General features: G+C 34.4%; 1 protein-coding gene across 2 annotated transcripts in view; it reads left to right on the plus strand.

The window, feature by feature from the left end:
* The window catches only part of LOC149553078 (nuclear poly(A) polymerase 1-like), a 9,724-nt gene extending 1,968 nt beyond the window's left edge, over positions 1 to 7,756 (plus strand). The window contains exons 5-15 of one of the 2 annotated variants that reach the window (XM_089788585.1): positions 528 to 590; positions 685 to 846; positions 4,143 to 4,256; positions 4,377 to 4,439; positions 4,559 to 4,888; positions 5,152 to 5,316; positions 5,443 to 6,094; positions 6,230 to 6,408; positions 6,836 to 6,921; positions 7,021 to 7,091; positions 7,266 to 7,756. In XM_089788585.1, coding sequence (XP_089644711.1) covers positions 528 to 590; positions 685 to 846; positions 4,143 to 4,256; positions 4,377 to 4,439; positions 4,559 to 4,888; positions 5,152 to 5,316; positions 5,443 to 6,094; positions 6,230 to 6,408; positions 6,836 to 6,921; positions 7,021 to 7,063 — 1,857 coding nt within the window. In that variant the 3' untranslated portion in view covers positions 7,064 to 7,091; positions 7,266 to 7,756. Of the gene's footprint in view, positions 1 to 527; positions 591 to 684; positions 847 to 4,142; positions 4,257 to 4,376; positions 4,440 to 4,558; positions 4,889 to 5,151; positions 5,317 to 5,442; positions 6,409 to 6,835; positions 6,922 to 7,020; positions 7,092 to 7,265 lie in introns of both variants that reach the window. The other variant, XM_089788584.1, reaches the window with a different exon arrangement.
* The last annotated feature ends 136,423 nt before the right edge of the window (positions 7,757 to 144,179 follow it).

A 144,179-nucleotide genomic window follows, 5' to 3' on the forward strand; every position in this document is an offset into this window, starting at 1 on the left:
ACAGTTTAATCAATATGCTTAATGTTGATGCCCTTTAGTATTTTCTTAGTTTATGAGATTTATGCTTAGCCCTACAAATTCTGTTCTTAATCATAAATGATAATAAAATAGATTTGATAAATTCTGTCTGTAGTGTTTGAATATTAAAATTCTATCTATCATTCATTGCAATCAAGGTTCAGGATCACCATCAAACGAAAGATTTTTAAGTACCAGATTGCACAGTGAAATTTGTGTTCTGGAGTAGCATTCAGTCCAATGCCACAGATTTTTCTTTGCACTATTAATGTCATAGCATGCAACATTTTTACATACTATTTTTATTTTACATGCATTACAAATAATGTATAAATTGATTTGAAACTTGATCTTAAAAACTATTAAAAATCAAACTCTACTAAAGATGCTGCTTGATTTTTTAGCAAGAAATCTATTTTGTGCAACTTTGTCTTCTATTGCAGATATCATTCTCTCTTTTAAAAGCTCAAACAAGGTCTTTTACATTGATTTGACACTTCTTGTTACAGGTTCATGGACCTGGCGCCGACATTGATACACTTTGTGTGGGGCCTCGTCATGCAACCCGAGAGGTGAGCCACAAAGTTAATTGTTTAGAGTTAATCTGTTTGGCTATGCTCTGTCATTGACAAGTTAAAACCTTCCTGCCCTATAATGGGAATGCAGGAGGATTTCTTTATTGAGCTCCTTGCAATGTTAGCAGAGATGCCAGAAGTGACAGAGCTGCACCCTGTGCCAGATGCACATGTACCGGTCATGAAATTTAAGTTCAGTGGAATATCAGTTGATTTGCTTTATGCAAAACTCTCTCTTTGGGCAATTCCTGAAGTACGTACTAGCTTCCGCTCATAGATTTTATTGTGTCAATTATTCACATTCATTGGTTATTTCTTAATTAGTGGATGTCTATTTACTATCTATAGTTAAATTGGAGTAACATTTATATATAAAAAGCCATAAGAGGTTTTGCTACAAATAATTTTGGTTACAAATTTCAAAGATTTACTTGCTTCAATCCTTATGTTATCATGGACAGAAGAACATCAATATAGGAATAACAAAATGACCAACTCTTCAGCATGGAATCCTAAAAGTAAGCAGTTCACTGAGGCAGATGAAAACTATTTGCCAAAAATACATAAATTCTAGAAGTGGAGGAGGATATTAGACTTGAATTGTTTCAATGTAACACTAAAGGCATTAATTTCATTGCACACATGGAGATCTCTACTTCCACTCTGTCTTTGATACTCTGTTTGACATGCATTTTTACAACCATGATTTCAGTTCTCATTTGTCTCCCTCTTACAAATTGTGTTTTCTGAAGATTCAAGATGACTAGCCACTAACCTTGCCAAGTCTCGCCATTTTGTTTTACATGTCACTGATTGTAGCTTAGACTTTAGACTGTATGCAACTTGACAGACAAACTGTATTGAGGCTTCTAGTTCTATCTATTTAGGATCCAAAAAATTGTTAATTTTTAAATATTCCAAATTCACAGGGTGTAAGTTGTAAAATAACCTTTTCCCAAATAGTTTTGAACTGGTAAGATTTAGATTTCTTGGTATACCACATTTACAATTTTTTTTGCTTCATTAAGCTTGTAATCTTTCATGGGTATGTCAGTTGACATGAAAGTTGGCATACTTGCATTTGCTATTTCATTTATACGCTAAACAATTTACAGATGAATCTGACATCTCTATCACTGAGTTCATGCACAATTATCCACTTAATCATCTTAATCACCTTTGCCAAACTGTCTCATTTCTGTTTCCTATACTTGGCTGAGATATCCCGATTCTGTGCTAAATTTCACCCTCTGTAAGAAAAGATGCAGTTCAGCTCTCAAACATCAAACATTGTTCAAATCATAGCTCAAAAAGTTAAGAGCAGGCAAAAGCCTGGCAGGCCAATTTTTGGATAAAATAAAAATTTACAGAAATATACAAAAAAAAAAAAAAAAACTTGAACAATGCATTAGACATACAAAGAACAAATTATAAGAATACAAGTCTACATCTGATCATGATAGCATTACTCTAAATCAGAATGAACAATACAAACCCAAAGTATAAATGGAATTCAATTATTTTGGATGTATTTGGGAGATTATGTTCATAGAAAGAAGGGACAGATATTGTCAATTGAAAGGAAAAAATCTGTTTTTCCTTCCTGCTGTCCAAAACAATTTTAATATTTAAGAAATTTTAATTTAAAGTAAAACAATATTAATTTTTGCTTCTATAAAACCAGACCTAAATGAAGGCCTTCAAGGCCACATGGGTGGTGCATCCCATTGTTTATAATTTCATTGCTTTTAATTTAAATTACTGATTCTGGTTCTGATGCTGATGTGGGCGAGGGAATCTGATGTGCATTTGTGCAATTTTTTCTGATTTTGGATGTGTTTGGGTGCGTCTATAGATCGACTAGATTCTGTATTCAATTCATACAAATATTTTTTTCTCTGACCAATTAACTTTGCTTTCTTGATGGAGGGGTTCTTAGCCCATGTTAATAGTTTGCCATCCACGAATGCAACATTGTGCCCATCATCTTCAAGTGTAGTAATTGAGATTAGGTTTCTTTTAATTCCTGGTACATAGAGTACACCTTTAAGAAGAAGAGTATTTCTTGATTTTAGTTTCAAAGTACAATTTCCAATTCCTTCAACACAGTGTGCTGAATTATCACCAATGGTAACTTCACCGTTAACCTTCTCTGATAAAGAGTTTAGTGTTTCTTTGTATCCCGTTATATGTCTAGAAGATCCACTATCAATTACCCATGCTTTATTTGAAATTTCATTTAATAGTGAGGAATACAAAACAAATATCTCAGGATCATAAGTATCTTCTTCTCTAATAACATTTGTATAGTTTGCTTGTTGTTTGGAATTTTCAGGACAATTAGATCTATAGTGTCCAAATTTTTCACATTTGAAACACTTTATTTTAAATAGATCTTTCTTGGGTTTTCCATTATTTTGATATCTCTTTTTCTGATTTTGGATGTGTTTGGGTGCGTCTATTTATAGGCAAAGAAATGCAGGAAATATACAGCATTATACTTCACCAATGAGAACCTCTCTGTTGCTATTGCACAAAATCTGTATTGCACAGTAAATTATTGCATTCAAGGCTAATTTGACCTCTTTCTCTGTTTAAGCTTTCAATAATAATTTAAATAAAATGTATTAGTTGCCAGTTCTGGCTCTAGTTCAAATCAATGGTTCAGATTTGGAGGTTCAATTACTGCTGAGAAGAATCCTCTTCAAGGCAAATTTGATCTCTTTTCCTGTTTAAGCTTTCAATAATAGTTATACAAATTCTACAAACATACACACATTAACTGATAATTAGTTTGGGTTGTAACTGAATGTTCATACAGACGTTCCTTTTTATAAGTTGCAACCATGGTTTGAGTTGGACGTACTATCCATATTAATAGATAAAATCATCCAAATGAACCGGCTTGTTGGACACAAGCAAGTGATTGCCAGTATCTACACCTGGCAATCTCCCAGATGCCCCAGTATCTTAGCTTTTAATCAACAGTTGGTAATTACTAATTTTATTTTAATGCCTCATAACAATCAAGTCATGCCACTGATTGTATCTGAAGATGAAAATTGTGGAAAACTTGCAAGTTTCAGGTGAGTATTGGTGAGCAATTATGAGTCTACAGTAAGTTGCATGAAAAAAATTAATGTTTTTATGGTTAACGTTATAATTCAATCAAGTTACACCACTGGTTGAGGTGAGTTGTGTTAGAACACAGAGTATGCAAATTGTGACTTAAATTCAAGTATTTATGGTTAAAATTAATATTTTGTGGTTGTGAATGGTAGTGTAAACTATACATTTTTTGATAAATTGCAAGAGTATCTGAACTTTTAAAAAACTTATGACAGAACACATGGCCATTTTATAAATGCACTAAATGTTAATGTTAATGGCATAATATAAAATACACTTATGTTAATGCCTACTTGATGGCATATGACAGTTCTTGCTATTTGCCAAATATATTTTTATAGGCTCTGTGAGTATTACATTTGCTTATTTTATGTTGAATAAGGAAACTAAGGTTTGTCCATTATTGTTTGTCTGGTGCAGGATTTAGATATCTCTCAGGATTCCATTCTATGTAATTTGGATGAACAGAGTGTTAGAAGTTTAAATGGATGCAGAGTAACTGATCAGATTTTGCGTTTGGTGCCAAATATTCAGGTTTCTGTTTTTCACTGAGAAACAAGTGAATTGCTGAATAGTGATATATATCATCATTTTTCAGATTGCTAGAGGACGAAGTATTTATTATATAATTGTCTATTGTGAATTTGAATGTAGAATTTTCGAACAACACTTAGATGCATGAAGCTTTGGGCAAAACGACGTGGTGTTTATTCAAATGTAAGGTAGCTGAGTGGATATATATTAGTGTCAATTTTTTGGATATGGAAATATAAGGGTTGCTATCTTGAATATCGTTGTTTTCATTGGTGCTAATCATCTTTCATAGCTGAGCACAGGTAGCAGGATTTCTTGGAGGTGTCAACTGGGCAATTCTTGCTGCTAGAATTTGCCAGTTGTATCCCAATGCAGTGCCTAGCATGTTGGTGTCTCGTTTCTTTCGTGTATATAGTCAATGGCGTTGGCCAAACCCAGTAATGCTTTGCCCCATTGAAGATGGGACCCTAGGCCTTACAGTATGGGATCCACGCAAAAATATGCGAGACAGGCTACACCAAATGCCTATAATCACACCAGCATATCCTTGTATGAATTCAAGTTATAATGTGTCTTCAAGTACACTTCGGGTTATGATGGAAGAATTTCAGCGTGGAAGTGCAATTTGTGAGGTAGCCCAGTTCAATAGTTCTTAGTATTTTGTTTTGTGTATTCACTACATCGAGTTCATTCTTATAGGTGCTGAGTTGTGGCTTATGGTGTTTATTTTGTTTGACCATGCCGATTCTATTCTTTTTGGCATTCAATTTAGGTTTAATTAAATAAATGGATATACTAGAGATTGTTAGGTGTGCACTTGAGTGATATATAAAATTTGGGCACATCAAATTTGTGCTCTGTTACTAGCTTTAAATCATTTGGCAAATATTTCCAGGATCTGGAGAGGAGCAAGGTTGGTTGGCCAGCTCTTTTTGAGCCTTACCCGTTCTTTGACTCTTACAAAAATTATTTAGAAATTGATATATATGCGGAAGGTGAAGATGACCTAAGAAAATGGAAAGGCTGGGTAGAATCCAAGCTTCGTATGCTCACTTTAAAAGTATGGACTTACCTCAATAATTTATTCTATTGCTCCTATCATCTTGATGCTGGCATTTCTTGCTTTCCTTAATATTTTAGTCAAATGACAAAGACTGAATCAATTACCGTTTTGGTTTTTAACCAGATTGAGAAGTATACATATGGCATGCTTCAATGTCATCCGCACCCAGATGATTTCTTGGATCCCCAAAAGCCATATCACTGTTGTTATTTTATGGGTTTGCAACGCAAACAAGGTGTGCGGGTACAGGAGGGAGAACCATTTGACATAAGGGCATGCGTAGATGAATTTAAACAAACGGTTGGTACATATACACTCTGGAAACAGGGCATGGAGATTATGGTATCTCATATTAAACGGAGGAACATTCCTGCATTTGTTTTCCCAGGCGGGGTTCGGCCACAGCGGCCTAACAAAGTTTCATCTACTGCTGGGAGGCCAGTGTTTTTCTCTGATGCAAGTGCCTCAGTTTCAAATGGTGCAGCGAATCATGATGCATCTTTGGTGGATGATGAACTAGATGGAGTTTCTGGGGAAGTTGCTAGCATGGGAAAAAGAAAGAGAGAGAAAACACCTGAATATATGTCAACCAAAAAATCTAGGACATCTCCTCCATCTAATGGTAGGTCAGCTTCAAATCTGGAAACAGGGAGCTCTTGGGTTGAAGATGATCTAGATGGAATTTCAGGGGAAGGCACTAGCATGGGAAAAAGGAAAAGGGAGAAAACACCTGAATATTTGTCAACCAAAAGGTCCAGGGCATCTCCATCTAATGGTATGACATTTTCAAATCTTGAAACAGGTAGTCCACCTGCTGAATTGAACATGACACAAGCTTTTCAAATTAATACTGCCGAGGAAGTTGCTATGACAAAGATAACATGTGGTCAAGTCAATGGATTTGGATCAGTTGAGGAGCTGGAGGAACTGGACGAGTATCCAACATTAATTCAAGCAAATACAATTTTAGGGGATAAGAAGTCCGTAAATTCCATGTTGGCAAAGGATGAAATTGCACAGCCGAAAGTAGCTTTACCATCTAAGCCACATTTGAACAAATTCGAGTGTGAAAGTATGGAGGAACTTGAGGTATTGAATCGTCAGCCAAACTTGTTTCAGATATTTATGCTCAAATTGGCTGTCTGAATTTACTAGTTGTAATTTGCTTGTCAGTCCCCGAGATCCTATTCAAATATGTGCTTAACTTTCTGTGTAGAATAAGTCTGTGTTATGGTAGTAATGTAATTTGATTGGAAACCACTTTCTTTTGCTAGTTACATAGATAGGAATAATCTTCTGCTGGTTCTGCAATATGAAGGTTAAAATTATGTTACAGTAGTAATCTGTTAACAGGGCATGTAATTTTTTAGGCAGATCTATTTGATTGGTGTTTAGATTAGCATCCTTAATTTAGAGTCTAGACAATTAGTTTGCATACAGTTAGTCTTTGATTGCCATCTTTCCAACTGATGTATTTTTTGGTGGGTTCTGTTTTGGTATTTTTTTAAACAATCAGCCTATTGGGTTAATTGGTATGGGGTGCATTGTTTCTGGCGTCAAGTCTGAACCTAAATCTGAACCTCAGCGGAAGCCTTTAATCAGGTACAACCATAGAATTTTAGATTTGTTTGCACTATATTGTTTGGTTCAGCCACATTATTTGATTGGGCAACTGGCTTGTTTTTTGATGAATTTGAATAGGTTAAATTTGGCTGCCTCAAGGAGCAAAGCGACAAACACATAAACCTCGGCAGATAAAACATGATGTTGAGGTTTGGATATATTTGATTGATGTATTAAATCATTTATTTATATGACCTTATTGACTTTTTGCAGTTCTTGTTCCCTAACAGAAACTGCGTTAGTCCTCATTGATTTGAGACGTCTTTTAAGAGAATGGATGTGTTGTTCAAATCTTAATGTGATTATCCTTTTTTTGTGTTCAGTTGATTAAAGAGCAGCTACACCATTCTGCCTTTGGAAGCAGGGATGTTTGGAAATCTTAAATTCATACTTGTCAGATAATTACTCTTTAAAATAAGCTGATAAATTTATGAAAATGGTCCTACAATGCTACCAATGGCACGGTTTTATATGAAAATGATTACTGTTCATCTCTTCAATTAGATGTGGAGTTGCATAAAGGCTTTATGCCTCGGGATTTGTTGTACAGAGTCACCTACTGCCCTTCAAATTTCTTTCCTACAGACAGCATCTATTTGTAAATTTCTGTTGGTTCCATTATTCTGCACTGCTGCAAGCCCAAGAGAATCAAAGGTTACAGGTACAATTTTTCCATTTATTGCGAAGACATTTGTGAGGCCAATTTCTTGTATAATAAGCCACCTAAAAGTTGATCTTTTATAAGAGAATAATGTGCACAACCAACATTGCCTAGAAGTATTTATTGTTATATGCAGACATATTATTATTATCACTTAATGGTTCATTTCGTTTATCTTTCAGTAAACAAAGCTTTTGTTATTAACAGTTTAATTGTGTGCAAGAAATATATATTCATGAAATATTTCTGCCAGGTTTGGATGATAATAGGAAAAAGTAGTATGGCGAAGCTAAGAGGAGTTTTTTAATTTAAAAAAAAAAAAGTCTTTTCGAGTTAGAACCACTAATTACTAATTTGGCAGTACTTAAACCTCCCTCAAATTAAATAAATTGAAGATGATTCAGCCCAATGAACCCGTGTATTACAAGCACATTGTTGATCATCTTGTTCTCTTGTGGTTGGACCAAATATTTAAATTAATATTCAAATATTTTAATGTCTTGTAAACGCGAATATAAGCAATTAAGCAGTAACTATATGTACTAGGATTATGTTGCTAATGGTAGAATAGTACATATAGATATAGATATATATATATACACACATTTATATAGCTTTAGTATGGATTACATTACAATGGATTGGTCTTTAGTTTATAAAGATATTGCACACGTCAAATATATATATATATATATATATATATATATATTAAATATGGGAGCACGTTACAATGTGTTGGTGTTAGTTTACCAGGATACTTTTTAAAATTTTGCTAACTATTATTGTAAGATATGTATTGCAAGGTTTTGATGCCTATTTTGCTCAAATAATAAGTTAATCCTTAAGTCAATTGTTGACGTGAAAAGTGCATCCAACTTATCTTTTTTCTCGTCTGATATTTGAACTATTAAACATGGAACCGATTAGAATGGATTGGTGTTAGACTGTAAGGAGGGGTTTTTATTTTTTTCTTTATTATTTTATATATATTTTAATGTGAAATGTAAAAGATAATTCTGAAATTAATTATTTATGGAAAAGTTTAGTACTAGTAAGTTGAGTCTTTCATCTTCTTGAGCAGAAGATTAGACTTTAACAAATAATAATAATTAATTATAATAAATAGAATATTTAATGTGGGCTTTGGTTTATTATTTACTAATTTTTTAATTTTTAAAATTTTTTATTATTATTTTGATTTTTTAAATACTTCTTTAAGATACACGTTACAGAAATAAAATTAAAGAAAAAATAAAATATGGATTGAATATGGCAAGTCTCTTTGAAAATTTGTGGAAACATTTCTACTAGATGTTCAGTTCATCCAAATATGTTGATTTGATATTCTAGGAAACATTTTAGTTAATCACTGTTAAATACCCAAACATGTTGCAAATTTTGAGTTATGCAATACTTTAGATGTGAATTGAAACATGCTCTTCACAACTATACCCGTCCTTTCATGGACTAAACTCTAAACCATAGAACAAGTCCTTTTTTTTTTTTTTTTTGGTCTTGGAAGGACACGAATGATTCTGCCTCTCAAAATAAAAATTGATAATTAGTGTGAAATGTGAGTCATCTTGTCTATATCTTCTAGTCTTCTCTATTATGTTAAATTGAGATACAATAATAATAGTATTGTATATTTCCTAATTAGAGATCTTAACATCATAATAGACATGCATGGGAGTGGAAAATGTGAGGGGATAATCAAATCAACTAATACTATCAAATGAACAATCAAGCATAAATAGTAGATGCCTTTTCCATGAGTAACAAGGGCCAACATTTTAAAAGGAGGGTCAAATGTAAATATTGTATTTTTTTGAGAACCCAAATTTTTTGCTTGATAGTTTTTCAAATCCTTGCACATGGTAAAAGGTCCTCTCCATGGTAAAAGGTCATGGAGAGGACCTTGCCCCTTTGCATGAGGATCCTTACCCCAAGGATTCTATAATAGTTTAGAGGGCTCATTCCTTAGATTCCTTTTCTTTTGCTTCTTTGGGAGATTCAATGAAGTTGGGAACCATGTTGGGATTTTTGAGCTTCCTTTGAGCAATGGGGATAATTGATAAGTAGGAGATATTTTCCACAGCAAGTCAAATTGTGATATTGCTATCAGGATTTAATTGTGTAGTTTTGAGTCGAACTCATTGACTCATACATCTTTCATAATTTGACTTGTGGAAAATATCCTACTTATCAATTGATGAGCTTAAGGTGCTTTCTAATGAACAATTTATAAGGCACAACACTCGGTGAAAGTTTTCTAATGGGGTTACAAGCAGAGTTAGTTTAACCATAGAGAAAACTTCGTAGTTAAGTGTGCTCGAGCTAAAGTAGTATTGGGATGGGTGACCTTCGGGGAAGTCCTGATGCTTCACCTATGTGAGCATCAACTAGATTCAATGAGTGCTAAGTGTTACATTTATCCTCGTGAGAGATTGATTCAGGTATGAATCACTACTCATGATGTATGAGTCAATGAGTTTGACTCAAAAACTACAGTCAAATGTAAATATTGTATTTTTCTGAGAACCCAATTTTTTGATTCAATAACTACAAGTTAAAACTTGATAGCAATATCACAATTTGACTTGCTATGGAAAATACCTTCTACTTATCAATTGATGAGCTTAAGGGCTTTCTAATGAATGGTTCTTAAGGCACAACACTTGGTGAAAGTTTTGCAAATAGGGTTGCAAGTAGAGTGGGTTTAACTAGGGAGGAAACTTCGTAGTTGAGTGTGCTCAAGCTGGAGTAGTACTAGGATGAGTGACTTCCTAAGAAGTCCTGATGCTTCACCTCTATGAGCATCACCTAGATCCAATGAGTGGTAAGTGTTCATTTACTCTCACGAGAGATGGATTCAGGTGTGAATCACTACTCATACTGTATGAGTCAATGAGTTTGACTCAAAACTACACAATTAAATATTGATAGTAATATCACAATGAGGATAATATTAAGAAAATGACCCTTAGGGCCACTAAGTCTGCTCTAGGTTAGGATGGTATTACTAGGGGACCCTTGTGAGTAAAGAGATAGAAGCTCTTATTTTTGGGTTATTTGGACAAGAAGTTAACAACTCCATGTTGAAGTACTACAAGGACGAATGCAAGAAGTGAAATTAGACTCTGGATTTGGTGGTGAGCTATATTGTTTCCTTCATGAATCTTAATTGTGAGAAGGTTCTCTTTCACACCAACCATTGATATGGTTAAGATGCGTTGCTTCCTAATGGAACTTGAAGGCTAGTGTGGTGACTATTGAAATGTTGGCGGGCTTCTTGTTTAGTTTCACTTAGGAGGATATGGTCAAGATACTTGCAAGCTCTTGGGCTTATAGCAAACATAATTTGACTTTGCAAATGGAAGCAAAGTTTTAACCTTGTTAATAAGGCTATCCAAAGAATGACAAATTTTTGGATTAGGCACCTTGGATTTATGTAAAGTCCTCCCTATTAGGGTTAGTTTGGAACCATAATGACTACAAAGAAATTGGTAAGTCCATAACAAATCTAATATAATATTTCATGTCTAATTTAAAATGATTTAACATTCTTAATGAATGTTCACCAAGTTATTGGATCATATTATGATATTCACAATGAATGTCCTCCACCAAGTTATACTTGGATCATTCCATGACAGTCATAGTGAATGCCCTCCACCAAGTGCACTTGGATCGTACTATGACATTGACAATGAATATCCTCCACCAAGCTATGCTTGAATCATATCCTGGCATTCAAAATGAATGTCCTCCACCAAGTTCTACTTAGATCATTAGACTTTATTTCATTATACAATTTACAAGAGAAATAATTATTTTTTGAATTGATCATTGATCCTATTACACGCAAAGAAGATTAATTATATTAATGATAATACCTTAGTGGTTATTATGGGGATCAGCGACCTTCCAATTCTAGCCGTTCACACTCTATTACCTTTATGTGAGTCCAATGATCTTTATTAGTGTGGGCCACCCTTGCCATATCAATGGTCTAGTCGAAGGAGCCAACTTCTTATTTGTAATACATGACCTCTTACCTGTGCACTTCCTTGGAACCGATGTTGATTTTATATGGTACAGCCTGAGTTGGCCTAGTGGTGGAGAACTTGTACTCTTGAAAGAAAGGTCACAAGTTCAAATCCCACTGGGGGGTAGGGTATGTATGCCTCGTTTGTAGCGCCAAGCGCCTCTCGAAAAAGAGTACGAGGTAGTCCCATATCACTGTCACCATATGTAAATCCAAAAACTATGGCACAGTGTCGTGGACTATAAAACCACCTTTCCTTTCCTTTTCTTACGTGTCTCTTGGAAATCATACCCGCTCTTATGGACTTCTTGTAATGCCACGTCTATGTGCAAGGTATGTAATGATAGGTGGAGATATGTCATGCTCCGCCTTTCTTCGAAAGTCCGATGGGGTTGACCCTTACACCTTGTTCGTCTACTATCCACATGGATTTCTGTTGATGATGATCCTTTAATTCGATGCCCTTCCTCTTATTTGTAAACTTAACTCATGGTCAAGGGGTTGCGACTTTTGACTCATATTTATTATGAGTAAGTTATTTGGAAGTTAAATACGATTTCTATAATAATAATAATTATATTTAATATGATTACTATTTTCTTATTATATTAAATAAAATTATTATTATATGTATTTTTTATTATAAAATATTAATAATAAATCAATATGATATCATATTGTGTAAATGGTTGACATTATAATTATTAATAGGTCAATCATTTATTTACAATAAATTGAATATATTTGTATTTAAAATATCTGTATTTACATTAGTCGTATGTCATTATGGGTTCGTGATAGCCTGCCCTATTGAATTTCGGTTGTCCTCAAGCAATACAAATTCTTCTAATGTAGATCTAATAACCTTAGAATGAACTCTTGATTCAAAAGGGATTATCCCCATCCTCTTCATGATTCCTAGTGTCCCATGTTATTGTTTACCAAATATTCCCCTTTTATTGGGACTTTCCCCGTTATATATAATTTTATTCACTTGTCCTCTCTTACATTGATGATTATGCTCCTAAGGCTCTTTACATTTGAAACATAATCCTTTCTTTAATAGTTCATCTCTCTTTGGGTACTTATGACCAACATTCTATGGATAATGGCATGGGCGATGTTTCTTTTCTTGCTCTTTTGTCCTCATCTCTTTATGGTCGAAAGCTATTTTGGGATTCTTAGGTCTCTCATCTATCATATTAGTTTCAACCTTATTTTCTTTCTGAATGACTTCCTCTAAGTTTTGGGGTTCAAGAGGTTTAAATGGTTTTTGATGGCATCTTTAAATCCTATAAACAGATGAGCGAGTTGGTTTTGAGATAGATTTCACTAGTACATTTGGAGGTCATTTTCAACGGCAAGCCAATGTTGGAATAATAGATGGAGTAACTAAGACAGGGGGAGGGGGGAGGGGGTGTGAATCAGTTACCACAAAAACAAATCCACAGATCCCTTAGATGTCAACAAGTTGCTTACTGCTGTCACTTGGTAAACATTCACAAAAATGTTGTAACTTGGTAGATTAACTTGTTACTAATATTTAAGCATTCACAATTATTAACATGCATGCAAAATTAAATAACATGAACACAAGAGACACCAAATTTAACATGGAAATCCAATATGGGAAAAACCACCAAGTAACTAGCTACCAATTTTCACTCTTCCGAAGTGAGCCCTATTAGGAGCCAATCCTGTTAAAGGTTACAAAACACACTGTTAGGTGTAACCTTGTTAAAGGATTTAATCACCCCGTTAAGAGTGACCTTTCTAGAGGTCTTTAGAATAATTCAACTGAACTGTCACCTTGTTAGATGATTTACAAAATAGCTGTTAAACCAACTTTGTTAAGAGATTTTGGAATCACTGCTACAATGGTTAGAAAGTAACAATGAATTGACCTGAATAAGATGCAACTGAATTTGCTGAATACAAATCTCTATTCTGCACCATTAGATCCTCCTTGATCAAAATATAGCTTTGCTGCTCCTCAATGATCTCTGATCATTTTTCAAAATTTCCTTTCACAATAATCAATCCTCCATCACATTCATATCACATCTAATCCCACTTATATACCATTCAGATTATCAAGTCGGTACATTTACAAGTTACATTTACCAATAAACGATACATCACTTGGCTACAAGTATTACATTAAACAAATAAACTTTATTTTCCAAAACAATGAAATCCTTCATTGGTCGACCTTGCTTGGTAAACACTTCTCCAGAAACAATTTCTTGAGTTAACCAACTCAACTCGGTTAACACTACAAATTCTGTGAAATCCTTTGATTGCCGGGTTAATTCGGTAAGAATTGAATTTCCTTTGCTGACCATGAGAGCTCGGTAAGAATTTCTCTTTGCCATATTTTCCTTTGATGACCGAGTAAGCTCGGTAGACACTGAATTTTCTTTGCTAACCTTGAAAGCTCGGTAACAACTGTTTGCACAAGGTAAAGTTTGAGAACGCTCGGTAGACATTGTAAACCTTCTTGCAAACCTTCTGAGCTCGGTAGACTCTGTCTTTTGCCTTGTTGACCAACTGAGCTTGGTAGACTCTGACTGATAACTGATATGACATTTGTGTAAAATCAAAGACAACACACAATTGAACAATTGTATCCACCAATCTCCCTCTTTGGCATTGATGGCAACACAACATGTCATAGCAGAATGAAATTTGTAAACAAGTCTTTTGTAACATAATGCTTCTCCTTTTTACATTTCATTCCACAAAACTCCTCAAATACAGTAATCTCCCTCTTTCATAGTAATCTCTCCCTTTTGCATAAACTCTCTTTTTCTTGCAAATTTCAGAAAGATATGAGAGTAAATTCTCCCTCTTTGAAAACACATGCCAAGTACAACACAACTCAAAATGAATTTCATTGTACCTCAAGTACTGATTCATATGCAATGTCTTCATTAATTTGCTGCATCAATTGATAGATCTTCAATTTTGTTCCTGTTGATGCATCACTAAAATTGTATTTTAGTGAGCTTCAGATAGGGAAATGACCCCTAACTTACCTCTTAGATACAAGAATGCATCCTTAGGTAAAGGCTTTGTGAATATGTTAGCAATTTGTTCCTTTGTATAAACATATTCCAATCCGATTTTCTTATCCTGTACCAATTCTCTGACAAAGTGATACTTTATAGCAACATGCTTGGTTTTTGAATGCATCATTGGATTCTTGGATATGTTAATTGCACTTGTATTGTCACAAAACATAACAACAGGTGCTTTGATTTCTTTCTTCATACCTTCCAATAACTATTTCAACCAAACAATGTTTGAACAGTTTACTGCTGCTGCAACATATTCTACCTCTGCAGTGGACTGGGATGTACAATTTTGCTTTTTACTTGTCCAATAAACCAACCTCTTTCCAAGAAAGGAAGCTCCTCCACTTGTTCTCTTTATGTCATCAATGTTTCTTGCCCTATCTATATCAACAAACACTTTTAAATCCAAATTTCCTCGAAGTTTATACCATAATCCATAATCTTCAGTTCCTTTCAGATATCTCATGATCCGTTTGATTGCCATAATGTGATTTTCTTTTGGTTTTGCTGAAAATCTTGCTACAGTACCAACTACAAGGGCAATGTCTGGTCTTGTGTGCACTACATACTGCAACTTTCCAATCATAGATCTATACAATGTCTGATCCACTTCTTTTGATTCATCATCCTGGATAAGTTTCAATCCAGTACACATAGGAGTCCTAACTGGTTTGCAGTCTTCCATACCAAACTTTTTCAGTATCTCCTTGATGTATTTTGATTGAGTGATGTAGATGCCATTCTTATTCTGCTGAATTTGAAGACCAACAAAGAATTTGATCTCACCAAACATTGACATTTCAAATTCTTTGTTCATTTGTTCTGAAAATTCTTTGCAAAGATCATCATTTCCTGTGAACAAAGTATCATCTACAAATATTTCTGCGTCCTTCCTTGATGTACAAGCTACTGTTATCATTAATTCTTTGAAAACCAATTTGAATAAGATAGTTAAGCATTCTTTCATACCATGCTTTGGGGGCTTGCTTTAGACCATACAATGCTTTATGCAATTTGCAGACCATGTCCTTCTTGTCTAGATCAACAAAACCTTCAAGCTGTTCAATGTAAACCTCTTCATCTAGTATACCATTGAGAAATGCTAACTTGACATCCATTTGATAAACTTTGAATCCTTTGTATGCAACATATGCAAGTAAGGTTCTAACACCTTCCAATCTTACAATAGGAGCAAAAGTTTCTCCATAGTCTACACCTTCTTCTTGAGAGTATCCTTTACATACTAATCTAGCTTTGTTTCTTGACACCTTACCATCTTCATTTAGCTTATTTCTGAATACTCACTTAGTTTCAAACACATTTTTGTCTTTAGGCATGGGTACAAGAGTCTATGTTTTGTTTTTCTCTATTTTCTCTATCTCTTCATTCATAGCCTCAATCCAACTTTCATTTTCTAGTGCATCTTTGACACTTCTAGGTTCAAAATCAGCAAGTAAACAAGTACCTTTCAACTGTAGGACCAGAAAACAGGTTAAATGCATAACATACTATGAGCAAATCACAAAACTCAATCAACATACGTTAGCACCCACTAGTCTACCATGAAAGCCAAACTAATAAAGAAAGCAATAGAAACCCCCTTTTTCGTTTGTAGCTCCCATGTCCTTCTTTCTTCTCCAAATGATTGTAGCTCCAATTTGCCTATAGTACACACAAGATTGAAGCCAAAGTCTATGATATGGATAATGCCATGAGAATACTAGAAGTGTGATTTTAGTGTGAGAGCAAGAAGTGTAAATGCAAAGAAGTGGGGACTCAAAGACTCAAGAATTTGGATTTTCAAGACTTAAGCATTAAGATATTCAAGGACTCAAGGGTTCAAGGACTCAAGGATTCAAGGACCGAAAATGAGAGAAAGACTGTCCATTTTATAATCGACACTCAAGGTGAGAGCATTGGATTTGTCACCCATAGATATGCGATGTGGCAAGAGATTCCTTTGAGAATCCATGACGCATATGACAAAATATGCCAATTGTAAGATTCTATGACGCATGGAAGTCAAACTTGGTTAAATGTGGAAGAGAATCTATGACACGTCATAAGACACCTCAACCCACTTAAAGCCAAGAATCTATGACGAATAAGCCAAATAGGGACATGCGTAAGAGCTAAGAATATTTGGTTATGACATATCTTATCCAAGTGCAAAGGAGAATCCACAAGGTGTCATATCCAAGTGTCACTATGATGCAATATTTTATGGAATATTTGAATTAAAAATCCTTTTATTCCACAAAATAAGAATTAGTAGAAAATGTAATTAATGATGGAAAATGGGACTTAGGAAATTGTAAATTTCCATGGCTTGCAAATAATGAATCAATTAATTAATAAAATTAATTAATTGAGGATGATAATTAGGAAGAATAATTAGAAAGAATAATAAGATTAAATTATGGGTTATTTAATCCTATAGAGAAAATGAGTAAATGATTGGCCAAATTGATTAAATGAATGCGACCGTATCCTTTGATGAAACTGTGACGATGATATAGATATCGAATAAGATGATGATAGATAGACCAAAGCCATGGTCAAATTGATTGATAGATCGAAATTGATAACATGCCAAGGACACATGACATGAATTGGTTGATATGTAACATTTAATCGACATCGTAAATGCTACAGGATTGAAATTGATTGATAAGGTTTGATCATAATAACGTCGACGAACATTGTCAATGTTATTAAAATGGTTGATGATGCCATGATCTAACATTGAAAGCCTCAACAATGTCAAATATTGAATGACATGAATGATAGTTTGACCTAGCACTGAGAGCCACGATGTACTAAGGTCAGATTGATAAGATTGATAGGTTGATAGGTTTCCAAGGCATTGAAAGCCACAACAATACCTAGGAGTCGAATAAATAATGATTGATTTGAGATGTTTGATATGTTTTAGGTTGATTAGGACTAATTTCGAGTGACTCTGAGTTGATTTCGAGTTGATATGAAATGGTTTCGAGTTGATTTGATACGATTTCGAGTTGACATGAAATTGATGTGAAAGGGGATACAAATGACGAAATATGGTCAATCTGGCCAAAAGATCAGAGTTAGTAAAATGAGAAAATGGGACAAATTAGTATGAAGAAGTGATGAAACCGTAGATGTGAACCATTTTTGAGCATGTACATTTTGCCCCTCTTTGATACAATGTGATTTAGAGCGTTGTGTCAAAGAATGCTAAAGAAAAAGCCATAAAAGCATGCCCCAGCAATGTGGTATATATTTATGCCTCCTTGAGAAATTGACCAACATAGGCATATGATAGGTTGATTTCATCGACAACGAGAAAACAAAGCCATAGGAACTGACGGATTGAAAATCGAAGTTAAAATGCAAAAGTTATGGCCTCCGGAGTGCAAATAGGCATCGCGACCAACATAGAAAGGGTCTTTGGCACAACCATCTAGGTAGCAGCAAGTTATAAAAGGGCTTCAAGAGGAGTTTGAAGGTCATTTTCACTCTCTCATTTGGAATAAAAGAGCTCTAGAGGAAGGAGGATGGATCGACTACCTAGGGAGCAACATCGTGGTGAACGGGTGCAGAGCTTTTGACAACGAGCAGATGCTGGACCTCCGGTGAGTACATCGAGGCCATCTTTGTACTTTTTATGTTTTTTTGCTGCTTTTTGCTACATTTCCATTCTTTTTTACTGCTTTTTAGGCACCTAGGAGTGTGTGTGGGGAAACGGGGTCAAATAGGGTCAAACAGGGATCCTAGGGCCAGTTAGGGCTTCTAAATGCCCCAACTACGCCCAAAATGAAGCCAAGTGCATCAATGATGCAATTGTATGACCAACTGCATTAATGACGTAGTTGGGAACCCCAACTGCGCCCTAGGATGCTCTGGGCTCCGATCAGGGTCCGAATGGTCCCGGATCGAGCTGAAACATGGTATGGGTTAGCATAACCCTAGGGGGATGTTAGAAACATGAGAAAATGTAGTCAAGGTGGCCAACATGTTGAGAATTTGGTCAAACATAGGGCAGATGTGGGTCAAACTGAGGTAAATGCTGATAGGGAACTGTGCAAAGGGCCCAAAAGGGTGCAAACGGACTCGAAATGATGCAAAATTTGGAATACATGTTCAAAACCCTAGGAAGAGTTGAAAACATAGGTTAAATGAGGCTAGGATAGTCAAAAAAATTCAAACTTGATCAAACTTAGCTCTGATGAAGGAAAAAGGTTGATAGATGGATAGGGATAGGGTCAACACGATGCAAACAAGCTCGAAATGACCCGAAACTCGGGAAACATGTTCAAAACCCTAGGAAGAGTTCAAAACATAAGTCAAATTAGTCAGACATGCTCATAAAAAAGTCAAAATTAGTCAAACTAGAGTCAAACTAAGTTAAACTTGGGTCAAAAGTAGGGTAAACTAGATGCAAACCATAAAAGGTTGACATAGGCTATATGATTATGCAGGAGGAGCTGCCCCTATTGCGGGTACGAGGACATAAGCCACGAAGCCTTCGACTACATCATCAGATGACACCTGGTGAGTGAGGGATATTGGCTGGGTTAGGATTATATCATGTGACATTTATGCCAGAGGTGAGGGGGAACAGGGCTTTGCTGACAACTTTAACCGAGAGGTGGCACTCAGAGACGAGTTCATTCCACCTACCAACTGGGGAGGTGACTGTGACACTAGAGGATGTATGGCGCATCCTTAGTATCCTGATCAATGGAGAGCTAGCAGTGTATGACCCGACTATAGGGCGAGTAGCTCTACATCGACTATTTGGATGCGGAGATGCAGAGCTAGGGATCCGAGACTATGAGATTGGATGGGACTTATTGGTGGCACGCCATGAGCGGTTGACGGTTGTGATATGTTGGGTGATTGGTAGATTGCTGATACTTGATAGATAGGGACATGGATTCCCAGTTGGATGGGGTCGAGTACTTGAGCAGATGATTATGGAGGTACTTATGTTTTCTTGGGGCCCATGCATGTTGGGGATGTTGTATTATTATCTGCATCAGGTAGCGTACAGAGGGGGACTATCCTTTAGAACTGGTGGCACATTATTACAGATCTAGGCCTATGAGCATATTGCGATATTTAGGCCTCTAGTAGAGTGAGTGTTGGTGGATGATATGCCATATGCTTACAGCTATAATTGTGTCCTAGCCCGAGGACTATTGGGATATGCAAGGTATTTTTGTCATCAGATAGACACGATGACTTAGTTCATATGGAGACCATACAGAGATTGCCCTGGATGGGATGATGATGACATCCACTTACCATACTATAGGCAGGAGCGTTACCTCATAGGGCATACAGTGATTGGTCACCTGGTTATAGAGATGTATCTACTAGAGTAGGTGTAGAGACAGTTTGGGGAGACACAGGATGTACCTACAGGGTTAGCACTGTTTGCCTGATCTAGAGCAGAGGTGCGAGAGTGGGGACCACCCATGAAGACACAAGTAGCATATGCACAGTTAGCAGAGTTAAAGTCGAGGCTATGGGTGGCAACAGTAGATATAGTGGATGCAGGTACAACAACAACATATGATAGGTGGTTTGCATGACATCGACCGAGACCGTTGACAGATCCAGTAGTACTAGTACCCCGAGGGAGACCACAGGAGGAGGAGGATGATGAGGAGGAGGAGGATGGGGGAGAGGATGAGGAGGGATTTGGGGATGACTACTGGGAGGATAGGGATGCAGCTACGATGGATGTGGAGGGGGATCCTATGTATGACACTGAGAGAGCATTAGTACCAGTGCAAATAGGGCCTAGTCATTTAGATCTCTCGGAGGTGATCAGAGGGCTACAAATTTAGTTGGGTTAGGTTGCGACAGAGAGGGATGCTATGATAGGAGAGAGAGATGTGGTTACATTGGAGAGAGATCAGGCAATGGCTTAGAGAGACCAGGCTAGGGCTGAGAGAGATGTAGCTATGCATAGGGTAGAGATGGCAACATAGGAGTCTCAAGAGTTCATCAGTAGCATCAGAGATGCAAACTTTTGAGATCTGGCGACGATGATGAGTAGGGCTCACATGGAGGCACAGTATTGGCGAGATCAGTATGAGAGGGTGGTGCCACCGGGGTAGAGGGTAGAGAGTTTCTATGCATCGAGATCTCATTCCCACAGGACACAGAGGACACAGAGTAGTGCGAGGGTGATGGGGCTTATGAGGCCACCACAGAGAGTAGAGGGATCCTCCTTAAGGCCGGATAGAGGCCAAAAGGCTAGGGATAGCACGGGATGACACTGACAGACTCATACATAGAGGGGCCTCTCTATGTTACTTTTTGGTTTTTTATTATGCTCTTTCATGGTTCACACCTACAGGCAGTTAGTGTTGATGTAAACCATGGTCACATACTCTGACACCTTTGTGTGACATTTATGAGATGGAATTATGTTATGATGATTATATGTTATGGACTAGATGATGACTTATGTTATGATGCCTATAGGTTATGTTATGCATGTGCTTTATATGTTTTATATGGATGCATTTATGCTTTTTGTGTGGACTTATAAATGATGACATCATGTGTTGATTTATCGCATGTTAGGTGTAGGAAATGCCATCTTTTATTTTTGCCACATGTTTTTCTCATGAATGAATGCTTAATGTAATGTGAATGATATGGAATGGATGTAAATGAATGCAAGTGAAATGTAAAATGATAGGGAATGAATGTGAATGAAATGTAAAATGGATGCCAATGAAATGTGAATATAATATAAATGCCATGTTTATTGCTTTGGGTCATTTTGGACTTTGGACATATGCAGGAATGTAGGATGACAATTCTTTTGGTGTATCCGAGTACGAGACCAAGGTAGTGGATAAAAAAAGATGCAAAAGGTTGAGGAAATGAGATGAAGAATTGTTAGTATGATGGGAAGACTTTTACTTGTAGAAAGTGCACTATATGTCAAATGGAGCTTTATTTTGATATGGAAAACAGAATGCAATGCATCATGGCATAAAGGGTCAGAGCACAAATGTAAGCCTTTTGTGTAAACAAGCACGATGCAGACAGAAAATGACCTTGTCCTTCCTAAGGCATATGTACATGCCCCAGACTCTCAAAGGTGCATTGGAACATACAGAAATAGAAAAAGATGACCATGAACCATCCTGGCCACTCTAATAGATCAATTTATATCATCGAGTAGCATAGGGACATGATCAAAAAATAAAGCAAAAATAAATCACTCACTAAACAGCGTGAGCCAACAGCTATTCTTGTCCACTATTACGTTCTTGTTAATGTTTTAGGTGTGTAGATAGTGTTTGATATGTTGATAATGTGATAGTTCTAGTTGTGGATTTAGTTGATAAGTTCATAGTGACATGTTGGATTGATTGTTGGTTCATGTTGCTCAGATATTGTGATTGGCATTGAAGTGTAGTGCTTTGATTTTCAGTCTGCAAAGTGCAAGTGTTTACGCAAAAGGGGTGGTTATCCACAGTGAACATGTTCAAGGTTTATTCCATATTTTTGATGGGTTTTGTGATTTTTAGGGTTTTTGAGGATATTTGATGTTTTTGCATTTTTTCAGGATCGTATTTGAATGTTTAGGATTTTTTCAAGACATTATGTGATTTTTAGTGATTTTTTCAAGACATTTTATGATTTTTAAGGATTTTTTCGAGATCGTATAAGCATATACAAGTGTTAGCTCAAATCCATTATGCGATAGGTCCAATGGATAAAAAGTGCTTAGGGATATGCCCCCAGTTCAAGTTCAAACTCATGCACCATGTAGGTAATATGCCCCCAGACAAGATGCAAACTATGTACAAAGGCCAATGGTAGAGTGTGTGTGTAGACTGGTGATGCATAGGAAAGATAACAAAGAACATTAACCAGTTCGTGAGCCATGATAAGAGACCAAGGATGTCTTGCAATATGAAGGATATGCTCAAGGAATGATAGAGGGGGAAAAGTCCAGATGGAATCCTGATAGATGGAGGAGCAACACTGATTACACACGACACCTGTTTGCCAGGTTTTCACCATGGTACTTGCCCAAAGCGCCTGTTTGCTAGGTTTTCACTTTTGGACGAAATTTTTCTCTTGACTCAAATTTTCATGCCAAGATGCCTCTTTGCCAAGTTTTCATCAAGGCATCCATTTTTTCATGACTTTTTTCACTTTTTTCTTTGCTTTTTTTTTTGACTTTTTGCTTTTTTAAAAAAAAATTATTTTTTTCATGACTTTTTGCTATTTTTTTGGTATTTTTTCAGGACTTTTAGATAGAATCAAGTGTAGTACTTGCAAAGATGCATTCTGTTGATGGACATGGGAAATGGTTCACCCTCTAGTTGCAAGCTGATATACTCCAGACCCAAAAGATGCAGTAACTACATAAGGTCCTTCCCAATTTGGCTCAAATTTGCCTTGTTTTTCTCTGTGCTGTTGTGTCTTGTAGTTCATTTTTAGGACCAGATCATCGACCTCAAAATGATGGCCTCAGACTTTCTTGTTATAGCTTTGTTTGAATTAGTTTTGGTAAGCTTGCAAGTGTGTCAAGGCAGCTCATCTTCGTTCATCAAGCATTTCCAGCTCATGGAGTCTAGATATTCGGTAGTTTTCATCATCAACAACATCTTGTAGGGATACTCTTAATGATGGAATTTCAATTTCAATGGGAAGTATGGCCTCAGTGCCATAAAAAAGAGAGTATGGTGTTGTGCCAGTAGGAGAACAGACACTTGTTCGATATGCCCAAAGAGCTGGATTTAGCTGGAGATGCTAGTCTCAGCCCGAATCATTGACAGTCTTTTGGAGAATCTTGATGATGGTCTTGTTAGATGCTTCTGCTTGGCCATTGCCCTGTGGATGGTAGATACTAGAATATCCATGGTACATGTTGTACTTCTCGCAAAGCTTGTCTACATCTTTGTTTTGAAATGGAGTACCATGGTTAGTAATAATAGCCAAGGGGACTCCATACCGACATATGATGTAGTTTAGAATGAACCTTGAGATCTGCTTGCCAGTGGTGAAAGTCAAAGGGACAGCTTCAACCGACTTGGTAAAATATTTCGTTGCTGTGATAATGAACTTATGACCATCAAAGGACGAAGGAGAAATAGCTTCGATAAGATCAAATGCCCATTGTGAAAAGGGCCATGGTGATATGACTGGCTACAATTCTTGTGCTGGTGCATGGATTAGATTGCTATGTATCTGACACTTATGACATGTTTTGGCAAAGTCATGGGCATCCTATTCCATGGTGGGCCAATAATACCCAGCTCTGAAAAGTTTCTTGGCCAGACTTAGACCATTGAAATGGCCTCCACATATACCTTCATGAACCTCATGCAAGGCAGTTTTAGCTTCTTATGAGTCAAAGCATCTGAGAAGGGTTTGGTCAAAAGATCTCTTATAAAGGGTGTCACTGATGATGACATATCTAGCGGCTTGACGGATAAAGACTCGACGGTCATTTTTGGATAAGTTGGGTGGTAAGATTTGGGCATGTAGGTAATCATAAATGTCTTGATACCAAGGAGAGTTGGGACCAACAAGTTCACACACAAACTCAGATTGGGAGAGCTCGAATGCTGGAATCAAAAGTTGTTCAACAAGGAATTCACAGCATTCCACATTTTGAGGCATATCAATCATAGAAGCAATGGTAGCCATAGCATCAACTTGCTTGTTGTGTATTCATGGTAGCTAACAACAAGAGATAGTAACAAATTTAGACTTAAGGAAGTCTTCTGTCTGCTTGTAGGGCATTAGTTTATCATCTTTGGTTTCATAGTCATCATTGACTTGGTGGATGACCAACTGGGAATCCACAAAGACTTGTAAATGTTGAATGTTCCATTGGATGGCTATCTTGAGCCCTGTGATCAGTGCCTCATATTCTGCTATGTTGTTTGTACAGTGGAATGCAATTCGATAGTACTTGGGGATTATGTCTCCTTGAGGAGTGATAAACATAATGCTAGCTCCTGAACCATTTCGTGTATGTGATCCATCAAAATAAAGCTTCCATTCATTAGCTACATCCATGTGAAATATGGCTTCATCTGGAAAGTCTATCAACATGGGATGATCATCTAACATAGGGGCTTCTGCTAATTGATCTGCTATCACTTGCCCCTTGATTGCCTTTCTGTCTACATATTCTATGTCAAATTCACTAAGGACCATGACCCATTTGGCTAAGCATCTTGTGAGAGCAGCCCTACTGAGGAGGTATTTCAGTGGGTCAATCTTAGAGATGAGCATTGTTTTCTGATGGAGCATGTAATGTCTAAGCTTTTGGGCTGCAAAGACAATAGCAAGGCATGCTCATTCAATTAGTGAATAATTTAGCTCATAGCCCACAAGTGTTCTACTAATGTAATATATGGCTCTCTCTCTTCCTTGTTCATCATTTTGTGCTAATAGAGCCCCTAATGCTGTATCTGTAGCAGATATATATAAGATGAATGGTTTGCTTGGAATAGGAGCCATTAAAACTGGTGGATGTAGAAGATAATCCTTGAGTTGTTGGAAAGATTCTTGGCACTGCTTATTCCATTGAAAGGATACTCATTTATGTAAGAGGTGTTGAAAGGAGTGACACTTATCGACCAATTGTGCAATGAATCTGCGGATAGACTGCAGTCTTCCTTGTAGCCCTCTTAGGGTTTTTAGATTTGTTGGAGGAGGCATGTCAAGTATTGCTTTTACTTTCTCAGGATCCACTTCAATGCCTCATTGAGAAATAATGTAGCCTAGGAGCTTTCCAGAGACAACTCCAAATACACACTTTTTTGGATTTAGACGAAGTTTATAGCTTTCGATTCTGGTGAATATCTGATCTAGGATGCCCAAGTGCTCTTTCCTTTTATAGGATTTGCAAAGTAAGTCATCAACATAGTCTTCCATGAGGATGTGCATGAAATCATGGAAGATTGTAGTCATTGCTCTTTGATATGTTGCCCCAGCATTTTTAAGACCAAATGGCATGACATTCCAACAGTATGTTCTCCAAGGACATGTGAAAGCTATCTTGTGTTGATCTTCAGGGGCTATTCTTATTTGATTATAGCCAGAAAAGCCATCCATTAGTGATAACATCTCATACCCAGCTATCATGTCTACAATGATATCTATGTTTGGTAAAGGAAAATCATCCTTGGGACATGCCTTATTAAGATCACGAAAATCAGTGCATATCCGAATGCCCCCAGAGTGTTTGCTTACCGGTATTAGATTAGATATCCACTCTGCATAATCAATGGGTCTTATGAAGCTGGCATCCAATAGTTTCTTCAATTCAGCTTTGACAAGGAGAACAACTTGAGGATGCATTTTCCTCAACTTTTGCTTTACTGGTTTCATTCCTGGTTTTAGTGGTAAGTGATGAAGGACTAGTTCAGGATCTAATCTGGGCATATCTACGTAAGACCAGGTGAAGTTGATTTGCCTCTCTAGAAAGAATCTGATGAATTCATCCTTCTCTTCTGGTGATAATGAAGCTGTAAAGTGTATGACTTTGGGGTTGTTAGGAGTCCCCAAATTAATCTCTTCTGTCATCTCCACAAGTAATGTTGATTTTTCCTTTAATGGGGGTGTGTCCAATCTTCCATCATCGGGTGCCTCAGAGAGGTTTTCACCCTCAGATACATCCTTTATTTTTACTTTTTCATGGTGTAATGGTGCCTTTCGGTTTTCACCAAGAGACCCACTTGTGTCTTTTTTTGTTATTTTCTCAATTTTGCGACTGGAAGATGGAGTTGACTCCCCAAAATATGCCATGATGTTTAGATTAATGGAAAATCTAGACTTGTGATCACCTTGTGGTACATCTTCATAGATCTCAAAGAATTCTATGATGGCATCATCATTTTCAAACTTGTCAAACATTGGTGGTCCTTGTTGGTCCCAATCAATAAGTTTAGAGAAAACTAAGGAAATGCCATCATCGGTGTTGAATAAGCTTTGGTCCAAGGCATATATATGGATATCTGCTTCAGTGATGTCATCAGGATCATGTTCAGAAGCAGGAGGGCTTGGATCCCAGAATTTTTTGATCCAAGGCGAAGAATTGGTTTGAGTGATAGGTGGATTGACATATTTATCTTCCATGGGTAAGCTATCTGGGTCTGCAAACATATGATCAAGATTGAGAGAGGTATCAAGATCATTAATGTTAGATATAGATTGGGTGGGTTCGGTTTGGTTGTTCTTAGATGCCTTGTCATCATTTGAAGCATTCACCTCCTCAGATGAGGATGACTTAGTATTAGGAAGACCCAAAACAAATGGTTTGAATCCAAGTCCCAAGCTATGAGGTCATCTTGATGCAGTGATGGGTTGAACAATGCCTTTTTTTTGGAGTCCCAAGCCACTACATCCATCATATCCCTTTTTCTGCATGATGGTGAATCCAGGTCCATACCTATTGGGGGATATGGGAGTAATTTCTTGTTCTTCTTTAGCCTTTTCAATCCATGTAGAGGTATTTTCATAGACGTGTTCTTCATGTAGCCTGCCTCCACTGGTGAATGCCATAGAAGGTCTGTTTTGAAGTGCAAACTTAGGCTTGTTTTGTATAAGCTGAGGTTTACCATATGACTTGGGGGATAAAGGAAGTTTCCCAATGTGAAAGGAATGAGACATGGAGTACTCACCGCAACCTTGGTCTTGTATTTTAAGCTTTCCTTTGGATGTGAGTGTGAGTGTGGAAGGATCAACACACTTGGAGGACTCTAGGGGATTTGCTACATGGTTTGTTGGGACCTGGGATGTAGTGGTTCCTCTAAGATTGGCACAAAACTGGAAGGGATCTAGATCACCAGGGATGGTTACCTCTACATTATTATAGGAGAACTTTAGGGATTGGTGATATGTAGAAGGAATTGCTTTCATAGCATGGATCCATTGGTGGCCTAGTATCATATTGTAGTTCATTTCTATATCTAGGACCTGGAATAAAGTGTTCTCAGTAGCTGGACCAACTTTGATAGGTAAGATGATAACTCTTGTAGAGAAATGCTCACCATCATCATAGGCTTTGATTGTGATCCTTCGAGAGGGATCCAAATCATTTTCAAAATAACCCAAACCTTTGACTACTTTAAGTGTACAGATATTCAGCCCTGCTCCTCCATCTATCAAGACACGTCTAACTTTAACATTGTGGACAAAGACTTCAAGGTGGAGGGGATCATTGTGGTTGGGTTTGTCTTTAGGAATATCTCAGGGTGAAAAAGTAATATGTTGTGACACAGATAGGTTCCCAACCATGGCTTGGAACTGGGCAACATCAATGTTATCTGGGACAACTGACTCTTTAAGGGCTTGATCCAAGATCTTTTGATGTTGGGGAGATGCACACAATAGGTTCAAAATGGATATTTGTGCAGGGGTTTTGCCGAGTTGTTCAACAAGGCTATAATCAAATGAAGTAGGAGCAGTAGGTCTACTTGGGGGTGCAGGTCTAGTAGAAGTAGTAGGTCTAGATGGGGCTCCAGGTAGGGTGATCTTGCTACGGTGTGTAATGACAACACAACGAGGGTCTTCAACCTTCAATGTGACTGTGGATATGCAGAAATCAAACTCATTAAAGCAATTGATAGTGTAGTCATATCCGGTGCATGTGTAATTCACATTACCTTGTGAGTTTGAGTTTGAGCTTGAGGGTTTCTCTTTGTCATGATTACCCAAAGGATCTTTGAAAATAGTGTGATCAGAGTTGGATGCTAACAGTGAGTGATCAACTGTGATGACACCATCATCAATAAGCTCTTGTATTGCATGTTTCAATTGGAAGCACGATGAAGTCTTGTGTCCTTTGGTGTGATGGTAATCACAATATTTTTTATCATCCCACCAATCTGCTTTAGTCAATGGTTCATCTTTGATTGGGGGTAGCTGCAGGAAGTTATTACCCAGTAACTGTTGCAATGCAATCTCAAGAGGTATCCCCAATGGTGTTAATTTTCTATCCTTGGTTCTAGGATGTCTTTTGTCTTGCGTGGAAGTCTCAGTTTTTTGTTGTGGAGCTGATGTTTGATTGGAGGTTTGTGAATTTGTAGGGTTTACACCTTTCAAAGTTAGTTGAGGTTGTGCTGTGCTAATCGTGTGGGCATCCACAATGCCATCATTAGTCACATTCTTGTTTTTGGAGAAAATTTTTTCCTTGTCATTAGACAAGTTGGTGTTTGTGTTTTCTTTGTTTATCTTGAGGATTCCCTTACGGATAAGAGCATCTTCAATACTAGCCCCTTTTTTCATCAGTTTAGAAATGGTGCTTGGACTCTTGATTTTGAGTTCATACATTAAGTTCGGGACTAAGTTTTCAATGCACAGGCTTACTTGTTGTTCTTCGGGAATGTCTAGTGAGCATTGACTAACTAGGCTTCTCCAACATAGTAAGCATGTGATGAATGATTCTCCCGTCTTCTGTTTAGTTGAGCACAAATCAGAAAGTGTCACCTCATTTGTAATGTTAAAGGAAAAGTGGGAAATAAACTTGTCTGCTAGCTTTGACCAAGATTTAATATTACCAGGAAGTTTGGAGTACCATTCAAGTGCAGGCCCACCTAGAGAATGAGGGAACAATCTCATAAGGTAAGTGGGCTCGTCACTGAGTTCGGTACATGAAGCACACAAAATTCTCTGATGCGATCAATAGGGTTTCCTTTTCCTCGGTATTTTTCGAACCTTGGAGCTTTAAAGTGTTTTGGGAATGGAGGCATATACAGACTTTTATCGAATGGATTAGGACGTAGGTCCCCTTCTGTATATAGAGCTTGTTTCTTTTGGACTTCCAATGCCTCGACTTGTTTGGAAAGTTGTTTGAATTGTTGTAATAGTTCTTCATTGGGGTTTTGCATGATGGTCTTTCCCTCAAGTCTTTTGTGTCTGTGAGTAGACCGTTTGCTGTGGCGAGAACTATGTCTACTTGGTTCTGACATTTCTGTGTTTGATGAGTCTGATGAAGTGTCGCTAGGTGGTGGAAGTATGTTGGCACCTTGAAGACAGAAAGGTCCTTTTTGTTGGGGTACTTGTTGTGGGATTGACTGCGATTGTTGTACCATGTGTTGTTGTTGTGCCATGCGTTGTGGTTGTTGGTGGGATACCTCTGTTGGTTGTATGTGAGACCATGTACATGCTTGTTGTTGTAGAGGTATTTGTTGAGGTTGTTGTGGCACATGTTGTTGTTGTAACAAATGTTGTTGGTATGCAATTTGTTGCTGAAGGCATCTTTGGTATTCCAACTATTGCTTGAGTTGCTCTTTTTGTTTAGCAAACATTGCTTGTTGTTGTTGGAATTGCTGCTGAAATTGTTGTTGATAAATTGTGTGTAAGTCAAGTGGGTTCACATGGGACTGTGTATTAGGAATGTTGAATGTTTGCCCCACTTGATGTTGTTGTTGTTGCGGTTGATGTTTTTGTTGATATGTGGGATGTGTGTTAAGTGGATGTATACTTGGTTGCACCTTGGAAGTGTGGAGTCCTTGTACCACTGTAGGTTGTTGTTTTCGTGGGGGTTGACTAAGTCCTTGAGAATTGAATGTCATGTTTGGATTGTGGTTTTGGTACCTTTGTGTGTTAGATGTTCTTGTTTGTGACATTATATTGACTTGACTATGAGATGTGTCCCAGTTGGGAATGGGCGTAATGTCAATAAGATTTTTCCTTTGTGTTTCCATAGGGATGGTTGCACTTGATGTTTCACATGTTCTACTTATGAGAGGCTCTATAGTTTTTGATACCATAGCACTTGGTAAAGTTAGGAGCAAAGGTGTACTTTTTTGATTTGCCTCCAAAGAAGGTATTTTTGGCATCCCTAGAGCACAAGTCCCTTTAGGTGCATCTTGTTGTTGAATCAGGTGACTAAAATCAAGTCTCAATGTCCTTTTGGGGTGTTTAGGAATTGGTGGTATTTCATCGAACAAGGGATTAACATTGATGTGTTCAAATGTACTTTGGAGGATTTCAATTGTTGGTTCTTGATGGGACCTTATAGGTGCCATTATTGCATTTGAAAACTCCAAAGGTTGTTTTCCCTTGTCTAAGTCCAAATTTATCATGGGTTGGATGTTTTCAATTGTTGTGTTGGTTTGATTTTTGGACTTAGGACCTTCCAAGTTTGGGTTAAATTTGACAATTTCTTGGGCTACCAAACGTTGGAAGTTCTTGCGAATTTTTTTGTCTTGACATGCCCTAGCCATTTCTTCATTAGTGATGCCATAGTCAGTGTCAGATTCATCACTGAGGTGTATAGTACCTTGTTGTATGTTTGATGTGTTATAGTTGAAGATACTTGTGTTAGGTTGGCTAAATTCAAAGGAGTGTGATTGTTCATCCTTGGGTGTGGTTGGTACACTTCCTCCTCCTGGTGGTATTGGCACGAATATAGGTTCAAAGTTAGGACTCCATTGAGCCATCCCATGTGTGGGGGAAGTGTTCGGAGGAAATCTCATGGTAGGTGCATTTTTCAAGGTTTGTTGTGCCATAGCTTGATTATGAGGATCTTGCGGATACATGTTCAAGGGGTTTGCTAGTAATGGTTGTGATGCCTCGATTTGTTCTTCGTCAAAGGTTTGTTGGGTTTTCTTGCTCTTTCTCTGTCTTGGATGAGGTTTTGGCTGTGCTTGTGCCTCATAAAACAAAGGTTGATAAAGTTCCTTAGGTCTTTGAGCTGATTGTGTCCTAGTAAGTGCTGGCATGATACCTAAGAATATAGATGCAATGGAAATTTTGAGTGTTTTGAGTGATTTAGAGTGGTGGATATGCAAGATATGAGTGTTTTTTGGATTTTAAGTGTTTAGGAATGTTATGCAATGTGAGGAAATACTAAATGAATTATGGTTTTGATGTGCAAAGTGAAAATGTCCTAGGGATGTTATGCAAACACAAAATGCAAGGTGATGTTTTGAAGTTTGACTAGAGGGGGTGAAAATGACTCTAAGGTATGCAAAATGACAATTAGGGTTATGTTTTGGACTTCCTAAAGGTTGGTGTGTGCAAGGTAGAATATGCAATGGGTGGTTTCCAAGGGTTGATAATGATGTTTAGGATATGCAAAATGAGGGTAAATGATCAAGAAGACAATTTGGTTGATTGATAATTTGATAGGGTTTGGTAGTGAGAATGATGCTAAGGTTTGGGCCGTGCAAGATGAAGGGGATATACCACTAGGGTAAGTTAAAATGACATTTAGGGATGCTAGGGATATGATTATCCTATGCCAAGGGTATAGGGAAAGTTTTGAATTTAGGTAAAACCTTTAGAAAGTATTTTGCCTAGGAGTTTAACCTTGTGATAAAGGACTTTGGATCTTGACCAAAAACTGATAAAAGATGAAAAGATCAAATTGATAAAAGATGACAAGGTCAAATCTATCAAGACATAGATATATTTTAACCAAAGAAAGTGATAAGAAAAGATAAAAAGACTAGTCAAGATCCATTATCCGTCAACACTAGGAGATACTCGAAGATTCATACTTTGTTCTAGATTTTTGGCTAAATTCAAAGGTTTTGGGGGTTCAAAATGATGTTTCGAGGACTCAAAATGGTGGTAATGCTGAGTATATATGTAATATGGACAAAGCCTATGATGCAAAATGGGATTTTGGGTGCAAGATGCAGTTTTGGGTCAAGTGCAGAACGAGGAGGTGTAGAGGCTCCTAGATGCAATTTTGGGGTCCTAAAGTGCAGTTCGGAGGCCCAAAATGGTCATGAAGGTACCCAAGTGTGCCCTAATAGTACCAAGTGCACACTAACAGTACCAAATACATCATTGATGCACTTGGAACTAGTTTGGGCGTAGTTGGTAGTTTCTGGGCACAGTTGGTAAGTCAAAATGAAGGTTTGCTGATTCTGAGAGGTATGGTTGCCAAACTAATATGCCAAGAAGCTAAGATACTGGGGATGATGTTAGGATGGGTTGGGAGATGAAAAATAGAAGTTATGAACTATAGAATGATGTCTTCAGTGAAGGTGATGAAGACTAGGTGATGTAGAATGCAGATCTGGGCAAGCTAGTGCAAGGGGAGCTAACCAGGTAACTAAGGACACTGTTGAAGCCCCAAAATGTTATCTAGAACCCAAAACTGGATCTTAGGACCACCAAGTGTGCCCAGATAGTGTAGACTATGTCAATGATGTAGTTGGTAGTTTTATGACGCAATTGGCAGTTTTGGGGCACAGTTGGTAAACTAGGTTGAAACTAAACCAATTCTGGGAGCTATGGTTTCCAGATTGATATCATAGAGAGGTAAACAATAGGGGATAGTATTAAGACTAGTATGAATTCTCAAAATGATGGTTAGGACACCTAGAATGATGGTTAAATTAGTCAAGATGATGAATAGGTATGTAAAGATGCAAGGTGGTGAATGCAAAGTGCTGATTGTGAGATGGGAATGCAAAAACTAAGGGAGGTAAATTGAAACTAAAAGGATGCAATATGAAAGGTAATAGATACTAAATTAGGACTAAAAGGTGCAATATGAAGTCTATATGATGTATGAATGAGGCTTATACTAGGGTGCATACAAGTGAAGTCTATGCAAGTGTGAGATCTACGTTTTGCCAAGCACGTTTAAGAGTACAAGTCGCCATGTTTTTCAAGGCTTGAGTGTGTTGAAACAAAGTTTGCAAAGTTTGATAAAGGTTGAAATGTTTTGGCAATGTGTGATGTTTTGAAAAGTTCAAATGATATCCAAGGTGTAAATTTAAAAGTTTGGCTTTTATCTTGATTATGTTTTACACACACGCAAGACACATTAAGACAAGAATAGCTGTTGTTAAAAGTTAACAAACACACCACAAGCTAGGCTTTTAGGACTGTATCCACTAAATTCCTATTTGAACCGAAGTTTAGCTGCACTTATCTAGAGTAGACAACCTAGGATCTTAGCACCACAAGCTCCCCCTTACAGCGTACTCACTTCTCAGGGCTACCAAGATCCGCTTCCCAAGGGGCATGACTTCCCAAGGGATTGTTTCCTCTACTAAGGACTGCGAGAATGTAGGATGTCATCACGGGCATGGGTGAACCCTTGAGCCAGTGGATAGAAAGGATTTTGGCCACTAAAATATGGTTTTTAGTAAGGGCATTCCGTTTGGCAAGTGATTGATAAACTTTCGCAGAAGGTCTCCCAGCCCTAAGAACTAGGGTTTGACGCACCACAAGGGTACTGGAGGAGAGCTATCACGCAGCAATACCGTCGACATGGCTTTCACCGTAATCAAATTTTATATAGCGGCTGGAACATTGACCTGGCTTTTGGCTCGTTACTGCTCTGAGGTCATCCCCTAGCATACCCAATATCAAGTATCTTGGTTCAAGGCAGGCCTCCTATAGAAGTTACATGGATTTCTCTTACACGCAAGATCCACGAATGGCAAGGGGAGAGGATACGTCCAATGCAACTCCTAGGGATTTAACATTGTAGACACGCCAGGCAGAAAAGAAAAAGGTTCATTTTAAGCACCAAATGAAATGTTATCTAATCTAGGAAATCCACACACATAGTTTTGAAAGACACAAAAAGTCTTCGACAACGTCCTGCAAACAAAGCATTAGTAGTTTATGATCATTTATTCATCCGATGATCACCACACACTGCAAACAGACCATTAGTAACACAAAATCATCTAATCTAAGTCCTAGAGAGTGATAGGAACCTTAGATGCAGATTCTGATTGATGCATATGCTTACTGTGAACCCGGGTGTGCTCTGATAGAGCAGATTGGTCCCCAGGAGGCCAAAATGGCTCTGAACACTCCCAAGTGTGCCCAGATAGTGTAGACTATGTCAATGATGCAGTTGGGGCCCATTTGCATAGTTGGTATTTTTTGGGCACAGTTGGGAGGTCAGGTGCAAACTGTGGGGAAATAGTGCCTAGATAAAACCCATAAACTAAAATTTTCAAAGCTACACTCCCAAGTGTGCCCAAACTATGTAGACTATGTCAATGATGTAGTTGGGGCCCAGTTGAGAACAGTTGGTAAGTTAGAAATAACAGAAGGAGGTTTTGGTGGCTTTTGGACTCCTAAAGATACTCTTAGGGGTCCCAAGTGTGCCCTGACAGAGTAGAGTGCACCCTAGGATAGCAAGGTAATAGAATGCATGAAACAAGAGCATACAAGCATTTTACTGGACCTACTAATTAATCTAGGTGTGAAAAGGAAGAGCAGATAGTCATTATACCCTTCCAAGCGAGCTCCTTCCTTGCACCTACAAGCACAAAACAAGAAAACCCAAGTTAGATATGCATGTTGACATCGGGTTCACCAAATGTAGGACCAAAAAATGGGTTAAATGCATAACATACTATGAGAAAATCACAAAACTCAATCAACATATGTTAGTACCCACTAGTCTACCATGAAAGCCAAACTAATAACAAAAGCAATAGAAACCCCTTTTTTCATTTGTAGCTCCCATGTCTTTTTTTGTTCTCCAAATGATTGTAGCTCCAATTTTCCTATAGTACACACAAGATTGAAGCCAAAGCCTATGATATGGATAATGCCATGAGAATACTAGAAGTGTGATTTTAGTGTGAGAGCAAGAAGTGTAAATGCAAAGAAGTGGGGACTCAAAGACTCAAGAATTTGGATTTTCAAGACTTAAGCATTAAGATATTCAAGGACTCAAGGGTTCAAGGACTCAAGGATTCAAGGACCGAAAATGAGAGAAAGAGTTTCCATTTTATAGTCAACACTCAAGGTGAGAGCATTGGATTTGTCACCCATAGATATGCGATGTGGCAAGAGATTCCTTTGAGAATCCATGACGCATATGACAAAATATGCCAATTGTAAGATTCTATGATGCATGGAAGTCAAACTTGGTTAAATGTGGAAGAGAATCTATGACACGTCATAAGACACCTCAACCCACTTGAAGCCAAGAATCTATGATGAATAAGCCAAATAGGGACATGCATAAGAGCTTAGAATATTTGGTTATGACATATCTTATCCAAGTGTCAAAGGAGAATCCACAAGGTGTCATATCCAAGTGTCACTATGATGCAATATTTTATAGAATATTTGAATTAAAAATCCTTTTATTCCACAAAATAAGAATTAGTAGAAAATGTAATTAATGATGGAAAATGGGACTTAGGAAATTGTAAATTTCCATGGTTTGCAGATAATGAATCAATTAATTAATAAAATTAATTAATTGAGGATGATAATTAGGAAGAATAATAGGATTAAATTATGTGTTATTCAATCCTATAGAGAAAATTAGTAAATGATTGGCCAAATTGATTAAATGAATGCGACTGTATCCTTTGATGAAAATGTGACAATGATATAGATGTCGAATAAGATGATGATAGATAGACCAAATCCATGGTCAAATTGATTGATAGATCAAAATTGATAACATGCCAAGGACACATGACATGAATTGGTTGATATGTAACATTTAACCGACATCGTAAATGCTACAGGATTGAAATTGATTGATAAGGTTTGATCATAATAACGTCGACGAACATTGTCAATGTTATTAAAATGGTTGATGATGCCATGATCTAACATTGAAAGCCTCAACAATGTCAAATATTGAATGACATGAATGATAGTTTGACCTAGCATTGAGAGCCACGATAGTACTAAGGTTAGATTGATAAGATTGATAGGTTGATAGGTTTCCAAGGCACTAAAAGCCACAACAATACCTAGGAGTTGGATAAATGATGATTTATTTGAGATGTTTGATATGTTTCAGGTTGATTAGGACTGATTTCGAGTGATTTTGAGTTGATTTGGGGTGATTTCGAGTTGATATGAAATGGTTTCGAGTTGATTTGTTACAATTTCGAGTTGACATGAAATTGATGTGAAAGGGGATACAAATGATGAAATATGGTCAATCTAGCCAAAAGATCAAAGTTAGTAAAATGAGAAAATGGGACAAATTAGTATGAAGAAGTGATGAAACCATAGATGCGAACCATTTTTGAGCATCTACATCAACTTACTTCTTGTCATAGTTCCTTCAGATTTATCTCCAATGATTTGATCTGGTGTATGATGCCTCCTGGCATACTTGGCTAGCACAGGCTCCTTACCTTTTAAATGACTTGCATTATTATCCTTTTGTGTTTCAACTTCTAGTTCTGGTTGCTCAAGCTCAGTAGCTGTTGATTTAGTAGGTTCCGTTTGCAACTCGGGTCCTTACAACTCGGTAGGCATTAGCTCAGTTTGAACTTCTTGCAACTTGGTTATAGAAGACTCTGGAGTAGAAGATTTCTAATATACAGGTGTATCTGGCACTGTATCAGGTTCAATGAAAACAAATCTCCTGTAGTCTTTTGGTTCCCTTTTGCTTTCTTCTTCAGTTCTTTCTGCAAACTCATCAACTTTCACATGTGCACTTTCTATGACTTTTTGAGTAGACAAATTCAAACATCTATATGCTTTACTCTTGCAAAAATATCCCAAAAATATTCCTTCATCACCCTTCACATCAAATTTATCTTTTGTAGATTCTTTCAAAATGTAACATTTGCTTCCAAATATTTTTAGGTAACTTACATTGGGTTTGTAGCCATACCATAATATTTAGGGGGTTTTGAATGAGTCCTTCTTCAACTGTACTCCATTCAAAGTATGAACTGGACTGCTGATAGCTTCTTTCCAGTATTTGATAGCAATGCTCTTTTCAATCATTAAGGTTCTTACATAGTCCATGATAGATATGTTCCTTCTTTTAGCTATTCCATTTTGTTCAGGAGTTCCAGGCGCTGAAACCTACCTTTTGATTCCCCTTTCAATGCAAAAGTTATTGAACTAATGTGAAATGAATTCACCACCTCTATCTGACCGTAAGAATTTCTATCTTTTGCATGTTTCCTTCTCTACTCTGGCCAAATACCATTTGAACTTCTCAAATGCTTCTGATTTCTCTTTTAGGTACATGACAATCATCATTCTTGAGTAATCATCAACAAAAAGAATGAAGAAATTTTCACTAGTATAACTTTCAATTCCAATAGGTCCACACAAATCAATATGCACAATTTTTAAAACTTCTTCAAACTAATAGTTCTTACTTTTAAAGCTAATCTTTCCCATCTTGCCAATTTGACAATTCTTGCATAGACCAACCTTAGGTTTCTTTATGTTAAGAATGCCTCTTACTTTCTTGAATTTACTTATTTTCACCAAGTTATCAAAGTTCACATGACACAACCTCCTATGCCATAACAAACTTTCTTCAACTTGAGCAATAAAACATGAACATTCACCAAGTTCAAGATAAAACAAGTTAGCTTTTGTTTGAGTGCCTGATCCAATTAGCTTTCCTTTGCCATCTAGCAGTCTTGCTTTTCCATGCATGAATTCCACTTTGAATCCATTATTGAGTAGCTGTGCCACACTCAACCGATTGTGTTTTAGTCCTTCTACCCAATATGCATTATCACATACAAGTTCTTTGGTTAGTGAGATTCTTCCTTTTCCTTTTATGCAACAAGGCTCATTATTACCAAACCTCACACTGCCACCATCATAGTCTTCAAAATGTTCAAACTTAGTTTTATCACCAGTCATGTGATGAGAACAACCACTATCTATAATCCATGTATCGTTTTCGCTCACATGAGAAATAAGTTCCATTTCCTCATCATTATCAAATTCATCCTTTACAACAATGTAAACAATTTCATCTTATTCTTCATCATCAGAATCATTAAAATCCTTAGCCATGAAACATGTTTTCTTACCTTTGTCCTTGAATGATTTGAAGTATTTCTTTCCATTGCACTTGTGACCTTTCTTCTCATCCTTGTTCTGCTTATTTGGGAACCTAGCAGTAATATGTCCAATTTTTTCACAAGAAAAACATATTAGATGAACGTTACCTTTATATTTCCCTTTGCCTCTTGAATATTTCCTTGCTAGCAGAGCTTCAACCACCTTAAGATCATTGTTTGAACTTTTTTTTGATTCTTCATCACTGTCTAACTGAGAATCCTTTATCTTCTTGTCTTTCTCCTTGAGTGAAAGCTTGGATTCAAATGCTGATTCAATGTTCTTGGTAGCTGGAACATAATTATCATAGTTATCTAGCTCGAATGCAGTCAATCTTCCAACTACAGCCTCTAAATTTATCTTATGATTTGCTTCACATCTTCTTTCTTGAATTGCAGAAACTCTGATTGCATAAATGGGAAGTAGTGTTCTAAGAGCTTTACTTGTAACTATTTCCTCCTTGATATCTCCTCCAGATGCTTTAATTGCACTAACACTTTCTCTAACTCTTTCAACATATTTTGCTATGTTTTCATCCTCTCTCATCCTCATTTGATCAAATTGACCTCTTAAACTTTCTTCTTTGGCTCTTCTCACATTATCATCACCTCCATAGATCTCTTTAAGCTTGTTCCACATTTCAAAAGTAGTTTTGTAATCCTTGATATCATCAAATTCTTCATAACTTAGAGCAGATGCAATATCTATCATCATGTTTTTGTGAGTGTTCTTTTTAGTAATATCATTGACAAATAATGTGCCAGTAGGTTTTGCATATTTTTCATCAAGGTACTTTAGCCCTGTATCACTAATAGAAGCTAGATAAAGTCTCATCAATCCCTGCCATGCTGAGAAGTTGTCCCTGTTAAGTCTTGGAATTTTCCTCTTGTAAGACACTCTGATCTTTAGCTTAGATCCTTAAAATATTTTCTTGCAAGCACCAAAAGCTTTGATACCAATTGTTGGAATAATAGATGGAGTAACTAAGGGGGGGGGAGTGAATTAGTTACCACAAAAAAAAATCTACAGATCTCTTAGATATGAACATGTTGCTTATTACTGTCACTCAGTAAACATTCACAAAAATGCTGTAACTTGGTAGATTAACTTGTTACTGATCTTTAAGCATTCACAAATATTAACATGCATGCAAAAGTAAATAACATGAACACAAGAGACACCAGATTTAACATGAAAACCCAATATGGAAAAAACCACTAAGTAACTAGCTACCAATTTTTACTCTTCTGAAGTGAGCCCTGTTAGGAGCCAACCCTGTTAAAGGTTACAAAACACACTATTAGGTGTGACCCTGTTAGAGGATTTAATCACCTTGTTAAGAGTGGCCTTGCTAGAGGTCTTTAGAACAATTCAACTAAATTGTCAGCTTGTTAGATGATTTACAAAATGGCTATTAAATCAACTCTGTTAAGAGATTTTGAAATTATTGCTACAATGGTAAGAAAGTAACAATGAATTGACCTGAATAAGATGCACTTGAATTTGTTGAATATAGATCTCTATTTTGCACCATTAGATCCTCCTTGATCAAAATATAGCTTTGCTACTCCTCAATGATCTCTGATCATTCTTCAAAATTCACTTTCACAATAATCAGTCCTCCTTTGCATTCATATCATATCTAATCCATCACTTAGAATTCACCTCTTATATATACCATTTAGATTATCAAGTTAGCATATTTACAAGTTACATTTACCAATAAACCATACATCAGTTGGCTACAAGTATTACATTAAACAAATAAACTTTATTTCCCAAAACAATGAAATCCTTCATTGGGTGACCCTGGTCGATAAACACTTCTCTAAAAATAATTTCCTGAGTTAACCAACTCAACTCATTTAACACTGCAAATTTTGCGAAATCCTTTGACTACCGAGTTAACTCAGTAAGAATTGAATTTCCTTCGCTGACCATGAGAGCTTGGTAAGAACTGTTCTCTGCCATATTTTCCTTTGATGATCGAGTAAGCTTGATAGACACTGAATTTCTTTTGCTAACCTTGAAAGCTCGGTAACAACTATTTGCACAAGGTAAAGTTTGAGAACGCTCGATAGAAACTGTAAACCTTCTTGCAAACCTTTTGAGCTCGATAGACTCTATCTTTTTCCTTGCTGACCAACTAAGCTTGGTAGACTCTGATTGATAATTGATATGAAATTTGTGTAACATAAAAGACAATACACAATTGAACAATTTAGAGCTTATCTGATATAAGACCTGTTAGAGATTATGGACTCTCCCAAGAAAGATACCATGCTTAAGAAAACTTCAAACTAGGGGATTAGGATTGAATTCAATAGGATTTTCATAAAACTTTCTAGGGGCTAATTTCTAAAGGATGTTCTAATAGTTCATTGTCTTTCAAGATTTTCTCTAAATTTATGTTAGGACTTACATTTGGATTGACAATGGACTAATTAAAGAGAGGTTAGTTATAACACTTTAGGAGTAAATGGAGGGTCTTAGTTTAAGTCTTTGTTACTTAAAATAAGTTGTAGTTAAACATATTGAAAGACATAAAATTATTGTGATATTGCTATGATGATTCAATTGTGTAGTTTTTTTATTCAAATTTATTGGTATTTGGAAATTTCAAATATTTTTTTCCCATGTTGCTATACAAGCAATCGTAAAATTATATTATTAACTAAAAATAATAATTTAAATCACATAAAAAATAAAATAAAATTTAAGTGTCAAAAAACTTATTGATATGAGTTTCATCATGACACCAAGTTTTTAGAAAATACTCAGTGAATTCTTTCTCTTCTTTGAACTCCTCTACAAATTGTTTGATTAAGTGAATTGTAGTATTTTCAACATCACATATTGCATGCATTATACCACCTAATCTATCAAATAGGTTTGTTCCAACATCCCTATTGCTTGCAAACCTACATCATAAGTTTAGTGCCTATCCCATTTGATTTCTGTAAGTCATCCTGATGGATGCAACTTTGTTGATTTTTCTATGTGAAATGATCAAGTTTGGGAACATGAGCGGTCTACATGTAATGCCCCGCCAAGGGATCCAAAGATTTAACCTAGAATTTTCACTAAGTTTAGAAACAATTTTTTTTTTTCATGATAGTAAACATCACATATAACTTATGCACAATAACATAAGCAATAGCATTATCCATCTAAAATTAATCATAACATAAATAATAGATTACATTCTTTAAGATCCCTTAACGTTGAATTACATAAATGAATCCATCTAGTACAACATCCATATGAAATAATAAGTCCAATGATTACACATTACATTTCAAATTCTCAATCATCCACTATACATGTCACAGTGTATGACAAGCTCAAAAATATACATACATAGAATAAGGTACATCATCTATTCTAATCCATGGTACATCAAAGTAGAGATAATCATATGATACACATGATACATCATCATAGAAGACATATACATCCATCATAAAGATCAAACATAATAAACTAAGTGCACGGTTCCTCCCAACCATCAATAGCATCATTAGACCATCGTGGATCCTAGCCATCCCTCTGTGCGTAACATTCCAAATCATCGAAGAGATCATCGGTACTAACATAGTAGGAATGTCACTCCTAATAAATACAACATCATATGTAGAAAGTAATCTAACATGCAAATAAAAGCATAAGATAATATCATCTAACATATGCTAATCATCATGAAAAAGGATACATATCCACCATCATGAAGGACACATCGGCCACGATGTCTCAATGAATCTCAAAATGATAAGAGTGGAAAATACACTACCACCCGACCGCATGGTCCACTCCCACCGTGCTAAGGAGATAATCTCAAGTCCCAAACAGGCTATCAAAATCACATAGCACATATCTCTATAAGTCCAGGAATCCTAAAAGTATACTAACTCAAAGGTTCCAAACACAAAATCTGACATCTAATCCCAGAGGCACACAATGACATGTAGGAACCTACTATGCAAGCGGAAAAGTGTCATCACAATTATCACGTACAAGTTACCCTGGAAGTTAGCTAAACTCCACGGGTCCATACTGATTTCATGCAGCCACTAGTATCCTCTCATACTGACGAGGCATACTACAGAATGCAAGGTCACAACCATGCGTCTCACTACTCCCATCCTAGCCTGTACAAGCGCTCAAGGCATGGGCAAGAACAAAAAACTTATCTTTTTAGGTTCATTCAGTTAGTATTAGGTGTGAATGTTATCACTTATTAATCCAACTTACAATGAGTTACCCTGGCAACCTCTTAGGGCCCCGACCCCCATTGCAAGCCACTTCCCGTCACTACATGCAGATATCCTACCCTAATGCTCATGGATTCATAAATCTCAAAATCAAAAAAGATAATCCATAATAAAATCATCAAATATGCATAAAAGCATCAAATCTCCATGAGCAAACATCCATAGAAAATCATGAACACAACATCTCTCTATTGGCAACTGAAGTATCACTGATAATCAAATATCCAATGGTTCTCAATAACCAAAATATATCTCAATCAAACTGATCGAAGACTTCAAAAATGGTTGAGTCAAACATGTCACAACATGACATCATCAAGAATAAATCCACATCTCAGTCCCATCATGGCGACTAGAAAATAACCAAGGATAACTGATCGATGACCAAAAATAATGGTTAGGTCAAGAGTCTCATACACAAGAATCTCAACTATAACAATCAGTAATCACATCCAATACATAGAGCATTCCATCACAAACCATGGTTGGGTTTATAAAGATCGAGATTAAAACATCATCATGACATCACAATCACATAACCCCCAAGCCTCTAGTAGACGTCCTTTATTGGTCAACACTAGTCAACCCAAAACTCAAAACAATAGCATAAAGAATACACAATATAAACACATGTTTTGGTTTTGCTAAGTTTTCAAATTTGAATTTAAAAGTCTCAGTTTACGTTTTTCCAAATTATATCAAGTGGAGAAATTTCACGTTTTTCCTAACCCATGTATTTGTTTGATAGATAAAAGTTTCTCCCCAAAACTATTAGACTCAATTTTCTAATTGATCTAATAATATTTTGTTTATATAACATTGTTTGAAAATTGACACTCTCAATGAATCAAAACTTCGATTATATATTCTAATAACTAATCTTAATTAAACTGAGTTTAATTAAATTAATTATTAATATCTCTTCATAATTGACAAGCTCAATATCAATATTTTAAATCATTAAAAGAGTGATCCATTAATTTAGAACTTTATAATATTCATTTATAATTAATTATATATACATATATACTTATATACATGTATATATATATATACATACGTAAATAAATAAATATATATATATATACATACATATATATATATATACATACATATATATATATATATACATACATAAATATATATATATATATATATACATACATATATATATATATATATATATATATATATATATATATATATATATATATATATATATATATATATATATATATATATAATAACATTTAATAATTAATGATATTGCAACAAAATTGAGATTCATATCCAAATCTCATATGAAATAACGTTGCAAATAAAACTTTATATAATTTAAAACCAAACTCAAATCGCAATGCGATTTTAAAATCGCACGGCCCAATACATCCGCACCGCAGGTACACTGCGGTCTCGCAAGCCTGTAGTGGGTGGGGTATATAATACCCGCCCAACATCATATATATATATATATATATATATATATATGTATATATATATATATATATATATATATATATATATATATATATATATATATATATATATATATATATATATATATATATATATATATATATATATATATATATATATATATTTTAAATGCAATTTTTAATAACCTTTTTTATAAAAACGTTCCCATGCGGTATGAAATACTATTAACATGAAACTCTATCGCGATTTGACATTCGATTATTATATAAATAAATATATATATGTATATATATACATATGTATGTATGTATATATATGGGTATATATATGTATATATATATACACGCAGAGTTTATCACCATCACAACACATACATATATATATGTATATAATTATATATACGTATATGTGTATGCAGATTCAAGAATATACACAGTTTACTTAGAAATTTTAATTTTCAGAATTTTCCTTTAAATCTTTGATCTTCAAATTTATCCAATAAATAATCTAATGGGTTTGGCTATGAATTTAAACCCTAGCCCCGTTTTCTTTCAGATCTATGCATATAAAGATTTCCACATAAATTCAATTGCCCATATTGAGAATGCATACAATAAAAATATGAAATTCCTCAGAAGACATATGGAAGACACAAAGAAGACAGGGAATGCAAGATGCGGAAATAACATAAGTAAAATCACAAGAATCTACCCAGATTCTGATGCTAATTTGCTCTTCCTCAGAAAACCCACAGAGCAAGCTCCCTTCTTCAAAATTCTCGAATCCTCCAATGCTCGAATTGCACTCCAAACGCTATGTCTAAGCTTCTAGGGATGCCTGAATATAAAGAGCTCTCAGGAAACCTCTAGAATGCTTCTAGAAATAGCTGAAAGGTGTCACCAACTAAGCATGGGTCTTTTCCAACCTTCAAGATGAGCCTTAGGGTTGTAGACACCATGTGCTTAATTAATGCACAAACCCCCGTGTTGTTGACACATGAGAAATAGAGAAGTGCGTTAACTCCCATGCAAGCTTATAACTCCAATCCACTTTTTATATAATTTCTATTTAAATATTTATAACTTTCATTTTAACTTTTATAACTTTTATTATTATTATTTATTTATTACTTTATTATTATTTTATAATTATTATTAATTTTTAATTTTCTAATTTTCTTTTATTTAATTCATTTTCCTCAATAATTCACATTTAATTAATTACAATCAAAATATCAAATAACATGATATTTTATATTAATTTTCTCAAATAATTAATTTATTAATTAAATCCATTTATTAAGACTTAATTAATAAACAATTCACCATAGACCTCCAAGATAAAATATGAAAACCCATCATAGAACAAATCATACAAAATCAGTCTAAAGGGTTAAAAATCATGAAATATGTCATTTGACACATTCGGTGGGTACTTAACTCTGATACTTGTCCTAACTCACTAGGACAAATGGTTTAAGGGTTTGTAATTTGGACTTGAGAATTTATCTCCCTTCTCTTATCATTGAGATAGTATAATAGGGTACGCTCATCCTGGCAATTCAGGGAAGTCGATACCCGGTACCTGCAACCTGCAGAAAAACCATGCATGTACATACAATATATATATAATGCTAAGCTAAACAAAAAATGGCAGGAAGTGGTGCATCGTGTAGATCCCGACTAAGTAGGTGACTACGACTCCCTTCCTTAACCACATCAAAAATGCCATACAATATGAAAACACGCACACCATACACATGCAAGTATGGGGTAAGTATCCATAATAAAACACATAAGATAATAAACCATCCATCCAATCATCAATAATAACTGAAAATAGTATAATGATCATCATACATACATGAAATGTAAAGTCTAAATGATCTCATCATATATCAACTAAATCCATATCATAATATCTGATAGTGTCAAAACAATACCACTAAACCATCAACATAAAACTAGTCCATCAAAGTCTGATGATAATAATAGCATCAATGTCCAGAAAATATGTGAATGAGGGTAGGCACTACACTACACCCTTGAGATGATTTGATTTAAGTTACTGTATTAGTTGCTTTGTTTATGCTTATGATCAATTTATAAGATACTGATGTGTTAGATGGTTCACCGAGGTTGTGCCAGTGGTTACCGGGATTGATGTGGTATCATGATGCTATTCTGTGATTACCCTGAGATGTGTGTAGAGATTGCACTATATACTATAGCCATGCTACACTGGACTAGGTTCCTGTAGTAGTGGTTAGTCATGTTTATGAGTGTTTTAGCTTATGTCTTTTAAGTGCCTTTTCATGTTATTTTTAGAACCATTATTAAATGCTTAAATAATTAGAGATGGATTGTCCATGTTGTATTCATTGGTTATGTGTTGTGGATATTTACCTTGTTATATTTTGATCTGAGAGATAATTGTTACTCATGTTATGTTTTACATTTGAGATGACCCAAGGGTCAGGTATTATACTTTGATTTCAGTATCATAGATGTTAGACTACTATGTTACTCAATTGATCATATTGCATGATGATGCCATTTTGAGAGGACAATGTGTTTTATGATGATATCTGGTTATCCAATATTTGGACATATCTTTGATTATGTTATGTGATGGATTCAATGCTATGGCTATTTACTTCATTCTTGCTTCATTATGCTATATGCGAACATGAGTGATGTAAATAGATTATTTTGGTATAATTGAATAAATGGTTAAATTGGATTATTTAATGCATTGATTGCTTCAGTTATGTTGTTATATGCAATTGCACTTGATGGTGTTGTTTAGTGTGTAGGATTTATATCCTTGATAATGACACATGGAGTTAGTGATTCAACCATTCATATTTTACCAATATTGTCCTTGTAGGGTCGCGGTATCTTATTTAAATGATTAAATTAAACCTTCCAACGATTTGATTAAATATGGACATTTGCATTATGTGATTAGACCCGTGAGCGTGTCTGTGCATTTAGAGGTTCACATTATCACAAGAGTTGTTAAGGAAATTTATGTGATTTTGGGCATTTCGAGCTTTATTTTATTTAATTTTAATTTCTGGCAACTTTGTCATAGATGAATTCCTATTACTAGGAATAACATATTTTCATTTAGGTTGATCCAAAGTTTAACTAGGATGGCTAGTTATTCTCCCTAATCGATTATTCACTCGAAAACTGAATAAGTATTGAAAAAGGAATTTAATTCCTCACTTCTCACTTTTGAATTAGAAAGTTTGATAGTAAAATCCAAAATTCTCTTCATGAGGATTTACTATTTCATTCGTTGTGGGAGCTACGGGTGTGGGATCATTGTGAGGTTGGTCTTGTTGGATCTAGCTTGGGGAGATATTGGATTGCCACAATTTTTGGCTACTTCTGTGGAATTTTTATTTTATGGTTCAGATTCCCATTTTTCCCTTTTGGCTATGAGGTAGGGCTCTCCCATTTTATTGTTTTGGCTCCATTTTTGCTTCTATTTTTGGTAGCTATTTGTTAGGAGGCTGAGAACTAGTGTTCCCTTATATTTTTATATGCTAGCTCTACCTAGTTGGGCCAGTATGAGCATTTCCTTATTGGACTCTTATTATTTTGTGAACACTAGGAATCGTATAGAATCTATACTCCCAGATTGAGGTTGGTTGAGTGAGTTCATGATGTTTGGCCTTGTTGTGTCATTAGAATTCATGTAGAATCCATACTCTCGGATTGAGGCCAGTTGAGTTAGTTCATGATGTATGATCTTATTGTTCTTTGGGATTCATGTAGAATCCATACTCTCAAGTTGTTTTTGGTTGAGTGATATTTTTCTTGTGTTCTCATCCAGTCCTTGTGTTATAATCTTCATGGTGGTGGTGCGCCACACACAAGTACGTGCGTGTACATTTTTTGGGTGACTTGTGATGCCCGATCTTTTGTGGTACATCTAGGAGTTAGGATCATTGGGGTTGGGTTGGGAATATGCATGCCTACAAGAAATCATCATTGGATGAGCATGGGTAGGGTAGGGTAGCATATGGAGAGGGGTTCTATCCCCCAGCCTAGTGACCTTGACCCATAGGGTTGGTAGAGGAAGTTTTAAGTAAGTGATAACTAAATAAAATGTGTGAGTGGTAATAAAACTTAAGATAATAAAAAGTATGTGCGGGGCCCTCTGTTGAGGAGTTGAAAGGCATGATCCGAGGTTGAGATTTTCGATGCCAAGCAACTCTCCATGATGTCAGCCCCTGCTTAGTAGCCCATTGAGTGTCTATCTAGGACCTTTAGTTTATGCATTGTCTATGTTCTTGGTTTCAATCATCATACTGTCTGGCGTGAGTGTTAGGCATAGACGTTTGCTTTGTGGTTGTTTGTGGTTGGATCACTATGTCCATCAGTGTGATGAGAGTGGACCTACGAGTTTCACATGGTTGGGAGGTGTAGCTACCTATACCATTGTTAGGGATTGTTGTACAGAGATGGTATTTTGTACTAGTGCGCCCGTTGCTAGATGTTTTCACTTGGTACTTTGGGTTCTAGAGTATGCTTTCTTGTGATTTATGCTTTATTGGAATGCTTGGATATCATGTTTAGATGATGTTAGTTTATTTGGTGCATTCCTATATTATGATGTTTAGCATATGATTAGATGATGTGAATTGGTTCATTGGAGTATCTATTGCTTTGGTTTAGCATGTTAGATTTCCTATTCATATGATGTTTAGCATATGTTAGATGATGAGTTTGATTTGTAAGATTATCTTATGCTTTACTTCTAGCATGTTAGATTTCCTTATTCTTATGTTGTAGCACATTTTAGTAGTGACATCCTCATAAGATAGCACCGATGATTTTGTTGATAGTTTGGGATGTTATGTGTGGGGGATGGCTAGGACCCATGATGGTCTTATGGTGCTATTACGGTTGGGAGGAACCACACACTTAGTTTGTTATTTTAGTACTTTGTAATGTTTTTTCCATACATTATGATGTTGCTTTTAGTTATTTCCCTTCACTGCTATGTTAGATGGTTAGATGTAGTTTCCATCTTTTAGTTATTTCATTCAAGTGTCTTTTCCTCAATTTTGGATTCAGTACTCCTCGGTGTAGAGGAAATTTATTTCCTAGCTTTATATCTTTATGTTTTTGGCTTGTTGATTTGTAGCCTCATGCAAAATTGTACTTTCTCACACAAGAATGAAATTGTTCATGTGGTGTACCAGGTTTCATTGTGCAACTTGTGGTGAATCCTCACGCGAAACCCCACAATGGTGCAATGCTTTTGACTACTGATCCTAGCATGTCCTCACGTGAGATGGTGTTTCCTCACATGGCTCAGTGTACTTTCTCACATGATGAGGTACTAACTCGCATGAGACTATCAATTGTTATTCTCTCACGTGAAAAATAGGGGAAATCTTTGTGGTTTTTCAGAGAATGCAATTTGGAATTTTGAGTACCCTTTAGGAATGCTACTGGTTCCATGATTCAACAAATCAAAGATTTTGTGTTTTGATGTCATCTTGGGTTTTTGTTCTTTAGTTTGGTTGTGTCAGTTAGGTTGTGGCATTTGGAGATCCATTGGTTATTGAGATTGTTGGTGAAGTCTTCCATTGCAATCCTTGTGATCCCTGTATGATGTTGTCATGTGCATTCTTACTTTATTTTTTTCTTTCTTGGCTTGTATTGAATCCTCATTCCAAGGATCTTTGGGCAGAGCATTACATCTTGTATTAGAGCCCATTTTTAAACATTGGGATCTCTATGTATATGTTTCCCATATTGTTTATGTTGCATTTGTGTGATTACGAGTGTCTTGGTGAGAGCTCATGAGTTTTATTGCTTTGTTAAGTACTTGTGATGGACTTGCTTGTCTAGTAGATGTGACTAGAGCAATGTGAGGAGAAGGAAGTGAGCCTTTCCTTGTTTGTAGGTGGAATCATTGTGCCTTCATTGGTTGGTTGTGCTTGTGTGACCCTTTTGGATGGAACCACTGATTGGTGGCCATGTGTTGGCTTTGAGTGCCTCTTTTTGTTCTCCTTGTGGAGTAAGGTGCATTGCTTCCTTATTTCCTCCTATTGTAAGTAAAATAAATGAATCTTATTTGTGATTCTATGTTATGTCATTATACTAATGAAATGGTTCCTTTCATTGAGAAATGAGTGTTTATTGTGAATCATTGCAAAGAAGTAGGCTTTGCATTTATCCTTTGGGTTAATGATTTAAGTTTGCAATCTGAATGCTTCATAAGTTTATGGAAATTGTATTAAATTGATGGATATCTAAATGTTGTATTCCATGGAAAAATAATTAAGAAGGCTATTGTAGTCTGCATATGCATGGGGTTATTGATGGTATATTGCTTGATGTGTGTGAGTGTGCTCTCTAATGCTGTCAGAATGATGTATTCCTTAGTATTGTGTGGTGATTTATCCCTCTTGTGACTATTCTTAGTCATCACATGTAATGTGATCTATTTGATGCCTTATTTTATTTGGCATAAGGTACTTTCCTCATGTTGTTGGTCTAGCATTTTTTTTCAGTATTTTCCTTTCTTGGACTAGTCATCAAATTTTCTTTATCTCTCTCTCTCTCTCTCTCTCTCTCTCTCTCTCTCTCTCTCTTTGTGGCTGTTTTCACACTTGAATTATTGTTGAAATGAGCTCTTTTGTAATTTACTATTAGAGTTGACAATTCCCCATTTGGGCTTTTTTTTTTGGGTTCATGATGACTATTCTGAATGTGTTTTACTACTGCCATGTTGTGTTGTGACTCTATCACGTTCATCCCAAACCTCTGGTAGTACATATAAGGGATAATATCATAGAGAACATACTAGTGTGCTTGTAATGGATGTAAAGTTGTTAATGTAATTGGATGGTTTAAATGAGGATTAAATGCAACGTTATGCTAGAAAGAAATTTGAAAAGATAGGTACTTGTTTTATGGTAAGTGACTATTGAACCTTTTCTTTGAAAACCTTTGAATTTAATTGTGCATTAATGCTTGTGTTATGATTAATATATGAAATTATGAAACAAAAGTAATAATGGTTTCATTGCATGAATCCTTTCATTTCATGTCTTATGTCATTTTGGTGCATGTGTGCTCTTTGGTTGTTTTGGACATTACATTCGTTGCTAGTCTTGGTAATCGAGATAGTTTAAGTTGCCTATGATGTTGTATCTTGAGTGGTGATTCAAAATCTTAGATCTTAGGACTCTCTAAGTTCCATCATGTTGTAGGCCTTGTTGATAGTTTTGTGATGCTTTTTGAATGGAGTTAGTTAGAGTCCGAACGTGAAAGTTATGGCCTCTGAAGTGAAGGCAATTTTTGTGCTGTTTTGAAATTTCACACGAGAATCAAGTGGTCCTGCACTTTCTGGCCTAGTTCATTGCATTCTTTCACCTAGTTTGTTGAGAAACTTTGCGCAAGACAATGCTAATGCAAATTTTTTTCCTGGGGAACAAAAAGCAACTCTTTTGCACTTCTAAAGGTGCAAATTGATGTTTCGAGTACCCTTTATCAAGTAGAGGTCAATTCAATCATGACGTATCACATTTATGGCAATTGGAGAAGTTTAACCCTTTATGTTATTCATAGGGAGGTGTTAACAAATCTTCATAATATACTAGGTACTTGTTGGGGTTCGTGCTTGGGTTTGTGTGTTTCCTATAGCACCGACCCACCTTTTGTGTGGTGAAGTGTGGTTTGTGAGTGTTCCTTGTTTGAGGTTGATGTTGCCTTGTTATTTGAGAGTGACTCAGGCTTTTGATGAGTCTAGACCTACCTTTGGACTTTGATTTTGGTGCATCTCTGTTTCCCTTTCTCTCTTGAGAAAGTAGGCTAGTGTCATGCCCAAACTACGAGGGCAAAACACACAATTTTTTTAAAATTATAATTATGATAAATAAAATGCACTAAGATGATAAGGTTAAGATCACAGTTTAGGTAAAGGTTTCCTATACTGTTCAATTAATACCCTCGTTATAAAGTTGATATCGAACATAATTTACGTTCTTATAGTAACTTACAAAATATGAAACAATTATTTAAAAGATAATGTAAATGTATTCGAGATTTAGATTAATTGAAAGGCATCTAAATCAAACACAACTATAAATCTCTTTGACAAATATTGATTAACAATCTAACCGATATTGTAAAGTCACTTTTAAGAAAAACGATTAACTAAAATTAAAACTGAATATATTTATCTAAAATTTATTAACTTTAAACATTTCGACTAACTTAACATAAAAATTAACTATCTAATCAATAAAATCTACATTCTAAATTTATTTTATATAGTCAATTAGCCTTTATAATTAAAACTAATTAATACTCAAAAATTAAACTAGCTAACTATCTTTTTAAATTTAAACTAAAAGAAATAATTCAAAAATTAAAATTAATATATAAAAAAAACTAAACTTTAACTTGGTATGATTAAAAAAAAAAAAAAAAACTAATCTAAATTAAATTCTAGACAACATAAATGTAAACTAATAATAACTCAAAACTAATTTAATTTAAAAAAACTAAACACCACACTATTGCTAACAACTTAAACTAAATTAATTAACAACTTAACTGAATGAAACATAAACTAAGTATACTAATAAAACAACTTAACACTAACCCTATTACTAACACCTAAAATCTAACCTAACTCCTAACCTAACTAACCTAGCCCACTTGACAAGTGGGTTTCCTTCCCCACCTATCATATCCACCCATCACCCTAGACCTCCCTCCCAACTTGCCTGGTGGATTTCAAGGCTGCCCCATGTAGCCCAAGGTCTGCAAAATGTAGTCCATCAACCTTGTCAAGGTACGTGGGCGGTACAAATGACAGGCCCAATGAAACTAGTGCCTCTTCTAAGGAAAAAGGGTAAGAGGGGGAATAAAGACATAAAACAAGCTAACACAACCCAAAAGGTAATCACTTGCATTGACCTGCGTGGGGAGTACGACAGGATGACATCATCACATCATGATGACACCTTGCCCATCAACGCCAAGGAAGGAGGGGGAGACATAAGTTTTTAAAAAGTTTTCTTGGTGAATAGAAGGGTAAGCAATAAAGGGGGGTGGTTTAAGGAAGATATTAGAATTACCCCTCTTTATCTCATTTTTGAGAAGCAAACATATAGATTTTTAATTAATTACAAATTTTTTTTATTCATTTATTCCAAAAGCATAGTTAAGAGAATCATTAAAGATTCTCTGTTGAAACGAAAAGTTAATACATTTCTCCATACAAAATCCAGAGACTATTTGGCTCTTGGATACAACTTTTTTTTTGTAAATTTATCTAAGTATAAAATTACAAGCAATACATGTATTTTTTTCTTGGGTCTAACATTTTTCTAAGTATAAAATTTTAAAGTGATATATTACCAAGAAGGGATTAAATTTTTCTTTTCAAAGAAAATCTATAAGGACTTGTTACAACTTATTAAACCAAGAATTTGAATTATCCGTTTTAATCAATAATGCAAGAATTGTTTGATTCAAAAATTCATGCAAACTAAATCCACATCCATGATCATAATTTTCATTTTCAACATCTACGAAAACTCAAAATTTTGCCAAATTAAACATCATCATTATTTCCATCCTATTTTCTGATATGCATCCATCTAATTAAAATTTACAAATTTATCACAAGACAAGCAATTTTACTCAATCACCAATTTTATTGGCAAACCTAATTCAAGGGCTCAGCCGGGAAAGAATCAGGAAGAAAACTCGGCTTCGTTGCCAACCCACCAAGGTTTGAAATACCAAAATTTACATAGGATATCAAATCCCAAATTTTAACAATATAATTGAATTTTCTTCATGACCCTCATCAAGGGATTTATAACATTTTTGCAACACATCACTAGAACCATGGATGGAACAGAATTCTGATCAGGTGACGAGCAGCATAACCAAGAGACAATCAAACATGCATATTCATACATGGTTTTCACTATAAGATTCACAATGAATAAACACTAGGGAAAGGTGGATTCTTCCAACCAGGAGAGGTCAAGCACAACACCAAACAGATGCCCAATCGGGGCTATATACCAAGAACTTCTGTTCTTCCATTTCAACATACCAAAATCATACAAGGTTTGTGCTGACAGGCAGGGGCCCATAACACCCTACCCTTTCTCCCTCTTCTCATCCTGAGAAGAGACTCTACACTGGTTGGAGTCTGACTAAACAAACCTTTCCCAAAATTGGTCACTTCTGCCCTCTCCAAGGGTGAGTAATACCAAAACACCCATGCAAGAAAATCTCAAAATTGCAAACATAAACATGAAAGGAAAACATCCAAAAAAATAACATGGTTTTCAAATCTTCCCAACATACCCACAACCATACAAACATTCAAACAACAACAAGGTAGCATAAGCATGAAACAAGAATGAAATTTGAACAAGGGACATGAGAATTCCAACCTTCACAAAGAGGTAATGGCAATGAACAAGTTTGAGTAGAGTTTCCTTCTCATTGCTTCAACCTTCAAGAACTCCTCTCTAAATGTAGAGATTGGGTAACAACCTCCACTAGTCCAAGAAAGGCCTCTAAATAAGCCTCAAACTCAACCACCCAAAAGGATCCATAACTTCTCCCACCCACTTACAATTCTAGAAACTCCTAACTCAACCCACACTATGGTTAAACACTAAGTGGAGGTGAGGTGAGGTGACTCAAGATAACCACTTGCAATTTTCGCACAAAGGAAAAATGAGACTTTTTGAGTGGCCTCAAAAGTCAACAAAAGGGGCTTAGGGGTTGGAAAAGACCCCCAACCCATACCCATACCCCTTGGGTATAATTATTTCATGTTTTGAAGCCTTAGGAATAGGTTTAGAGCCACACAAAGGTTAGAAAATAATTAGGACCCACTAACAACTCTTAAAAAGCAGATTAAGCACTAATCTAGATTAGGGATGACTAACCTCAATTAAGAACCAATTAGCAAACTGACACTCACTTAAACCAACTTGGGTCCAAAGGTAACACAACTAACCCTAATCAGCATACTGAAGAACATAACCAATTTACGAGTGTCAAGCGACACTAATAGAACATAATTACGAACACTAACATTTACTGAACATAGAAAGATACATACATACATTTCACAACACAATACTTGAATTACAAACAACAAGGTTTTCAAAATTAACACATAGAGATCAGTTCTTTTCCTTCGTCAGTTTCCTCGACTAAAATATCTGCACACTCATTGCACACATCAGTAGTCTCAAAAATCACATGTACACACACACACACACACACACACACACACACACACACACACACACACACACACACACACACACACACACACACACACACACATATGTATCAGGAATCACATAAATTAAAACATCCATCTATAACAAAAATCAGGATTCCTCTCATCCTATTCAATTCTTAACCATTTAAAATATCTTAAACCAAAATGTTAATCCTACCTTTTTACTAATTTCATCAACATACCTATGCATAAAACATTAAGTGACGAACTCAAATATCTAAAAATATCATCACACAACATGAAATAAAATAATATGTTCTAAGCATCAGATAATGTCTCGACATCTCGAATCGTGAGTATCAAAATGATAAAGTAACAACTAAGGTGACGAAGGGTCTGGGCGAGGCCTCACAGCTAGCATGGCTATGACCATGGCTTAGTTAATGTTGGATGAGTATTTTTTATGGTTGGTGGAATTATGAGATTCCCTAATGTGTCTTGGGCTAATTTAGTGTAGAGGTTGAGAGAAACTCATTCTAAGCCCTAATGCTCTATAGTTCTGATCTCTCTAACCTTGTATCTTTGAGAATTGTCTCAGTGAAGTTGCTCATTAATAGTTGGCTTGAGGCTAGAGATTGAGTTTAGCAATAGGTTGGATGTAGTTTTCCCAACATGTTACTAGAGGGACATGATATCGTTGGACACATGTTACCATCTTATGAGTTGGTATGAAGTTATTTCATGATTTTTTCCACTGTTAAAGTTCTTTGAAACCTTTTGGAAAGGTGATATCTTGTTTGGTTGGGTTATGTAGCCCTAGCCCTAGTGATAGTTGAGCTTTTGTACTTTTAAGAGAGAGTAAGTGCTCCTATTCTTGGTGGTTAGTAGTGGTGAGTATTCTTTTGGAGTGCATAATTTTTCTAGTAAATAATTATCCTCTTTGTTCAAAGGGTGAGTTTATGTGAATTCAAGGATGCTCATGTGTGACATGATAGTATTCTTGGAAATTTTGGGATGATTTATCCCCCATGATTCTGACTCTTGTTGAAAGTGTGTAGTGTTTTGATCTTGTTTTGAGGTCACGTGGTAGGTGCATGTTTAGTTGGGCACTTGTTGACGAGGTAGAGTGGTTTTTTTTCCTTACCTTGTATTGTTGACTTTATGGCTAGATGGGTTTTCCTAATGCATAGGAAATTCCCTATTAGAGGACCTTATGTTAGTGTGACACCTATTATCTTGTGGTTGACCTATTTGGGGGTTGACATGATGGTTTGGGAATGTTGGAGTGATTTGGGTTTGATTGAGTCATTCCTATTGTTTGGTGTTGATTTCATTCTTGGTATGTTGTTTCTATTCTTGGATTGCAAGCTTCCAAGAGTAAGCCTAGTCTTCATGGGGGATGATGTAGTGCCTCTCCCATTTGATTTCTATAAGTCATCTTGATGGATGCAACCTTGTTGATATTTTTGTGGGAAGTGATCATGTTTGGGACCATGAGTGGTCTACACCCTTGAGGTGATTTGATTTAGGTTATTGTATCAGTTTCTTTGTTTATTCTTATGGTTGATGCATGAGATTATGATGTGTTAGATGGTTCACTGAGGTTGTGCCAATGGTTACCAGGATTGATGTGGTATCATGATGTTATTCTGTGATTACCATAAGATGTGTGCAAAGATTGCATTGGATACTATAATCGTGCTACACTGAACTAGGTTCCTGTAGCAGTGGTTACTTATCTTTATGAATGTGTTTGGCTATGTGTTTTAAGTGCCCTTTCATGTTGTTTTTACAACTATTATTAAATGCTTAAATAATTAGAGATGGATTGTCCATGTTGGATTCATTAGTTATGTGCTGTGGATATTTACCTTATTATATTTTGATCCGAGAGATATTTTTAATCATGTTATGTTTTACATTTGAGATGACCCGAGGGTTAGGTATTATACTTTGATTTCAATATTATAGATGTTAGACTACTATGCTACTTAGTTGATCATATTGCATGATGATACCATTTTGAGATGACAATGTGTTTTATGATGATATCTAGTTATCCAGTATTTGGACATATCTCTAATTATGTTATGTGATGGATTTAATGCTATGGTTATTTACTTCATTCTTGATTCATTATGCTATATGCGAACGTGAGTGATGTAAATAAAATTATTTCAGTATAATTGAATAAATGGTTAAATTAGGTTATTTAATGCATTTATTGCTTTGGCTATGTTGTTATATGCAATTGCACTTGATCGTGTTGTTAAGTGTGCAGGATTTATATCCCTAGTAGTGACACATGGAGTTAGTGATTAAGTCGTCCATATTTTACCAATGTCATCCTTGTAAGGTTGACATATCTTATTTAAATGATTACATTAAACCTTCTAGTGATTTGTTTAAATCTAGACACATTTTCATTATGTGATTAGACTCGTGAGCGTGTTTGTGCATTTAGAAGTTCGTATTGTCGTGAAAGTTGTTAAGGAAATTTTAGTGATTTTGGGGTTTTTAGGCTTAATTTAATTTAATTTTAATTTCTGATAGCTTTTCCATAGATGAATTCCTATTACTAGGAATAACCTATTTTCATTTGGGTCGATTCGGGGTTTAACTAGGTTGGCTAGTTATTTTCTCTAATCGATTATTCACTCAAAAAGTGAATAAGTATTGAAAAAGGAATTTAATTCTTCACTTCTCACTTTCAATCAAAAATTTTGAGAGTAAAACCTAGAATTTATCTTCATGAGGATTTACTATTTTGTTTATTTTGGGAGATATGGGTGTGGATCATCGTGAGGTTGGTCTCGTTGGATCCAACTTAGGGAGACCTTGGATTGCCATGCTTTTTGGCTACTTCTACGAGATTTTTATTTTATGGTTTAGATTCACATTTTTCCCTTTTGGCTATGAGGTAGGGATCTCCCATTTTATTACTTCAGCTCTGTTTTTGCTTCTATTTTTGGTACAAAAGAGGTTGAGAACTAGTGTTTCCCTCTATTTCTGTATGCTAACCCTACCCGGTTGGGTGGGTATGAGCATTTCTCTATTTTTTGAGATGAGGGTTTGGGGTTTTGCACCATTATGTTGGCCATTTTTTCATATAGACTTCAAACCCATATTTTATTTGATATTTGTGGCCTTTGTGCCCTAAGATCAAATGGGTTTTAATTTTGAAGTTTTCCAATTTTTTGAGATTTTTACCTCATTTAGTGTGCCACCTTATTTTCTCAGGTTTTCTTGGCATGAGTTTGGTCATGGACGTAGATCATCCATTTGGATGTTAGTCAAGCCATTGTTGCACTTTTATGTTTGCTTCTGTACTCTCAACTTTGTGTTTGGTTGAGTAATTCTATACCTAGTGATATTGTTTCTTTTGGACCCTTGTTATTGTTTTGTGGACACTAGAATTTATAAAGAATCCATATTTCTAGATTGAGGCCAGTTGAGTGAGTTCATGATGTTTGGCCTTGTTGCATCATTGGGATTCATGTAGAATCTATACTCTCGAATTGAGGTCGGTTGAGTTAGTTCATGATGTATGATCTTATTGTTCTTTGGGATTCATGTAGAATCCATCGTCTCAAGTTATTTTTAGTTGAGTGATATTTTTCTTGTGTTCTCATCCAATCCTTATGTTATGATCTTCGTGATGGTGGTGCACCACACATGAGCACATGCATGTACATTTTTTAGGTGACTTACGAGGTTCAATATTTTGTGGTACTTCTAGGAGTTAGGATCATTGGGGTTGGGTTGGGAATATGCATGCTTATGGGCACTCATCATTGGATGAGCATGGGTAGGGTACGGTAGCATATGGAGGTGCTTCTATCTCATAGCCTGGTATCCTTGTCCCATGGGGTTGGCAGAGGAAGTTTTAAGTAAGTGATAACTAAATAAAATGTGTGAGTGGTAATAAAACTTAAGATAATAAAATGTATGTGCGGGGCCCTTCATTGAGGAGTTGAAATGCACAATTCAAGCTTGGGCTTGTTGATGCCAAGTAACTCTCCATGATGTTAGCCCCTACTTAGTAGCCCATTGAGTGTCTAATCAGGACCTGTAGTTTATGCATTGTCTATGTTCTTGGTTTCTATCATCATACTGTTTAGCATGAGTGTTAGGCATGGAGGTTTTCTTTGTGTGTATTTGTGGTTGGATCATTATGTCCATCAGCACAATGGGAGTGGACCTATAGGTTTCACGTAGTTGGGAGGTGTAGCTACCTATACCACTACTGGTAACCAATGTACAAAGATAGTATTTTTTCCTAGTGCGATTGTTGTTGGAAGTTTTCACTTGGTACTTTGGGTTCTGAAGTATGCTTTCTTATGATTTATGCTTTCATTGAAATGCTTGGATATCATGTTTAGCTGATGCTAGTTTATTTGGCGCATTCCTATATTATGATGTTTAGCATATGATTTGATGATGTGAATTGCTTCATTGGAGTATCTATTGGTTTGGTTTAGCATGTTAGATTTCCTATTCGTATGAAGTTTAGCATATGTTAGATGATGAGTTTGATTTGTAGGATTATCTTATGCTTTACTTCTAGCATGTTAGATTTCCTTATTCTTATTTTTTTGCACATTTTAGTAGTGATGTCCTCATAAGATAGCACCGACAATCTGGTCAGTAGTTTGGGATGTTACATGTAAGGGATGGCTAGGACCCACGATGGTCTTATGGTGCTATTATAGTTGGGAGGAACCACACACTTAGTTTTTTATTGTAGTACTTTTCAATGTTGCTTCTATACATTGTGATGTTTCTTTCAATTATTTCCCTTCACTGCTATGTTAGATGGTTAGACATAGTTTCCATCCTTTAGTTATTTCAATTGAGTGTCTTCGGCTCGATTTTAGATTCGGTATTCCTTGGTGTGGAGGAAATTTATTTCCTAGCTTTCTATCTTTATGTTTTTTGGCTTGCTAATTTGTAGCCTCGTGTGAAATTGTACTTTCTCACATGAGAATGCAATTGTTTGCGTGGTGTGCTGGGTTTCCTCGCCTGAAACCCCACACTAGTGGAGTGCTTTTGATTGCTGATCCCAGTATGTCCTTGCACGAGATGGTGCTTCCTCATATGGCTTAGTGTAATTTTTCATGCAATGAGGTACTTCCTTGCACAAGACTGTTAGTTGTTTTTCTCTCACACAAAAAATAGGGGACATCTCCATGGGTTTTCAGAGAATGCAATTTGGACTTTTGAGTACCCTTTAGGAATACTAGTGTTTCTATGATTTGACAGATCAAAGATTTTGTGTTATGATGTCATCTTGGGTTTTTATTCTTTAGTTAGGTTGTGGCATTTGGATATCCATTGGTTTTTGGGATTGTTGGTGAAGTTTTCTATCATGATCCTTGTGATCCCTGTATCATGTTGTCATGTGCATTCATACTTGAAAAAATAAATCTTGGCTTGTATTGAATCCTTGTTCCAAGGATCTCCAAGTGGATCATTACAAGAAGCACCTCCCATTACCTTTTGATAATTGATCTCTCTTCTCTTCATTTGCATCTTTATATGAATCTTTCCAATGTCATTCAGAGTTGAGGATTGTACGTTAGCTATGCTAATAGGTTCAGGCTCAAGATCTATATTCACACTTCTTCACTTAATGCAGGTGTTATTCTATTCATTGGTTTAAATCCATGATCAATTTATGATATGCGATATTCCATCTTGCCAAAATACACAAACCAAAATCTTCTATCTCTATCCTTGGTAAGGGTAAAAGGAACCCCCATTATTATATTCACACATACATTTTTTAACTTAGGCTAGCTTGGAGACCCAAGCTCCCATGTGAAGAGTCCATTAAGATTATTTATCACACTGGCTACAATGTAGATGACACACATGATGTATTTATTGATATTATATGATATCCTTTTGAAATTGATTTCTCAAATTTAGAAGTGAATCAATGGTGGATTCTTTTCCTTTTTAAAAACTAGTAGCATATTCTTATTTTTGAACTACTATGTATGCCTCAAGAAAATGCACATATTAATTGGTGTTAGAGAATCCAATTTATTTTGTTTGTTTTCAGACTTGAACTAAAGGGTGAACAATTACATTCTTAATTATTGTCAATATTAGGCCACTTTATTGTTGGGAATTAGATAGAGTAGGCATGAATTGTGAATTTTTGAGGTCAATATGAAAACACCTCAATGTGAATCCAATGTGGTAGAGGGGAAATAAAAACCTCATTATTGTGTCTAGTCGACACTCAATTCTTTTTTTTGGATGTCACCTCCTTCCATCTGAAATACTTGATTCATGGTATGTGATTAAGGATGATCTCAAGTAGATATACGAGCCATTTTAGGCCTTGATTTTTCAAGCCAATAGTATCAAGTTTTGGCTAGAATATGTCAAACCTACTGTGAAAACTAAATTCTCACTTATACCTTGGATTAGTGCCCTTTTGTTCTTAAAAATCATGGAGATTGTTATTAAGATGTTCTTGACTTAATAATGTATGATAATTGATAGCATATGACAACTGTTAGACATCATACATGTTCCTTTTCTAGAATTAATTGTTAGCTATGTTGCAAATTACACCTATGTGTATGCCTTAATTTTATTGAACTAATAAAATTCAGAATGATGTATGTACTAAACAATGGAAGTATTTTCTTATAAGAAGATAAAGTAACCAGTAAAGGGGTATGGAGAAAAAAGGCATGAAGCCCATAATTAAACCACTACTATTGTGGACAATAACTAAACCAACACATGTGTTAAATCCAAGAATAGGGGAAACAAAATCACGTGGGATAATAGTTAGTGTAGTAACTCAAATTGCTAATACATAATATTGAAATTTAGATTGGGTGATGAAAATAGCTAGCTAAACATTAACCTCCAATAACATGAATTTATTGGTAGAAGCATTATCATTTAAAGATTGTGTATAAATCTACAACATTAGGCCTGTAACTATAAGGGTACAAAAATATGTTTTGGTATGTCTTATATAAAAATCATTGGCATCATATACTCCTGACTAGTGATCCTTGATATCCTTGGTGAAGCACTTTTGAATATATCATGTATTATATCTGCCTTCACACCCAAATGATCACCCAAACTAGCATATTAAATACACCAAGCATTCTGCTTAATTTTTTATTTAGATTTTCATAATTTTCAACTTCATTTTCAGCAATAATAAATTCAAAGGATTGAATAGATAATCTCCAACTACCTGGGTTATACATAGAGGGTTTCTCTTGCTTGATAGAAGACAAAAATTGGTGTATAATTTTCTCTTGGTAGAGAAGAGCACTGTCTAAATTGATGATGATTCATATAAATGTGGTACTTTAGTCATGTGATCATCTTGGTGTAAGATTTCTTCAGATTTTATTTGTTTAATGGGAGCTTCAAAAAGAGCGCAATCTGTACCAATTTATAGTTTCACTTTATCATCACTATTAGTTTTAATTATTTCTAACATATTTCAAAGTTTACATATACAGACTGTAGGATAAATCAAAGGTGACACAAGCTACGAAAGATAAGGTTGGTCAACAGCATCTTGGCTTTGGTGGATATATGAAAATTTACTCATGCCTTGTAAGTAAAAGTAAATGAAATTTCATATCAAATTTTTTATATAAAATTACAAATAAGTAGTACATTAATTATTGACAATATTATGCAAAAAATGTAGGACACTGAATTTAATCTTGTGCCCACAGAAGAGGACAAACAAATTGGCTTCAAGCAAGGCTATAAACTAGTGGTTGCCTGCTAGTGCACAAATTCTAGTGGTGAAACAGGTGTAGAAGATACTATCATAGCAGTTGATACACAAGTAAATAGGCCTAATGAATAATAACAGTAATTGAGAACTTATGAGAAATAATCTATTTGATGTTAATTTCGAACAATAATAACAATGCACACATGACATTTCACTGCAACCTACTACTCTCGGCATAGATCTTATTCATGATGACGAAGGCATGGATCCTACACATGATGAAGACCTCTATGTGCATCAAAATGATATAGGTACATATTCAATTTTCATTGAAAATTTAATCATATAATTATTAATAAAATTTAACATCTTAAATTGCAAGTGGCGTAACCTTTATGTGATAATTTTTGAGTATGCAGAGCGTGATGTTAGTGTTGAGCATGTTGAGTTTGGGGCTGAACAAAATGTGATAGTAAATGATGTGGCACTATCAAGTAAAGAAAAATCCATGTTATGTTCTGTAGATTAATGAAATACTCATAACACTAAAAAAAAGTTTAGAATTAAACCCATTTATTTCTTATTGTAAGGGTGCATCAACCTTGTCTTCGACAAAAGAAGAGGAAGCCTCATGTTGTAAGATTAGAAGCACAATAGCCATATGATCCCAAAGATACTTATGATGTGCCTATTAGCCTTTATCTTCCAAAAAAGAAAAAGAAAAGAAGAAATGAATGTTAAAAACCTTGTTTGATGATGAATGTGTTGATGAATTTTTATGAATGTTGCTTATTAATGAATTTTATGTCATGTTATTGAATATTGTTATGTGATTATAATGTTTGACATGTTCACAAATTATTGATGAATTTTTATAGGTATTAATGAATTATATGTCATGTTAATGAATGTTATGCGAATATAATGATTGATGTGTTCACAAATTATTGATGAATGTTTATATGTATTGATTAATTGTATGTCGTATTAATGAATGTTATGTAATTGTAATGATTCAATGATATATTCTAAAATGAATGAATTAAATATTTACTTAGTTGTTAATGAGATATTTAGAGTGATTATGGGGGGTGGGGGGGAGAGGCCAAATGAGCATCCACCTTCACGTGGTTGGCCTTGTTAAGTAGAGGATATGGAAGGATTCTTAAAACCAAGTGAAGCTCAAACTAAACCTATCAAAACTAAACAAAAATATGTGGTCCCATCAATTCTTCCCAAATGCCTTACCAATTGGACAATGTAAGCTTCACCATTTCCATCACAATCTGATTTGAGCATCAAGCCTCATTATCTATCTCTTTTTTTTGATAGTATAGCTCTACCTCCTTTCCTTACACAATTTTTTCCTCTTCTTGTCTTGATCTCATTTCTTCTTTTCATTACTCAACGATCCCTTCAATGCACTGTTATATCAATTAAAACATGTAAATATGCTTTAAATGCTAATGATAAGTGTAATTTCCTCTAGAATATAATTACTTAGTGCCTCAAATGCAAAAAATTAGAAATGAAGTATATGATTTATGGAGGGTCCTCTTGCATGAGGCATTTTTTGTTATGTCATTATTATCTCTTACATGCATTATTGTCATTATTGTAGATGGGGATGCTCAAACTTTGAAGTCTCCAACATGGTACTTTCTTTTAGTAGGTGAACATAGTAGGTTCTAGGTGAATGCCTTAAAATGGCCATCACATAAGTATTATGAATTACAACATGTTGCTTTCTCTATAAGTTGTATGCAGATTATGATTTATCACTGATTACCATTGCTTCTCTGGTAGAAATGGACAACATGCTACTTTCTCTATAAGTTGTATGCATACATGGAGTTACTCTCATAAGAGATTGTGTATCACACTTGTTCACCAACAAGGAGAAAGTATTTTATTGTCAATATACATATATCATGAGCAACTATCTTCTTTGTTTCATTTGAGAATGAGTCTATTATGTCATGTGTTTACAATTTAAAAGGCTTGAGAAGAGGTGGGTATAATCAAGCATATTCAGACTTGTTCTTGCATTATCTTTTTGAAATTGTAAAATTGTTTTGATTGACATTATTACTTTTTGGTTGTGTAAAAAAAAAGTTCTGCAATCATACATTGAAGTTATATATGGGAGTTTGAACTGTACATGTTGAGAAGTAATCAACATTTTGTTTTACCCTATTTTTGCAGTATTTTATCTAAAGCTTGTGTGTTATCATGGTATGATGTTTTTGTCATGGAGATAAATTGATATTGTTGGCAAAATTTTGCCTTGTTCAGATTTGTGGTGTAAGTTACATAGCTTTTCAGAGTACAGAGAAAATAAGCTGAAGTTTTGAGATTTTTTTGTAATGAAATTGTTTGATGTTGAGCTAGGGTTTCACTTTCAACACCATATAATTGGAATCTTAATTTTTTTCTAAACAACCATAATGGATATCATATATTTAAATTCCTCTAAAGATATTTGTTAAAAAGAAGTTTTAAGTTAGTTTTTTAGTGTTTTATGAAAATAAAGAATGTTATATATGCATACATTTAGGATTGAGTTTTATTTCATTGTAAATAAAACATGTCTAGATACATGTGTATTTAGCTTTTTGCATACTTTTTCCTCATGTTAAATCTACAATAATCACTTCCTCTCACTTGGATGATAGGACATTTGTGTGGTGAGAGAGAATTTAAAAATAATGATAATCTGGTAAAGGATGAATTGATTAAAAATGGTATTAGTTAGTTAAATATTAGTATTACAAAAAAAAAAAGTAAGTATTTTTCATTTAATCAATCTTTAAGTGATGTTTGCTATCAAGTTAACGAACTTTGTAAATAGAGATGTGATTTTTATTTTCAATGACAGAGTCTAAAAATTACTTTTTAGATAGCAAAATAATTTGTATTTTTTAAACTCGATATCTTGGAAAGTGTTTATCACTTCTTAATGATCAATGCTTATAATCCTTTCTTATCAAATCAGGTTTGCAAGACATTTATTTTAAGAGACTTTTGGACTTTATTATAAAAAAATACCTACTTAATTTTTTTTATCATTCTCATCTTTTAGATAGACATGTTATCCTATTTACATCTCCATTCTCTTTAGCCTCAAAAAATATTCGACCATTTGGGGTTGCTTACTTCTTATTTCCAAGTACAAAATATTTAATTTATGCTTTTGACTTGGATCAATACAATGTAGTCCACAGTTCAGTATCTCTTGAAGTATGCACGCATGCCTTTTTTTGCCTTTAACATCAATCAACGTCAATCCATTCACACTAAATTTATTATAATTAGAAGAATCCACTTTCAACAACTCTTGAACCATTTCTACATGTTCGTCTTGCCTAGATATTGACTAGTGCAATGGAGTGTTCCCAAGTTTGTTTGATAATTTAGCTAATTTGGTGAGTCTTGTAGAAACTAAGCTACTACATATACAAGGAATGAAAGTACTATAAAACATGAAGGAGATCAAAGTTGAAATTTATATTAAGAGCCTCACAATGCACAAGCATGGAAACATTGTTGAAATATATGAAACTGAATTTATATTGATACCACTCCTAGCTTTGTCCCTGTCGTGGGTGGATATGGACCTCCATCTCGATCAACAACTAGTGGATAGGGCACTATGAAACTTCATTTTCTAGTGAGCTATTCAAATTTAGATTCTCTATTAAAGTTCTTTTTGGATGCTTCAATTTGACTTACATAAGAACTTCAGATGGTGTACTTCATAGTCATGTAAACTTGTCAATTCATTCATGAACATACTTATACCTATGGTGTGGGTGTATTAGAAAGAAGCTGAGGAGTACTCTGAAGCACACAAATATGCACTCAAGGAATGACCTCCATTTTTATCCTCACGACTCATTGTCCTCTGTAGTCTATGACTGCCATGTTTTTGTCTAGTTAGAGGATGGTATAAAAATGGTGACCTTTAATTTGACATTTCACAACATCAGTTGGTTTCATGATGGCTCAAATCATATCATTGTACACCAACTTCCTTTTTTAACTCTTGTGGGTCACATTAAAATTCTTTCATGGAGACTATATCACCACACTATTTTTCATTACAGACATCTCCTTGTGCTAGTGGCCTTCTTGACATCATCATGATTTACATGAGTCAAACACAAGCAAAATTTTGTATCCTTTTTTTTCTTATTATAGTTTCTACATACGAGCCATATACCTAGTCTAAACCTCCCTCAAATAGGCCCAACTCTTATAATATATCAACAAAATCCTGTGCTTTTCATATCTTTGATGGTTTTGAATATGTAAAAGAGATAAAAGAGAATGTTGTAATCAATATCTTTAGAGGAATTTAAAGTTTTTAATCTAGAAGTGGATAGAATCCACAGACTGTCAGCACCTTATCTAGGTAACCCAATAATATCAACTCAAATTGTAGGTATAGAAATCACAACTTTGCTAGATAATAAGGGTTTCAATCCAATTAAGGTGTTGCTTAAATGGTTGGTCCTAAAATAGTCCTTTAAACTCACATTATTTTGTATACATTTTGGAGGGCACCATGTTCGCATTATTATCTCTCCAATGACTAATTTTCATCAAAAAAATTTACATCTAGTTATGAAGAAGAAAATGTATATGAAGAGTGAAACAAGCCACAACTTCTCTCTAGGAATTCGCTTCAAAATTTCTTCCTCATGCTTGTAGAACTATAAAATTTTAAATTTATAATAATGGTCTTTATCTCAAGATTGATATACAATCAGACATGGAGTCTTACTTTGATATATTCCTAATTTCATATGACTGTTATTAGCCTCATGATATACAATGAGACTATTTTTTTAATTTGAAAAAACTCTAATTGGCATCGATATTTCTATACGTCCTTCCATCAACTATATGACTAACTCATTGAATCATCTCTAGCAGTCATCAATATTTCCACACATCATACTGTCAAGGGTACGATAGATAGACTTATCGAATCATCTCTAGTAGTCGTCAATATTTCAACGCATCCTACTATTGATGGTATGCAAAACTTGTCAAATCATTTCTAGTTGTCATCAATATTTTGACATTCCAAACTAGTTGTTTAACGCTGCCATGTGACAATGATGGTGATAATTTTTGACAGATATTATTGTCGATATATAGATAGTCATGGTGTGCATCAAAATTGTGACTCTAGTTTAGCAACAATCTTTTTTGACATTTGTAAGTCATAATTTTGACATTCATGTGTTGAAAAATAGGTCCAAATTTACTAGTGTTTGGAACTATTACTGATAGGTCTTGAAACTAATTGGTGAATTCTTCCATTTTCTCTGATTGTTTGAGGTGAGTTAACTCTTGGAAGTACCATTTATAATCTCTTTGATCAAACTTGCTCATCAAATTTTGAGTGAAATCACTATAGGTGGTAATTATTTTGAGTCCTAAGGAATTTTGGCTATAGTGCCACCATTTGTGTTCTAACCCCCTTAAATGAAGTATAGAAAACTTGATAGCACCTTTTTCTATCATAGGATTGTATGATAGATACATATCTAACTTTTGCACCCATGAACGAGAAATTTCCTCTTGTGACCCATCAAAGCATGGTAGTTTAACTTTATTTACTTTATCCAGAAGGTGTTCATCCACATGATTTTTTTATTAATTTTCTATGATTTTGGTTTTGTATTATTCTTCAGAGGCGATATGTTGTCAAAGTCTAGGATTCAATTTTGCATGTATTTGTGCAATATCTTCCACACTATTTGTGGTTGTTTCTTCTACTACAATAGGTTCTCCTCTTGGAATGAATGAAGGAAAGACGTCTCTTAGAATTGGACTTGGTGACAATAGCTCATTTTTCTTGTGATTAGAATGACATTCTCTCTTTGGGTTAGGTATTTCACTTTCGTTGTTATTGTTGCTTAATTTTTTGTATAGCTTCAAGTAGCATTTTATTGGAACTTTCAATTCTCTCATTAGTTTGTTCCATAAAGGTTCTAAATTCTTGGGCTAGTTGTTTGGCCATTGTTCCTTAGATGTGTAAATTAATAAAAATTCCATAGGATGGCAGGATTATGCTCCTAATACCACTGTAATGTCCTCACTATTAGGGTAATTTAGGATGATAATGACTACAAGGAAATCAATTAGTTCATAACAAATCTAATAGAATATTTCATGTCTAATTTAAAATGATTAACATTCGTAATGAATTTTCTCCACCAAGTTATTGGATTGAACTATGACATTCACAATGAATGTCGTCGACCAAGTTCTACTTGGATCATTCTCCACCAAGTGCACTTGGATTGTACTATGACATTAATAAAAAATGTCCTCCACCAAGCTATTCTTGGTATTCAAAATGAAAATCTGTTGGAATTACAATAGGAAAGGTAAACTTCTAGGGAGGGAGGGGGCGCGCGGTGAATCAGCAATTTAATTTTCAACCCATAAAACTTTCACCACACGTCCATCTCATACATTTACTAAGTAAACTAAAATACCATGTAAAGCATGTACATCTAAAATATTTAAGCAAGTAAGCATTCACACACATATAACACCATATATGATTACCCAGAAACCCTGTAATGAGAAGGTAAAACTAGGGTGGGGATGACACTCACAAATCTTCTCTACTGCAGCAATAAAGTATATCCAATGAAGGTTACAATATTTTGACCATGAAACATGATCTACCCTATGAAAGGTCTGCCCTATTAAAGGCTTACAAAGACTATTAGGTCTCATCCTATTAAAGGATTTCAACACCTTGTTAGAAGTGTACATTGCTAAAGGACTTTAACTCACAATTAAGTAAGCACCTTGTTAGAGGATTTCAATATAGCCTATTAGGACTAATCTGTTAAGAGATTTGACTAATTCACCTACTAGAATGATTTAGTAATGATCATATAGTTAGCACTTGATTGCCTAATAACAAATCACCTCTAAACTATTGTCTTCTTGATCCTTCTTAATCAGATGTCTCTTTGTTGTATACTCTTCTCTTTCCTTTGTTTTACTCTAATTTATTCTTCAATGCAATCTCACTTCGTAACTCCTTAGCCACCATGAATGCTCTATTTTTTTTCATGCAAGCTACTTTCATTGCTCCTTCATACACTTTACACACACTAGAGTGTTTATGGTCTATCCTCCTTAAGAAGACTTTGGTGAATTAGGGTTAGGTATGAATCAATGAATGTGATTCATCCATTTTGCCACTTAAACCTTCCCTTTTTTTGATTGGCTACATGTAATTACATTAGGAATCCAACATAATATTTGTCCTTATCTCCAAAATATCATAATTCATCTTTAAGTCAGCTAAAAAATGGTTTACATAGTTGTTTGTGCCATTACAAACAACTATGTCAAAATTGTGTCACTCAGCATCTGAAGTCTTTGATGCTTGGCATACACTGATCTCTATGCTATGACTTGACATCTATATCACTTGACATCCACTGTTTTCTTAGCTCTTGAACCAATCAGCATACATTGTCTACTCGACACTTGAGTGACTTGGCACATGAGTGGCACTCATTGTTGACTTGTCTTGCTCTATAATAGATATGTTGTGCTTGGCATATACTATCTATTCGACATGAACTAAGTAAATAACTTAAGTGTGTGGACACTCAATTGTCAAAACCAATATGAGATCAACAATTTCCTCCATCAAGTTTTACTTGGATCATTAGAACTTATTTCACTATACAATTTATAAGAGAAATAATTATTTTTTGAATTAATCAATGATCCTATAATATATATATATATATATATAAAATTATATATATATATATTTGTGTATATATACAAAGAAGATTTATTGTATACGATCATGCTATAAGTCTAGCCGAAGGAGTAAAATTCTTATTTGCAATGCATGACCTCTTAATTGTGCACTTACTTGGAATCGATGTTGATTGTATATGACGAAAGAACTTGTCTTACATGCCTAGAAATCGTACCCACTCTTATGGACATCTCATCATGCTATGTCTATGTGCAAGGTGAGTATGTAATGATTGGTGGAGATTTGCGTAGTCCTCCTTTGCTCTAAAGAACATTGGGGTTGACCCTTCCACCTTGTCCACATGGATTTCTGTTGATGGTGATTCTTTAATTCAACACTCTTCCTCTTATTTATAAGCTCAAATCATAGTTGAGGGGTTGCGACTTTTGACTCATATTTATTGAGTAAGTTATTTGGAAGTAAAATATGATTTCTGTAGTAATAATTATTATATCTGATATGAATATCATTTTCTTATTATATTAAATAAGCTTATTATAATAAGTATTTTTCTAATATCAATAATAAATCAATATGATATCATATTGTGTAAATGTTTGACATTATAATTATTAATAGGTCAATCATTCATTTAGAATGAATTGAATATATTTATATTTAAAATAGTATCTATATTTACATTAGCCATATGTCATTAATGGGTTTGTGACAATTTATGTTTGAGTTCTCAGACAAATATTTAAACACATTGAGAATATGTCTAGGCAACATGTTACTTTTGATGTGATCACTCAAGCCAAGTTCTGATTAGTCTTCACTAGATTTGTAAGAATGAAAACAATACTCTCCCTTATTTCATTACCTTACAATTGGAACTTTGAAAACATACTCAAGTTCTTGTGTATGAGAATGTAGTAGTTTACTATCAAAAGAGTTTCAAATCAAGCCATTGTATAGCTGGTTATAGCTAAAATCAGTTAATGAGCCAAAGTTGAAGGGGAAATTCCCCATTCCTCTTTGCACTGAAAGCCATGAGGGAGAACCCTCGAGAGTGGGGATTATACTTTATAGAAGATTTATTTAAGTTAATGAACTCCCCAATTAGTACTTTAACTAAGGTTGTGGTGGGTCTTGATTGTATACACAAGAATGCACACTTCTCTAAGTCCTTCTAATTGAGATCTCATGGATTGAGAACCTCAATTATCAACCTAGAGCTCCCTAGTCACAGAGTGCAAAGGAATGCATATAACAATAGAAGGGATCTTAGCTAAGCTTAAGAGATAAAACCCCTTGTAAGTACACCATGAAATGGGAGATTCTAAGACACAAACAAGAATGCTAGTAACCAAGAACTGCCATAGGATGATATGAAAAATGCAACTAAACTACATGGGATGCAAATAATGCAAACTAAGAGAACAATATGAGAGTGTTACAATCATCCTAATAAGCTAAATGTGTTATTCTAGTGCATAAAGGAAGCTATGCTAATCCAACATCAGACTAAGCTACAATGTTATAGAAGAATGAGTGTTAAGCCACAAAGTTCTTCAAGAGCTCCAAGAGTACCTATAGAAAAACCTGCAACATAATAATAATGCAAAGAAAATGGATCTATAGATGAGGAGAGAGCTCTCCATTTTAAAGAAGTACAACTGATGGAGATCATGAGACAAGAAGATCTAATCAAGGGTGATGAGTTTCAAACTTTTTCATGATCCATGTTCAATATTATTTCTACAAATAAAAAAAATTGACTTTTGCATCTCCATGCGAGACAAAAAGTCTTTAATTTTATTTTTAAAATGGAAAAATGAATTTATGTATGCAACATATGATAAGAGATGAAAGGGGTCTTTTATTTAATTAAAGAGGGACATGTTCCTTCTAATTAAATATGAACTTATCATAATATTCAAACTATAGGATAAAATCAAATAAATTGATTTTTAAAGATTTGATCTAAATAAATGATTTAATAATTTTTTAAAATACTAAGGTGTTGAAAATAATTATTCAATTTTATCTTGTCATTGATGTTACGCAAATGTCAAGCCTTAACCAAGCATAATGTAAGCTAAGCTCAGGAGATTCCAATATCAACTAAGCATAAGTCAGTCTTAATCGAGCTTGGTCGGTCAATGAAGAGAGTTAATGTTAACTGAGTTTGGTTGGTCATTGAAGGAAGTTCTGTATTAATCGAGTGATCAGTCCTGTTAGCTGATTGTCAAAAGATTACTTTTGTTAATTAATTGGTTAATACAGGCTAACCAAATAGATGTTCAATGTTTGTATGGAAGAGTATTCAAGCTAACTTGACATTGAATATCACATATATGAAAGGTCAAATTGTGGATTGAATAAAACAATTGGGAACAATGTGAAAGAAACAAAATGAGAAGGATATCTAATTAAGGGCAAAGCATCTGAGTTAGATGACCAAGATACAAAGAATATTTTGATTAGGAAGGATCAAGATGTTAAATAAAACAAAGGATTTGAATCTACAAAGTTAGTTGCTTCATCAATCAAGTTAATCATTGTTACTCTCTAAAAACTATCACAGTGAAGAAATCTCTTAACAAAGTTGGCTTAACAATCATTTTGTAAATCTTCTAACAAGGTGACATTTCTAGATTAAAGTGTCTAAAGACCTCTAAAAATGCCACTCCTAATAGGGTGATTCAAATCCTATAATAGGGTCACACTTAATCATGTTTTTTGTAACCTTTAATAGGGTTGGCTCCTAACAGGGCTCACTTCAGAAGAGTAAAAAGTTGTAACTAGTTGCATTGGTGGTTTTCCCAAATTGAGTTTCCATTTTAATCTTGGTGTCTCATGTGTTCATGTTATTTTATTAATGCTTTATGTTTCTACAGCTAAGTTACTAAAGGTTAATACTCATTAATATCTTAAGACTACTTTGTTAACCAAGTTTAGTGAATATCTAGTTCAAACCAAACAAAGAAAGGATTTGGTTTATTAAGTGAGAAGTTTGTATTGACATCTAAGGGACTTGGAATTGTTTTTATGTTAATTGATTCACCCCTCCCCTCTCAGTTACTTCTTTCATTTCCAACAATTGGTATTAGAGCTATTGGTGCTTGTAGGAAAGGTTTCAAAGACCTAAGCGAAAGATCGAGATGTCTTATAGAAGAGAGATTCCTAAGCTTAATTGAGAGAAATTTTTAGCATGGTAGGAACTGATGAAGCTACATCTAAGAACCATTGGAGATAAAAGTCTTCACTTCTTGTTGAACCAATATGTGACACCACCAAATCCTTCAACATTGGATCAAATGGTGGATATGAAGAATCAAAATACAATGATGATTGTTATTTCTTCCTCTCTCTCAACTATTCTAAATTTGATGAATTCAAAGATTTCCCTACTACCTATGACATTTGGAACAAACTGGAGAAGATCTATCAAGGAGATGATAATGTGAAAAGATCCAAAGAAGAAAGTCTAAGAGGCTATTTTGATCAAATGAAGATGAAAGAAGATGAAAACATTGCAAAATACAATGAAAGAATCAAAGCAAGTCTAATTGCAATCAGAGCCACTTGAGGAAAAATAGATGATACAACAGTAGTTAGCAAGGTATTAAGAACTCTTCTTCTTATTTATTCAATTAGAGTTTTATCTATTCAAGAGATGAGATGTGATCCTTTAAATGATATAACTTTGGATGCACTAGTGGGAAGATTGTCTACTTTTGAATTGGATAACTTCGATAAATATCTTCCTAATACTAACAAAATAGAACCTGCATTCAAAGCAAAACTAACTCTTGGTAGAAAGGGAGGAAAATAAAAAGGCAAATATATTGACAATGAAGAAGAAGATGATCCTTAGGATGACCTTGAAGCCATTAAAGCCCTACTTGTAAGAAGGTTACCAAAAATAAAAGGTAAATATAAAGGTAAAATTCCATTGATTTGTTTCTCATATGACTGGGTTGGTCACATTGCTACAAGGTGTCCAAATAGAGAAAATAAAGATGACAAAAAATACAATAGGTTCAAAGGCAAGAAAGACTTCAAGAGCTATAAGGGCTACAAAGACAACGGTAAGAAATCTTTTTACATTGCTAAATATTCTAATAGTGATGATGAATATGAAATGATATACATTGCTATTAAGGATCAATCATATAATGAGGAAAATGAAAAGATGACACTTATTTCTCATGTTAGCGAGAAAGACACATGGATAATAGATAATGGTTGTTCTCATCACATGACTGGTGAAAAAACTAAGTTTGAACACTTGGAACATTATGATGGTGGAAGTGTTAGATTCAAAAACAATGAACCATGTTATGTGAAAGGAAAAGGATGCATTGCATTAACTGAAGGAATCAAATGTGATAATGCCTACTAGGTTGAAGGACTAAGGAAAAATCTTCTAAGTGTGGTACAACTAAACAAAATTGGATACAAGGTATGATTCATGAATGGGAAAGCTAAGTCACTAGATGGAATAGGAAACCTAGTTGGGACTGACAATCAAACTAAAGGTAATCTATTCTATCTAGATCTCACTGAAAGTTAATGCCTTTTGGCACAAGTAGAGTAAAGATGGATATGGCATAAAATAATGTGTCATGTAATCTTTGATAACTTGATTACCATAAGAAAAAACAAAAGAGTAAGAGGTATTCTAGAGATGAAGAAACCTAATATGGCCATGTGAAAACAATGCCAAATAGGAAAAATGGGCAAAAGTAGTTTCAAAAGTAAGAATTACTATATAGAAGAAGTCTTAGAACTAGTTCATACAAATCTTTTTGGACCAATAGGTACAAAGAGCTACAATGGAGACACATATTTCATTTTGTTTGTTGATGATTATTCTAGGATGATGACATCGATGTTCCTAAAAAACAAATCTAAAGCTTTTCAAAAGTTCAAGTGGTATTTGACTAGAGTTGAAAAATAAATAGGGAAGAATCTAAAAGGATTGAGGTCAGATAGAGGAGGTGATTTCATCTCTAATGAATTCAATGAGTTCTTCAATGAAAGAGGGATTAGAAGACAAGTATCTACACTTGGTACACCTTAGTAGAATGGAATAGCAAAAAGAAGGAATAGATCCATCATAAATTGTAAGAACATGGATGATTGAGGAAAATGTTGCAATCAAATATTGGAAAGAAATAATCAACATAGTAGTTATTACCTTGAACCAAGTTCAACTGAAGAAAGGTATAAATCAAACACCTTATGAATTATGGTATGACTATAAACCTAACGCCTATTATTTCAAAGTATTTGGAAGAAAATTTTATATCTTGAAAGAGGTAAGGAAAGGAAAGTCTGATGCAAAAAGTGATGAAGACGTATTCCTAGGCTGCTCCAACAAGAGCAAAGCATATAAATATTTGAATCTTTCTATCACAAAATTATAGAAAGTGTACATGTGAAAATTTATGAATTTGTAGAAAAGAGTGAAGAGAAAAGCATCAAGGAACCTAAGGACTACATAAAATTTGTTTACTATGAGCCTAAGACTTTACCCAAGTTACAAGAAAGCATGGTTAGGAAACAACATACTATACCACCCAAGTCACCTAAGTATGTAGTACAAACTATGTTGTACCAAGTGCAACCCAAGCAACAAATAGTTCAAATTGAGTCTTAAACAAAGGAAATTAAGTCACAAATAGAGGGAACCAAGTCTTAGACAGTTGAATCTTAGAAAAGAACATAAGATCATAGAGTCATTGAACATGGTGAACCAATGAAACAAGTCCAAAATCTGGAAAGAAAGAACTTGTACTTGCTAAATATGTCAGAAGGATATATGATTAAGGATAGTGCATTTAGAAGACCAAGCCGCAAAGAATATTTTTACCGGGAAGGATCAAGAGGTTAAACTAGGACAAGGATCTAAATTTGAAAAGTTAGTCTTCATCAATTAGGTCAACCATTTTCACTCTCTAACAATTATAGCAGTGAAGAAATATCTTAATAAAGTTGGCTTAACAGTCATTTTGTAAATCTTCTAACAAGGTGATATTTCTAGATTGAAGTGTCTAAATACCTCTAACAAGGCCACTCCTAATAGGGTGATTCAAATATTGTAATAGAGTCACACTTAACTATGTATTTTTAAAATCTTTAATAGGGATGGCTCCTAATAGGGCTCACTCCAGAAGAGTGAAAAGTTGTAACTAGTTGCATTGGTAGTTTTCCCAAATTGGGTTTCCACATTAAATCCTAGTGTCTCATGTGTTCATGTTGTTTTCTTAACACTTTATGTTTCTACAACTAAGCAACTAAAGGTTAATACTCATTAATATCTTAAGAATACTTTGTTAACCAAGTTTCAGTGAATATCTAGTTCTAATCGAGTAGAGCAAGGATTTGGTTTATGAAGTGAGAAGTTTTTATTGATATCTAAGGAACTTGGAATTTTTTTGTGGTAACTAATTCACCCCTCCTCTCTTAATTACTCCTTGTATTTCCAATTTAAGGGGGATAATAATCTAGGTGCCCATTTTTTGGCAATCAGACTTTCCCTCTTTGACTAATGTGTGATCAGTCTAGGAACACATTACATCAAAGAATGAAGAAACCAAGCAAGTGACAATAGATAGAGAGGTCTAACTTTGAAGAATGAAGTGTAGAGTGAGATAAAATGCTATGAGTGCATAGCCTGGTAGCAATAATACTGGACACTAGGGGAGAGAGAGGCCATGTCAGAACTTGATATGAGAATTAATATGTTGAGAAAAAAAATATCAAGAGCAAATAGAAAGGTCAAGCATATGATCTTGAGAAATAGATAGCCATAACAAGCAATTTGTAGTGATGATAGAATATTCCTGTCGCCTCATAATTGAAATCAAAATTAGGTAGAGGGGATGAAAAATGAGTAAAATATGATCAAATCAAGAGAAATCAAGATCTGTGATGATATATACATGATTAAAATCCAAGCATGACCACTAATAAATGAAAGTATATCTTAGGTTTACTAAGTTTGACCAAGGAAGATAAAGCATTCGAGCTAAGTCAAATCAAGGAGGAAGATAATATAGAAGTGAAATGAAATGTAATTAAATGAGTAAGAAGTGTGGGAGAGAGTAGAAATGATGATGGAATGAGGAAATTTTGATGCCCTAGTGAGATTCAAAGATTAGGCCTCAAAATGCCAGCCAACTACATAGAATAAGGAAGAGATTATAAAATGCAATTTTGATCATCAAGATAAAATCAAAATTTGATTTTGATCCTAAAAATGGATCTAGTATATTGAAATTAGCTAGGCATTCAATTTCTATGGGGGGCTAAGGTTGCTAAAATGAACTCTTCTAAAGCACAATCATATCTTAATTTATGTTAGAGAAACAAACATTTTTTTTCACAAAATCCCAAGGAGTTCAAAAATTAGGTCAAAATTGGGTCAAAAGGCTATATAAGTGGTCCAAGTGTCATTTTCAGGTCATTTATCTTCTTGTGATTTTGAGATATTTTGAGCATCTGAGAGAGATAAAGATGGCACAAGTGGGGATTCTAATCGATGGACATGATTTTTAGCACATCAGGTTGCATAACCGAGTTGCCGACTATTGTGCCTTGGTAAGTTTTATCTTTTTCAAGCTTTTTAGATTATTTTGTTGAGTATTTTAGCCATTTTTGTAGGGTTTCATAGGTTTCCCATAAAATATCATATGATACTTTAAAATTATTTTATGAGTATAGGAATCTTTATCATATTTGAACCACCCTTTAGTTGCATGTGTATAGGACCCTTTATGGTATGAAAACTAACCTTTAGTCACACGAGATGATGAGAAGCATTGCATGACTTTAAATTATCACATTGGTACTTTGTAGAGTATTAAACATTAAAAAAAAACCAAAAATATTGCATAGTATTAAGAGGAAGTATCATAGTGCAACGTTGATCATTTTTCCATATTTTTGGTTACTTAGTTCAGTTTTTGCACTTGCATAGTAGGGTAGAAGAATTTATGATCTTGTTTTGATACATCATGAAAAATAATGACATGTTTTGCATGGTTTTTTTTGCACAGATGGTTTTCCTAGGTTTGATCATTAGAGCCCGCAAGGTTGTGGGGCAGAGATTAGTACAAATTTTGGATCTTGAGTAGGGGAGAGCACCAGTGACCATCAAATTTGGATGGTTGCTATAGATGCCCCATATCTAAGAAAACCATGGCCTATTGACATTTCTTGCAGAGAGGTGGTATAGAAAGCATAATACCTTTCATCTTCCTATAGGAGAGGTGACAATTACCCTATAGGATGTGTATCACATATTTCAAGTGCCTTGTCATGGAGACCTAGTGAGTGTGATGAGTATGCTTAGATGCTTTGATTTTCTTTATTTTTGTCATTATCACAAGTGCTGATATGAGTTTTTTGTACCACAAGTGTACTGTGATTAGTCCTCGACATAGGGGAGGGCTCTGGTGTAGGAGCTATTTTAGGATGTCACTATCTTGGATAGATATCTAAGTAGGAAGATATTGGTGGATGAATAAGGGGATCAATACCTAGTGGCTTACATAGTGTTCTCTTTGGCAACACAGTCCTTGGTGACTGACAAAAGCTAGAAGGGCTTCCCATTGGGCTGGGGGAGACTAGTGATGGACTTGGTGGGGTGGCTGAGACAGATGGCATGGGGACTGACCATCCTTGTAGACACATACCATGAGATAAATGAGATAATCTATTGGAAGGGGAGGAAATAGGTATGTGTGGTCATATTGGTAGAGATATGGGCATAGGATCAGATTGTGATGATCCGATAGAGAGGGCAGTTGAGGGATTAGTGGTATCCCTATGTGAACAGATACTTAGGTTTTATAGTGCATCCTCATAGTGTGGATATCATGTATTATCAATGACTCTTTGATGAGTTATTAACGTTTGAGTGGAGGCCATATAGGGGATGTGAGAGATGGTAGGAGGCAACATATGAGCTCAACTACATATTCTGTAGCAGGCCACTACTAGGAAGACATTCAAATATTATGGAGAGATTTTTCATCACATGTGTATGTAGACAACTTGGGTGATGAAAGGTGGTGTCAACAAAGACTACCACTTATGCTAGGTTTAGGGGGGAGGAGATCATCATATGGCTCCCTATGCTAGATTATATGGTAATAGTGAAGGAGGCAACATGATTATAATGGGAGAGGTGGAATTACCTCCCAAATGTTGGGGATGCTAGGGTAGATCCTTCCTATGCCTAAGAGAGGTAGAGATACCCATTCCATAGGTTTACTATTCCTAATGCATTATCAAGGGGTGCTAGTCATGGGAGTGTGTAGAGGAGGGAGAGAGGTAGTAGCTCTATAGGTGCATCAAGTAGCAAGACTCAAGTACAAAGTTAGGTGGAGATGAAGAAGGTGGAGGAAGGGGAAGAGAGGGGGGAGGAGCATAAACTTATTTTGTAGTCGCAGGTGGAGAGGGATAGGGATCTAAGAGTGGAGCAAAGGCCAAAGGAGTCAACACATGGAGAGGGAGAGAATTGCCAAGATGCTCAGATTTAGGCTCTAGAGGTAGAGGCAAAATAGATGCAAATGATAGTCACAATGAGGGACCATCAACTAGTGGATGCTTGGGTAGAGGAAGAAAATTAGGAGAGAGCCTTATGAGAGGATATAGTAGATGCTCAATGGGAGTAAGAGAGACAGGGAGTGAACACTACATACTATCACGAGGTTTACATAGCAACAGTTCTCATTGGACAACATGTTCCTCTCTATTTAGAGAGAGTTGGGAGGTCAAAGGGAGTAGTGCAACCTCTAGATAGGAAAAAATACACCCACTCCATAGCTATCACAAGCTACTTATGAGGGAGGGATATTGTCATAGGTCTAGGATTAGATCTAGGTTTTGATGCCCTTGTGGCACTTTTGATGTATATTTTGAGACACCTATCCATATTTTGGATCACATATTATATTTGATTGATCATTATATATGAGATAATATATTTAATTTATGGTTTTGTGTACTTGTCTCTTATTTTTTCTCATGTGATGGATGTTTTATGGATATTTTAACACTTGTATTTATATTTCCATGTAATGTTGCTATGCATGCTCATGTTTATATATGCTCATGTTTTATGTTTATATGTTCATGGATGAATCTATCTCATAATTTTTTTTATCTCTCATGTTTATGATATAGACTTGTGATTTGAAAATGTGGTTCTTGGATAGATTAGATATGATGAGGTTAACCCTTTGTGATGATAGGAATATAAGCATTGAATTAATATGACTAATAAGAAGTGAAATTCATGATTGAAAGGAAGTGAGAGAAGGTGAATGTAGTTAGCTGACATTTCCATGAAAGATGAAGAGCAATCTCTCTCAACATGTAGGATGCAAAAGCTAAACTGAAATAAATCCTAAAATATAAACTAGTACCAAAAAGGTGTATTTGCAAGGGACATATAATTTAGACTCTAATTTTCATCATTGATAATTTTTTAGGGACATCAAAAGATCATACAATCATCACTATTATAACTATGAGGATATGAATATGATCTATATTGGATAAAATGTGGGAACCCAACCTAGTGCAATCTTGCAAAAAAAGACAAGGATGATACAATGTAGACCCAAAATGTGGAGTAGGACAAGCATGAATGCTCATGACATTTTAAATCAACAAAGTATACCTAGAAGAAAAAAAAAGTAAAACATTCCCCATGCCCCTAGTCATCTAGTCTATGATATTCTTGAGAGACTATTAGGGAGGGAACACTCAACAAAGAAATCATCATAGACATCACACAAAGAAAATAAAGTCAATCAAATCTCAAAAAGTTTTATGTTTTAGTGTGTGTGTGTGTGTAAGTCACATGACCATCTCTTCAGGACTCAAATCTGGTAGTGAGAAATATTGTAGCATCCTAGACCATAGATAAGGTATTTGAAAAGTATTCGGAAACACTCAATGTCAAGGGGAAGTGATGAGAAACATTGTTAGACAAGTTGCCAAAGAAAAAAAAATGCACAAGGAGAATCTGATAAGAAAAATAATTTGTGCCCCCTAGACCTAGATGAGAAAGTTAATTCCAAGCTAGGTGAGGTAAAGTGAGAATGAAGAAAATGAGCATAAAGAAAAACTGATAGACATAGATGCAAAAGTCTCAAGTTGCGACTGTTTCCATGTTTTCACCATTTGGAAATTTTTTTAGGAATTTTTATTATTTATTTGTATTTTTAAAGATTTTTGGTTTTCTTGGTGATACATCAAAGCACCTATTACTATTTTTTACTATGATGATCATTTTTGAGGATATTTTCTATATTTTAAGGATATTTTTAGCATCATATATGATTTTTTTGGATTTTTCCAGGATCATAGAATATGTACAAATGATTGAGCAATAAGACCCTTAGGCATATAACTTCTTTAGATGGAGAATGTTGATAGAATCATGGATATGTTCTTCATATGTTCTCCCTCATGAATAGAAAGATGATAGGCGCCAAATCTAAATGTAGGTGTGACAATGTTGGGACCCAACTAGTTAGGCTCAAACTTACCTTTTTGTTCTTTGTTTTGCTGATTCTTAGGGTTCCCTCTAAGAACAAGCTCACCTACTTGGAATTCACAAGGATGCATTTTTTTATTGTAACTTTGATAAGCTCACATGTTTTCAAAAGTGGCCTTTCACCATTCATTGAGAGCTTTAAGCTTATGGATCATCATGACCCTATGGTCCTCATCAATGATCAGTCCTTGCAAAGAGACTCACATAGAGGGAATTCCAACTTCTAAGGGGAGGAAAACCTCTGAACCATATACTAGTGTGAAGGGTAGAGCCCCAGTGAGAATTTGGATGGTAGTTTTATAGGCCCACAATGTCAAATTAATTTATAAGTGTCAATCCCTTCCGGATTTATGAACTGTTGCATGCAAAATTTTCACCAATATTTTATTTGAAGCCTCATATTGGCCATTACCTTCAAGATAGCATATTGAAGACCAATGTTTCTTGATTTTAAACTTTTTATAAACTTTTTGTTGGTGTAATTAAATATTCACTAATTACACTTACTTAGAATAATGCATTGCATAGTAGTTTTTCATTGAGACACGTAGGATTTTGCACCTCAATAAAGCACATGGTGTAGGAGAATTTCACTCTAGGTTGTCATAGTTGCTATCTTAGTCCACCTTTAGTGCACTTATGAAATTATCATGCTCATCATCACACGTACATCATTGTATAATGGAGGACGATCCACTTTCGGTAGACATGTGATTCCACCTTGTGTAGGTGATAACTTATCTTCTCCTTATTAGTGTCTCTTATCACCTCTCCTATATAAGGAGGCCTATTATGTATATTTTAAATCAATCCATTGAATGTCAATCAAGTCCATTATCAATAATAGCATTCTTGCATCATCATGCAATTATCTTTTCAATCTCTCAAGGAAGTTATCTTGGTCTTTCATTTGATCCTAGGGGTGTTGTAGAGTCACTTAAAACTCTAAAATGGTATTAGAGTTCTCATGGTGTGGAGGAATCTTCTTAGGAAGTTCAATCTTGGCTTGAATCATTGTTGGTGCAACATCTAGAAATTTAGACATCACAATTTGGAGGAGATTTTAGGATTTGTATTTTATGACCTTCTATTGCAAGTGAAAATTAAGGCTTCTTGGTGCAAATCAGAGGTTGGCATCATATAGAAGAGGTGCAAAAACCCCTAAATTTATTTATTTTTCATCTAAATCAGACATCTAAGGCCAAATCTAGAGCCATTTGACTTTTGGAGGTGCGAAAATGATGATTCAGAAAAAAATAATTTTAGACATGATTCTAAAACAACAGTATCTCCCTCATCAAGACTCCTTTTCCAAGCAATTTTTTTGTTTTGTTTTGGTGTTGAATTTCATGATCTACATAGTGGTGCAGTTGATTTTGGATCTTTGTTTTTGAAGTTTTCTGAAAATTGCAAATCCCATTTTTAAAAAACTTCTGAGGCTTTGTTTGGGCACATTCGATAACATTTTTGAGGTGCAATTTTTTTTGAAAGAGCATAATTTTTCCTCTACTTTCTAGATCTATAATCAATTTTAAGTGATTTGGAGTGGATCTATCACTTTCAAAAATAGGTATTTTTTGGCTATATTTGCACTTGGTCAATACTTGGGTTTCAATTTTCTTAATTGAATTAGTAATTTGAAGGAGTTATTAGTTCATTTTATTCATCACTTGATTTCATTATGGATTTTCAAAAATTTCATTGCTCACTCCTTATAACTATCATGAATGGAAATAAGTAGTTTCTAATCAGTTAATGAGTATTGGATTGCTTAGAATGATTCTTGGATAGGATCTAGAACCAACTCAAAGTGTTGTAGAAAGGAAAAAATGGTTTGATTGAAGGAATAAAGCTCTTGGTTCTCTTAGATCCACCATCTCTCATGATTTTGTATATCACATTGTAGCTTGCACACATCCTCATGATGCCTGGACAAAATTGGAGGGGATCTTTGGTAAACCTAACAGAATAAGAAAATTTTAATTGGAGAATAAGATTATAGGAATAAGTTCATGTGATTTTGACAATATTCAAGACCTTTTCTCTAAGTTCAATTCCATTAGATTGGATATTTCTAATTGTGGTGTTACTAAAGATGATGATCAATTGATATTATCTATTATGTCTAAGTTAGGTCCTAAATATTTAATCTTTGTTTCCACATTCTATGCTACTATGGATGATCTTGGTAGTGCTTACAAAATGCCTTCTCTTGATGAATCTTCATCTCAACTAATAAGAGAACTAGCAAATTTAGCACATATGGGTCAGTTGAAGCCTTCAAAGTATTTAGCATTGGTTGTAAATGACTCCTCTCCAAAGGCTTCCAAAGGAAAGGGAAACAAGAAACACAAGAATCCTAAGCAACATGACAAAGGTGAAGACTCTCCTTCACAACATAATATTGAATCCAAGTCCTCTTCAAGAGAGGAATAATTTAGAATAAAGAGAGATAAATGTGCTTATTGTAAAAAACTAGGACCTAATAAGCATAAATGTTTTCATAAGAATATTTATGAGCTCACTCACATTATTTAAAAGAACAATATCCAATTTTCCTCACCAATGTCTACTCCTTCTACTTATCAGGAAGTTTCTACATCTATATCATCATCCAAAGATAAAGGACAAGCATTTATTGCTTCCACACACCCTGAGCAAGGTAAATGGTTTCTTGATTCATGTGCACCACATCATATGTCATCTTCTATAAATGTGTTTTCTTATATTAAGCCTTGTAATTCTCCACCTATATTGATGGGTAATAATACATACATGAAGGTTTATGGGAAAGGTTCTATTCCTATGGGAAAGGGTAAATTTAAAGATGTTCTTTGTATACCATCCTTGACCACTAATCTCCTTTCCATTTATCAAATTACTCAAGGGGAAAAAGGTAATTTTTTTGAGTTCACTCCTAATTATGTCTACATTAGGGACATGGAGACTAGAGATGTCATAGATATGGGAGTTGCTTGTCATACATAATGCTTGTATTCTTTTACACATTTTGTTGATAATGATGATGTACCTAACCCTCTATCAAGGTTTAATTTTTCATGTGAGGAGAAAATTGAAAACTTAAATCATTTTCTTCTTGAGACATGTGTCAAAATTCTTACTCCTCCACCTCCTTTGGACATGAGTTCTACTATTTGGTAGGATGACCTTTCTACTTTAGATCTTGCAGTATGGGATGAATTGTTGGATGCTCTTTCAGATGAGTCCCATAAAACAAATTTGGTTAATACATCTAAGGGGTTTTCTCTTGGAGATACTTATTCACCATATTTGGAGATTTTATTTCCCAAATCTTCATGTTCTCTTGGTTTGTCACATCTCATAGGTCAGTTGGATGGTGTGATGAAATCTTTTAGCTTGGAGACACCTATTCAGTCTTCAAGGATGTATACATGGAGACCTTCTTCCTCATTATTCCTTTTTCACATGGAGTGTATTCTTCATAATTTCATGTATTTAATCCTTCCTTATGGGAGACATGTGTTTTTTAGGCATTGGATTATCTTATGCTTGCAGGTACTCTTCATCTACATTGGAAATTCTTCATTATGGGAGGGATATCATGTCTCCTTATTTCTTGCCTATGGAGGGATCACTATTTTTATATACATGATGTATGCATTTCTTGGGGGGACTTGAGTACTCCATCCATCTATGTATCTTGTTTTTCATCTCTCTTTTTAGAAGATGGTTATTCCCATGAGGTTTTCTCTCTTTCTCCACTTTATGAGAGATTTCATTTCATATATTGCTTTGCATATTATACATGGGTACCTAAAATGATCTTGTAGTCATTTGACTACTGTAAGTCATCCTGATGGATGCAACCTTGTTGATCTTTTGTTGTGATGGATCATGATTCTAACCATGAGTGGTCTACACCGTAGAGGTGATTTGATGTATGTTTCTATATCAGTTACTTTGATTATGCTTATGGCTGATTTATGATATTATGATGTGATATATGGTTCACTGAGGTTTGTACTAGTGGTTACCAAGATTGATGTGGTATCATGAGGTTGTTTTGTGATTACCCTGAGATGTGTGCAAAGATTGCATTGTTTACTTTTTATCTGCTACCTTGGACTAGGTTCTTGTAGAAATGGTTAGTCAAGTTTATGATGGTGTTTGATTTTTTGTTTTAAGTTTCTCCTTGTTGTTTTTTAAACAAACAATATTAAATTCTTTAATAGTTAGGAATGGATTGTCCTTGTTGGATTCATTGGTTATGTGTTGCAGATATTTACATTGTTATATTATGATCCGAGAGATATTTGTTACTCATGTTATGTTTACATTTGAGATGACCCGAGGGTTGGATGTTATATCTTGATTTCAGTATCATAGATGTTAGATTACCATGCTGTTCAGTTGATCATATTGCATTATGATGCCATTTTGAGATGACAGTGTATTTTATGATGATATCTGGTTATCCGGTATTTGGACATATCATTGATTATGGTATGTGATAGATTTAATGCTATGGTTATTTACTTTATTCGTGCATTGTTATAACTTATGTAAACGTGAGTGATGTAAATATATTATTTTGATATAATTAAATAAATGATTAAATTAGGTGATTTAATGCATTTATTGCTTCATCTATGTTATTATATGCAATTGTACTTGATCGTGTTGTTTAGTGTGCAGGATTTATATCCCTGGCAGTGACACATGAAGTTAGTGATTCAACCATTCATATTTTACCAATGTCATCCTTGTATGGTTGACGTATCCTTATTTTAATTGTTTAATTAAACCTTTTAGTGATTGTTAAATCCAAATTCATTTGCATCATGTGATTAGACTAGTGAGTGTGTTTGTTCATTTAGTGTTTCACATTGTTGTGAAAGTTGTTAAGGAAATTTATGTGTTTATGCATTTTAGGGCTTTTTAATTGATTTATTTTAATTTTTAGCAGCTTTGCCATAGATGAATTCCTATTTATAGGAATAGCCTATTTTCATTTGGGTCGATTCAGGGTTTAACCAGGTTGGCTGGTTATTTTCCCTTATCGATTATTCACTCAAAAAGTGATTAAGTATCCAAAAAGGAATTTAATTCCTCACTTCTCACTTTTGAATTAGAAAGTTGGAGAGTAAAACCCAAAATCCTCTTCATGAGGATTTATTGTTTTGTTCGTTGTGGGAGCTACAGGCGCGAGATTGTCACGAGATCGAGCATGTTGAATCCAACTTGAAGAAACCTTAGATTGCCATGATTTTCAGCTACTTTTACGATTTTTTTTTTTTATGGTTCAGATTCCCATTTTACCCTTTTGGTTGTGAGGTAGGGCTTTTCTATTTTATTATTTCAGTTCCATTTTTGCTTCTATTTTTGGTAGCTGTTTGTTTGGAGACTGAGAACTAGTGTTCCTCTCTGTTTCTATATGCTAGCTCTACTCGGTTGGGTGGGTATGAGCATTTCCCTATTTTTCAGGTTGAGGGTTTGGGGTTTTGCACTGTTATGCTAGCCATTTTTGCATACGGTGTCTAAACTTAATTATTTTTAGATTTTTGAGGTTTTTTTACCTAAAGGCCAAATAGGTTTTAATTTTGAAGTTTTCCAAAATTTTGGAGTTTTTGCCTCATTTTGCATACAACCCTATTTTCTCAGGTTTTCTTGGCACAATGTGGGTTGTGGACTTGGATGATCTATTTGGATATTAGTTAGACCACTATTGCACTTTTATGTTGCTTTGGGATGTGTGTCACACCCATACTATTGACTTTGTGTTCAATTGAGTGATTTTATACCTATTGTTATGGTTTCTTTTGGACCTTTCTTCTTGTTTTGTGGACACTAGGATTCGTGTAGAATCCATACTCCTGCATTGAGGCCATTTGAGTGAGTTCATGATGTTGGATCTTGTTGCATCATTGGGTTTCATGTAGAATCTATACTCTTGGATTGAGGCCGGTTGAGTGATTTCAGGCCCCTTGCTCTGGCACGGAGGGGAAATAGCTCAGGGGATGTATGGTTCTATTAACTTTGGGATTTGTGTAGAATCTGTCCTCTCATGTTGCTTTCATTTGAGTGTTATCTTTTTCATTGTGTTCTCATCAAGTCCTTGTTTTATGATCTTCGTGATGGTGGTGCACCACACATGAGTACATGTGCATACACTTGTCGGGTGACTTGTGAGGCTCGATCTTCTATGGTACTTCCAAAAGTTATGATCATTGAAGTTGGGATGGAAGTATGCATGCCCATAGGAACTTGTCATAGGATGAGCATGGGTAGGGTAGGGTAGCATATGGAGGGGGCTCCTATCTTGCAACCTGGTGATCATGACACCATAGGTATGGCAGAGGGAGTTTTAAATAAGTGATAACTAAATAAAATGTGTGAGTGGTAATAAAATTTAAGATAATAAAATGTATGTGCTAAGCCTTTCCATTAAGGGATGTTGTATTTGCATGATTCAAGCTTGGGCTTGTCGATGCCAAATGACTCTCCATGATGTTAGCCCCTACTTAGTAGCCTATTGAGTGTCTGACCAGGACCTTTACTCCTTGCATTATTTTACGATCTTAGTTATAGCCATCATACTGTCCAGCATGAGTGTTAGCCATGGATGTTGTTTTTGTGTGTTTGTGGTTGGATCATTATCTCCATCAGCATGGTTGGTGTGGACCTATGGGTGCCACGTGGTTGGGAGGAGTAGCTACCTTCACCAATGCTAGGGACCGGTGTATAGAGATGGTCTTTTGTCCTATTGCAAACATTGTTGGATGTTTTCACTTAATACTTTGGGGTCTGGAGTATGCTTTCTTGTGGTTTATGCTTTTGTTGGAATACTTGGATATCAATTTTAGATGATGTTAGTTTATTTTATGCATTCTCATATTATGATGTTTAGCATTTGACTAGATGATGTGAATTGCTGTATTGGATTATAAATTACTTATTGGTTTAACATGTTAGATTTTCTTATTATGACGATCAACATGTGATAGGTGAAGTTATCTACTTGAGGGATTATCTTATGCTTTACTACTAGTATATTAGATTTTCTCATGCTTATATTGTAGCATGCTTTAGTAGTGATGTCCCTATTACAATAGTACCAATGATTTGATTGGTGGCTTGGGATGTTACACACGGGGGATGGCTAGTGCCCATGATGGTCTTATCATGCTATTGATGGTTGGGAGGAACCACATACTTAGTTAGTTGTTTTGTTCATTGCGATGTTATTTCTATGTATTGTGATGTTGCTTATTGTCACTGCAATGTTTCTTTCAGTATGTTCTTTACTAATTTGGTTTAGATGTTTAGATGTTCCTCTTTCTTGTTGTTTATGCACTTGAGTGTTCATTCCTTGATTTATGTGGGTCTAGTACTTCCTAGTGTGGAGGTTTTATACTTTGTTTTACCTTCTTGTTTGTCTTTTTAGTGTTTCTTGTTTTACTTGGGCAACCATGTGTTAGCATGGTGCGATACAATAAAGTATCACATGTTGATTAGGATCATGTCATGTGATACTGGAAAGTATCCCATGCCTAAGGTAGAAATATCGTGCAATACTGGAAAGTATCGCACCCCCTTTGAATAAATATTATACAATACCTAAAATGTATCGTACACCCTTGAGAGAAGTATTGCCTAGTCCCTAAAAAGGTCACCCTTCTTCTCTAGAAGTATTGCATGATACTGGAAAGTATCGCCTAGTGCTTATTTAAAGTATCACCAAGATTTTGTCAAAAACCTATTTGGGTGAGAAGCAAGCACTTTTTGATAAGACCCAAACTTTTTGGGAATTGTTTCAGATACCCTCTTTGGTGTTCTTCAATCCTTTGGTGTTGCATTTTGATTCCAGTTGTGTGTTTTCCATAGTCAGTCCTTTGGGGTTTAAAATATATCATTTACTTAAGATATATTGTAATATATGTGATGATTCATTTGAGATGGGTTCCAGACCTCTATAGGCTAAGATAAAGATTTTAGGAAATTTCAAGGCTTCAAAAATTTAGACTTAGCCCAATTTTAGGGCTTTAGGATTTCAGACTTAGCCAAATTTTAGGATTCTACATTTATACTCCAGCTTAGTGTTTTGTTGATGAGTAGTCATTTCTTTGAGTCCTCATCATGTGTGTGGTTGTTGTTGGCTTCTATTTGTGTATGTCAGTTTGTTAGTGGCATTTAGAGATTTGTTGGTTGCCGAGATTGTGGTCAAGTCTTTCATTTTGATCTTTGTGATCCTTATATGATGTTTTCATGTGCACTCATACTTGTACATTTTTTTAAATCTTGGCTTGCATTGAATCTTTGTTGCAGGGATCTTTGGGCAAGGCATTACATCTGGTATTAGAGCCCATGTTCAAACATTGGGATCTCTATGTATATGTTGCCTATATGGTTGTTGCTATGTTGTGTGAGTGTGAGTATCTTTGTGAGAGCTCATGATCTTTGTTGCTTTGGTATCTACTTGTGATGGATTTGCTTGTCCAGTAGATGTGACTAGATCCATGTGAGGAGAAGGAAGTGAGTCTTCCTAGTTTTATTAGTGGAATCAATGTGCCTTGATTGGTTGGTTGTTTATGTGACCTTTTTGAATGGAACCACTTATTGGTGTCCATGTGTTGTCTTTGAGTGCCTCTTTTGTTTCTCCTTGTGAAGAAAGGTGCATTGTTTCCCTATTTTCTCCTAATTGTAAGTAAATAAATGAATCTTAGTTGTGATTCTGTGTTTTTCATTATAATAATGAAATGATTCCTTTCATTAAGAAATAAGTGTTTATTGTGAATCATTGCAAGGAAGTAGGTCTTGCATTAAATCTTTTGGGTTAATGACTTAAGTCCCTAATCTCATTACTTCTTAAGCTTATGGAAATTTGCATTAAATTGGTGAATATCTAAATGTTGCATTGCATGGAAAATAATTAAGGAAATTACTGTTGTCTACATATGCATGAGATTATTGATGGTATATTGCTTGATGTGTGTGAGTGTGCTCTCTAACATTGCTAGGAAGATTTATTCCTTAGCATTGTGTGATGATTTATCCCTCTTGTGTGACTGTTCCCAGTCATCACTTGTAACATGATTTAATTGATGCCTTATTTTATTTGGTTGGAATAATTTCCTCATGTTGTTGGGCTAGCATTGGTATTAAGTATATTCCTTCTTGGAATAGCCATCAAATTTTATCCATTGCTCTCTTTGTGATAGTTGTCACATTTGACTTATTTTTGAAATTTGCACTTTTTGATATTTACTGATGGAATTGACAATTTCCCCATTTGGGCTTTTTGTTTTGGTTCTTGATGACTATTCTGAATGTGTTTTAACTGCCACTTAGTTGTGTGTTGTGACTCTACCATGTTCATCTCAAACCTTTGATAGTATGTATAAGGGATAATATCATGGAGAACATGCTAGTGTGTCTTTGATTGAGTTAAGGTTGTTAATGTAATTGGATGTTTTAAAAGATGAGTAAATGTAATGTTGTTCTTGAAAGAAATTGAAAGATATGTACTTGTTTTATGGTGACTCTTGAACCCTTGCTTTGAAAACCTTTCAATTTTGTTGTGCATTAATGCTTATATTAGGTTTAATTAATGAAATTATAAAAAAGAAGAAGTAATGATGGTTTTAGTTGTGAATTAACTTTCATTCTATGTCTTATGTTGTTTTGGGGATGTGTGTTCTTGAGTGGTTTTGGACGTTTTGTCCGTTACTTGTCTTGGTTATTGAGAGTATTGTTTTTGCCTATAATGTTTTGTCTTGAGTGGTGATTACAACTATTAGATCTTAGGACTCTCTAAGCTCCATTATGTTTTAGGTCTCATCGATATCTTTGTGACACTTTTCAAATGGTGTCAATCCGTTTCCAAATGTGGAAGTTATGACCTTCGAAGTGAAGGCAATTTTTGTGTTGATTTGAAATTTTGTGCAAGAAACTAGTGTTCATTGCACTTTCTCACCTAGTTCATGGCATCTTCTCACCTGCTTTGTTGAGAAACTTTGCATGATACTGTGCTAATGCAAAATTTTTCCTGGGGAAACATGAGGTAACTCTTTCACACTTTGGGAGTTGTTGATTGATGTTTTGAGTAACTTTTATTGGGTAGAGGTCAATTCAATCATGACATATCATATTTATGGCCATTGGAGAAGTTTAACTCTTCATGTTATTATTAATCAAAGAGTTATCTTGTCTTCATAATATACTAGGTACTTTTGGGGTTCGTGCTTGGGTTTGTGTGTTTCCTATTGCACTGACCCACCCTTGCGAGGTAAGTGTGGTTTGTGAGTGTTCCTTGTTTGAGGTTGATGTTGCCTTGTCATTTGAGGGTGACTCAGTTGTTTGATGAGTCTAGATTCTCCTTTTGGGATGTGGACCTTGGTGCATCTTCATATCCTTTTCTCTCTTGTGAGAGTAGGTTAGCATGGTTATGCCACTAGCTTAGTTAGTGTTCTCAAGTGAGTATGTTGATGGTTGGTGGAATTGTGAGTTCCCTAATGCATCTTGGGCTGATTTAGTGTAGAGGTTGAGAGAGAGACTCCCTCTCAGTCCTAATACTTCGTAATTATTTCTCCCTAAGCTTATTTCTTCAAGAGGATTATCTTTGTCAAATTTTCTCATTGACCATTGACTTGAGGTCAGGGATTGAGTTTAGTGATATGTAGGGTGTAGTATTCCCAACATGGTGCTAGAGGAACATGGTATCATTGGACACATGTTACCATCTTATGAGTTGGTATGTAGATATTACATGATTGTGTCCATTAACATAAGTCTTTGCAACCTTGTGGAAAGGTGATACCTTGTCTAGTTGGGTTGTGCAACCCTAGTTCCTAGTGGTAGTTGAGCTTTTTTACCTTGGAGAGGTGCTGTGCTCCTATGCTTGGTGGTAAGTAGTCTTTTGGGAGTGTGTACTTTTTTTGGTAAACTATCATCTGTCTTTTTCAAGGGGGAGTTTACATGGATTCAAGTATGCTAATGTGTGACATGGGAATTTGGGATGGTTATTCCCGATGATTCCAACTCTTGTTGGAAGTGAATAGCATGTTGACCTAGTTTTGAGGTCATGTGGTAGGTGCATGGCATAGTTGGGCACTTGTTGATGAGGTAGAGTGGGTTTATCCTTACCTTGTATTGTTGACTTTATGGCTAGATGGATTTTCCTAGTGCATAGAAGGTTCCTTGTTGGAGGTCCTTCTGTCAGTGTGACACCTATTCTCTTATGGTTGACCTATTTGGGGGTTGACATGATGGTTTGAGAATGATGGAGTGAATTGGTTTGAGTTGTGGAGAGTTGTTGAGTCATTCTTATTGCTCAATTTTGATTTTTGGTCTTTAATGTGTTTTGGTTTCTATTATTGAATTGTAGGCTTCCATGAGTAAGCCTAGTCTTTGGGGGAGATGATGTAGTGCTTCTTCCATTTGACTATTGTAAGTCATCCCGATGGATGCAACCTTGTTGATCTTTTGTTTTGATGGATCATGATTGTGACCATGAGTGGTCTATACCATAGAGGTGATTTGATGTATGTTTCTGTATCAGTTGCTTTGATTATGCTTATGGCTGATTTATGATATTATGATGTGATTTATGGTTCATTGTGGTTTGTGCAGTGGTTACCAGGATTGATGTGGTATCATGAGGTTATTCCATGATTACTTTGAGATGTGTGTAGAGATTGCATTATGTACTTTTTATTTGCTACCTTGGACTAGGTTCCTATAGCAATGTTTAGTCATGTTTATGACAGTGTTTGCTTTTGTGTTTTAAGTTTGTCCTTGTTGTTTTTTAAACAACCATTATTAAATTCTTTAATAGTTAGGAATGGATTGTCTTTGTTGGATTCATTAGTTATGTGCTGCAGATATTTACATTGTTATATTCTGATCCGAGTGATATTTGTTACTCATGTTATGTTTACATTTGAGATGACCTGAGGGTCGGATGTTATATCTTGATTTCAATATCATAGATGTTAGATTACTATGCTGTTTAGTTGATCATATTGCATTATGATGCCATTTTGAGGTGACAATGTGTTTTATGATGATATCTAGTTATCCGGTATTTGACATTATCATTGATTATGGTGTGTGATGGATTTAATGCTATGATTATTTACTTCATTCTTGCATTGTTATGCCTTATGTGAATGTGAGTAATGTAAATAGAATATTTTAATATAATTAAATAAATGGTTAAATAAGGTGATTTAATACATTTATTGCTTTGGCTATGTTATTATATGCAATTGCACTTGATCATGTTGTTTAGTGTGCAGGATTTATATCCTTGGTAGTGGCACATGGAGTTAGTGATTCAACCACTCATATTTTACCATTGTCATCCTTGTATGGTCAACATATCCTTATTTTAATTGTTTAATCAAACCTTTCGGTGATTTTTAAATCCAAATTCATTTGCATCATGTGATTAGACCAGTGAGCGTGTTTGTGCATTTAGAGTTTTGTATTGTCGCAAAATTTGTTAAGGAAATTTTTGTGTTTTTGGGTTTTAGGGATTTTTAATTGATTTATTTTAATTTTTGGGAGATTTTCCATAGATGAATTCCTATTTATAGGAATAGCCTATTTTCATTTGGGTCGATTTGGGGTTTAACTAGGTTGGCTGGTTATTTGCCCTAATCGATTATTCACTCAAAAGGTGAATAAGTATCAAAAAAGGAATTTAATTCCTCACTTCTCACTTTTGAATTAGAAAGTTGGAGAGTAAAACCCAAAATCCTCTTCATAAGGATTTATTGTTTAGTTTGTTGTGAGATCTACAAGCATGGGATCATCATGATATTGCGCTCGTTGGATCCAGCTCGAAGAAACCTTGGATTGCCACAATTTTTAGCTACTTCTACGGGCTATTTATTTTATGGTTCAGGTTCCAATTTTCCCTTTTGGCTATGAGGTAGGGCTTTTCCATTTTATTGTTTCCACTATGTTTCTGCTTCTATTTTTGGTAGCCATTTGTTTGGAGGCTGAGAACTAGTGTTCCCCTCCATTTTTGTATGCTAGCTCTACCTTGTTGGGCGAGTATGAGCATTTCCCTATTTTTTAGTCTGAGGGTTTGGGGTTTTGCATTGTTATGCTAGCTATTTTTGCATATGGTTTTTGAACTTAATTATTTTTGGATTTTTAGGATTTTTGTAGCCATAGGCCAAATGGGTTTTAATTTTGAAGTTTTTTAAAATTTTGGGGTTTTTACCTTGTTTTACATGCCACCCTATTTTCTCAAGTTTTCTTGGCACAATGTGGGCCGTGGATCTAGATGATCTATTTGGATATCAGTTAGACCACTACTGCACTTTTATGTTGCTTTGAGATGCATGTCACACTCGTACTCTTGATTTTGTGTTTGGTTGAGTGATTTTATACTTGTTGTTATGGTTTCTCTTGGACCTTTTCTCTTGTTTTGTGGACACTAGGATTCATGTAGAATCCATATTCTTGCATTAAGGCCAGTTGAATGAGTTCATGATGTTGGGTCTTGTTGCATCAGTGGGATTAATGTAGAATGCATACTCTCAAAATTAGGCCAGTTGAGTGATTTCATGATGTATGGATTTATTGGCTTTGGGATTCATGTAGAATCCATCATCCCATGTTGCTTTTAGTTGGGTGTTATCTTTTGCATTGTTTTCTCATTGAGTCCTTGTTTTATGATCTTCATGATGGTGATGTGCCACACATAAGTACGTGCACATACACTTGTTGGGTGACTTGTGAGGCTCGATATTCCATGGTGCTTTCGAAAGTTATGATCATTGGGGTTGGGATGGGAGTATGCATGCCCATGGGCACTTGTCATAGGATGAGCATGGGTATGGTAGAGTGGCATATGGAGGGGGATCCTATCTCATAGCCTGGTGATCATGACACCATAGGTATGGAAGAGGGAATTTTAAATAAGTGATAACTAAATAAAATGTGTGAGTGGTAATAAAATTTAAGATAATAAAATGTATGTGCCAAGCCTTTCCATTGAGGGATGTTGTATCTGCATGATCTGAGCTTAGGATTTTCAATGCCAAGTGACTCCCCATGATGTTAGCCCCTAATTAGTAGCCTATTTAGTGTTTGACCAGGACCTTTACACCTTGCATTGTCTTAGGATCTTGGTTATAGCCATCATACTGTCTGGCATGAGTGTTAGCCATGGATGTTGTTTTTGTGTGTTTGTGGCTGGATCATTATATCCATCAGCATGGTGAGTGTGGACCTATGGGTGCCACATGGTTGGGAGGCATAACTACCTTCACCACTACTAGGGATCGGTGTATAGAGATGATATTTTGTCCTAGTGCGAACATTGCTGGATGTTTTCACTTGATACTTCAGGTTTCAGAGTATGCTTTCTTGTGATTTATGATTTTTTTGGAATGCTTGGATATCATGTTTAGATGATGTTAGTTTATTTTATGCATTCTCATATTATGATGTTTAGCATATGACTAGATGATGTGAATTGCTATATTGGATTATCTATTGCTTATTGGCTTAGCATGTTAGATTTCATTTTATGATGATCAGCATGTGATAGGTGATGTTATCTACTTGAAGGATTATCTTATGCTTTACTACTAGCATGTTAGATTTTCTTATGCTTATATTGCAGAATGTTTTAGTAGTGACATCCCTATTACAATAGTACCAATGGTTTGATCGATGGCTTGGGATGTTACATGCGAGGGATGGCTAGGGCCCATTATGGTCTTATGATGCTATTGATGGTTGGGAAGAACTGAGTACTTAGTTGTTTTGTTCATTGCGATATTATTTTTTTACATTGTGATGTTGCTTATTTTCACCACGATGTTGCTTTCAGTACGTTCTTTACTAATTTGGTTTAGATGTTTAGATATTCCTCTTTCTTGTTGTTTATCTTTTTAGTGTTTCTTGTTTTACCTGGGTGACCATGTGTCAACATGGGGCAATACAATAAAGTATCACATGTCCATTAGGATCATGTTGTGTGATATTGGAAAGTATCACATGCCTAAGGTAGAAATATCATATGATACTAGAAAGTATAGAACCCCCTTTGAATAAATACCGTACGATACCTAAAATGTATCACATGCCCTTAAGAGAAGTATTACCCAGTCCTTGAAAATGTCATCCTCCTTCTTTAGAAGTATTATGCAATACTAGAAAGTATTGCCTAGTGTTGATTTAAAGTATAACCAAGATTTTTGCAAAAACTTGTGCAGGCAGGTAGCGGGCACTTTTTGATAAGACCCAAACATTTTGGGAGTTGTTTCGGATACCCTCTTTGATGTTATTCAATCCTTTGGTGTTACATTTTGATTTTGAATGCATGTTTTTTGTAGTCAATCCTTTGGGGTTTAAAATATATTTTTTACTTAAGATATATTGTAATATAGCAACAATTCATTTCAGATGGATTCTAGACCTCTACAGGCTAAGATAAAGATTCTAGGAAATTTTAGGGCTTCAAAAATTCAGATTTACCAAAATTTTAGGGCTTCAAGATTTTAGACTTAGCCAGATTTGAGGATTCTACATTTATACCCTAGCTTGGTGTTTTGTTGATGAGTGGTCATTTCTTCGAGTCCTCATCATGTGTGTGGTTGTTGTTGGCCTCTGTTTGTGTATGTTAGTTTATTTGTGGCATTTGAAGATTTGTTGGTTGCCAAAATTGTGGTGAAGTCTTCTGTTGCAATCTTTGTGATCCCTGTATGATGTTGTCATGTGCACTCATACTTGTAAAAAAAAAAATCTTGGCTTGTATTGAATCCTTGTTCCAAGGATCTCCAAGTAGGGCATTATAGATCTAGTAGCCTAGACCCATCTTGCACTGTGATTCTAAGTGAATTTACCTAAGTTTCACTTAAGAGTGGGTTTTTGGGAAAATAAATATTACTTAATTATACTTACTTAATATTACTTAGAATAATGCATTGCATAGTAGTTTTTCATTTAGACACTTAGGAGTTTGCACCTTAATTAAGCACATGGTGTAGGAGAATTCCACTCTAGGTGGTCATAGTTGTTATCTCAATCCACCTTTAGTTCATTTATCACATTATCATCCTCATCATCAAACATACTTCATTATATAATGGAGGATGATCCACCTTTGGTGGATATGTGATTCCACCTTATGTAGGTGATAGTTTATCTTCTCCCTATCATTGTCTCTTATCACCTCTCCTATATAAGCAGTCCTATTATGTATATTTTAAATAAATCCATTTGATGCCAATCAAGTCCATTATCAATAATAGAATTCTTGCATCATCATGCAATTTTATTGTCAATATCTTATGGAAGTTATCTTTATCTTTTATTTGATACTGGGGGTGTTGTAGAGTCACCTAAAACTCTAATAGTTGCCTTAGGTCCTTATTCTTACACTTCCCTCCATTGTTAGTGACTATGGAAGAAGGAAAACCATAGAAAAAAATGATGTGATTTAGTATGAATAGGGTAACATGTTTTCCTATAGAAGCAAAAAGTGGAACAACTTCAACCCATTTAGTTAATACTTAGTTGCTATGATAATGAACTTATGTTTGCTAGATGAACTTGGATGAATCTTACCAACCAAGTCAAAGGCCCATTTCTAGAAAGGCTAGTATGTGATAGAAGGGATGAGTTCACACCTAGGGGCATGAATCAAGTTTCTATGTAACTAAGACTTCTTACAGGGTTTAGCATGTCAGACACATCATCTTTCATAGTTGGCCAATAGTAACTCACCTTAAGCAATTTTTGAGCAAGTGCAAGGCCATTAGAATGTGACCCAAAAATGCTATCATGAAATTTGGATAATGTCTTTTAAGAATCATCTATCTCTAGACACCTAAGTAGCATTTTGTCTAAGCTCTTTCTATATAGGTCTCTAGAGACAAGAGTGTAGTGGGAAGCATTACAAATAAGATCACATTATTCATTATGTGTAAGGTTTTCAAGAATGATTTGATCACAAAAATAGGAGAAAGTGTTGGAATAGTAGGAGGAATCATGACTGAGAATAGTGCAAATTACTCAGTCATCAAGGGAGTCATAAGAGGGATGGTGCTATTCTTCCACTAGGAACTCAAAGTGAGATTTGTGCTCTTGTAGTTGCAGGATATATGCCAAAGTTTCCATAACATCAACAAACTTCTTTTCTATTCTAGGAATTTGTTGGAAGGTAACAAATGTGAAGTAATTCCTCAAGGCATCAATCAATTTATTGTAAGCTATTACCTTGTCATCCTTAGTTTGGTATTCATTATTCACTTGATTGATGATAAGTTAGGAATCTCCATAGATATGCAACTTTTTTATTCTCCATTAAAGGGAAACCTTGATTCCATTAGTTATAAATTCATATTCAACTATATTATTTGTGCATGGAAATAATAGCTTGTAAGATTTTGGAATGGTGTAGCCATGGGGTGTGGCACATAGAATTTTGGCACCAACACCATTTTGAGTATATGACCCATCTAAAAAATATTCTAGGTTCTTTCTGTAACATACATGATAGATGCATATGGTAAGTCAATCTGTATAGGAGCACTATCTATAATGGGGAACTCATCCAATCGATCAAGAATAGCCTATCCTTTAATGGCATTACATTTGACATATTGAATGTAAAATCCATAAAGAATCATCATCTATTTTGCTAGCCTACCCATAAATGCAACCTTACTTAAGAGATATTTCAAAGGATCAATTTTGGAAACTAGCTGCATGGTATGTGTGAGCATGTAGTGGAAAAGTTTTTGTGATGCAAATACTACAATTGGACAAGATTTATCAACACTGTTATAATTAAGCTCATAAGAAAACAATGTGTGGTTGATTTAGTAAATGGATCTTTCTTTCTGATTCTCATCATGTTATGCTAAGAGAGCTCCTAGGGAATTTGCAGTAGCTAAGATCTAGAGAATCAATGGTTTCCCTAGGATTGGAGGCATGGGTATAGGTGGGTTTTCTAGATACTCTTTGATTTGAGCCAAACTCTTCTCACACTCTTCATTCCATATTCTTGTTGATCCTTTGTGTATATTTTTGTTACATGGCTATAATCAATCAACTAATTGAGAGATGAACCTCTTAATTGATTGAAGGTGTCCTTGCAGACTCCTTAGTTGACTTACATTCTTAAGAGGTGAAATCAACATGATACCTTGCACCTTTACTGGAACAACCTCTATGCCCTTAGTTGAGATTATGTAGCATAAAATTTTTCCAGATGTAAAACGAAAAATGCACTTTTTGGGATTAAGCCTATGTTGAAACTATTCCATGTAGTCTAGTATCAAACTCAGGTTAGACAAGTGAGGGCTTCATTGTTTAGATTTTTCTAGGGTATCATCAACATAATCCTCCATGTTTTTATGCATCACGTAATGAAAGATCATGGTCATAACTCTTTGATATGTAGCTCCCATGTTTTTGAGACCAAAATGCATGACGTTCCAGTAAAACATTCCTCCTGCACATGTACAAGCTATTTTCTTCTGATCCTCGAGAGCTATATTTATCTCATTATATCTTGAGAATCCATCCACAAGGGAATAAATTTCATAGCTTGTAGTCATTTCCACTATCATATCTATTTTTGGTAATGGAAAATCATCCTCTGGGAATGCTTTGTTTAAATCCCTAAATTAGTGCATACATGAATGGACTTGTCATGTTTGGAAACAAGTACTATATTGGATACCTATTTTGCATAGTCAATAGATCTAATAAAATTGCATCTTAGCAAATTTTCTAGTTCATCTTTGACTATTTATGTAGAGGCCCTAGGTGGACTTGTGACCATTCATACTATGAGGGACTTTCCAAGTGTTTCTACAACAACCATCAAACATCTTCTTTAGGATCATTCTCATTGATCCCATCAACTCCTTCTCTATTAGAGTGCACATGAAATGTTTTGTGCCACCAAAGGATCTAAATAATTTTAATAATCCAAATTTCCCTCCATCTAATCACTATTTTCATCTTATTCCTACACAATACCTATTCCCTTCACATAACTTTCCCAACACATTCATGAAGGAAATTGATCACAAACTGCCATGTCGATGTTCCTTACATAGACCCAAACTCAAACATTCATAAATTTTGAATCCAATCAAATTTCATTCATCACTCTAATAAAATTTTTCACAACTTGGCCCTTTCCAACATATTTCAAAATTGGCCCAATCCAACAGTTCATTAAGGAGATATGTCCCCCGCACTAAGACTGTTATTTTTGATGACAATCATTCCTCCATTTCCCAATAACCAGGAGTTCTTTGTGCTTCAACTTCAAAAAAATAATCTACCAAAGAATTAAATGAATAAAAAACTAAACCAACATCAATCTAAGATATTTATACAGTATTTTAGCCAAATGAAAAGCCTTTTCAATACAAAATATAGACTGTGCCCTTACAACAACAAGCTAGGAGTTTGTAGAAAATTTAATTTTGTATTGAATGAAACTTTGTTACATTACATTATTTCAACCAAAAATACCAAAAATCTCCTTACTATTCCTCTCCTCTCAAACTCATGTATGCACAAGGCAAAATAGCCTTCAATCAATCGACTACCCAATAACTTCCTACCCAAACCAACAGTAACAATCAATGACTATTATATTTTAGTTTGTATGTTGTCACTTGACAACGCTTGATCATTTGTCATTCATATTAACTTTCAAAAGCCATGTAGGATTAAATATTAATGCCTAAGACTCTATAACTTCCACTAAACCTCATAAACCCTCACATAAGCCCTTATAGGCCTATTTTGCTATTCTAGGCAATATTACATTTTTGAGCACTTGTAGTGCATTTGACTCATTTAAAAGGCTCTAATTACCCCTTACAACACGTATGAACCTTATAGGTCATTCAAACCTTCATTAACCTTAGGATCCAAAAATGACCCAAGGTACACTATAACCCCCCAAATGCCATTAAGGCTTACAATATTGATCTTTTTACAAAGTGATCAATGAAAACATTTAAAACATAATGAAATGACCATTAAGGTCCTATTACATTGCCAATGACCTCTCAAGGTCATTTTTGTCCTTTATTCCCCTAGGATCTATTTAGTGACCCTAGTTTCCTTATAGGCCCTTGTGCTTGGCCTTGGTGCTCCTATACCAACTAACGAGGCAACATGAGGATGCATCTTTCTCAACTTTTGTTTAATAGGTTTAATGCTAGGAGCTATGGAGAGATGATGCACAATAACCTTTGTATCTAAGCTAGGCATATCAATGTAGATCCATGCAAAGATACTCTTTTTCTCGTTGAAGAATTGTGCGAATTGTTCTTTTTCCTCTTTTGATAAAGATTGAGCTATATGTATAATCTTGGAAGTTTCTTCAATACCCAAGTTGATTGGTTGTTTTAGTTCTATCATAACCAATGATCTATCTTGAAAGTATCTTGGAAGACTACCCCATACTTCATCCTCAGACACCTGAAAGAGATTTTCACCTTCAAATACTTCTTTATTTTTACTCTTTTTTGGTTTAGATACCACCACAAGGTGGATTTCACCATCTAAAATCTTATTTTCCATTTTTCTCTTTAATTTGTGATTGAGGTATTAGATTTATCTTTCAGTCATATTGATTGCTAGTTCATTGGTGGAAGATATAATAGGTTTAAAGACATTTAGGTAACATGCAATGGCATAATCATTTTGGAATGAGGGTAGCATAGGTCTTTGATTTTGAATAGACCAATCTATGAGATCAAGGTGCATGAGTAAAATGAAAGTGGAAGCTTCAAGGTTGTTGATGTGAGAAGAATCATCTATGGGGATGAGAGAGGTTGAGCCTATAGAGAAGGCTTCAAAGGAGTCCAAATTAGGATAAGACCTAGAGGAATTAGCATGGTCCACTAAGGCAAGTTATGAATCCAACTCATCTGAACCTATATGAGACTAACTAGTACATTTAGTTGGGTAACATAGTTGTGTATCACATCTACACCCAATTTGTCAAAAGGTGTCAAAAAGGGACTCCCACTCATACTCCTAAGAGTTAGTTTTTTGATCATGGGCCACAAGTCAAGCAATGTTTCTCCTGATTCTCTCTATATTAGGATTTTCATCATTTGAATTATTAAATTTAGGTTATTTAGATGTGGATGATTTAGTGGTGTTGCCATGAAATAACATATATTCTCCCAAAATATGGGAGGTAGAAGGGACAAAGTCCTCTTCATAGGGGGTTGGATGTCATCTTTAGACTCACTAGCTATAGGGACTTCTCTATCAAACTGTGGCTAGTCAACTTCAACATCATACCCTAGGCTTGTAGTATCTTTTCTCTTTCATCCCTTGGTATGACTTAGGGTTTCTACAAGAGCATTCTTGTTGTCATTCAAAAGCCCTTGACCATGATAACCCATTTTTTTAAAGAAATTGATAGCCTTTCCCATATGTTTTAGGAGAGATAAGGTAGTTAATATGACTTCATTATTATCCTCTTTCTCTCTATAGATCCAATCTTTTACAACTTGATCATCCTTTTCATCTTCTAAATGAATTGAGGATTTCAAAAAGGTACCAAAGATGGTCATAGTAGAAGCCTAAGAATTTCTCGGATGGTCTATTGTAGGAGTGTGGAGAAACATATAGTGCTATAATAGAGTCCAAGGTATACTCCCCCATCCCGATACTCATCATTTTTAGCATCTTTTCACATTCTATAAGAGATGGGATAATGTTTCTAGAGGGTTTATTATGTGGTACTAGTGACTCTATAATAGTAAGCATGTTGATAGACATAGAATTGTCTCTTGGGATCACTATTTCTCCACCATTAAATGAAAATTTGATTCATTGATAATATGTTGACAGTACAACTTGCATTTCATGTATCCATTGTCGACCCAAAAAAATATTGTAAGAAAGTGGGATGTTTAACACTTGGAAGACCACATCTTTTTCTATAGGACCCACATGAATGGGAAACACAATTAGGCCTTTCGAAGACCATTCAACCTCATCATAGGATTTGATAATTATCTTGCATCTTGGGTAAATTTCAAATTCTAAAATTGCCAATTGTTGAATTACACTAATATTTAATCCAACAACATTGTATATCAGGACTCTTCAAACTCAGGTGTGGTAAATTTGTACTTTGATGTGGAGGGCGAGATTATGGAGATGACTAAGAGATTTGTCATCTTCTTTAGAAAATTTAAGATAGCGAGGTGAGGAAATGAAGTTTACCATAGCTTGAAACTATTCAACATCAATATCTATAGGAACATTAGCTGTACACAAAGCTTTCCCTGGGATCTCTTTGTGCAAAGGTGGCAAATCTAGCAATTCAAAAATAGAGATTAGCACAGGAGTCCATTGTAATTAACTCACAAGATCATAAATAGATAGTAGGTGGAGCCACCTATCTGGAAGATGAGGCATGCTTGGGATCATTATCCACTTTGAGAACAACCTTAGATTTTCCTCTAATGGCATTGTTCAAGGTCTCACCATGAGAAGAGGAAGAATCCACCACCCTAAGAGATGCCCTAGACCTAGTGTCTTTGAAGTTTTGATGAGAGTTACACGTTTTCAAGAACACCTTAGGTTTCTAATTGTTAGTGTCATAATTGGGTTCCTCATCAAATTTAGGGTCCATCATGTAGATGATTTCACTTATGGGATCAATCATGTTGGTCACATTATCTATGTTGGCATATGCATAGCTAATCTTGGTGTCATTATGCTTTTTGTTGGTTTTGGATATTTCTCCTTTTTCATATTTAGGTAAAGGTTATTTGAAAGACTTATGGTAAAAATTCTTAATTAAGCCATCTGTTAAAAATTTTCCTTCATCAATGAGATCTTGAATGACATCTTTGAGCTAGTAGAAATTGTCAATTTTATGACCCTTATTCCTATGGTAATTGCAATATTGATCATCTCTCCACTAATCAAGTTTTACAGGTGGGTCATAGGGTTGGGAATTGTTGGGTAGCATGATGAGCTTATTAGCAAGCAAATTTTTCAAGACCACTTCATATGATTCAACCATTGGTGTGTACATGCATCTTAGTTTAGAGGGCCTCTTAGCTTTGTCAAAAGATTACAGCTTTGAGGTCTCTTGTTATTTAGTAGCATATATGGCATTGGATAAATTAAAGGCTAATTTCTTAGTCTTAGGAGCGTTTACAAATCCATCATTGACTATGTGCTTTTATTCCAAGGTTTACCATTATCTTTACCATTAGAAGTTTCATTTTTATCCTTATTGAGAACATTGTCACCCCTTTTGACAACGACATCCTCAATGCAATAAACACTTTCAACCATGTCATTGAATGAGGTAAATAGTTGTTTCCTAAGATCACAATTTAACCTAGGCACAAGTGTGTTGATAAAGATGTCAATTTTATCAACCTTAAGAATTTTTTGGGAAGCCTAGAATGTAATGATCTCCATCATTGTAAATATGTAGCAAATGGTTCCTGTTGTTTTAGTTTTATGTTGAACAAATCCAACATAGTAATATGATGTTGTATTTTATATGAATATTGTTGGATAAATCATTGTGAAATTTTGTCAAATGTCTTAAGGGGAGGTGATAATTTTGTAAACCAGTCCAAGTCTTGTCCCCTTATGCTTCTAGGAAACAGTCTCATGAGGTATGTGTCCTCATGCATGAAGTCCATGCTAAGAGCACATAAGTGACATACATGGTCATGTGGGTCACCATTTACATCATATTTTTCATACTTGGGAACCTCAATATCCTTAGGATATGGCACCATGTAGAGACTTCTATCAAATGGGAGAGCACATATAGATTCCAAAAAGGATGTTATGGGTTTCTCTTTTACCATATGTAGTTGAGAAAGTTGACTTCTTAGCTCTTTCATTTCCTTTCTTAGGATCTTAGCCTTAGCTGGCTCTCTTTTCTATATTATCCTTTGAACATCATATTCATGAGGGAGTTTCCATCCCTAAGAAGTCATGTATTGAAAGTATTGGTCTCCATTTTTCTCTAAGGCCTTTAGCATGAGCTTTTGGAGAAGTTCATCTTGTTGAAATCTCATGAGGTCTTTCCTAGTAACCTCATTATCTACATCACTCTCATGTGTTGAAAATAGATTGGTACAAGTATGATAATGTGTTTCAATCATTGTTTTGTCACTGGTGTCAAACCTGCTACTTGCTGGTAAGACAATTGCTTAGATGATTTGAGTACTATCATTTGTTTGATTGATGAAGAGGATTTGATGAAATGAGGTAACAATAGCACCTAGAGGAAAGGTTGAGTTATGATATGGAAAATGAGTACAAGGATTAGTTAAGAAAATGATATTATAGTGCATTGATAATCTACTTAAGGTTGCAAAGGATGAATACATTGATTAAGTTCAAAAGAACAAGTTAAAAAAATTGTGTCTTCCAAGCTTAACAATTTGCACAATAGGTGCCAACTAGAGTTAGTGTAAGTCGAGAAAAGTCAAATTTTAGTGTAAGCTAAGTGACACAGTGTAAGATGAGTAAAGTTTAGCTAATACCGAGCACTAATAAACTTTATTTCATGCTAAGTGTTTTGATAGTGGATGCTGAGCAACACAGTATGCGCCAAGCATAAGAAAAAAGTTAATGCCAAGTGTCAAAATTATGATAAAGATCATGAATTTAATGAATATGAGCTACCAAGCTTAATTTCTTGGATTGTGTGAACTGTGTGGAAGATAAGCTTGATGAGCCAATGGCACAAAATTTAAAATGAACCATTTTCAGGCAAATTTAAAGAGGTTTGAAGGAGAAGTTTCTAGAAGGGAATAAAATGAAATGATGGATAGATTCGTTGAATCCTACATAATCCAACCTAACCCTAAAATGGATGATGGAGGTTGAATGACCAAATATTATAATTTTCTATTTATAGAGATGGATGGTCAGAAGCAAAGGTTTTCATGTGCAAGAACTTAAGGAAGACAAGGAGTCTAGGGTATTTCTTCCTTTAGTGACCTAAGAGAAGAGATTGCATTAGAAAGAAAAGCAAGAAGGCTTAAGGGTATGGATTTTTGAAGGATGAATAAGCTATTAGAGATGAAGTGTGTGAAAGCCAAGAAGAATGGAGGACTGAAACAAAGATCTATAATTTGCAAGTGTGTTGTAAGTTGTTATTAGATTAAGCCTTAATGTTACTTTCTAATCATTATGCTAGTCTAGGATGAATCCTTTGGATTAAGGTTGACCTAATAGTAATTTGTAAATCCTTTAACCAAGTGACATTATGAGTGAATGATCTAAAGTCCTCTAGAAAGGCTCACTCCTAATAGGGTGATTGAAATCCTTTAAGTAAGCCACATTTAACAATGTGCATTGTAACGTTTAATAGGGTTGGCCTTTCACAAGGAATCACTTCAAAAGAGTGAGAATGAGTAGCATGTTACTCGTGGTTCTTCTTGAATTGGGTTTCCATGTTAAATTATTATGTCAAATGTGTTATTGAATCTATTATGTTTAATTCTTACATGTCTACAAAGTTGATTTGATAGTAACCTACAAGTTCAAATGATTGTATGATCTAATGGATGCATGCATGATGAAAATATTTTATGGATATGTGTTCAGTAAGTTGTGAAAATTTTTAATTGTATATCTGGATCTTGGATAAATGATTCACCCTGCTCTCAGTTATTCTAAATAATTCCAACATCATGATGTGATCATGAGGGTCTAGGTGATGAGGGACATCTCATAGTGTGTGTCCTTGGGGATCTTGGTGGTTTCCCATTTTTACACAAAACAGGTTGCTATAGTTTCCATGAGCATTTTAGTTTTCAAAATCATGTATGTGAGTACTAGTTTCAACATGTGGATGAGACATTTTTGTAGTGGCTATGCACCTAGCTTCTTATAGTCTTTCTCTATCCAAACAAGCTTGTTCTTCTCTATGTTCAAAAAGATCATCTAGGTGATGATTCCTTCCCTTTGGGATTCATGGTGAGTGAAACACTACCCATAGCCCTAGGGGTGTCAAAGGGGATATAAAATCAATTGTCAAAGTGGTAAAGTGGATTACACCATGTAGGGGTGTTAGCCTCTTCCTTCCTATCAAGGGCATGTTCTTCCTCACATGTTTGCTTACGAGGATGTCTAGTTGTCATGGAAAATTGTACAAAATGATCACCTATCAAAAGATAGAATGGAAAAAATAGCTTGTCAAAAGTGCTCAAGAATTTACAACACCAATTATTCTACCTGAGAATTGAGCAAGAAGATCAAAAGTAAGTAGCCACAGCATAAGGTAATTGAGTTTTTTACAAGTGAACAAAAGAGACATTAAGTTTGCATCCGAGAGACTTAACTCATATTTTCATCTTAAGATAGCACTAGACACAATGATTTTAGACTAGATTGTGGTAAGACCAAGAAAAACTACCCCTAATTTATATAAGACACAGTCTAAACTCAATTATGCAAGCGAGAGAAGCCATATTCTATTTCACAACACATTAGGTGATAAAAGTTTAGTAAATTATATCGTGCAATAGTTCATATAGTATGTAGCAGATAATTATTTGATACGTGATACTTTCTAGCAGATCATTTAATAGAATATAACATATCAAAGAAATAAAGTTTGTGGAGTGGTGTGATACTTTTGATTAGTGGTGCAATACTTCTAGAAATTTAGAAGTATCATACGATATTTCTCAGAACTGTCATGTGATGAAGGGCTAGTAAACTCTATAGCATGTTTCTTGTTGCCTAAAGCATCTATGTTTAGTTAAATTTTTAAGGGTTTTAGGCCAAAATGTAGTAATGATAGAAAAAAACCCTAGTTCATAATAGTAGACACAAAGGTTTGAGAATAATTTGGGATAAAACATGTCTTCAAATACTTGAACAAGGGAAAAAGAAACCTTGTCAACAAAAGCACTTGTGATATAAAAAATTAAACCTTATGAATGGTAACATCATGTGTATGTCCAAAATGTTTCCATGGGTATTTTGCATTCAAAAACACATCAAGAAGAACTACCTAAAAGTCACAAGTCATTACTCAAAAACTTGGCCCATGCTTAATACCCCCTCGCCTCACACAAAGTGGTTTCCCACAATAGATATTGGCTTTGTCATGGAGGCGCCATTGACAAAACCAAAGGGACATAAATAGTGAGTGTCAAAAAAATCTTGGGGTGATCTTGGTAGTCCACTAAGATCGATCCTTGCAGCAAGATGTTGAGTAGATAATAAGGGTAGCTTCTAATCCTAAGGTGTTTAGAAAGGGTCCCGTTCCCAACACTCCTCTTGCACCTAATAACATGACTCCTTGTTAGAGACAAGTAATTGACCTCATGACCACAAGAGTGCATTTAGCATTCCTTCTTAGTAGTTTCCTCATGGTCCCAATCCCACTAGTACTTCTACTAAATGAAGACAAGTGTTACACCCCTTAAGGATTTGGCCTTTTTCAAGGGGTTTATGGTTATAGTGAGTTGGGTTAGTTGGGTTGTGCTAATTCCCACTTTGGCTCATTCCTATTGGTATCTTTCCACCAATAGTAGGTCCTCTAAAGGTAGTACCTCACTAGGATATAGAAACAAAATGGATCCACATAGAGAGGTCAAGATTTATGATTTTACTAGGTGGGGGGTGAATCAGTATTCTACAAACTTTTTCCCACAACTAGATATTATTAATTACTTTATAATGTATATATGCAAGTAAACTAATAATGCTAAACAATAAATAAATCCATACACAAAGAGAACTCATAACACCATATTTTGTTAACTAGGGAAACCCCGAGGAAGGAAAAACCTCAGTGGGCATGATACCCACAAAAATGATCCACTAAACAAAAGAATCCTATTAAGGATACTAACCTTGTAAGGAGTTAATGAAGTACATATAGTGTCTCAGTCATTGTTAGTAGAATAGGCCTTGTTAAAATCCTCAACCCTATTAGGAATTTATTCAACCCTATTAGGAGTTGGTAATATAATTAAAGATGTATGCAAGAAGAGCCCCCTGCCCAAACATGCAATTACACAATTAAGTGCCTTAAAAAAAGGAGATAAATACAATAACCTCTTTTTGGCTGATTACTGTATTTCACATATCTCTAATCTTACATTAGAAGTCACATTATAGATTTTTCACATTAGTTTTCATGTCACATATATACTTCACATATACACCATATACTTTGCATTTGCATTACACTACTTTGCAAGTAATGATTTCTTAATTATACCTTTCTCTTTTACAAAACTCTTTCTAATCAGCTTGATGCTTCTACATGTTTGGCTATATACAAAATTAGTCCATGATAACTTAGGGTGAACATCTAGGATTTTATCCCTAAATAATGAAGTAATTATTTTCTAACCAAAATAATTCCTTAACCTATTATTAACTCCTTCATGTTATACTCTATTATGTTATGTTCACTACCCTTAGTAGTAATTGATTTGTAACTTGTTCCATATTGCTCGTACTTATGTGCTCATGATCACATCATTAGGACACTTTGTACTACCTGTCCTAAACTATGCATATGCCAATTGTCACTGTAGACTTTGCAATATCAAAAACTACCTCTGTACTGATATTAAAATTGTCTAACACTTAGATAATTTTCTATCTCTAATCAAAGGATATTCTACTATATATTTTGCCATCTCATCCTAAAATATTTGTTGCCATAAATGACAATCCTTACTCATATTGCTTAGCCATATTTCCAACAATCTCTCCCTTTGGTATTGATGACAACATATGGAACAATTGGCTAAGTCCCAAAATGTTACTTCAAACCTTCCTCAAAATTTGGCCTTTACAAAATCTCTGGATCATTACACATATAACCATCTTTTACTTAGACCTCTTAATGATACTACTCCCCCTTAGTATATAACTATTACTTCCTTTTACATATGATCAATACAATTTTCTTGTATACTTCTCTCCATTTGAAATCAATGAAAAAGGTGTCAAAACTTATTTAAATGTCAAAATTGAATTCTTTACCTCCTTGCTAGGCTGAGAGACAAAAACTAAAATATCCAAAAATAATTGTCAGATTCTTAATGACCTTCTCCCATGAATATTTTACTCCTTCTTAGATGCTAAGGAGAGTGCATAATCCATAGGATGCAATCTCCATGACATTCAAATCTAAGTAAATGAAGTTGTCAAAAGATGTCTTGGCTGACATACATTCTTCTAAATGACACTCAATGGTGCTCAACTTCACAAATAGGCATTCTCTTAGAAGTGAGAACCTCTTTGTGATCCTTGTCTTTTTTTCTTCCAACAGACTTATCTCATCATAAGTCTTACTAACTTGTGCTTCAATTCCTTTTATCTTTATACCAGGTTGATTTATTTGAATTGCCTATGCCTTAGCTTCTTCATACTTCTTCTTAAGCCCCTCATCAATGTCCTTTGTAAAAATGAAAGACATTGCATATTTTTATTGTAAGGTTTTACCTTCAAGTTTGCACTTTCTCAATGCCTTGATGCAAGCCTCAAGAGTTGTCAAATCATTCCTGATGTTCTAATAGACAATGTCAAACTTTTGTGTGTCATACTTCTAAAAACTTGTGAATTCAATATCAAATTCTTCAAAATTACCTTTGGCCCTATCTTTAGGATTTGGATCAAGGGACTTTACAGTTAAGGTTCCTTGTAACTTTTCTATTACCTCTATAAGAGTTTCAACAAACTCTTTACTTGCCTATTTTTACCGATGATCTTGCTTAGGGATGATATCAATTCTAATTGATCATCATCTAAGCCTATAAGAGACACTAAGGTGAGATAAGTGCTTGACACACTTGCTTCTACCTCCTTCATTTGTTCCTCTTCTTTGAATTTCTTCTCATCTTCTATCTTCTTTTCTTTGTCCTCTTTTTCTCTTCTTCTCTTCTTCTCTTTCTCTTCTTTCCTCTTCTTCTCTTCCTCTTCTCTCTTCTTATTTTCTTCCTCTTCCTTCCTCTTCTTAATTCATATTCCCTCCTCTTATTTTCTTCCTCTTCTTTCTTTTTCTTTGCTTCATCTTCTTTCCTCTTCTACTCTTCATTTTCTCTCTTTTTCTTTTCTTCCTCTTCTTTATGCTTATTTTTTACCTCTTCCTTCCTATTCTTTTCTTTGTCTAATTTTCTCTTTTTCTCTTCTTTATCTTTATTTTTCTTTTCTTCTTACTTCACTCTTTCTTCTCTCCTCTTCATCATAAGAGCTAGGGTATTTCCAAAAATATTTTCCCCAAGATCCTTGAATCAATCTTCTATGAGGTTTACTATCACACGTGTAACACCAACTTGCATGGTATCAACTCCAATTATGATCCATGGCACTAATTTCAAATCCTTCATCATCTATAAAATTGCATTTTTTGTCTCTTCATTCACTTCTTGATAGTTTCCTCCCATACTTAGTATGAATCACTTCTTATTCTTGAGATAAGGCTCCAAACCTTTCAATATGCTTGCCATGTATACATTACTATCAATCTAACATGGAAACTTAGTATGAATCACTTATTATTCTTGAGATAAGGCTCCAAACCTTTCAATATGCTTGCCATGTATACATTACTATCAATCTAACATGGGTTGATAAGAAGATTTTGTCTGATGTTTATGTCTTCTTCAACAAATCTCTTCCTTCTGGTTATAAATCTCTCATAAAAATCCTTAGGAATATCATCCTTTACATCTTCAAACTTCTTATTAGAAAAAATAATATGTCCAATCATAGCATTTTCTTACTACAATATGTCTATTCTAGTGTGTAAATAATAATACTTGTTTAACTAGATAAAATTGCCATCATTAATTATTGTGTTATTTACCTTGTCAATTTTAGGCTTCCAAGCCTTCCTTCCCAATTGTGCACTTTTAGGTTCCTTCTCTGAGGTCTCCTGAGCCTTTGATTAACTTTGCATCTTCTTCCTTGGTATGGTAGAAGTGATTTCTTTCTTTATGTTGCCCAAAATTGAGGCCATAGCTTTCATTCTCTTCTTCCCTGGATAATTAGGTGATTATTTCTTGAACTTTTCAAGTCTCATTAGTTTCATCTTACCATTTATAATTTCTAATTCCTTTTCCTCTGACTCCTTAGAGAGTGGAATAACAAGAGTGATGGGTACTTTTTGTTGTGGAACTACTACATAGGGGGTAATAGGGGTTGTAGTAGGAGGTGTGACCACTATTACAATGTTGATTGGTCCAACTAATACCAAGGGTAGAACATACATCATCCCTTGCTGACCTATTTGTTGCATACTAGTGAGAGTCTGTCTCACTATGTTTTCCTCCTCATCTTTCATCCTAGTTTGTCCAAGTGTCCTCTTCATCACTTCCTCTACCTTCTTCTTTGTATATTTCTCTAGTTGGGTTTGAATTTTTGATTGCATTAGCTCCTCATAGGTTCCAAACCTATGAAACTCTTCATCTCTATCTTCCTTGAGGATAACTTGTGCATATTCTTCTATCTCCACTTCTATCAATTCATAACCTAGGGGTTCAACATATGGAATTCTAGGTTAAACTACTTTAATGTAAGTGAAGCCAATGTCTATCATGAAGAAAATATATTCCCTATACTTATACTACCACAGAGGGTGGCACTTTTAATCTTTCCTTCATCTTAGTCTGATAAGTTTTCACTATCACTTCTCAGTAAGGTGTTTGTTATATATTCTTGAAATCTTTTCCATGGTACATGTGCCACTATTCACTATAGAGGATTTCTATATAAATGGAAATCTCTTGATTATATGGAAAAACATGTATGTGATTAAGGATTGGAATCTGAACTGAGTGTTCTTCACTTTCTTAATCCTCTCTAGGTTCTTTATCGATTGTGTTCTCAAAATTTTACACAAGTTGATCTTTTCCTTGTTAACACAAATCCTATAGGTAACTTGTACAAAGCCAGGTGCCATGTCATCTTCTCTAGAACTATGAAATATTCTAGCAACAATAATTCTTCTCAAGAATCTAAAATCATGTTGTCTAATTTTACTTATGACCATTCCTTTTCCATTGTACGCTGACTTGGTGTTGTTAAATACTAGCTTCTTGACATTCTTATCATTGACTAGTGTGTTTCCTTCATTACACAACCCTATAACTTCATGAATAAAATTTGCATAAATTTCTATCACATTATCTCCTAGCCAAAACTTACCATCATGAATTTTGCTTAGGATTATCCTTGTCCATTCCTCATTATCAAATTCATGGTAAAACAAAAAATTGATTAGGTCATTATCCTTTAAATATTTAAACTCTTGTTTATAGCTCACATCTTAATTGTAAATGTTGTCAAATTCCTTGGATATGTGCTCTTCTACAACATTATCAAGATTACTTCTTAGGTAACTTCTAGCATCTTCCAAGTTAAGAATATTTTTAGGCATTCTTGATAATGCATAGCTAGGGTTATCACTTGAATCTATCTTCTAACATCTACCACATTATGAATGAATAATCTATCTATTCTTGCAATTGAATTATTTTCACAAATATGAAGTTTAGAAATGAAATACCTTGTTAAAAAATGTAAGTAGGGTTTTTGATCTTTGTAATTGCAAACACTTGAAATCACCTTCAATTTGCTATCAAATCACTCTTGAAAAGCTTCTTAACTCTTCACATAGTTGAATGATACCCACAATGATGTTCACATGACTTATATAATTCATAATGATCTCTCCATTAATTATGCAAATAATGAATCTATAGAAATTGTTCTCTGTTAACCAGTAAACTTGTTTCCTTTCATACGACTTTGTAAAATCTCCAAATGACTTGTGCTCTTGACCTAAGATTCCTTATCATCATCTTAACCTTTTGTCAACTTCACAACTTCTAATTCAATCTCTTACTACTGATTTCACTTTTTGGTGCTCTATCTTCAAATAATGAAGTGTCCAATTCAAGTAAGAAGAATCACACACTATAGCCAATTTCAATCTCTCATCAGGTGCATCAAAATACTGTTCTTCTAATGCCACATGTGAACTTGATGGATCTTTAGCCTTTACAAATACTTCCTTGAATTCTTCAATATTCTCTTTAAGTGCCTCTTTTTGACTATTGTTTCTACTATCATTCCTTCCATCATTTTTGTTGTTGTTCCTTTTATAGTTTGGGTTATGTTGAAGTTCCTTCTATCAATTCTACAAAACCTTGCTATGTGACCAAAGTTATTGCATAACTAATATATAAGCATACTCCTCTGATTAGGTTTATCCTAATTGATTGGAGCTATCCAATTCCTTGTAATGTTTCCAAAGTTGTTACATTTACAACACACAATATTTCTCCTTGTTCCACTACTTCCTTCTCCATCATTGTGTCTTCTTGATGATCTCCTTTCATTACCTATAGGGTTAGTATCCCTAAACATTCTACTATTTCCATTAATTTTCAAACTTAGGTTATCTACAATCTACTACTTTGTGTCCATAACCATGACAATTATATCAATAGAAATTAGTAATAGGTTTGAAAGAATCACCTATAAAATCTCTCTACATATGACCAACTTCATTCCATATAAAACATCTACCTCTAAATTCATGTCTTACTTCCTGAGGTGGTTCAACTTGTTCTATTTTTTTTGGTTCATCAAATTTCTTAGGTTGATTCACTTGTTCAACTTCTTTAGGTACTTTTGTATACTTGCTTGGTTCAATCCTATTATGATCATTCTCCTTAGGTTTAGGGTTCTCGACCACTTAATCTGGTTCTTTTCTAACTTCAATTTTCTTTGCTGATTTTCTCCAATAAGATATCCAAGACCTATCCTATGATAAGAAGATCTATGATAGAATAGTTGTTCATCAATTTTTTCACTACTAGAATATCACTTTTCTAATTATTTCTTAGTTTTGTCAACTCTCCTTTCAAAATGATATTGTACTTCTCTAATTATGTGTGCTCTATTTTGATAGAATCTAGTTTAGATGTTACTTTTGTCAAATGAGATCTTAAATCTACGTTTCAATCTTACAATCATCTTTCTTCAGACTCAAATTTAATTTTACAATCTTTAACTCATATTTCAAAATTTTATTTTATTTCTTAAGGGTTGCTACCTCATCACTATACTTAGTCTATTCTCTAGGTTCTTATCTAGATTTTAGATGATCAATCTTATCTTTTAGTTTACCAGTGTAATCTTTTGCATCTTCATAACTTTCTTTTAGGTTGTCTCTTTCTTCTATAAGAAGATCAATTTTCTTAAAGTCTTCAATATTCCTCTTCAATTGTTCCATATCCATAGGGATTTTACTCAAGTCGTTGAGCCTCTTCTAAGTAATTGAGCTATGATACCAATTGTTAGAAATAAATAATACTGGGGGGGGGGGGGGGGGTTGGATGAATCAATATTCTACAAAATTTTGACCACAATTGGATATTATTAATTACTTTATAACATGCATATGAAAGTAAACCAATAATGCTATTCAACAAATAAATCCAAACACAAAGAGAACTCATAACACCATATTTTATTAACTAGGGAAACCTTGGCCAAGGAAAAACCCTGGTGGGAATGGTACCCACAAAAATAATCCACTAAACAAAGGAATCTTGTTAAGGATATTGATCCTATTAGGAGTCTATGAATTACATATAATGTCTTTGTCCTTGTTAGAGGACTAGGCCCTATTAAAAGACTCAACCCGATTAGGAATTTCTTTAACCCTGCTAGGAGTTGGTAATACAATTACAAATGAATGTAAGAAGAAACCACTGCCCACACATGCAATTATACAATTCAATGCCTTAAATAAAATGAGATAGATACAATAGTCTCTTTTTGGATGACTACTGTACTTTAGATATCTATGATATTACATCAGAATTCCCATCATAGATATTTCAAATAAGTTTTCATGTCATATACATAGTTCACATATACACCATATAATTTTCATTCACACTACACTACTTCGCAAATAATGATCTCTTACTTATACCTTTCTCTTTTACAAAAATCTATCTAGTTGGCTTGATGCTTCCACATGTTTATCTATATACAAAATTAGCCCATGTTTACTTAGGGTGAACATCTAGGATGTCATCCCTAAATAATCAAGTAATTAGTTCATGACTGAAATAATTCCTTAACCTATTATTAACTCTTTCCTGTTATACTTTGTTCTATTTTGTTCACTACACTTATTGGTAATTGACCTATAACTTGTTCTCTACTACCCATACTATTTTGCACTCATGACCATGTCATGAAGACACTCTTTACTACCTATCTTTAACTGCACACATGCCAATTATCACTATAGACCTTGCAAGATCAAATACTATCTCTTACTGATATTAAAACTATCTAACACTTAGACAATTTTTTGTCTCTGATAGTAAAGAGATAGTATTTTAAGTACTCAAAGTGTTTAGATAAAAAGAGATATTTTAAGTACTCAAAGTGTTAATAAAAAATTAAACAATATTCTGTTCAAAACCAAGTGATATTTTCTACATGATAAATTTGTTAGCAAAAAGGAAAAAAAATTGATGAAAATTGAAAATGAAGAAGTGAAAACAATGTAAAAAGAAAGGCAAAACATAACTATTCTACCCCACAGTGGATGATAAAAATTTACACACAAGAATGTGAACTTTATTACGTCCTTCTATTTGAGATATCTCATGGGTTGAGAACCTCAATTATTGACCTAGAGCTTCCTAGTCATGGAGTGTAAATGAATGCAAATAATAATAGAAGGGATCTCAGCTAAGCCTAAGTAATGCAACCCCTTGAAAGTACACCATGTAATGGGAGATTCTAAGACAAGAACAATAATGCTAGTGTCCAATAACTACCATAGAATGATATGAAAAATGAAACTAAACTATATGGGATGCAAACAATGCAAACAAAGCTAAAAATATGAGAGTGTGATAATCCTCCTAATTAAGCTAAATGTGTTATTATAGTGCATAAAGGAAGCTTTGCTAATGCAACATGAGACTAAGCTACAATGTTATGCAAGAATGTGTGTCAAGCTACAAAGTTCTCCAAGAGCTCGAAGAGTACTTATAGAAAAACCTAAAACATAACATTAATGCAAAGAAGATGAATCCTTAGGTGAGGAGAGATCTTTCCATTTTAAAGAAGTACAAATGGTGGAGATGATGAGACTAGAAGATATAATCAAGGGTGAGGGAGTCAAATTTTTTAGGATTCATGTGCAAGATCAATTCCACCAATCAAAAAGAGTTGACTTCGCATTTCCATGTGAGACAAAAAGTCTTTTATTTATTTTTAAAATGGGAAAATGACTTTATGTGTGCAACTTAGGATAAGAGATGAAAGGGATATTTAACTTAATTAAAAGGGGACATGTTCCTTTTAATTAAATATGAACTTAGGATATAGTGGTCAAACTATAGGATACAATTAAATGATACGATCAAATAAATTGATTTTTAAAGATTTGATCTAGATAAATGATTTCATAATTTAGGAAAATGTTGAGAAGGGGGATAACAGTCTAGGTGACCATGTTTGTGTGATTATATTGATAATGGATTCATAATGGTACAACAAGTAAAGGTCACTCATATTTTGGAGGATGGGGAAATTTTATCCACTTCAAATGTGAATGAGATGATGATGGATTCTCCCTTCACCAAAAAATGTAAATTAAATGAATCCCTAAAAACCCCAGAGAAAAATATTCCTCCTCTAAGGATTTAGGAAATTTTTACTTTAGAAGAACTGTAGTGCCTACCCCTAGTTCACATTTTTGTTATCGTTGTTGAACTCTTTTAGAGCTAGTTTTATGTTGATGGTTAGTAGCATTCTTTTGAGATTACTTAGACTTTACATTTTATGTATGTATGATGATTATTTCCAATATTTGCAGTTATTAATGATGATTAGTAAGATGATTTATCATATGTGTTTTCTTATGGATACTTACCCCATACTTGCATGTGTATGGTGTGTGTGTTTGCTTTTGTATGGCGTGTTTGATGTGGTTAAGGAAGGGAGTCGTAGTCACCTGCTAGTCGAGATCTACACGATGCACCACCTCCTGCCATTGCTTGTTTAGTTTAGTGCTTGTACATGCATGATTTTTATGCAGGTTGCATGTACCGAGTATCGACTTCCCTGAATTGCCAGGATGAGCGTACCCTATCACATTATCTCAATGATAAGAGAGGGGAGATAATTCTCAAGTCCAAATCCCAACCCTTTAAGCCATTTGTTCTAATTGGAAATTAGGACAAGTATCTAAGTTGAGTACCCTCCGAATATGTTGGATGATGTAATTCGTGATATTAACCCTTGGTTTGATTTTGTATGTATTTTGGCTATGATGGGTTTTCATATTTTTACCTTGTGAGTCTTTGGAGTATTTTCTATTAATTAAGCCTAATTAAAAGATTTAATTAATGGTTTAATTAAATGAAAAATTAATATGATATTTTAATATTTATTTTATTTAATTAATTGGAAAATTAATTAAATAAAATAATTAAATTTGAAAATAAAAGTTATAAGTTCAAATTTGGAATGTGACAATATTTATTTTAATAATAATATATTTAGTGTTCATTTTCAAATAAATGACTAAATAATATTATTATTAAAGCTAATAAATATTTTAGCAATTAAGTTTTGGAAAATGAAATTTAAAAGTGGAAAATATATTTAAAATTATTAAAAGATTCTAAATCTCATGTGATTAAAATATAAATATATTAAGATTGAAAAGTGGAATTATTAAAGTTAGTGCATGAGATTTAATAATAAATAAATTAAATTGGAAAGAGTAAATTAAATATTATATTAATTATTGTGCATTATTTTAATGTTTGATCACATAGGAGTTGGCAAATTCTTGAGAGTTGTCATGTAGACAACACAGGGGTTTGAACTCTAAGAATGCACAAGTTGTCTACACTTAGGAGTTAGCATTTTATTTGAGCACATGGTGTCTACAACCTTATGACTCATCTAGAAGGTTCGAGAAGACTCATGCTTGGTTGTCATGCTTATCTTCTAGTTATTTCTAGAGACACTCTAGATGCATCTTAGAGGCCTTTAAATTGAGGCTCTCCTAGTGTGTTTGGACAAGCTTAATGGAAGCTACAAGCTACAAGCTTCAAGCTAAAGTGGAAGCTTCAAGGCTTACATGCATTTGAGAAGCTCATATGTTTCTACATGCTCATATGCTTCTACATGCTCATATGTTTTCTACTTGCTTCTGTGCTTCTTCTAGCACTTCTAGTCACTTGGAGGATTCGGTTGGCTTGGAGGAATTGCGAATGATGGAGAACGAAGGGATTTTTTATGGACTTCTGAGGCATGAAAAAATTAGCATCAGTGTCTAGGTGCACTCATGATATTCGCATAATCTCTTTGCACTATTTCTCTTCCTGTCTTCATCGTGTCTGTTATATGTGTCTGATTATTTTCCATGAATGAATTTGCAGTTTGAATTGGAATCTAGGTATTCTATTTGGTTGCAAAGAAACAATAGAAAAACTTAGTTTCAATATAGGAAGAAATTAGACCTAAACAAGTTTGGGTTCAAATTTGAATCAAATTGAGAAAGATGATTTTAAATTTATAGTTAAACCTATTGGATGGATTAATGGATTTGTTTAGAGAAACAATTATTTAAAGGGAAAAATTTTTGTATGGAAAAGCCCTTTCTATATAGATATATTTTACAAATATGCACACATTCATGTATATAGATATCTATATATAGATATATATATATATATATATATATATATATTTATACGTATTTAAACACTGTATAACTGATTGATAATCTACGAATATATATATATATATATATATATATATATATATACATATACATATACATATACATATACATATACATATACATATACATATACATATATACATATACATATACATATACATATACATATACATATACATATACATATATATGTATATATACATATATATGTATATGTATATGTATATGTATATGTATATGTATATGTATATGTATATATGTATATGTATATGTATATGTATATATATATATATATATATGTATGTATATATATATACAGATACATATATATATATACATACATATATACATATATATATACGTATATATATACATATACATATATATATACATATAGATATAGATATACATATATATATATACATATAGATATACATATACATATATACATATATACATATATACATATATACATATATATATATATATATATATATATATATATATATATATATATATATATATATATGTGGAGACTCTTTGTATAAAATTCGATAATGCATATGGTGAAACATTTAACGAAAATGTTATTTGAACCATTTTAAAATATACATATATATTATTGGGTAGGGCGGATTACCCCCCCGTACTCCATTCTCTCAGCGGCGGAGTACCTACGCAGGTTGCAGAGTACCCGCGAGTACGCAGGGTACCTACAACCCGTGGGCCGCATGGCATATATCATACTGCTAGCGATTTAATAATTGCTTTAAATGTTTGCAGGGCATGAATGAATGTGATTTCAATATATTGAATTTCGTTTAAAGAGTATTGTGATAAATTTAATATATTGGTTGTTACGTTTTGTAAATGATATTTGTAAAAGATCAAATTTTAATTCGATTCTCTTCTATGATGTTAAATGATGGTAATACATATATATATACGTGTGTGTGTATATATATATATATTAATAATGATTGCATATTAATTATTAGTGTATATATATATATATATATATATATATATATATATATATATATATATATATATATATATAATGGGAATGGAATTTTAAATATGTAAGATTTTAAATAAATAATATAGTTTTAAATTAATCTAAATATTTAATTAGAATTTATTCTAATTAAGGTTACTAATGGAGATGAATTCATGAATGAAATTAAGTTGGCAATTATTATATTTAGAATTATTAAAGATTAATTTAGATAAATGAATTGCCTATGAGGTGCATGAAGGAAATTATAGATTATTTATTTGAGTATTTATCTTAATGACTCGTATATTGGGATTATATCTTAAGGAAGTTATATTCAAACTACTAGTGACATTGTTGTTAGTAAAGTAATGAAGAATCTACCATCATAGATTGTTATTAGCTATTAAATTATTATCAACTCAAATGTTAATGAAATAGAGTATAGATGATTATCATTGATACGAGTACGGTATAATGATTGTGGTAATTATGGATAAGATTTCATTATTACTATTAGTATTATTGAAATATTAATATTTGTATTGAAGTTGACTTTCTACGTACAAACTACTGTAGGTCAACTAATATTCTTTAGGTTGATGGTATGGTTGTACAATTATTAATTAAATCAATTAACTAGAGTTGATTGAATTTAATTAAAAATCATGTAATAAAGATTTAATTGATATAATTCTTTTAGCGAGATTGTAAAAAATTGATATCAAGTTGATATTATAACTATGATATTAATAATTAAGTTGTGCGATAGAGTCTTATTTGAAATAATTATTGATAATACAAATTTTTCAAGGGAATGTTAGTTTTCTTTGAAGAAATGACGTATGTGGTCATTAGAGATTTCCTATAACTTGCTATTAAATAATAACAAGCCATGATTGAACTATTAATATGAATATTGGGAATTTGAGTTATAGTTGACTTTTATAGTTAGTTGGAATGTTGCCATGGATATGTAATTATTAATTAAATTAATTAGAGTTAATTAGATTTAATTAATAATCAAGTTATGTAATAAAGTTTTAATTGATATGCTAATATCGATTCCTCTAGCAAAGTTGTGAAGTATGTATATCAAAGTTGACAAGTCGTACTCTCATGACTTGAATAATGACTTTAGATATTATATGGTTGTCAACGATGATAACGAATAAATTAAAAGGCTCAAACTTTAGTAATATTTAATTGAGAACTATTAGAATGTTAATAGGTCATGGATTGTGTACCTATGTTAATTGATTGATTTAATTGATCATTTTATTTAAGTTATAATCTTCTTATTCGAAGATTGATAATTGGCTCTCTTATAATTTAATGAATAATGGTCCTTTGTTTATCTCAAAAAGTTGTAGTAACATTAAAGAAGAGTTAATCAATTAGAATATGGATCATGGTTAAATATAGAGGAAATTTTAATTAAAGGTCAATGATGATCAGTTTAGTGAATATTTATCCTTAAGCTATTCTTAAAATGTAATTCTTAAGAATGTAAGGATAATGCTATCGGGGAACAAATGAGTTGACTTGTAGGTCAAATGATGAAACTTAAGACACTTGAAGTATACTTGAAACAAAAATTGGAAACCTCTACACATTAATCAAGTATGTGATTTTAATAAACCAAAACATGTGTTTGCATTGTGTATTCTATATGCCTCTTGTTTTGGGTTTTGGGTTGACTAGTGTTGACCAGTTATAGGACGTCTACCAGAGGCTTGGGGGTTATGATTGTGATGTCATGATGATGTCTTAATTCTAATCTTTATAAACCCAACCATGGTTATGTGATCGTATGCTTTATGAGATGATTTTATTACTGATTGTTATTGCTTATCTGTCTTCTTGAGTGAAGCTGAGTTATTTGTATCTGAGACACTTGACTTAACCATTTTTGAGTCATCGATCAATTATCTTTGGATTACTTTCCAATCGCCATGATGGGACTGAAATGTTGATTTATTTCTTGATGATGTCATGTTGTGACATGTTTTGACTCGACCATTTTGGAGTCTTTGATCAATATTATTTTGAGATATTCTTGGTTGCTTGTTAAGAACCAATGGATATTGTGATTCATATTTTGTGAAGATTTTATGTGTTCTTGGATGGGAGAACCATCTTATTTTTAGGTTGCCTGTTAAGGAACCGAGTTTGATCTTTATGAGTGTTGTGGTATGGGACACAACTGTGGATTTATGTGCTTAGGAGAGGTTGTCTAGGTACATGACTATGGAAGTGGCTTGCATAGGGGTCCGAGGCCCAAAGTGGTAAGTACCAGGGTAACCTAATAAGTGATAATCTAGTAATTAAAATTTATGGGGGGAAAACACACTAAAAAGATAAGTTAGAGATATTTAAACCACCCATGCCTTGAGTGCTTGTATAGACTAAGGATGGGAGAAGTGCCTTGTCTTCTTGAGAGGGCTTCTTGGTTTCCACATGTGCCACGTTGAGGGTCCGGGGTTCAGAGTAACCAGTCCAGGGTAACTCAACACTTGAGGGTCAGGGGTCTAATGAGAGACCAGTCCAAGGTAACTCAAGCAGCCATGTGATGACACTCCCTAGTATGTAGCCTGAGTCTCCTCTATAGATTTTGTACCTTTGGTGGTGTACTTATTGTTGTGCCTCTGGGATTAGATGTCGATTTTGTGATTGGAACTTTTGAGTTAGTATACTTTTAGGATTCCTAGACTTAGAGAGTAATTATGCTATGTGTTTTGGATAGCCTATTTTGGACTTGAGATTATCTCCTCAGCACGGTGGAAGTGGACCACTTAGGTTCCACGCGGTCGGGTGGTAGTGTATTTTCTACTCTTATTATTTGAGATCCATTGAGACACAGTAGCTGGAGTATTCTTGGTTGGTATTTATCTTTATTCTATTCTTGGATCATTATGATAGATGATATACCTTATGGTGGATGTATTTACTAGTATATTTCTTATATTGATGATTTGCATATGTTAAATGATGTTATCTTATGCTTTATTTTGTATGTTAGTAGGATGTTTTAGGAGTGACATTCCTACTATGTTAATACCGATGATCTCTTTGGTGCTTTGGAATGTTATGCATGGAGGGATGGCTAGGATCCACGATGGTCTAATGATGCTATTAACGGTTGGGAGGAACCGTGCACTTAGTTATTTATGTTTGTGATATATGATTATCTTTTATGATGGATGATTATATCTTTTGAGATGATGTATCATGTATGATTTGTGGTTTCATTTATGTTACTGCATCATGGATTAGAGTTAGTATGATGATGTACTTTATTTACACAAATGTTTATTCTTTTAAGCCTTTCATACCTTGTAACATGTACAGTGGATGATTGAGCTAAACTAAAATGTAGTTACAAAAAGGACACTTGTATATTGTTTAAGAACTTTGGATGTATCATTGCTAAGGATGTCATGATAGATGAATGGTTGATTTAGGTGTGATACAACATTAAGGGATCTTTAAAGAATTTAACTTGTTATGTATGTTATGTTTACTTTCAGTTGGATGTTACTATTGCTTCCACAGATGTTATGAATGGTTTTACTTTCATGTTGAAAAAAAAAAATGTTTGGCAAATTTTAGGTTAATTCTTTGGATCCCTTGGTGGGGCATTACAAGAACTTGGTGTAATCAATAACATCACTAAATTAGTTGTGCAATTAATTATATCACTAAATTAGTTCATTTGAGTATGATAGAGGAATGATACCCAAATGATGGGAGTGAGGTTAAAACCAAAGAGAAAGTCTAGAATAAACAAGGGACCCCTATGTTAGAAAATTTAGACTTGTTCCTTGGTGTTACTCTTTTATGCACAATGGAAGAGAAATGGATGGTACACATGAAGAAAACTAGATCTAAAAATGTTGATTTGGGTTCAGAGTCTAAAGTTGGTCAACCCTCAATGAGAATGTTAAGACATAAGGAGATAACTAGGAAAATTATTAATAGGATGCAAAAGATCATAGGTACCAATCTAAAATGTAAGAAATGGAATTTATTTCATGGAATATGAGTAGAATCAGTAACCCTCCAAATAAGTTTGCAATTAAAGCATGCATTAAGAATAATAAAGTGAATATCATCCTTCTTCAAAAAATTAAAATGATTACTTAAACTTTATATACTATTGATGCCAAAGAAGCTTCTAGAGGAGTGGTTCCTATGTGGGACCCTAGTAGGGTCAAAGGATAAATTTGTTCCTTTTTTTTTTTCCAATGTCTTAGTTTCTTTCTTCTCCAAGGCTAGTTTGAGGTAGAATCTAGTTAATGTGTGTGCTTCCAATGCTAGATGTGGTAGGAAAGAATTCTAGAATAGATTCTCTACCTTTATTTATGATTAATATTTGTTGGAGTTCTTTAGAATAACTAAGAGCGGTGGGGGGGGGGGGGGGGGTGTGAATAAGTTATCCAAGGTCTAGATGTATAATTAAAACTTTTCATAGCTTAGTGAACCCATATCCATAAAATATTTTCATTATGCATGCATACATTAGATTATACAATCACTTAATCTTGTAGGTCACTGTTAAATCAACTTTTTAGAAATGTAAACATGAAACTTAACAAAATCAAAACACATTTGACTCAATGATTTAATGTGGAAACTTAATTTGGAAAAAACTACTAATAACATGCTACTCATTCTCACTCTTCTAAAGTGATGCCTTGTGAAAGGTCAACTCTGTTAAAGGTTACAATACACACTGTTAAATGTGACCCAATTAAAGGATTTCAATCACCATGTTAGGAGTGAGCCTTGTTAGAGGACTTTAGATCATTCACTTAGAATGTCACCAAGTTAAAGGATTTATAAATGACTGTTAGGTGAACCTTAATCCAAAGGATTTACCCTAGACTGGTACAATGATTAGAAAGTAATAGTAAGGCTTGATATGATAACAACTTACAACTCCATTTGTAGATTACAAATCTCTATTTCAATCCTCCATTTTGCTTGCCTTTCACACACTTCAATTTTGATAGCTTGTTGACCCTTCAAGCATCCATCTCCTTAAGCCTTCTTGCTTTGCTTGCCAGTGCAATCTCTTCTCTTAGGTCACTAAATGAAGTAATACCCTAGACTCCTTGTCTTCCTTAGGTTCTTTCACATGAAAACCTTTGCTTTTGACCAACTATCTTTATAAATACATAATTAAGATCTTTTTTTGATCCTCCATCATCCATTTTAGGGTTAGGTTAGATTAGGTAGGATTTAGTGAATCTACCCCTTATTTCATCTCATTCCCTTCTAGAAACTTCTTCTTCCATCCTCTTTGAATTCACCTCAAAATGGTTCATCTTGAATTCCATACCACCAACTCATCAAGCTTATCTTCAACATAGTTCACACAATCTAAGAAATCAAATTATCAATCTTTCTCATAATGCTGACACTCGACATTAATTGGCTTCTAATGTTGGGCACATACTATGTTTCTCAACATCCATTGTCAAAACACTTAGCATGAACTAATGTTTACTAGTGCTCGACATCAACTAAACTTTACTTAGCTTACACTATTTCAGTTGACTTTCACTAAAATTGACTTTGTTAAGCTCTCACTAGTTTTCTTATCGACTTACACTAACTTTGCTTAGCACTTATGAAGGGTGCTCCCCTTAATATCATAAAAACATAACATAAATAAAGAAAAAAAAAAAAATGTGAGAACAAAATATGGAGTTCTTTTTTGTTCTTTTTTGTGTTGCAAATGTAGAATTACAAAATTCACAAGTATAATATGCTAACCCACATGAGTGCCTTCATTACAGTAATCTACAAGATAATTTGTGAACTATCACCTAGAGTTGTCTTAGACAATGTTCAGGCCTTTCTTAAATAGGCAATTTTATGCCACTTGGGAAGGTTCTATACTTTGAAACTTAATACCTAGGGCCGAAAGACCCTAACAATACATATAGACTTGGCCAAATATATCTTTGACAATTATTTTAAATATTTCAAATAGCCCAACTTTGAAAGGCCATAACTCATGAACCACTGCTATGATTGGCTATTACAACCACTTTTTAGAAATGCCAGCTCCTGATCTATAGGTTCAAAACTATGTTAGCACCCTTTCATTGAGTTTTTAGACCTCATCTGAGAAATCTAAAGTCTCCAATGTTGAACCTGAAGATTTTTCTGTAAATTTTTCCACCAAAAATCCATAATAACTTCTCCAATACTTATGCTTGAGCAATGAGATTTTTATGGTAGGATTACAACTGTAAAATGAACCTTCTTGTAGAAAATGAGAACATTCTAAGCTCATATGAAAAACTTACTAAAAATAGCAAGTTCCCATAAACAGTAACCACCCTATCTACTAGTCCTTAATAAAATAGAAAAGATTGAAAATAAAATATTTTTGGGTGATGAAAGATTTCTCTTACACCTAGGATGCTCCTGCATCAAGTACCTACTATGTAGATTATTAAGCTTGGTAGACACAATTCATTTAACTTGTTCTTTTAAACTTAATCAATGTAACCATCCTTTATGACCTTAAGTAGATTATCAATGCACTATAATATTACAGTCTTAACTGATCTTTGTACTCCTTTTCCATATCATAACTCAACCTTTTATCTAGGTGCTATTGTTACCTCATTTGATCAAATCCTCTTCATCAATCAAATAAATGATAGTAATCAAATCATCTAAGCAATTGTCTTACCAACAAGTATTAATTTTGACATCAGTGAAAAAACAATGATTGAAACACATATTCATACTTGTATCAATCTATTTTCAACAATATTAACTCATTTTGGATGGTGGTAGGGAACATTAGCTCTCTCCTATTTTAAGAAACTTGGGGACATGATTCTTATTTTGAGAAAATGATATATTTATCTAAATTCATCAATAGAACTAGGTTGTTTGAAATTGATCTATAGAGTCAATCCTTTTTTTGGTCCAATAATAGGAAGAGGAATAACCAAATCACTTCAAACTTATCAGGTTCCTTATTGGCAAAATGTGTTATAACATATAACTTACCTTGAAATCTCTTCCAAGAACTACCTTAGACCATAATCCCATCCTTTTGCTTTGGATTAATATGCCTCCTTTAATTACCATCACTTTTAGATTTAAAAATATGTGTGTTTCACACACCTATGAACCAAAAATGTGACCATTTCAATAAACCTTTATATCCAAGATTTTTAGTGAATTTGAAGTATTGGAAGGTGGCTTATATCTCCCTAGTCATAACATGCAAGAATCTAATAGTGTGACAAAATGACTCTGAAATGGAGTAAGCAAGACCTAACCCCTATAAGGTGGACTACAAAATGAGAGGTTCAAAGGATATCAAGGAATGAATTTTCAAGCATCAAGAGAACTCCATGAAAGAAAACATGATAAGAAAAGTATGCTAAATGAAATGCAAGAAATTCAAATAAGAACTAATATGAAATAATTGAAAAGATTACCATACATTATAATTAAGCTAGATTCTCTATGCCAAGAAAGGAAACAAAAAACTAAGCTAGATTATAATGAAAGAGCTTAAGAAATTGTTAGGAAAAATCAAGATATCTACAATGCAAGGGTAACTAAGATGAAGAAATGAGGAGAGAGCCTCCTTTTAAAGAATTTTGGAAGTGAACGATCAACCAAGATTAAGAGGGAAAAGAATGAGCAATGATGGAGAATAAATCTTGATTGATCCATGTCCTCATGTCTAAAGAGACAAAAGAAAAGGCTATGATTAAGAGATAAAAAGTCTTTTTGAAAAGTCAAAAGATTTCACTCATTGTAAATTGCACTCTAAGTGGGTGGTATTTTCTTTTATATATTTTTATTTTAAATTCCTTTTCATGTGAACTTGGGATAAAGGGGATTTTTTTATTTAATTAAAAGGAAAAATATTATTTTAATTAAAAAAACTTAGGACTACATTGTTTAACTCTAAAAAATAATCAAATAAATGATTATGTGATGATTTGATCAAAGATTATTGATTTTTAATTATGTAAAATTGACTTAATGCACAATAGTGGTTTAGCACATGATTTAGATACTTAGAAATGGGGTTTATATTTTACTAGACCATAAATGGGTGATTACATTTACCCCTCTTTGAGTTAGTGTGTGAGCGAGCACATTGAGTCAAAGAATGTGTTAATGCTAAACAATTGATATGAAGAAATGAACTATTTTGAAAGCTACTGACTCTGATCTTGATCAAATGAAGCACAATGAGCTTGAGCTAATAGATACTATCTCCAAACTTGATTGAAAAAATAATACTAAGGCTAACTAATTTTAAACCTAATTGAACATTGAATTAGAAAGTTGATAGAAAGAGCTCCAATGCATAGTTTAATATGCAATAATGAAGGTAAACATTTGGACTAAGTTGGTTGGTCAAACAATATTAGACCTAATGTGGTAAGATGATAACTAATATACCCCTGATTAGATTGAGTTCCATCCCCAAGAAATTTGATGTGAAACCATGAAATCACTCATACAAAAGAGTGAAAAATCTCAACTTGATGCAAAGAGATAAAGTTGAGATGCCCCTAGCAGTGAAACAGAAATCAATTTGTAGTTTTGATAGGATATTCTTGCCCCATGTTAGGATTAACCATAGATAGAAATGAAAATTACATACAAATATAATCAATATTAGAAAATAATAAATCACATAGAAGAGGACACAAGACATAAAGATTTCACATGGTTCACCCAATCCATGGGCTACATCCACCAACAACAAGTTCTCAATATCTACTACCAAATATGAGTCATCATAGCCTTGTCAATTATTAGTACATCCCCAAAATGTAAATACTTATTGGATGTTCCTCTCAAATACCTAAGAATCCATTTAACTGCATTCCAATGCACAATTCTAGGATGACTCATTTACTACTAGCAACTCCCATATTATGTGTAATATTTGGCCTAGTACATACCATGACACATAATAAGCTCCTTATAGCTAAAGCATAAGGTACCTTGGACATCTTATCCTCCTCTTTTGGTGTCTTTGGACACATCTCCTTAGTCAATTTTAAATGACCAGGTAAGGTGTGATGATAAATTTAGCATCCTCCATAGAGAAACGTTGCAACACCTTATCAATATAATCGACTTGAGATAATGTCAATTTTTTGTTCTTCCTATCTCTACAAATTTTTATACGAAGGATTTTTTTTGTTTCCCCTGAATCATTCATAGCAAAGGAATATGCTAAATATTTTTTAACGTCTTAATGTGATCCATGTCAGACCCAACTTAAAGCATATCATCAACATATAAACATAAAAAATGTAGCTATCATCAGTCAACCTCTTAAAATAAACAAAATGGTATAAATGACACTAAATATAACTATTCTCATACATACAACTATCAAATTTAAGATACCATAGCTGAGGTGCTTTCTTCAATTGGTCTAAACTTTTCTTCAGTCTATACACTAAATTCTCCTTATCCTTGACCTGAAATCCATGTGCTTGTACCATATATATCTCTTCATATAAATAACCATGAAGAAAGACTATTTTAACATCAAGATACTCCAAATGAAAATCTTGGGTAGTCAGAATACTTAAAATAGTATGAATATAAGTCATTTTAATAACAAGAGAAAATATCTCACCAAAATCAATGCCCTTTTTCTATGGAAATCCTTTTACCACTAACCTGGCTTTAAACCTTTTCTTACCTCCATCCTCTCCTTTCAACCTATAAACCCATTTATTCTATAAATCCTTCTTATCTGTAGGTAACTTACATAAATCCCAAGCCTGATTTTTTAGAAAGGAGTCCATTTCTTCTATCATTGTAGACTCCCACTAATTTTTTTTATCCATCTGCGCAACTTTGTCATAACATTCAGGCTCACCAACATCTGTTAATAAAATAGAATACAAAGAGGGAAAATATCATTTTGAAGGTCTACTTAGCCTTTTTGATCATCTAAAATTTTATAGAGTGTGTGGTTTTTTTTTGTGGTTGTTGTGGAACATGAAGAACTAATGGAACATCATCCTTTTGAGTATAATCCATCACTACATAATCATTTTATTTCTCCTCATGCTGCTGCAACATATCTTTGTACAACAATTTCTCATTGAATATGACATCCCTACTTCTTAAAATTTTAATATTTAAAAAATTTGAAATCCTATACCAAAATTCATCAATGCCATATCCAAAAAAATACACTTCTTTGATTTAGCTTCCAGCTTGGTTCTATTCTCAGGATCTATATGTGTAAATGCTTCACAACCAAAGGTTTTGAGAAAATAATAACTCACCTTCTTACTACTCCACATTTCATCTAGAATACCACAACCCAAAGGAGTATAGGAACCTCTATTAATCAAATATATAAAAATATTAACAACCTTGACTCACATGTCTAAGGGAGCCCAACATGTAACCTCACACTCCTTGCAAACTCCATTATTGTCATGTTCATGTGTTTAGACACTCCATTTTCCTATGGAGTCCTTGGAATAGTTTTATGTATATGAATATCATTTGAGGAACAATAATATTCAATTTTTTTTTTCAATATTCACCACCATTATCAGATCTAAGATATTTTAGATTTTTAGCAGTCTCATTTTTAACTAAGTATTTCCATTTCTTAAAATTTTGAAATACATTAGATTTATGTCTAAGAAAATAAACCCATACTTTTCTAGTTGCATCATTAATAAATGTGACATAATAATGAGAGCCACCAAGGAAGATACACGATCTGGTCCCCATACATCTATATGCACAAGCTCTAATTTATCATCTTTCTTTTCCTTCCTAGTCTTCACAAAACTCACACTCTTTTGTTTTCCATAAACACAACTATTATGGAAATCCATATTGACACATTTCAAACTTTGTAAAAGTGTCTTTGAATGAAGTAATTTAATACCTTTCTCACTCATGTGCCCAATTCTTTATTTCCAGATCACTGTATCAGAATATACAACAACAGTTCTTGAACATTCATTTTTCTTTGAAATGATTAAAGTAGAGGGAATAGTATGACTTGTACAAAGTTATAAGGTGCCTACTTTCATACCTTTTTTCTACTACAAGAGAATCTTTTGAAATGTTCTAATTTTTATCATTAAAAGTAACTATGCAACCCTGATCACCCGATTGCCCTACTGAAATTAAATTCCTACTTAGCCTTGGAACATGTCTTACCTCTTAAAGTAGCCAATGATTCACATTCTAAAACTTAATCTTAATTTTTCCCTTTCCAAAAATATTGTAGGGTTCATGAGATGAAGCCCCTAGATCTAAAACCCATGAATCATCAGTGGTTTCTAAAGAAAGAAGAAAAGCATCCTCTTCACATTTGTTACTTACCACATTTGCCTCCTTATTTCCATCTCGTTTGTCTCCTTCATTGTTCTTTTGAGTCCAAAAATCTTTTTCCTTATGCCTTGTTGTGGTCTCACAACACATGCCCCATTTTGAGTCACAAAATAGGGGCCCCCTTCTTTTAAAAAAATCCCCTTTAAAACACCTAGTTAGGTGCCTCAATAAAGCATGATGTTCCTCTTAGTCTAGGTTAGTTCCTGGTACCAGGTCAAGCAATTATAAGCAATAACAGAAGATAAGAAGACTCATTAATTTGCTTCTACAAAAAGTGCACTTGCACACAAGTACACTATGTGCATGTGTGGCAAGTGAGCATTCACCTCCAATCAAGGAGGTGCACATGCACACTTGCATAAGTACACACTATCAGAGGTGCACATAAACAATAACAAACCCCAACACACACAAATAAAAGTGCATAGTTGTACATATGGGAATGTGTTCTATGTGCACAACTACATACTTCCCTTCACTAAATTGCAAAGCCTTCTAAAGTGCTCATTGTGTACCATGCACACAAGAGTAGGTGTACCATATGTGCAAGGTGCATGTGTGTGCATTATAGTCATAATTAAGGAATTTTAATAAATTTATTTAATTTTGGTTAGGTTTTTGTTAGTCTTAGTCATGTTTTTAAGATCATCTTAAGTTTTTACCATTGAAAATACAAATATTTCTCCTTTGTGCAATTAAAACAATATCATCTTTATCCTCCATGGCCATGATGATTGCTCCAAAACTAGTTGTCTTCAAGTACCAAGGAGCATTCAAAAAATATTAGTTTAGAGAAAAGCACTCATAAATTTGAGACACTAAGCTCAGACATATTAACTATAACACCTTTTTGCATCTATGTAATAATCACAAATAAAGGTCATCCATGGTGTCATCTTTGATCAGAAGTGGATTAGTAAATGCAACTTCTCACCCAATGTTAGTTCAATCATTAGAACTAATCATGAATTTAGCACACCATTATGTGTCAAAAGAGATGGTGGTCAAAAGTGTGACTGGGAAAATAGTCATGGATATTAGACCCTTAGAACATTGAGAAGGTCCTCATTCTTCCATGGGTAGGTGAATACCTACATATAACCTATGACATGACAAATAGATGGTATAGGGAGAATGAGTCACAAGCAAAGGATTTAGTGTAGGGGAAGTATCTAATTTATAGATTACCTTGGGTAGGAGAACTAGAAAGGTCAATATGACCCAAGGATACATGATAGATGATATTGGCTACTCTATAGTTCTTTTGAGTAGAGCCATGGGACTCCCTATAACTGGTCTTTTAGAGACATGCATAGTACATTTTATAGAAACCATTAGTATGGGGAAGATGTCTATTGATTGGGCTACCACACTCAATGAAAATCTAGATGAACAACTAATTTCAGTGAAGAATGACCCCTACTTCTATATGAACTCCTATATATTATATCTTCTAGCAGCAAGGCCTATAGATTGCCCAAGGTTATTTAAGAAGGGAATCATGCATGGGGAAAATCAATGGCCATACATAGTTTATCCCTTGCTTGTGAATAAGAAGCTCTCCCTAAAGAGTCTTGGATATAGGGAAAATCAATGACTAGTTCATATTTTCCATCATTTTTTCATAGAAGGATATTATGCTGAGAGAATTTTAGTAGAAATAATAGCCCAAATAACACAAATTGTAGCTTAATTCATCTAATTTAAGACATTCACTTATACCTAGGTAACTAACACTCTCCTATGCCCAAAGAAGCTCCCATGATATCCATCAAATAGACTAGTACTATTGGGAGATAAAAAATTAATTGGCCTCTTCTTATGATAGGGTGAGGAAGCAACATAAGAAAACTTTGGTTTGGCTAATCACTATTTGGGCTTTTGAGGTCAAATAGAAGTAGGACATTACCATGTTTGATTCAGAATAGGACCAGTATCCTTTTAAGGATTACTAGTCACCCCATCCATACTTTGATAATATTGGAATGGTGCAACATTTGGTAGGCAAGAAGTTTGTGCCTAAAATGACACTAGAAGATCATTGGATGAAATATGTAGATGAAAATGATGTTAAAATTAGAGACTATTGTACAATGATTTTATAACTTGTTGAACATGTGCTTAACCTAGAGTTCCTTCTCAAGGAATGGAAAAAGGATGCCCCTAAAGCACTAGATCCCTTATACAATAGGGATAAGATATATGAGATGCCCATTATGGATGTACAAATTAGGTGAGAAAAAATATGATATAAAACATCAATATTAACATGTTATTGAGTTGAAAAGGGAATGGGCTAGAAAACCTTTTTATTTAGACCCAGTCCCTCAAGCCCCAACTCTTCAAGCCACAACTTGAACCAAGAAGAGAAAAGGAACCAAAGTCATTATGCCTACCTACCCTATGAAGTGACTAGTAAGGCCAAAAATGGTACATCAACACACGTAGGATGTAGAGTAATTTTAGATAGAAAGGATAAAGAGCAAGAAGAGAAAGAAGGTCACTCAAGAGAGGGACCAAGAAGAAGAGGCTTAGGAAGAGACAACTAATCAAGAAGAAGATGCTCAACCTGAGCAAGAAGTGGAAGCATCAACACCAAAAGACCCTATATCAAAGGCCTTTCTGTCGGCACCTAAAAGAGCTAGAATTAAAATGGTAGTGGTAGGAGAGAAGAGGAGGAGGTTGGGAAAAAAGCACACACTATTGCCTCAAGTGCTAGAAACCATCCTCGAGGAAGAAGCTAAGGATGAAGGGGAACAAATAGAATATGTCCCATTAAAAGAGAGAACCCACTCACTAGAGAAACAAAATAATAAAGAAGGAGTTTTACTCAAACATAACCTTCTATTCCACAAGATCTTGTTCATGTAGAAGCGTCAAAGGAGGAACATAAGAAATAGATTGTGGAGATGGAAGGTGAAGGAGCCGATGTCTTTGACATTTTGGAATTTGATTTTAGGACTATGGAAGCTGAGATGGTAGGAGAGAAGATATGGGATACCCCTTAGAATGAGCCATTGGGAGAATATTGGAATTAATTGCCTCCTTTATGACAAGAGCCTCTTGGTATACCTCCTCTACCATCACAAGATCTTCAATCCATGTCTCTTCAACTAGACCAAGAATTAGTTTCCTTACCTCCTCCGATAGTTGAACTTGAGAGTTAGAACTTAGAGGAAGAATAATATGTTTAGTTACATAATGATGAAATATTAGAAGGACATATTGTAGAAGAAAGGGAACAAGATCTTCCCAAGATAGAGATTTAGTCCTTGGCCCATGTTGACATAGAAGCTCACTTTGAAGTCCTCCCTCAATGTGAGAAGGCTCTAGAGAGAAGTGATAAGGGGAAATGACCAACATTAGAACCAACATGTTTGGCATAGTATATGTCACCCATGGAAACAACCCCATCATTGTTGAAGAAGGAGGTTCTTTTCCAACAAAGAATAAAAGTCAAGCTCACCAAAGAAGAAGGTATGGTGGAGTTAATAAAAGTGGTTAAAAGTACTAAGAAACTCAAGGGTGATGATAAAAAAATGGCTTTCATTACAAAGAATCAAGATCAAGATCTTTTGGTGCATATTGTTATTCCACCTTCTCACATGGATACAAAAGAGTTAAATCCAAAGGACTATTAGATGGAGGAAATAGTACTAGGGAAGACCATAGTAGATACAAAAAAAGTTTTGATCACCATGAGCCTTAAACAAATATTGTCACACTTAGATAAAGGAAAGTCAAAGCTCCTGGTTTTGAGGAAGCAAAATGAATTATTAAGAGGATGCTTGAATGAGATAGTGGGTCAAATAAACCTTGATCACCTAGAGATTACTTTAGGGGAAACATTAGAGAGAAAAGAGTCAGGGAAAACCTTAGGAGATTCACTTTTGGATGCTTGCAAAAGGTAGTGCATAGTTTTGAAGAAAGAGGAGCGCAGATAATAGAAGGTTAGTTGAACCTTCTGCACAATATCCAAAATAATGTCGACAAATTGGTTACAATTGCAAACCAAGATTTGGGCTGATGGATGAGGTACATACCTAGGCTAATGATTTATATGCTTAGAAATATATTAAGGAAAAAGGTACCAAATGTTGATGGAGATTTATATGGCTGAGGAATTGCACAAATTAGATGATTGGATTGATAAAGAGTCATCAAGGAATAAGGTTATGGAGAGATTGTATGAAGATATCCAAGAAATAAGGAATAAAACCTAGGGGCAATTTTGAGGAGTGGATAAATATTATAATGTTATAGCCTAGATATTTTTGAGAATGAGTCAAGAACTCAATTTTATTTGGTGTAGATGGTAGTGCAATAGTTCAAATCATTATTTGAGGCTACTTCATCTAAAGATGATGTTAGAAAAAATTTCAAAATAAAAGAGGCACTGTTAGAGTTAGATTCTAAGTTGGAGGATTTTGCAGATACAAGGATAGAAGTAAGTTATTATCACCAAGTGGTATGCAATAAGTATGAGTCATTAGGCTTGCCAGAGGCTAAGGAAATAATGCAAATAATTGGAAAGTTCAAAAGAAACCATCTAGATATCATTTTGGTCTAAAGGGGAAAAAACCTAGATGCTGGAAATTTAGTTTTGAAACTTAGCATAATTTTTGTATTCTTTTTGATCCTACCAAGAGGTGCACTAAATCAAGAGGTGCACCAACATTTTTGAAGATGAAATAGTATGCTGACAGTTAACTACCAATTGCTATTTTGAGCATTCCATATATCAAAAATGCATTTTGATGACAGTTCAACTCCTAGAAACACCTAGAGAAGGCCAAGCTTCCATTTTTAGAAGTTCTAGTGATTCTTAGATCATCTCACAACTTCTCTCCTCTTATCTTCTTCTTATTTTATTGTTTTAAGTCATGTAAAGGCTCATTCACCCATTAATTGAAATAAAAAGGGTGGAGACCTACTTAGCACCATTTAGAGAGTCAATTTGTATGTAATTAGCTTTGTTTTATTAATTTTTTAGCATGAGTTTGCATTAGAAGAGCTGTCACTCCTAACACAAAAGGAGTAGAGGGTTTCTTTTAAATACATAGATGTAATATGTATTCAAGGCTGATATTTTGATGTAATAATAAATGCTATTGATGCTCTCATTTTGAGTGTAGTACATCATCTTAGAGTGTGTTATTTTTGTGAATTCATGTTCATGAATGATAATGGAGCTAATGGTTTTATTTTAATTTTATAATTGTGTGATCTTTTAATTCTAGTGTTTTCCTTATGTTAACAAATTTTTCTATTGTGATGAATTGGAGAAAGGATCATTATTTTTCTTACATAGCATTTTGTCTCATGTGGGTGCACTTTTCATGGCTCATGATTTAATAAATTGTGAAATATCTTTTTGCTTTTATTGAAGTTTCCATCGACAATTACATTAGTGGAGTTTAGGAAGTGGTGTCCCTAATTTCATTAGTTTCCTACTAGATCCTTTTGATGATTTAATTCACAGACGTGTTGCTACTTTGGCTTATGTTGTTAGGAATTTTCCTTTCAGTATTTTGCTTTAATTTCTTGCTACTATAACTTTGTTATTTTCTTTAAAAATGTTTTATTAAAATATGAATTCATATAGTTTCATTTATTAGAAATTGCATTTATCATAAAATAGAAAATAAAAAAATATATTGGTTTTGTGGTTACATTTCAGCAAGGTTGTGCATAATTGGTGGATACCAATATTGGCCTCCTTGTGAACATTCAAATTTATCTTCAAGTGAGTTACCTAATAGGTTGAAGAATATTCATTGAGAATGTTGAAGTTGGTCATTGATCATCTTTTCTAGTGAGAGATTCGAGAGAATTTTTTCTGTTAGCATTGTGCAAAATGACCACTCACCAAAAGTGGCACTAGAAGGAGGGCTAGAGAACCATTCTGCCAAAAAAACCAAGTTTCTATTTGATAGTTCTATAGTTTTGGAAGTTCTATGATTTTCAAAATCTATTACTGTTAGAAGTGGTGCTTTTTAGAAGGTGCACTTTTTAGAAGGTTCAATTTTTACAAGGTGTTCTTTTTATAAGGTACACTTTTTAGAGTAAAAAAAAACTGAAAGATCTTGACCCATCATCTCCATTTTAGTGAGCTTTAGGTTCTTCACATGGAAGACATGAGTCCCTAGAACTTAGTCACTTTCACAAGTCTCATAGTGATAAGAGGATACCTAAAATCTAACCACTCACATTTCAAATCTCATCATCTTCATCTATTCCACACTTGAGCTTATCCCCAACTACCATTCTACATAACCTGATATCTATGGGTTTCTTTACAAACACAGTAGATTCACATATCAATTTGCAAGGTCAACTCAATGACCTTTCCAAGAACCCTGAGTAATTCTACTCAAGGCTCATCTATGGAGAAATACAGACAACTAAGGATCACACCAATGTTTTTAAATAAATATGAAATCAAAAAAAATTCAACAAGAAAATTTGGTCCTTCATTTGTTCCCCATATACATTGGAAGAAGTTGCATTTAGCTAGTATGTAAATATGCCACTGGGATCTATTCAAACTGGACATCTTTTGAAAAGTTGTTCTTTGATTAGTTCAAAACATTCATTAATCTGGTCATGATACACCACCAGATCATATCTATCAAGAGGGATTTGATGGAGACTATTTCATGTTTCAACCATAATTGTCAGATGACATACCACAAGTTGGAAACCCCTTACACCATACCAGTAGATGTTGAAATTCAAATCTATCTAAACTCTTTGGACTACCTCACAGCTATCTTTCTAAGGAGGTTTCCTACTATAAATATTGACACACTAGAAAATATCTTTTAAGAAGCAATCACCTTTACTAAATAAGATAACCCTAATGGAGGATGGATGATTGTTCTAGCTCATGCAAATACAACAATATTGCCATACCATGCTAGAGCACATGTGATGCCTAGTCAATTCATTCCATTAACCAAAATTCCATTACAATAGGTACCATATACCTCATCTCCAACTATAACCTATCCAAGATATCAACCTACACCTTCTTTGAGAAAAAGGTAGCACCATCCACTAAGGCATAAAATGATGTCACAATCAAGCTAGATTAAATGAAAAAGACCATGTCTCAGATAACTAATAAGCTGACCCGTTTGAGGTTGTCACAAGGGCATAATAGCAATTTTTAAAGAACAAATACAACCCCTTACAAAAATAACTATGGTCAAAATTACAACAAGAGTTTTGGTGGAAATAACATCATAGGGAACAATTCAAACCCACCAGATCATAAAAATGATTTCCAAAGACAAAGTAAAAAATTGGAATAACCATCCAAATAATGGAAGTATCATTGTAGATAGTAATAAAAATGCTCATCTTGTTGACATCAATCAACTTGACACCATTCAAACTATACCTAATAATGGTAGCTCATTTTTCAATAGAAATCAAGAAATGAACCACAATTTGCATTATGCTAATAAAAAGTCCCCAGTTCAGTTCAATTCCATGTTGCTAGAATCTTATGATTCTCCATAGAACATAAAAATAGGAGACCAGGTTAATGAGTCTTTCCATTCAACCAAGAGTTAGATCATGAACCAATAGAGGTATTCACTTTCTAGAATGATAACTAGAATAGTTACAACTTATGAAATCAAAAGGGAATCCATGCATGATGGAATTCCCTATAGATTATGACTAAAACCACCATATATAAGAGTAAATAATAATCCTACACTTGCAAGAGCACCCTTTTCTAGATAAAAAATTTAGGCACAAGGAAATATACCTACTATACTAAAGAACCCACTTGGCCAACTAAAATGTATAGTGCCATTGAAGAGTTAAAAATAACCAAGGCTAATATCTCTATGTACAATATGCTACAAAGTTGTCCTAATAAAAGGAAATCCCTATTGAAAAATATTTATAATATAAAGACAACACTCGATGCTAGCCCTTAGAAGATAGTACCACACCAGGTCAACACCTCTTAGGCTATGCCTACTATATGTAAAGATAAAGCCAAAGTGACCCCTTTCTTGCTCAGTCTTAGAATCTTTAGAAGAAGTATTCATAATTGCCTCATATGATGCTACTTTTGATATCCTATAAGTTAGAAGTCATCCCACAAATGTAAAATCGAATAGTAATCCAACTTGAAGGTCATAGGAGTGTTGAAGGATGTTCACATATAATTGACTATTGACCCCTAGATCCAAGATATCATTAACATACATGTGGTAGAGATTCCAGAGACATACAACCTATTACTAAGAAAAGAATGAACTAAGTGCCTAAGAGGATGGTTCTCAACATAGTTCACCCAATTATGGTTTCCTTGGAAGGGATTGAACAACCATATTAAAATAGATTAAAAACCAAAATTAAAGACAATGATCATATAGTATAATTCTTAGAATGAAGTAGAATTTCTTTAATCAAACTTAGGCTCTTATAGGGAAATGGATTTTGATATAACTTTGACTGAAAAATCTAATAACATGATTACAACATCATAGAACCCTACCTTGTGGGAAGACATAGTGATATAGTTCATAGATAGCATGGCTACAAATCTACAATGTTTAGGAGAAGAAGCAGATCCAAATATCTTACTCCTTCTAGGATTTTGTAGGCTACATCATACAAGACACTTGGAGTTTTAATTCTTAGAATGTAAAGAAGCAATCATTTGGGTATCAACTCAAATAACACACTCTATAACTAGTCAAACCACAAGTGTAATACCCAAAGATAATTCAAGTCACTTATCTACACCTAAAATCATGAATAATGAAGAAGAGATAAAAGAAGGTCTAAATGCTTTATATAGTGACACCTCTTTAGATAGCAGAGCTTTATCTTGTCCTTCATTAGGGATGATTAAAGTTCTTAGAAGGATACAATTTTTGAAAGGTCAAGATTGGACCTTGGTGGTCATTCAAATTAAACCAAAAACTACTAAAATCATAGAGTTGATTGAGGAAATTGAAGATGAACAAAAGAAATAAATAATCCCTATATCAAGAGTGACCACTAGTTACTCATAAAGCCTAATACAAGAAAGAATGAAATGGGTCCAAAAGAAATAATCTTTCAAGTTCCAAGTGAAAGAAAAGGTTTGGAAAAATAAGCACAAATGAAGGAAACCAAAAGAACAACAAATATGGAATCTTAGGATTGATGGTTCCGAGCCGAACTAGGTACTTAACTAGTTAATCCCAAAGGTAGGTATTTTTATGTTGCATATTGTTTACAATTCATGTGTACTAACAATGTTTTAGAATATGAAGCATTGATACATATACTCCTCTTCACATTAGAAAATAATGTCAAAGCTCTCATAGTTGAAGGAGACTCCCAGTTGGTGATTCAACAAGTTAAATCAATCTATTCCTATAATGGTTTGTTTAAAGGACAAGAATTTGATGATGCACTAGATGGAAAACTAGAAGGAGATGAACTGGAAGATGAAGATGAGATCATAAGTTTAAAAACTAATACTATTCCTAAGGGGATGGTGGAGATGGAACACATGTTTGACCAAGATGAGTCAACATGCAGCAAGAGGACCAATGAAGAAAAGGGAATTGATGAATGTGACTCGTATAACCTAGGCATGAAAGACAACCCAAGCATGGTGAGAGTTGGAAAATATTGTAAATTTCCATGAGTAAGAAAATATGCTCCAGTTACTCATAGAATACAAAGATGTCATTGGATGGAGCTATGAGGAGGTCAAGACATATGATCCTAGAATTATCACTCATGATATCCCTTTGAAGCCTAATGCTAAGCCTTTTTGTCAAAGAAAGAGATTGGTCAACCCCATTATTGAACCCTCAAAAATGGAAGAAGTCTTGAAGGTGCTAGATTCCAAGATTATTTTTCCTATCTAACATTGTACATGGGTTTTTGAATTGGTAATAGTGAGGAAAAACACCAGAGAGATTTTCCTTTGCATAGACTTCTAGAATTTGAATAAGGTATTCAAGGAAGATAACTATCCTTTGCCTTTAGTTGATGAAGTATTAAAAATTACAAATGGGTCTAAGATGATGTATTTTCTAGATGAATACTCAAGATATAACCAAGTGATGGTAGACAAGGAAGACAAAATAAAGACAAAATTCATCACCAAATGGGGAACATTTTCTTATAGATGGATTCCTCTTGGATTAATAAATAATGGATGAACCATTTAAGGGGTTGGTAAAAAAATGCATAACTATCTATATGGATGACCTCATAGTCTTTTCAAAAGAGAGGAGTACCCATATCACTAACCTAAAACAAGTTTTCAACTAATGTTGTAAATATAATATATCTCTTAACCCTAAGAAATATTCATTTAGTGTTACAAAAGCAAAGCTCCTAGGTCACATAATTTCTAAAGTTGGTATTTCAATTGATCCTGAAAGGATAGAAGTGATTCTCAAGTTGTTGCCTCCCCATAGTCACAAAGAGCTCAAATCTTTCTTTGGGAAG

The sequence above is a fragment of the Cupressus sempervirens genome, chromosome 6 (genome assembly GCF_028749045.1).
Source record: "Cupressus sempervirens isolate cs-2001-9-10 chromosome 6, ASM2874904v1, whole genome shotgun sequence".
In the NCBI taxonomy this organism is placed as follows: Eukaryota; Viridiplantae; Streptophyta; class Pinopsida; order Cupressales; family Cupressaceae; genus Cupressus; species Cupressus sempervirens.